Below are 122,003 nucleotides of genomic sequence, written 5' to 3' on the forward strand. Positions count from 1 at the left end.
ACCTCATTGGTTCTTGATGAAGCTCAAACGTGCTGCGTAACACAAGAATAAACCTCATTGGTTCTTGCTGAAGCTCAAACGTGCTGCGTTACACGAGAATAAACCTCATTGGTTCTTGCTGAAGCCCAAACGTGCTGCGTAACACGAGAAGGAACCACATTGGCTCTTACGGAAGCTCAAACGTGCTTCGTTACACGAGAATAAACCTCATTGGTTCTTGATGAAGCTCAAACGTGCTGCGTAACACAAGAATAGACCTCATTGGTTCTTGCTGAAGCCCAAACGTGCTGCGTAACACGAGAAGGAACCACATTGGCTCTTACGGAAGCTCAAACGTGCTGCGTAACACGAGAGAATAAACCTCATTGGTTCTTACAGAAGCTCAAACGTGCTGCGTAACACGAGAGAATAAACCTCATTGGTTCTTACAGAAGCTCAAACGTGCTGCGTTACACGAGAATAAACCTCATTGGTTCCTGCAGAAGCTCAAACGAGCTGCGTAACACGAGAATGAACCTCATTGGTTCCTGCTGAAGCTCAAACGAGCTGCGTAACACGAGAATAAACCTCATTGGTTCTTACAGAAGCTCAAACGAGCTGCGTAACACGAGAATAAACCTCATTGGTTCTTACAGAAGCTCAAACGTGCTGCGTTACACGAGAATAAACCTCATTGGTTCCTGCTGAAGCCCAAACGTGCTGCGTAACACGAGAAGGAACCACATTGGCTCTTACGGAAGCTCAAACGTGCTGCGTAACACGAGAGAATAAACCTCATTGGTTCTTACAGAAGCTCAAACGTGCTGCGTAACACGAGAGAATAAACCTCATTGGTTCTTACAGAAGCTCAAACGTGCTGCGTAACACGAGAGAATAAACCTCATTGGTTCTTACAGAAGCTCAAACGTGCTGCGTAACACGAGAATAAACCTCATTGGTTCTTACAGAAGCCCAAACGAGCTGCGTAACACGAGAATGAACCTCATTGGTTCTTGCTGAAGCTCAAACGTGCTGCGTTACACGAGAATGAACCTCATTGGTTCTTACAGAAGCCCAAACGAGCTGCGTAACACGAGAATGAACCTCATTGGTTCTTGCTGAAGCTCAAACGTGCTGCGTTACACGAGAATAAACCTCATTGGTTCTTTCTGAAGCTCAAACGTGCTGCGTAACACGAGAATGAACCTCATTGGTTCTTGCTGAAGCTCAAACATGCTGCGTAACACGAGAATAAACCTCATTGGTTCTCGCTGAAGCTCAAACGTGGTGCGTAACACGAGAATGAACCTCATTGGTTCTTTCTGAAGCTCAAACGTGGTGCGTAACACGAGAATAAACCTCACTGGTTCTCGCTGAAGCTCAAACGTGCTGCGTTACACGAGAATAAACCTCATTGGTTCTTTCTGAAGCTCAAACGTGCTGCGTAACACGAGAATGAACCTCATTGGTTCTTGCTGAAGCTCAAACATGCTGCGTAACACGAGAATAAACCTCATTGGTTCTCGCTGAAGCTCAAACGTGCTGCGTAACACGAGAATGAACCACATTGGTTCTTGCAGAAGCTCAAACGTGCTGCGTAACACGAGAATGAACCACACTGGTTCTTGCAGAAGCTCAAACGTGCTGCGTAACACGAGAATAAACCTCATTGGTTCTTGCTGAAGCTCAAACATGCTGCGTAACACGAGAATTAACCTCATTGGTTCCTGCAGAAGCTCAAACGTACTGCGTAACACGAGAATGAACCTCATTGGTTCTTGCTGAAGCTCAAACATGCTGCGTAACACGAGAATTAACCTCATTGGTTCCTGCAGAAGCTCAAACGTGCTGCGTAACACGAGAATTAACCTCATTGGTTCCTGCAGAAGCTCAAACGTGCTGCGTAACAAGAGAATAAACCTCATTGGTTCTTATAGAACCCCAAACATGCTGCGTAACACGAGAATGAACCTCATTGGTTCTTGCTGAAGCTCAAACGTGCTGCGTAACACGAGAATAAACCTCATTGGTTCTCGCTGAAGCTCAAACGTGCTGCGTAACACGAGAATGAACCACATTGGTTCTTGCTGAAGCTCAAACGTGCTGCGTAACACGAGAATGAACCTCATTGGTTCTTGCTGAAGCTCAAACGTGCTGCGTAACACGAGAATGAACCTCATTGGTTCTTGCTGAAGCTCAAACGTGCTGCGTAACACGAGAATGAACCTCATTGGTTCTTGCTGAAGCTCAAACGTGCTGCGTAACAGGAGAATTAACCTCATTGGTTCTTGCTTAAGCTCAAACGTGCTGCGTAACACGAGAATGAACCTCATTGGTTCTTGCTGAAGCTCAAACGTGCTGCGTAACACGAGAATGAACCTCATTGGTTCTTGCTGAAGCTCAAACGTGCTGCGTAACACGAGAATAAACCTCATTGGTTCTTGCTGAAGCTCAAACGTGCTGCGTAACACGAGAATGAACCTCATTGGTTCTTGCTGAAGCTCAAACGTGCTGCGTAACACGAGAATTAACCTCATTGGTTCTTGCTGAAGCTCAAACGTGCTGCGTAACACGAGAATAAACCTCATTGGTTCTTGCAGAAGCTCAAACGTGCTGCGTAACACGAGAATAAACCTCATTGGTTCTTGCTGAAGCTCAAACGTGCTGCGTAACACGAGAATGAACCACATTGGTTCTTGCTGAAGCTCAAACGTGCTGCGTAACCCGAGAATGAACCTCATTGGTTCTTGCTGAAGCTCAAACATGCTGCGTAACACGAGAATTAACCTCATTGGTTCCTGCAGAAGCTCAAACGTACTGCGTAACACGAGAATGAACCTCATTGGTTCTTGCTGAAGCTCAAACGTGCTGCATAACACAAGAGAATAAACCTCATTGGTTCTTGCTGAAGCCCAAACATGCTGCGTAACACGAGAATTAACCTCATTGGTTCCGGCAGAAGCTCAAACATGCTGCGTAACACGAGAATTAACCTCATTGGTTCCTGCAGAAGCTCAAAAGTGCTGCGTAACACGAGAATTAACCTCATTGGTTCCTGCAGAAGCTCAAACGTACTGCGTAACACGAGAATGAACCTCATTGGTTCTTGCTGAAGCTCAAACGTGCTGCGTTACACGAGAATAAACCTCATTGGTTCTTGCTGAAGCTCAAACATGCTGCGTAACACGAGAATTAACCTCATTGGTTCCTGCAGAAGCTCAAACGTGCTGCGTAACACGAGAATAAACCTCATTGGTTCTTACAGAAGCCCAAACGTGCTGCGTAACACGAGAATGAACCTCATTGGTTCTTGCTGAAGCTCAAACGTGCTGCGTAACACGAGAATAAACCTCATTGGTTCTCGCTGAAGCTCAAACGTGCTGCGTAACACGAGAATGAACCTCATTGGTCCTTGCTGAAGCTCAAACGTGCTGCGTTACACGAGAATGAACCTCATTGGTTCTTGTTGAAGCTCAAACGTGCTGCGTAACACGAGAATGAACCTCATTGGTTCTCGCTGAAGCTCAAACGTGCTGCGTAACACAAGAATGAACCTCATTGGTTCTCGCTGAAGCTCAAACGTGCTGCGTAACACGAGAATTAACCTCATTGGTTCTTGCTGAAGCTCAAACGTGCTGCGTAACACAAGAATGAACCTCATTGGTTCTCGCTGAAGCTCAAACGTGCTGCGTAACACAAGAATGAACCTCATTGGTTCTCGCTGAAGCTCAAACGTGCTGCGTAACACGAGAATTAACCTCATTGGTTCTTGCTGAAGCTCAAACGTGCTGCGTAACACAAGAATGAACCTCATTGGTTCTCGCTGAAGCTCAAACGTGCTGCGTAACACGAGAATGAACCTCATTGGTTCTCGCTGAAGCTCAAACGTGCTGCGTAACACGAGAATTAACCTCATTGGTTCTTGCTGAAGCTCAAACGTACTGCGTAACACGAGAATGAACCTCATTGGTTCTTGCTGAAGCTCAAACGTGCTGCGTAACACAAGAATGAACCTCATTGGTTCTCGCTGAAGCTCAAACGTGCTGCGTAACACAAGAATGAACCTCATTGGTTCTCGCTGAAGCTCAAACGTGCTGCGTAACACAAGAATGAACCTCATTGGTTCTCGCTGAAGCTCAAACGTGCTGCGTAACACGAGAATTAACCTCATTGGTTCTTGCTGAAGCTCAAACGTACTGCGTAACACGAGAATGAACCTCATTGGTTCTTGCTGAAGCTCAAACGTGCTGCGTAACACAAGAATGAACCTCATTGGTTCTCGCTGAAGCTCAAACGTGCTGCGTAACACGAGAATGAACCTCATTGGTTCTTGCTGAAGCTCAAACATGCTGCGTAACACAAGAATGAACCTCATTGGTTCTCGCTGAAGCTCAAACGTACTGCGTAACACAAGAATGAACCTCATTGGTTCTCGCTGAAGCTCAAACGTGCTGCGTAACACGAGAATTAATCTCATTGGTTCTTGCTGAAGCTCAAACGTACTGCGTAACACGAGAATGAACCTCATTGGTTCTCGCTGAAGCTCAAACGTGCTGCGTAACACAAGAATGAACCTCATTGGTTCTCGCTGAAGCTCAAACGTGCTGCGTAACACAAGAATGAACCTCATTGGTTCTCGCTGAAGCTCAAACGTGCTGCGTAACACGAGAATTAACCTCATTGGTTCTTGCTGAAGCTCAAACGTGCTGCGTTACACGAGAATGAACCTCATTGGTTCTCGCTGAAGCTCAAACGTGCTGCGTAACACGAGAATTAACCTCATTGGTTCTTGCTGAAGCTCAAACGTGCTGCGTAACACGAGAATGAACCTCATTGGTTCTTGCTGAAGCTCAAACGTGCTGCGTAACACGACAACAAACCTCATTGGTTCTTGCTGAAGCTCAAACGTGCTGCGTAACACGAGAATAAACCTCATTGGTTCTTGCTGAAGCTCAAACGTGCTGCGTAACACGAGAATAAACCTCATTGGTTCTTGCTGAAGCTCAAACGTGCTGCGTAACACGAGAATAAACCTCATTGGTTCCTGCAGAAGCTCAAACTAATCTATATGAATTGAGCGATTTAGTCCAAATTTTCTGAAGAGACTCGATTGCTTTACCTAATGAACAGATTGAATTTAGGCTTTTATTCACATATAAACATTGATCAGCAAACATAAACAGAAGCTCAACCCTACTTAATTTATGTGTAAGAACCAACCTCATTGGTTCATGCAAGTGAAGCGAACATGCTTGAGCTTCTGTTTACCACAACTGACGTGTGAGTTGATGAATGTTTATATGTGAATAAAAGCCTAAATAATTCTGTGCAAAGCAATTTTGCTTCTTCAGAAAATTTTAATTAAACCGCTCAATTCATATGGATTGGTTTTATGTTATCTTTCTGAGGCCTTGTCCACACGGACACAGGTATTTTTATAACCGGAGTTTTTCCTACAGCATTTTAAAAAAAAAATCCCGTCCACACATGTTCTGTCTCCGTCTACATGAAAACGCAAAAACACGCTATCAAGCGCGGTCAAGAGCATGCCACGCCAGCAGGCGGCGATATAAACCTTAACCGTAAAGCCAAGTTGGCCAATCAGAAGCGCAAATCTGACGTCAAACACAGTGGATAACGGCGCACACTCTGACGTCGCAAGGCAAAAACCCCGGTTTCACTGTCTACACGACAACACTGTAACCGCCGTTTCTGAAAATCCTCACCCTGGCAGGGGTTTTCAAAAATATTCGGTTTCAGTGCGTTTTCGTGTGGACGAACGGCCGAACCGCGTAAAAAAAGTCACGGTTATAAAAATACCAGTGTCCGTGTGGACAGGGCCTGAAATTTTTGAAAAATCATTGTGGTAGTTGCTTCAACTGTCAATGGAGAGACAGAAATATCTCAGATTTCATTAAAATATCTTCATTTGCATTTCAATGATGAATGAAAGTCTTACTGGATTGGAACGACATGAGGGTGAGTAAATGATGACAGAAAGGGGAACTAACCCTTCAAAGGGGTGGTATAATGCCCCTTTTTACAGTATGTAAAATAAGTCTATGTTGTCCCCAGAATGTGTATGTAAAGTTTTAGCTCAAAATACCCCACAGATAATTTTTTACAGCATGTTAAAATTGTTCTTTTTTGAGGGTCAGTAAAAACGCGTTGTTTTGTGTGTCCCTCTCTAAATGCAAATGAGCTGCTGCTCCCGGCACAGAGGGCGGAGCTTCAAGTGTGTGTGTGTGTGTGTGTGTGTTAGCAGCTCCGATTATCTCACACAGACATGCACTAAAATGTCAAAAACTGTTCTGCTTTTTATGTTTAAACTGGAGTTGGACAATGATGGAGAGACTCAAGAAGAAGTGACAAGATGTAGAATAATGCAACATGATGTTTCTGAATGGTTAGTTGATGAATTTATGTTGCTGATCTTCAAGTCTTTGATTACCATATTCTGTCATGATAATCTATAAAATCGCTGGTGTGGAAACTGTTGTAAGATGCCTTTAGTGACATGCTATTGCATTTGTGTTACTGTATTGCATGTGAAAAGATTCACGCAGTCCATGTTGAGAAGAGGAAGAGACTCACAAATGTGCTCTATACTACTACAACAGCTCTTCCTCTTCTCAACATGGACTGCGTGTTCCTGGGGGCGGGGTTTATGTAAATTTTAGGGTTGGTTCCCACTAACCCGGGAGGAATGTCGTGTAGTTCCTACCAGCCGTTTGTTTTAGTCCTTAAAAAATGATTTCTTCAAAAAGAAAATATCTCCCTTTGCTTTGAACTTTGAGCGTTGTAACTTTGCAGATGTTGTTTATGCTCAAACAGCAACATTACACACTAACTAAAGTTAGAAAAGTGAAATCTAATCAACCACCCCTTTAAGTGTGAACTGAATGTAATGTTTTCAGACTCAAATTGCATGTTGTTTACAACGAGATAAAAAATATAGTGTTTTAAAGTAGAAAAATGTATAGTTTAAATCTATATTAAATGCAAATAGTTGAACTTTTGAGTGCTTTTTTGATACTTAACTAGACCCTATTGCATTTTTGTCATTTCATAATTACTTCTATTGTCTTTGAAATAAGGTTTAAGTGTACTGATGAATGTACTGATTATCATTTATGGAAAAATGTAATTTTAATGTAATATAATATAATGTAATTTCTATTGAAAAAAAAGTGTTTCATTTGTAACGATGAAGATTAAACTGAATGCATTTAAAATATATTAACTTAAAGTGTTATAAAAAGTAACACACTTCAGGCAAAATTATAATCAAGTACTTTACGCGTGCTTTAGTATGTTAGTCAACACATTAAAATACGTGTATTTCATTCAAGCACGAAGAGAAGCAAAAAAAAAAAGATATACACTTACAGTTACATTGTATTATTTGAATTAGCATAGTTTTTCCTTAATGTCCATCACTGTATCAGACCTGTGACCCGCTTTTGCATCGTCACCCACTACCGCAGTGAAGGACAGGATAATATGACTACTGCAAAGGGTGCTCGTAGATGTAGTGAGATAAGAACATCACGAGAAATGTTTTACATGATCAGTACACTTATTTTTGAAGCGAATGATTTCAGAATGAGTCACTAAGTCTGCAGTAAGATCCCGGTTTGCTTCTTAAAGTCTGCAGTGGTAAGCGGTGATGCCGGCTCATGCGAAGAGGGGGCAGATGCTTATTTGATTGTGTTTCTCTGAAAGCTTTGACACGTTGCATCCTCCGAGCCATATTTGCTTATGCCTTCCCCCCACAGCGCCCTCCTGAGCCCCCAAGGGAACGGTGGAGAGGAGCAGCACTGGCCCGCATCTGTCACGGGGCAGCTGTTGGTCACTTAATGGAATTTGTCCTGTTGCTGATGGGCCAGGGGCAGTGGGAGGTTGGGCTAATGACTCCCAAATCTGTTAAAACCTTGCCAATTACTCAAAGATAGTGAAATCTATACTGCCATTTTACCTTCTACTATCACACTCTTCTTAAGAGCTGATTAGTGATAAACCATGACTGATAATGTTTATGGTATGTCCACTGCTGTCACACATTCCTGCATTTAACTTGTACAACATTCAATCATTTTTTGCTGTAAATTCATTTCTGATTCAGATTTCTATGGATCTTTGCCCTTACTGAATTATGTTTCTTCTGAGTTCTCTGAAAAACTCAAGCTCTGCCACTTATTAGTACACATCCAAAGTTTGAATATTGTCTTTTTTTGCAGTGAACCTACAAAATTCAATGTAAGTGCAAGGTCCAGAAATTGGATGAAGCCTATACCCAATAGCTTCAAAGACAAGTTTATATAGATGGACACATTTATTTATTTAGCTATAGTCTATTTACTAAACAATGTTATTGTATATTTCAACACCTTGTCTTTGTATATATCATAGGGCTTTTCACACTTGAAATAGTTAACACTGGGTCATTCTAAACCCTGGGTTAAAGGAGTCCTGGGTTATCTTTATTCACGTTTCAAACAGCTCATACTGTACCCGGGGTTAAAGGGATAGTTCACTTGGAAATTAATTGATGATATGTTTTAGCTTACCTCAAGAGCATCCAAGATGTAGGTGTCTTTGTTTCCGCAGTAGTTTCAATTTTGATATTTTTAGCTCAAACCGTTCTTGTCTGTCAGTCATATAATGCAGGTCTATGGTCACCACCTCAAAGAGCATGCACAGAGAAGTCCAAATTAAACATGATTTAATGACTCGTAAATGTAAGTACACATTGATGGCCTTAGACACGAAACGAGCGGTTTGTGTGAGAAAACGAACAGTATTTATATCGTTTTTACCTCTTGTAGCGCACATACCGAAGCGCCCGCGCCCTCAGATCACTTGGACGTGGCTGTGGTTACAAGAGGTAAAAACGACATAAATACTGTTCGTTTTCTCACACAAACCGCTCGTTTCGTGTCTTAGGCCATCAATGTGTACTCACATTTACGAGTCATTAAATCATGTTTAATTTGGACTTCTCTGTGCATGCTCTTTGAGGTGGTGACCATAGACCTGCATTATATGACTGACAGACAAGAACGGTTTGAGTTAAAAATATCAAAATTGAAACTACTGCGGAAACAAAGACACCTACATCTTGGATGCCCTTGAGGTAAGTGAAAACGTATCAAAAATTTATTTCAAAGTGAACTATCCCTTTAACAATTAATAAGCTTTATAAGCTGACGTTCCACACTGTACATTAACCCCGGGTTAACATCCTTATTTGCGGCATCATTGTCACTGTTTGGATGAATGCGGCACACGATATGTTTACATAAAGGCTTGTGTATTGAGCATCCTCATATTATATATTGCCAACTGTACTATCAAGTTTATCCTGACATTTTTCGGACTATAAAGATGATAATAAAACGGTCCCTTCTGAACTTCAATTGTCATCATTTGACATTTTTCACCTCAAATGCTGAAACTACGAAACATCTATGAACTATTTAGACTATGAAATGTCTAAAATGCTAGTGTGAAAGTGAATTAAATGCTAGTGTGAATTTAACCCCGGGGTTAAATGTGGGGTTTAAGGTGCGTTCACACCATGTCGTAATTAGCACAACGATTCTGAACTATAAAAAGCCTTCACGTGCTTGTAGAACTTGTAATTACAACATAAACTCCTAATTTTCTGAGAGCTATGATGACTTGCAACATGTGGACGCTGTACCATCTGACCACTGCAGAAGGTGTGTTCGACTCGAAGTGGCGGTGTGCAGATCGATCGGTGTATGACGTCAAAGTAGCCTACCGCAGGACCGTTTCGAAAACATAATGGAGCTTTATTTACTGTAATTATGACATGGCGTGAACGCGGCATCAGAACGACGATAACCGCGCAGTGTGAAAATCCCTGATCGTGACACAACACCAGTTGGATTTATATGTATAAAATATACTGAGTGTTTGGTTAGTGAATATGCAGTTTACAATTTAGCAATTTTTTTTAAACATTTATTTTGGTAACATCTAGAACCAGACATATACATATTCATAGACGTAACATTTATAAGTAGTAATTGCTAATTTTTTAAGGTTTAATGTAAAGGATAGTCTATAAATAAATAAATGTGTAGTTTAATTTTAAATTAAATTTGCAGTGGTTTTTTTTTCCAAAACTGTTGTTAAAAATAAAGATTCAGTACACATCAAAACTTAATGAAATTTTACTAAAATAAATTAAAAATAAAGGGAAAAATAACTTTGCCAGAATGGGTACAGATTTGGAAATGTAGTCTGAATTAAGCTAGTTTGGGGGCAAATGATTTGTAATTATTCATAAACTTTAAAGAGAAAGTATTAAAAATAGTTTTTAAAACAATTAATTTAACATCAGTTCAACCAATTATGTAAGGACTATGACATGTATGATTTTTATAAAATAGAGCCTGAAACTCATAAATAAATAAATAAAGACAATGCTTTGTCCATGCATGACAGGCTAGCGCAAGTATTTAAGTAATGGGTTCCTTTGCAATTAAGCCACCATAAGTGCCTTCTCTTGCCTTCATTCCAAGACATTGTGTTCAGAAAGCTCTTGTGTGTAACTGTTTGACTGTAAGACAATAAGCATTACGCCACTAAGCATTACTCTGATTTGCATGACTCTGATTTTTCCCCCCTGACCTGCAGGAAACACCAACCCCCACAGCCCTGCTCGCCATCCACGCGAGTTCAAGCAGCCAAATCAATGAGAAGAAAGAGAAGTGGGCCCTGTTCCTCCCTCTGCATCTGTCAAGAAGCAGTAGAGGGAGGGGTTCACTCGTGGGATGGGGAAGGGAACAATATCAGTCCATCTGTCACATCCAGCCTCATCTCTGCTACCATGAAATGTAGCTCCAAAGTAAATCAAACAACATGTTACTTCAGTACATTTATGCATTATTGATGGCTTAAGCCATAAAACTGATCAAAGTCGCACAGTGTTCAATTTACTGAGCGCCCTGCGCTGACCAATCCATTTAAATCCATTGACTGTCTACCAGGGTCACGCAAAACAGCAACACAAGGCCACATATATATATATATATATATATATATATGCGCTCTGAAATCTGAAGCATGTTAGCGTTTTTCCTCTACTGTTACTTGATAAAAACTCTTCAGTATTCTTCGAATAAAACCTCGGCAGCATGCAACACACCCCAGCCTGATGGTTCGTCTCATAAGTGGGATATTTACTGCCTCCCTTCCCCCTCCGAGGCCTCATCCTGCGCTCTCAGTGGCAGGTAGAGCTGCAATCTCAGTCATTCATATTTAATTCCAGCAGAGTTTCCGGCCAGACTAATGTGCTATTGATTGCAAGTCTCCCATTACAGTAGGGTAAAGAGGAAAGCGGGAAGGGAAAGAGAAAGGAAAAGAATACTGAAGACCGAACACGAGCAGGCAGGAAAGAGAAAGATGAGGTGGTTTGAGACTGACCATAAATCAGACACGAGCGGGGTATAATAGCGAGCGATCTGACATTTAAGAAATATGACCGTTCTTTTAATAAATAGAAAATGGGTGGAGTAAGTGCAGTGTTGTGGAGTTTTTCCTCTCTCAAATCCTCAAATACAATTATTTTAGGCCCAAAACATTTTCAAGGAACCCGAATTCCATTAAGTCTGGAGTCCGTCAGCGGCGTGTAATTAAAGGTGAGTACACTGACATGTTAGAAAGGGTCTTTGCTTTGCTTTCTTTAGTGCAAGCTGCATCTAAAATGTGCTCATTTATGTGTTATGAGAGAGAGCCTGAATGCCCGTGCAAGTGGAAGAGATGGAAAAGCGAGAGAAAGAAAGAGAAAGAGGGCATTCTGGTGCTTTGTGTATTTAAGGTTTTCTCCCTGGATACCAACGCAGACGAGTCGAGATGAAAGATTAATAACAGAATCTCTATATTTAACAAGATCGGGTGTAAAACATGCTCCCTAGAAGACACGAGGCCTTCACTCCCACCCACAGCCACTGTCATATGAGCAAATGTATAGGCGAGGAACTGGGAAATATCTTCCATGTTTATGCATGTGTTTGTTGCGCCTCACGCGATAACGTGTGCGTGCCGGCGCATGGCAAGCTGAGGAGAATCAATAAGTAAAAAGATGACAAGCAATGTCTATGTCAGATTCTTCCTCCCACAAGCCTGTCTGCTCTAATAATAGCCCGGAGAAAACACAGAAAGGCAGAAGAGGAAAAACAAAGTGAGGGGGAGAAAATGCCAAATAATGTATGCAGGGCCAAATTAGGCCAATATCCATTACTCAAAAATGGCCCAGAACTATGTGGAGAGGCTGTAGGAACCGCCATACCGACCCAAATGCGACCCCCACCCTTCTGCTCCCACAAGCCCTTACCACTCGAGGGGCTGGGAGTGTTACCCTGGGGCTCGGAGCCCACTAAACGGTGGAAGCACAGGCCCAGAGCGCCCATCTCTCACTGCTCTAATCCAATCAGACTCAGCAGCTCTGACTCTCTCCTAAAAGCCTCTGAAAACGCAAAAACGCTGCACTACATGAAAGCCGCTGTGTTGTTTGTAATGCATGGACGTTAGTAGGTTATATGTGGTACATGAAAATGAAGTTGTAGACAAAATGAAAGAAGATTGTGGACATGTGAAGTATTCTTTATTAATTATGGGTGTTTATTATGACTGCCTAATCTTGCAAGCATTCATATCACACCTTATCATGAATGTGCTGAAGTGCTAAAGAGAAAGCCAACAAACATGTCCAAATCCCTCCTTCATTTTGCGAGTTGTTACTTGGGAAACTGAATAAGCAACTACATTTAATCTAATCAAGCTTTGGTTATTATTTAAAATTTCACAGAAAAGTATTACAGAACACAGTCGGTGTGCCTCAAAGTGTTGGATGAACTATGACAGTTTATAATGGGTTCCAAAAGTCTGAGATAATGCTCGTGAAAAATTATTTTTACTTTATAATTTCATTCCAAAGTATTTTTTTTATATATAAAAATGATATTCACAGCATTCAGCGTATTTCACAATTTGGGTGACTTGTACACTTAAAATGAAAAGTTCCAAAAGGGAGTTTTCACAGTGATGCCCTTGAAGAACCATTTTTGGTTTCTCAAAGAACTTTTCAGAAGAATATTTTAAAGAGCGAAAAGAAACTTTTTGCACTATTAAGAACCTTTTGTGTAATGGAAAGGTTAAAGGTCCTTCATGTAACCTTTATTTTTAAGAGTGTTCATGAATTTTAGAATGTCTTAGTATGTAGTACACAATAAAACACAAAACTGATGGTTCCGTACGTACCTTGATTATAAAGTTCGGTATGGTTCGGTACAGAAAACTAAACATAAAATTGCTTTTTTTTTATTAAACTGGTTTAATGAACATATTTTCTGTCTTTAAATTAATACAATTATAATTAAAGATAAAAAAATATATCTGCTAATGCTGTAAACTATATAGGGAGCCCTTACCTGCACATTACTAACAGAGCCCAAACTATTCAGTTACTATTTATTTTTAGATATAATTATCAACACTCAAATATCAAATTGAATGCAAACTGCGCATATAGGCAGTTTAACTTCTAAATCTAATTATACAATTCAGTTTTTACTCCAATTTGTTGTTAAAATATAGCTAATCATTTACACAGTGGCTGTCAGTTTCATGACAGATATAAGACATCTTTAACAGGTTAAGTTAAATACAATCCGATCTCACGGCAATTCGTACAAATTTTACGAGGTGGCTAATTCGTACAAATTCATACGACCTCACTCGTATGAATTAGAACGTTTTTTGCTAAATCGTACATATTTTACTAGTTGCCCAATTCGTATGAATTCATACGAATGACCTACACCTGACCCCGCCCCTAAACCTAACCATCACGTGGGATTGGACAAATCGTACGAATTTGAACGAATAGCCACCTTTTAATCACTCATAAGAATTCGTACGAATTGATCAAATATCATAAATGTATAGGCTAATATAGTGCACATATTTAGATAAACATTTCTCTGGTAAACTAACAAGCTGTGGACACCGATTGACTTGCCTGAGGTAAATGTAATGCTACATGGCATTGTTTACAAGAGTTTACTGATGTCTTTCCACCATTGAAATACTGATTGAGCGTTTACACGAGATATAATACGCTTCAGTAAGTTGAACTGTGTCTATCAGCATACCTTCAGATGTTCATTCATGTTTATTCTGTAACTAGTATGAGGAACTTGCGTTCACTCGCACTCTGCATTTGAGGCGCCTTAACAGTGATCTGTCACGCCACATCAAAGAGCGTTAAAACTATTTTTCGTGATAAATTGGACAGAAATTGAAAAAATGACCCTTTGTTTCTCATCAAAAAAACCAAACGTGTAGCTCATTGCGATTATTGGTGGTTAATGGTGGTAGCCTACAAGACACGTACCTAAACTTCGCATGCACGAATTCGTGTACCGTTACTCCCCATACTATTTGATCAAATGTCAAGCAAGAACAACAAGTTTTATGACATAAGGTAAAGTGAGGTCAACCTCAACAATGGGCCAGGGCACCGTGGGTGTATCGCGGTTTTTCGATTCAGTTTGAATATCGTTACACCCTAATGCATAACATTTATGTAAGTGAGAAATCTTTTATTAGGAAGTCTTCTGTTTTTGCCTTAATGGCATTGGCACTAAAGCTGCATGAACTGCACAGTATGTCAACCATCTGTACAAAGAGTCATGATGAATGTCACAGATTTATTTCAGAATCTGAATTTATTGTCCATTTGACATCATAACATTTTTTTGGTTTAAATCCATTAGAAGTTTAATTGAAAATCATCTCAGATTTCCAAGTGGTCTCATACTTTTGGACCCCACTGTATGTATATTTAAGGTGCACTTTGACTAGTGCGATTTACAGCTTGCGCATATTTCTGTAGGTGTCACCAAGTTACATATAAACTCAACAGAACAGCATCCTATGAGTCAGGACCCTTTATGATATACTGTCATAACAAATGCCAAACAGTGAATTGACTATGATTATATGAGCCGTCACGCTCAGCATAGCTGGGTAATGAGATTCCTCTTCATTATATGTTCTTACATCCTGTGCTACCGCTTTCAGCATGTGAGCAGAAGTCCAAATTATGCTGAAATGTAGTACTCAAGAGTGTTAATTCATAAGATGTCTGTTAGGGGTGTAACGATACGCGTATTCGTATCGAACCGTTCGGTACGAGGCTTTCGGTTCGGTTTTTCGGTACGCATTTTCAAACCGAACGGTTCGTTGTAACATTTTTCCTGCCGATCAAAATTTCGTTATTTTAAATGTAGGCGCGCGCCGCGCGTTGCGCATGGCAAGCGCACTCCAGATGCTGGCGCGACCACAACATTGGCCAACATCAAATGGCAAATGTAATGTAAGCGGAACGAAACCACTCGTTATTGTGTGGTTGACGGAGCGTTTATCAGTTTGGACCAAGGCAGCGCGAGCCGATCTCTGTTACTACACAGACAGCGCTGAGACATTCAGTAAAGAAAGCATTTGAATTCGCTATTGAACTTGAAATAATAACATCGCTGCGAGATCTAGTGAGAAACATTCACATTTCTCCGTTATTAACGGATCAAACAGCGCTGACGTGGAAACCAGGAAGAAACATTGTGCCATGAATGAACTATCCAGTGTCCACAGATCAGCAACATTCACCATGGGTTTACTGTAGTAACACTACTAACTGTAACCATGGAAGTGTGGCAGGAATAGTAGGCTATAATGCTTTCAAGTAACATTACGTCGGTTTTATTTTGACAGTATGAATACAATTGCTGCCCTCAAATGTTAATCTGAACTATAAACCTATAACTACTACAATATTACATTTCATTTTGTCCAAGGAGCTGTTTTGTTTTATATGCTCCTAAGAAAAGTCAAGTATAGCTCCATCATTGCTCAAAGTAAAAAAATATATCATACTTTATGATGTTAGTTTTAATAAAAATATAAGTAAAAAAAAATCAAGGAAATTTCTCTGGCATTTCTTTCTTTTTGCTGCATTGAAAACGTACCGAACCGTACCGAACCGAACCGTGGCACAAGTGTATCGTATCGAACCGAACCGTGAATTTTGTGAACCGTTACACCCCTAATGTCTGTAAAAGAGATAGAACTAATATTGAAGCACTGGAAAAAAAGCACCGGAGAGAATATTCAAGAGTATTCTGCAGTGGTCATGATACGGATGATATTGAAATGAAATAATCATTAAACTGATTCATTATTGATCTGAACCATGTTTGGTTTCATTTGCATGTATTTTATGCAAACTCATATGTAACATAAGCACATTTTAAAGTAAGGAATAACATCATCGAATATCTTTATACAAATTAAGCCATTTTAAAAGACTGCCAATTGGCAATACAAATCCATGAGAAATCTTCTTTAGCGCAGACATTTGAGCCATTCTAATCCGTTACCTCAGAACATAATAAGCGGGATAACACTAGCTGTAGCAATGGAACACATCTGTTTCACACAATCATATCTCCTGCGCTGGTGCTAAGCAGATTCAGCGCGATCATAACATGCTTTCTTCCCATGAATGTAAATCCACAATTTGCAAATGCAAAAAACAAGTGTATAGTTCCTTGTTTCCTCCACCAGTGATCTCACCAACAACCACATTTGGATGGCCATAAAAAGTGACGAAAATCAATGATATTTGAAAGAGCAAAAGAGAGCCTTAGAATCTCTTATGCTCTAATGCTACGGGGGACAAAAGCACCAGTCTCTTAATCGGCTCTTCTGGATGGGGCTCCTGAACATTAAAAATCATCAGTGAAATTACTGAAAGAGCTTCAAGCAACTGCCATGCTTGATCCTCTGAATCAGGGTTGTGAATAGGTGCTTCAGATGCCCTCTTACCCACGGGCTGGATTCAGTCGCCCCACTGCCAGCAAAGACCCCTAATGAGCCTCCGCAATTAAGCTGGTTTATACACGTTAAGTGTGAACGGGGTGTGTGTGTGCAGAACCGTGGGCAGCTAACAGACCTGTTCTCTTTGTGCCACAAGTGCTGCCTTTATTCAGCTCACAAAGCAGAAAACAACACCCGCACCTAATGGCGCAATCTTTCCCCCTCACTCGGTCGCCACTCTGAGGAAAGTCGCGACTTGACTGAGGAGAGTGGGCGGGGTTAAGACAGACTGACAGCGGGGCCCATCTCGATCCTCTTATTAACGCTTAACGAGTGCCTTCCTCATGCAATATTCATCGCCACTAATATCATCCAAGCTCTGCGCTGAGCTGGCTACTTATGTAAGGCAATTATGTAAAATATCAGACAGGGCCCACACTCAGAATCTGACTGGGGTAGAGATGCGGGACAAGAACCGAGAGGAAGAAGAACTGAAAGTGAAAGGGAGCATGAGAGAGGAGGACGAAAGGCAGCAGAGCGAGGCATCGCAATCCATGTCAGAGCGCCCCGATTGAGTCAAGATTACTGGAGAATGCTTGGCCTTAACTGTTAACCCCTAACCCAGAAATGCACAACGCTCGGCGCACCCGAGATTACCGAAAGGTTAACGAGTTTGAACGCATCTGCCCACTCAGCCCATCTCAGATGATTTCCTAAGAACTCATCAGCCAAAATATATATAATTGTGTATATTACTCACAGCAGACACAATGAGAAAATGCTGTTTTTCTGATCTGCATTACAGCGCATTTGCCCGCCAACGACAATACCACCCACTCGGTACCTCTCTGACTCCTGATACCTGCGCTGTGACTGTCTACAATCTGCATAAATACAGAGAACTCCAGCCGAAGACGCGCACACACAACCATTTCCACAAGGTCATCCAAGGCCGATGCAGATGTAGGTGAGTTCCAGCGACCCGTGGTCTCCGGCGCGCATATAAACAGACGAAAATAAACACCATCCTCTAGTGGGAATGACAACCCCCTCACACCTCATCAGCGAAGCGTATATTTCCATAAGCCTACTCTGCAACCATCTCCTCCAACTTCACCCATACAGACACAGCGGAGACTCGCACCTATGAAACTGCCAGCATCATCCGCATAGCAAGAGATATACCGAGCTTGCTTCCTCAGGTCAATGCCCTGTGGGGGTCTGTGCAGAAATAGGTCATTTGTCACACATCAAGTCCTGGGGCAGGAGATGCATTATAGATGAGACCAAACAGCCTGTCTCAGTGAGCTCTACCCACTCCCTAGACTGGAAATGGGGGGGGGGGGCTTGAGATAACAACTGCTGCAATCAGTGTGTCGATGTTTAAAATCAGCACCAATGAGGACAATATGGAGACGTGTGCATTCATTCTAAAATCTCTGATTTCATTGTTTTTGCCTGCGATTATACAACAACAACAATTAATAATGTGTGACATCTATATGACACTGACACCCAAGATGATGTCTTAATCCATATTGTATGATAAATAAGACGATTTTTCTCATTGTAGGCATTGGCCTTTGTGTGATTATGTAATCTACGCATTCAACACGCACCTGGCATGCTAATATATAAATGGTTAGGGTATTTAAACAGTGGGCCGTGTTATGTCCAGAAATGACCTTCACACAGTTATGCCTTCGCACGGCCGTTGTGCATTCTCGTTTTTAAACAAATGGCAAGATTTACTCACGCCATTTACTCAGCTTTCCTAGAAAATGCAGCATGCCAGACTACAGGACGGAATCTGAGAAGAAGGGCTGTGCTACAAGGACAAATAATGTGAAATCAAGAAAGGAAAAAAAAACTGAGGCATGAGTAAGGGGATGAGAGAGAGAGAGAGAAAGAGAGAGGGGCAAAGAGAAGGAGAAAGCATGGCTCCTGTCTTTTTCTGCACCCATCTGTTCGGAGTGCAGGTGGAGCTCTATTCACTCAGCTCTGCATGCGTGTTGGGGGGCAGGAAGAAAGGGAGGGCAAGAGGAAAGAGTGGAGAGATGGTGGTGGGGGTGGAGGGACGGGGGGCTCTCGGTGATCTCTCCTGAAGGGGATAATGGGAGAGGAGCGCATTGCAATGGCTGCCATGTAGTACCCTCCCTGCGCAATTAGCCAATCAGCAGCAAGCTCTGCCAGCCAGAAGGACACATAAAAGAAGAACATTGCAGCAGAGGCACAGAAGGAGCCTGCGAGGAGCTGGGAAATACACACACAACAGCAGATCCACAACACCCTCCCCTGGACACACCCTACTGGGGATCACTGCTTCTCTTTTTTTCTGAACCATCGCCCACGCCACACGGAGAGAAATCTCTCTCTCATCATCATCCTGAAGAAAACCCCCTTCTCCTCATTTTCACACTACTGAGGAAACCTACAATCGCACGGGCTGAGATTTCCTGGGCGAAGACTGTCGTTTTTCCTTTTTCTTTTTTTTTTCTTTTCGTTTGGAAAACTGACATCTGCATTTCTCGAGCCACACCACGGCGTAATATCTCTGCGAGTCGGCCTGAAGACCTGCAAATCGAAGGACCTAGATCACTATCATCTTTGTACATCAAGAATGGTTACTGTACGTATACCTTCTCTCTTCCTCTTCATTTTTTTTTTTTTTGGTCTGTCTCATAACAAAACAATAATAGCACCACCAGAAAATCAATTTTAACAGCCTCACAGCATGTAGCTACTACAATCTGTGCAAGACCTTCAAACTGAGAAAGCAAAAATATAGGCTAATTAGACATTAAAATTCATCTTAAAATATAGGCACAAGCGAATCAAATAATAGGCTATACACAGCATTTGGTCAAAAACGCAAACATACTAGCACATCTAATCGCGGATTCCGTAAATAAGATTAACGATTAGCCCAGGATTTAAGTAATGTGATACAGGCATGCGCGAGCATCGCTATAGCCGAGCTCGCTTCGTTTTCTGAAGGGGAATCAAAACATTGCTTTCTCCAGCCGTACGAACCATTCGTCTTGAATCGTAATGCGTAATACGCGAAACCCTTTGCAACATGCATTTATTATCCACATCCGTTAATTAAACGCATTCAAGCGATAATTAGCCATTATTAACATAGAGCGCTGAGGAATTCCTCCGAAATAGCTGAGGTGCGGCGGAGGCAGAAGGGCGTAAGAGGGCAGATGCCTCGTTCAGAAAGGATGCCCGAGACTGAATCTCTGAGACAAAACACGATGCCTCGGAGGCTGAGAGCCCATCGAGAGCAAAGGCAAAGAAAAGGGTCGAGTCACTCAGAGGGGGAGGGGAGATATTATGCATCCACTGGTTTGGATTGAATCAGGCAGGACAAAATTCCTAAGGCTTGCGATGCTACATAAGAGATCGCGAGAGAGGAAACGGCCAAATGTCACGTATGGAAACGGCCAAATGTCATCGATTTCTTGCGATTTCTTCTCGAGTTGCGTTTCCGTCCTTTTCTCTACACCAATATAACGACACTGAGAGTGTAAATAAGCAATATGAGGGGAATACAAAGGCCTGAGGGAAAGCGTTTTGGGCGTGTCTTCTCGAGAAGAAGACAGCGATGGCACGAGCTCAGAGTCACCATCTTCACGTAGATTTTCTGTGAAAACAATAACAACAGCTCATGCAAATACGAACAGGTGTTTGAAACGCATCCATGAATGAGCGATTAAAATGTTAGGATTAATTTATGACGTTTAACTCTTCAGGCCTGCTGTACGTGAAGCGTATTGTCAGGTCAATCGTCTTTGTTTCTTGCCAGAAGACGTGATAGCTAATACTAAACGCTAGATTCGTTACAATGAAGACTCAATTTGTAATTATTAATTTAATACTATAAAAAAAAAAATCACACAAACCACCTGTCATTTTGCGTTTGAGGTTAGAGGCCTCTGTTCCTGGCAAATTGTCTGCTGTGAAGCCTGCCTTGTTTTATAGTGACCTCAAACAAAAGGCGATACGAAACGACGCGCTTCCCTTTCATTTAAATTCTCAATAGATGGTGTGATGAATGAACGAGGGGCCCTTCGGCTTGTTGTTCCGCAGTCCTCCGTGAGCACGAGCCTCTACCGCAGTGCCAAGCACATAAAACCGTTGAGTCAGATAACCTTCTCCAGGCGCGTACACAATTCAAGGACAAGGACATCACAACGATACACAACACAACACAACAGTCTAAACGTACGAGCTCCTCACTAACCGTTAATAAAGAGTGTTGTCAATCAAAGAAAAATACGGCGTTTAAAAAAAAACGTTATGCTGGACAGTATTTAAACTGTCAGGGGCGTTACGCACGTTATAGGATCACAGCCACAGGCCTCGTCTAATTGTGAATCGAGCCGCTCATTATACAGTAGGCCTACATACACTGATTTTATAGGCACAATAATGACATTAACTTCTAAATATTACGACCAGGCCATTTAAGTTAAAATTATTATTATTATAAATGAAAGACTAGCTATAGGCATTTATTGAATGACATTATTGATGTTTAAATGTATATGAGCTATTTTTTATTATGTTTGCTGTATTATTATTATTATTGTTATTATTAAATTGTCTTGTAGAATAAGTTAAAGTGAAGGCAGTTGCAATGTTCATTGTTCCCGGAGAGTCCCGCAGCCTCTGGCCTCGACACAAAGCGCTACTGTTTACATTAATATTCATAGTGCTGCCATGGTCTCTGTAGAGGAGGAACGGGTGGCTCTTTTGTTCGCTTGTGTCAATACGTTTATTCAGCAAAAAGGAGCTCGGATTTGTGAATGCCCACAGAGCACACGCGCACTTGTCCAATCAAAGGACGAGAGGATAACGATTTTAAACGATTCGTAGAGGTGTTTATTTATAAAGACGACATCAAGAGCTTAATGTCCACTTGATAAAATCAAGTCCGCGGCACCAAGGATATTTTGAAGGTTGTTGTCCATGTCGAGCCACTCCCGAATTCAGCACTCTGGATAGCGACCACCAGAGAGTAGCATGAACACTGCTAGCGCCTTTCCCTCTGTTAAACGTTCTCTGGCGTTCTTGCAAAATTACTAATAATTTAAAATAGTAAATAAATTAGGAAAAAAATAACGCTATTAGGGAAAATAAGAAATAATTGTGCATTCACGCGATAAGTCGATGATCTTTCGCGCAGCAAATTTCACGAGCGAAATTAACCCAATTCACAGGTAAAAAAAAAAAAAAAAGATAATGGTTTATCCGTTCAGTTTTGACTTATGTCCTGTTGTTTTACAGCTGCCACTGTGATCCCTTAAGCTGCAGTGAGAGTGTGGCTAATGCCTTTTGTTTAAGATAATCCTGTAATCTGTTACTGAAACAGCCTATTGGCAATCCAGCGTTCACATTTCAGTCAGGAGGCTCGTCCAGACACGTACGCTTATGAAATACAAATGATCAAAATTAAGGTCTGCATTAGGCATCAGAAATGTCACGAATACGGATTCATTATTTTCCACAGCCTAACGTTAACAGAAAATGCTGGGAATCGCTGGCTGACCCTGGCAGTCTGAAAATTAACGTTGACATGATACATACAGCTACAGATTAGATCAGCCTTGTGCTTTATTTGTTTACCTCGCCGGATCTTGTGCAAGACTGTGTTTATTTTAAGAAAATGGCTTCCTCACTCACTGCACAGGGACATTAAGGAAGTGACGTGAGCCGATAGTCTTCACAGTCGGATTGCTCTTTATCTCACGCTGCTTTCAGGCCTGTTTGCAAATAGCGTTCTCTGGCATGATGCGTTTATGACTGTAGATAATGGAAATGTATTTTAACTTTTAATTAAACTAGATTTTTATTCCATCTAACAAATATGGCAGCAGTTCAACCAAGTGGCTTCTTACATTTGGTGTATTGTGACATTTTTCAGGGAAAAATCAAATGAAATTTCCCCTTCTGTCTGACTGTCAAGGCTTGACGGTCATTTCAGCAGACTCTAATTACAGACTCACTAAGAGGAATCTTTGCAGTCATTTATCCTGATCAGTGCGCTGGTGGGAAGGTAATAGGTTTTGCGTAGACGAGATGCAGGGCTCTTGTTTGCGTGTGAGTCTGGGTCCTTGTGTAGGCGATGCTGATGCAGTGCATTAAATATTGAGGGAGAACTCTACCAGAAATAGAAAAGTACAGGCTGGGACAGGAACGTCAGAGCCTGCTTCCGTAGCCACGTTTTGTTTCGTAAGCCCTATTTTTAATAACGTAAAATTCAGGGACAGTTGATAAGGTGTGTGATGCTAAAGGAGCACAGTGGAAGGAGTCTCTCGCCTGTCTCTGCGAGTCATGTATTTTGGGATCCACCTCTACCTCTGCTGTGCTGGCGACAGTATCTGGGCTGTAAGACAGTGTACGTGTCAGTCTGTGTGGCCGAAGAGCCTGTGCGTTGTGTAACTCACTACATTCGTCGCTGAGGATGGGTGGCTTGCCATAGGGAGGTTTGCTTCAGTTCACGAATCACATTTGCCCTGATCCTGTCACATTGTGTCAAGACTCGCTCTGTTTGTGTCAATGCTTAGACAGCGCCTGTTTGGGTAGGTTTACATTCTGAACCCGAGATAGTTCCTGAACTATACAGGCTATGGGCTATTGCCACAAAAGATGCCATTTTCATCGCTATTTGATTGATCAAACGAACAACCATTTCTTGGAAATTCCTGCTCGGGTGGCAGTAAAATTGTCAGTTTTGCCTAGATCCATGTTTGCAGCGCTTTAATAACTCTCCTCCCTGAGCTTTCTCCTTGTCAGTGTCAATTTGCCTGACTGAGATATAAATTCTGGCGGCCCCGAAAGCTTATTTTATTAATGCGAGACAAAAAGTGATTTTTAACCGAGCACTAGTTCTCGAACACACAACTCCAAGTGCACATATGACATGCACACACATATGTGTGAGGTTTGCTAAAAGTCAAGAAGCCAGCCATTAGCAACAGTCGTCAAGCTGCTGTTACCTGGGCAACCTGGTTAGAGGTAAGGCTCAAGGCAAGAATAAATCATTCCACTGAAGAGACAGAGAGCGTTACAGAGAGGCAATACTGAAGGGAGAACAAAAGAACAGACTTCCCACACTATTAGGAATTCACCTGTTTGCGCATCTGATCGTTTATGCTTAATTGGATATCATTATCATTTCATTTATTTCCAATTGCATTCCTGTAATTAATTATTTGCATCATACACTCTCAGAAAAAAAGGTACAAAAAGCTGTCACTGGGCTGGTACCTTCATAAGGAACATATAAAGGGTGCATATTGGTACCTAAATGGTACATAGGTCCTTTTGAAAAGGTAACAGCCCAGTGACAGCTTTTGTACCTTTTTTTTCCCCTGAGAGTGTTAAAACATAGAGGGACACTTGTGGCATATTATTGTGCCTGTTGATTGTGGGGATCCAAAAAAAAAAAAAAAAAAAAAATTCACGGATGCATTGTTAATTAAGACACCCTGTTCCACCCCAGGGGCCGTTCCGAGGGAAGAGTGCTTTCAGTCAACTTACGATGACTAATATATGAACATATATTACACATGCCAATTTGTAAATTCTAGAGAGTACCAGCCTTGGGGAAAATGTTTTAAAAAAATCAACATAAAAAGTCACCAAAGAAAAAGAAGGACGGATCGCTTGCGGTACGATGAGGAGAAATCCAGTCGTGAGTTGTGACAGAAAGGGACCGTTAAAGACAGAAGTAGCGTCTACAACCTGCATACATCTGTTCGTTGAAAATCCCCTATAGGCCAAATTAAACATCATGTGCTCCACAGCAACACGGATGAACCGAAGACCCAGACGCGCACACACACTCTCACGCTTTTCACATAAACAAGGTGCAAACGCCATCTTCTCATCTTTATTCGTCTAGACTACCATTTTTTTTTTAAAGAAATAAGAAAAATTCTGTTAGCAAAGTTGAAATGACAACTATCCTCATGCCCACGCCGTCGTCCTCTCAGAGGCTAGTGATGTAACGCTGTTTGACCCTGGATAGCATAAAGGGGGGCTGGGAAAGAGCGAAAGGACTGTGACATCTGCAGGGCCAGGGGCTGATGGAGAGAGTTGAAGTGAGGGAGGAGGTCATAGGAGGAGGGGAGGTGGGATATTGTTCTCCTCCAGCCCTCTACCCCTCAGACGCATTGATTTTGAACCTCTCAACGAGGACGCCCCTCAAATTATGCGTTTTCACCCAAACTTAGTCTTAATTTGTCATTTTTCCACCTGCAGATAATTAGCACCATGGAAACTCAGGTGTCCAATGGTCCGAGCGGAAACAGCCTGCCAAACGGCCCCGTCATTAGCACTAACGGTGCTGCGGACGACAGCAAAACCAACCTGATTGTCAACTACCTGCCTCAGAACATGACCCAGGAGGAGTTCAAGAGCCTGTTCGGCAGTATCGGAGAAATCGAGTCCTGCAAACTAGTCCGAGACAAGATCACAGGTAACAATGCGGCATATCTTGATTCGGTAGGACATGTTTTGCATTAAAGGGTGGTTTTCAAGTGCATTCTTGTTTGTCTTATTGCAGGCCAGAGTTTGGGTTACGGCTTCGTAAACTACGTGGATCCCAATGATGCCGACAAGGCCATCAACACGCTCAATGGTCTCAAACTGCAGACCAAAACAATCAAAGTAAGAGAACCCCGTCCTCACCGAGCCCAAGCTCCTCAAATCGCTCGATGGGGATGAAGTAGGGAATGAAGCAGAGCCCAAGACAGACGTGACAGCAGGAGGGGAGGTGAAAGGGAGGGGCGGTGGGACGAATCGTGGCGGGGACAAAAGGAGCAGAAGAAAAGAGAAAGTGGAGGTCAGAAAGCAAAGGGTTGTGTGCAGAGGTGATTGTGATGGAAATGTAATTAGGGAGACGCAATCTGAGGCTTGGAGGTCAGCGAGGAGAGCCCCATCTGCCTCCAATCTTGGCTAATTAGGGTCTTCTTTGTCCCCAATTCAGCTGGGTTTTGGGGTGGGGAAAGGTCTGCTAGGGCTTCTGAAAGTGAGAGATTAAACAGTCGGCCCGCTTCTCCACCTGATCACCGCACATCAAAGATCGCAACAAAATCCGCAGCTTCTGCGGACTTAGCGTGTGCTTGCATGCATTCATATTGGAGATATACTGTAGATGTAAATTGTATGATATAGGCATGCATACAGAGCAGTTTCATTCCTTATAATCTTTAGCAAAACATAGTCTAACTACGCACTGTTATTCCAGTGAATAATGACTGCAGGCCATGGGCGAACATTATTGGCGTAGTTATTTAAACCGATTGCTATGGTCCTAATCGTCTTGTTTGTTCAGTGCATTCATCCAGCATCGTTCTCTGACATTCAACGTTCGTGCGCCCACTGCCCTCAAATCCTTAAGCTGGGCAAATGTCATATTTTCCATGTCAATACGGCATTGTTAGAAAGGTAGAGACGATAGCGGGGATGGGAGGGAGCGAGGGAAGGAGGGAGGAAGGGAGGGTGACGGGGCGCAGTAGCAAAGGCTAGGAGGGAGCCGAATGCCAATGACAGGATTAGGAGCCATATGGGCTGCAGGCACCATCTGTACTGTGGGAGAGAGAGGGAGAGGGTTAATTATGGGGCAGCATCCCATCCCTCCAATAGAGCTCCCCCCTCCAGTCTCTGCTGTATACTCACCCACTCACTGCACAATTACACCCCTACCTCAACAATACCGCTGCTTAGTCATACTGGCCTGCAAGACTCAAACACGCATATGGTGGAAAAACACATCATTCTGCCAAGGTCTGATGGCGAAGAAGCATGCTATAACTTGACTGGGCGTTGTAAAATGTCTTGAACACGTTTAAAATAGACTCCTATTTATTATAAAAACAAGTTTACTCGCTTTACTTTTTTTTTTTTTTTTTTTGCTGTAAATCGCACACATAAAAGGTCAACATGTTAAAATCTGTGAAATTAAATGCTTTGTTCTAGAGTGGTTAAAAGACAGAAATAAATTAAATCAGTAAAAAGAGCATTGGAAACAGGATAGGGTTAGGGTTATAAAGGGTTAAGCTTTATAAAGCTTTAAGGCAATATAAATGTTAGGAAAAAATAATAAACTTTTTAAAATTGAATTTAGATCGATTAAATTATATACAATATAAAGGCAAATGAGTTAAATAAAAAATATATTAGTAAATAAGTGGGGGGTAAAATGAGTGTAAGGCTTTAAGGCAATATAGATGTTTAGAAAAATAATAAAAAACGCAAATATATTCTATTAAATTACATTATGTTATGGTAAATTAATTTACATCAAAAAGACCATTGGAACAAAGACTATGACATATATATTTTTTGGAAAGATAATAAAAAGTATAAGTAAAAAGAGATAATAGAAAAATGAATAAAATACAAAAGTAGGAAAAAATATAATTTCTTTTTAAAAATATAAGATTTTTTTTAAATAGAGTAAAGGTAGTACAGTTTTTGTATAATAATATAACATGTCCACATATAAATGAGAAGTATTTGTATGTGTAATACTGTTGAATGAAAACATCGAGAGTTTTTGGAAAGTGAGGATGATGCTGTTCCATTAGCATGAATTGGTATTGAGCTTTTTATTTGATTTGCTTTTTTTTTTTTATTGGGTATTTAGTGAGGGCGTGTTAGAGAGTTGTCAGGGACGCTGGACATCTTGTAATCTGTTTACTTGGTTTGCCGGTTGCCAGAGGAGCAGTTTCCCCTTGAGAGAGAAGACAAAGGAGAGATGGAGAAGAAGGAGGGGGCCAATCTCTTTATCTCAAAAAAACACATGCGCACACACTGACACCATCAATCAAAGTCAGCCCCTTTCCACCAGAAACTCATAAATATACATATTTTATGAGAAAAATCTGTTCGCATCTCAAATACGACTAAGACGGCTCGGTGGGGGATTTTTAGGAAATATAGAGGGGAATATAAAAATGAGATGAATATTTGAACGTCAAAACAAATGCCTAATTGGACTTTATATTACATGACACATCCCAAAGTGGAACAGGTTCTAAATGCTGCTGTCTAGTGGAAAATCACCGGCTAGAGAAACAGCCCATGATATCAAATTTTCCTCGCGACTCCCTGAGGGAGCTGGTCTCAAATCAGCTCAGAGGGTGTCGAAGTGTCTTGGGGGGTGGGGGAGTGTGAATGTCAGAGTGGGTTCGTGTTTCTGCTGTCAGGAGCACTGCGAAGCTGAAGTAGTGTTTAATAAGGGAACCGGGTTTGGTTCGAGTGAAGTGCGCATAAGAGACGTGGATTTCAAGGAAGGAGGGATAAGAGAGAGTGGGCGGATGTCTCGCCTTTGAGCGTGGCACTGCAGTGACATATCCGCCTCGACTACACTTGAAAGTTTTGCACTGCTGGGAGTTTTAGGACTGTCACAGCTGTCTTGATGCATGCTTCTTAATAATGTTACAAATCCTAAACTGCAGCTCCAATTTTCTTTTGTGTAGGTGTCCTACGCCAGACCCAGCTCAGCTTCCATACGCGATGCCAACCTGTATGTGAGCGGGCTGCCCAAAACCATGAGTCAGAAAGACATGGAGCAGTTGTTTTCCCAGTATGGAAGGATCATCACCTCACGCATCCTGGTAGACCAGGTCACAGGTAAACGTTACCTCACTTCCACAAACAGCGTACGCACCCTGGGGGAGGATTGCAAATCTAATTAAAGCTCTGGATGTGACGCAAAAAAAAAAAAAAAAAAAATTGGGGTAGGCTATGCTTCACAGTCAACATGAACTCAAAACTGACCCCATTTACATTTTTAATGCACGTTCTTGGCAGTGTTCATTTAGTATCATTGAAATAGTATTGTAGTTTTTAATAATATTTTGAATTATTACTATTATTATTTTTAAAGTTGTAGTCATTTGTCTTTTTTTAATGGCTATATAGTTTGAATAAATGTTAATCAAAAGCCAAATTCCCAATGGAAGTCCCACCCATATTTCATTCTCTTTAAAGGGTCATGCAACCCTAAACTAAATTTTCTGAGATTTTAACAGAGGTATGAAGACAATTTTAGCATGCGTTAGATTTAATTGTAGGGGAAAACTGGTTAAGTTTGATGTTTTTCCCCGCTATTTTCGTCTTCAGGGTTTAAAATCTACATTGTTTTTTTAATGGCTATATAGTTTGAACAAATTTTGTGTTAACCAAAAGCCAAATTCCAAATGGAAGTCCAGCCCATATTTATTTCTCTTTAACTATACTGTAATAAAAAAAAAATTCTGCATGTTTACATTAACATTTTTCTTTGTCTGCTTTATAGAGTAGATCATAAAGCACTATAGTATAAAGTCTGGTTTATCCCTGTGTCCACATGACTCACTTATCTGCCATTTTTTTTAAATTCACGGTGCTTACATTACGTCGCTTTCTGTCCGGAGCAGGTATATCGCGCGGAGTAGGTTTCATTCGGTTCGATAAACGAAATGAGGCAGAGGAGGCCATCAAAGGCCTGAACGGTCAAAAGCCGCTGGGTGCCGCCGAGCCCATCACCGTGAAGTTCGCCAACAACCCCAGTCAGAAGACGGGACAGGCCCTGCTCACCCAGCTTTACCAGACAGCTGCTCGCCGCTACACCGGCCCTCTGCACCACCAGACTCAACGCTTCAGGTACTGCCTCCACCCTCAGCCCACACCCCTACCGCTGCCTACTCTCCCTGTGACGGTTTTCCTTTAAACCGCAGCACGTTCACGCCATCAGGGGGATTGACAAATCACAATGGGTCTAACTGAGGCAGTGTGTACATTTTTAAAAGAACTGTCTTGCTTAAGAGATAAAACACAGGCTGCGTGAATCAGTCACGGCACGGATGCATTCAGAATGCATTCAGTGCCATGGGCGAGCCGCGCCTGCTGATTGGTGGATGCGGTGCCCGGTAAAGAGCTCCCCCTGGTGGCTGAAGTGGCTCCATGAAAACGCTTTGCTCTGGTTGTTGGATCTTGCAACTAATATCTTCACCTCCGTCACTCTCCCTCTTGCATTGCAGACTCGACAATTTACTAAACGCCAGCTACGGAGTCAAGAGGTAATTTTTAAAAAAAGGTGTCCTTTCAAAAGCATCCATGCCTAAACAAGCTCAAACAAAGTGCCCGGAATACCACCTGCTGGCTTAAGGATTCACATTAGAGATTGATTTGAGAAAACACCATTTCAGTAGACTAGATTGACTTAGCTGACATCACAGCAGGACATTCTGGCATGGCTTTGTTGAACCTTTTTGTTCTTTTGGTTGATTCCTTGATCAAACTGTATTTCTGTATTGAACTAACATTATTTTTTTTTTCAGTTTTGGTTGCTTTAATGTTCTTTTTTTCCACCAGCATGGACATACAAGGTTCCGTTTGCGTCTCCTCTGTTCGTTCCAATTTTCTGTTGATTTGTTTCTGATTTGCCTTCATCCCTCTCTAGGTTTCTGTTTTGCTTAGTATCGTGATTTTGTTGAACATTGTGAATTCTGTGTACTATTTCTAACAGATAATATGACTAGATAATATGATAGCTGGCCATTTTCTTACATAGGCTGTGGAGATCGAGCGTCCGCTTCTCAAAGAGACAAAAATGGCAGGAGCATGTGGTAATGAGAAGCACGCTGTGCTGAACTTCAGAATGACACCCATGGTAGCTCTCCTTCTTTCCTCCCCAGATTCTCCCCGATAACCATTGACAGCATGACCAGTCTAGCCGGCGTCAACCTGACCGGGCCCACTGGAGCTGGCTGGTGCATCTTCGTCTACAACCTGTCCCCAGAAGCTGACGAAAGCGTCCTGTGGCAGCTCTTCGGGCCGTTCGGCGCCGTCACAAACGTCAAGGTCATCCGTGACTTCACCACCAACAAATGTAAGGGCTTTGGCTTTGTCACCATGACCAACTACGACGAGGCAGCCATGGCTATCGCCAGCCTGAACGGCTACCGCTTGGGCGACCGTGTCCTGCAGGTCTCCTTCAAGACCAGCAAGCAGCACAAGGCTTGAAGGAAGGCCTAGTCACTACTGCTCTTTAACATGTAGGGGGAGCTACTGAGCTCCCTGTACATTCACTCTACATGGGCCTGGACTGAGTCTCTCTCTAACACACATATACACACACACACACACACACACACAAGCGTTTAGTTGTTTCGAACAAAAATACACAAGTAGAGTTGTTTTTCTTTTCTCTTAACACAACATGCTAGTCCTTCCCAATGTTTGCCTGTATTGAATTAGCAGAAGTGTGAAGCGAGGCTGGGGAAATCCATGAGGAGGGACAGTCTAATGAATGTGACAGAGAATGTCTGCAGAGATTTAATTTAATTCAGGCAAAGTAAGAACTGGTCAAAGAAAAAGAAAAAGCAAATCAAATATGTGCAATTTACCCAAAATATTGCCCCGGTAACTCTCCTGTCTGGCTTCAGAGGATGTAGTCACTTTTTTTACACTTGGGCATTTTGAATCAGTGATTTTTTTTAAAGAGAAAAATGATTAAAAACAGTGTTCTCATATATATTATGATATAACTATATATTCAACATTTAAGGTGGTTATAATAGCCAAAAATGTAAGCATTTTCTAGAACTTTGAATACGGTTTCCTGGCTCTACATTAGGTTGCAACCTTGCCTTATGGCACCAAACACACACCTTACTCGAGGTTCAAAACCCAACAGCAACTGAACAAACTGTGTGGATGGTAGTCACAAATCGAGAGGTCACCCGGGGGTCATCACAATCACCTCAGCACGCCGAAAGACAACTTTCATCACAGAGACACTCGCACACCAACACACACACACACACACACGCACATACGGACCTCCACCGGAGGGAATAGCGAAACTTTACAAAAGATGGCGACCTAGAATCTCCTTGTATCTTTCCACTCTGAGTTTTATAGTTAGAATTTAGAATCTATTCCACCACATGCAGTTGTCTGTGTAACTAGGGGCATTTCGACAGTGTTCCCATGGCGATGGTATATGAAGTCCAGCCGCAAAATCCAGAACTGTATTAGATGATTTTAAACAGCTTTGAATGGCTTGAGAGTATAGGAAAGGCCCCTGCGTCAGCTCTTTGAGACGTACATGTGAGCCGTTATGGAGGTCAGGGGCCACTGGGATTGGTCGCCCTTGCTCTTCATAACCTCTCAGATACATTTAGCTCTATTCACTAAAAGGAATCCCATTATTATTCGCTTTTCCCAAACTGTTTTTTAGCAGCCCCTGCATATCTAAAACAGCTACATATCAAACATAAAATCTAATTTTGTGTCCTCAAGGCCCTTTTAAGCAAGTCGCAGCCACATGAGCTAAAAAAAAAAAAAGAGAGAATCTGTTCTCAAAATACTCATAATTTGAGTATTTTGAGAAATGAAAAATTCCCTAGATACAATAACGACAATGCCCAAGCTGTCCACAGCCCTGTGATAAAACAAACTAAACCGTTCCATGGGGAGAGACATTGCTGTAAAAAATTGCAAAACTTCACATCATATGAAGAAAAGAACTGAAAGATGTAAATGTGTGTTCAAATCAAGTGACATTTTGCTTTTCTAAATAACGCTGTGTTAGCCAAAGAGGACAATGATCTCTTTGAAAGGATTACATTAGAGATTAATATATTTTTATATCTACGGAAAAAAAAACAAGACCTTGTGCGACATTTTTACAGATTCTTAAATCGTGGAAATCTTTGGACACACCGCATGGCTTTTATTTTCAGAGTTTTCAACTTTGGGGAGAGAGGGCCAGTCTGCGGTGTAAAGGGAGGGGATCGGAGGGTTGGGGACTAAGACTTACATGCAGTGAAACCATTTCATTTTCAAAAATACAAAAAATACAAAAAAAAGAAATACGAAACATTCAAAAACAAACAAAAAAGATTCAGCAGACAGGCAAATGTATGCATTACGCAAGAAAAAAAGACGCTATGGTTTCTCTAAAGTGAAAAATGTTGCTTCAATGACGGTGCAGTGAAGCTCTAAATGGCGTCACATCCCAGATAGCACAAGTCTATTTGATGTGATGTTTACATCTGGAAGACGTATTTTTAAGAGTGTTTGCTCATCTGCAATACGTCTATAGGACGTTTCCTGTCAGATGTCAAATAGATGTTTAGAAGATGTCTTTAAGATGTAATGATTTAGAATGCATGTTAAACTGACATCTTCTAAACGTCTATTTGACATCTGACAGGAAACGTCCTATAGACGTATTGCAGATGATCAACACTCTTAAAAATACGTCTTCCAGATGTAAACATCACATCAAATAGACTTGTGCTATCTGGGTATCGAACACCCAGAGCATTTCATCTCGTATCGGCAAAAAGACGAAAAAGAAGAATCACCTTAACGCTTCAGCATTTTCAGTGCGCCAAAAAAAGTTAAGAAATTGACAATACAATGTAGCTGCACTTATCAATGTAATCAAATCTCACACAATAATCCATAGTGAATTATATTCGCCAGTATGTCACCACACAAGGCAAATGTCTATCATTTTACTGTTTACATTTTTTCTTGTTTATTTAATTTCTGCAACACATATCTTCTCTATTCCACCATCATATCATCAACACCTGATTTTGCTCCTATGCACAAGCACTAACCAACCAAGGGATTTTAGCTTTGTCACTGATGAAGGGAAGAAAAAAATAAATAGTCAGTCCGAAACATTTAGCAAGAGTGTGACCGCACACGCACACACACACTTACACGCGCACACACATATATTATAACATATCAAAGTGTCTCTAAACTCTTTCCATTCACATTGTATAAAAACTGTGATATACCTTGAACCCCTCTCAGCTTACAACGCCACATTAACAACAACACAATTTTCTTTCGCTAGCGCAACTCATCCTGGTGGTGTGCCCTAGAGGAGACAATAACAATCCGAAATGTAAAGATTCATCCACCCTCTAAAATGAGCAACGGGATAGATAGTGACCAGGGCAACCCAGTAGTGTGCCTGACGTCCGAAAGGGGGGGTCTTTAGCGTCGTCCCTCTGGCTGAGTGTCCCAACGAACCCTTTAGCTACACCACTTACCCCATTCCCTCTGAGAGCCAAGGACAATGGCAGGAAACAAACATACTGCACCGCTTGAGCAACTTCAATAATAATCATTTTAAAAAAAAGACAAAAAAACTTTCCTATGGAACAGTAAGTGCAATGTGCTTCGTTTTTATATTGACTGAGAACAAAAGATATATATATTTTTTAAAAAAGAAATTAAACGTCACACTGAAATGGTTTGCAGAATAGTGAAAGGATCAAATGTAATGAACAACAACAAAATGAAAAAAAAAAAAAAAAAGTGTTAACTAACAGATTCATTAGAAGAATCAAACAAGCACCAAGAGCTCTGGTCTCTAAACATGTCCATTATCCCTTCCTCCGCCCCCTTATTAGTGCTCTGACCATGCAAGCTAAAACAAACAGCCGTCTATGGTACCGAAAAGAGCAAATCTAAAAGACCGTGAAAGGAATACCGTCTAAAATATCATCGGTTTTAGCCCATGTTGATTTCAGAATATCATTTTTCCTGTAATTTATTGATTTCCTTTACATATCAGAATCACACGTTAACTTAGCGTATTTGTGTTGTTGATGTTGCCATAGAGGACACACACGTGGGTCGAATATTTCGTTTTGTTTCCTTTTATTGGGTACGATTTCTTATATTTGTTTCCATTATTTATAATTAGTTGCCGTTCTTACAGTGTATGCAGGTTTTAGAATTAGTTAGAATTATTTCTTTTCAATCAAAATGTGTTTAATTGTGTTTGTAAAAGTCTGTGGTAGCTTTTGTTGCAACATAAATAATTTAAACTGAAAAAAAAAAAATCAATATAGCGCCAATGAACTTGTATTATTTGGGCGACTTTAAGCTTGTAGTTTTAACTTATTGTTAACTTAAAAACTATTTATTATCATTATTATGATTATTATTATTGCCTCGTATGAAAGTATGTTTTGTGTATATTTATGGTTTATTTCATTATATTTGCAAGTTTAAATACTTTTAATTTTGCCAAAATGTGGTTACACCTTTTTTGTTTTTCTTTAAAGGGAACAAATAGATTAAAAAAACAAAACAAAAAAAAAACAAAAAAAAAACTGCTTTAGAATTACAATTTGGGAAAAGTTCTCCATAGGCAAAGAATGCACTGCTATATTAAACTAATTGAAGTGTATAAACATACATGCTGTGTGCTAGATGTTATGCCTTTAATGCCTGTGTTTTGTTTGTCTTGTTATATGAAAACGTTTTGATTATTTAATCTAATCACAGTCTTGTTTTTCCAGCCACTATCAGAACCCCATAGTGAATCAGGGCCCGGGGCGGGTCTACGCTCTCGTCCCGCAGCCAGGCCTTAGGCTCAGCGTCCCTCGCCAAACACCCCTCACCCCGCTGCCGTACAGAGCCGTGGAAGCGACTAAGAGAGCGGTCTAGGAAATAATAGAGTCGTTTGGGGGGTTGGGGGCGCAGCGGGGGAGATGGGACAGGCGATGGCGCTGAGCTAGATAAAGGGGTCAGTGGTCACTCTGTTTCTCAACCAGTTGTATTTTGTGTCAGTTAATTTAGGAGGGACACAGAGTTACTTAGCAACGTTCTTCTGAAACCATTTTCCAGGAATAACAGAATAAAACAAACGAACAACAACAATAATAAAAAAAAAAACGATCAAAATGATCTCAGTGTCTGTGTGTCACGAATAAAAATCTCATACTTCCAAACATGAACAAACGAACAAACACACAACAAAGGGGAAAATAAATAAATAAACCTTTCAGTTTAGTTTAGGATATTTATTACTGGGATTTCAGCTGAAGACGCTTGAGGACTTTTTCATGGAATTGTTTAATTATTTGTACTTTACATGCCAGAAAAAAAATAAACGATATGAATCTCTGTTTTCTTTGTGCGTGCTTTTTTTTTTCGGAGGGGTTTTGAACAAGCTGCTGCAGTCATTCGGGACAAAATGAAATTCCTTTATCCAGTTTTATCATTGTCTGTAAAGTTAATAAACAGCTTGATGGTCCACAACTTCAATAAGCAACAGATAATGCTAAAGATCATAGTCGAGCGTGTAAAACCTTAACGGTAACACTTTACTTGAAGGGGTGTGCATAAGACTGACATGACACCTTCATAACCATGACATGACATATGTCATGAATATGAAGTAGAGTTTATGCATGTTTATGACAACTGTAATTAAGTGTCTTTCACTCAATAATGACATTTTGAATGCAAATATGACATTGTTTAAGATGTCTTTATGACACCTTGACATAAACCATAACCTGTCAGTGTCTTTGTCATGACAACTTGACATTAAATTACATTAAACTGTCATGTGGTTGGTTTTGACATTGGCTGTCATAAGGCCATTATAACTGTGTCATGAATATTTTTCGTGACCTCAACTACAGTGGTACAAATTGAATTTGTCATTAAACAGTTATAATGGCTTCATGACAGCCAATGTCAAAACCAACCACATGACAGTTTAACTTAATTTAATGTCAAATTGTCATAACAAAGGCACTGACAGGTTATGATGTTATGGTTTATGTCAAGGTGTCATAAAGACATCTTAAACAATGTCATATTTGCATTCAAAATGTCATTATTGAGCGAAAGACACTTAATGACAGTTGTCATAAACATGCATAAACCCTACTTCATATTCATGACATGTGTCATGTCATGGTTATGAAGGTGTCATGTCAGTCTTATGTACACCCCTTCAAGTAAAGTGTTACCATGTTAACCAATAAAGCTAAGTGGTTTCTTAAGTTTGATAATTAATCTGCTAGGTCATGTTTATGACATATTTATGACAGGTTGTGTTGTCTTAGTAATGTCAAGTTGTCATGACAAAGACACTGACAGGTTATGATGTATTGGTTTATGTCAAGGTGTCATAACAAAGACATCTCAAACAATGTCATATTTGCAATAAAAATGTCATAATTGAGCGAATGACACTTAATGACAGTTGTCACAAACATGCATAAAACTTCCTTCATATTCATTACATGTGTCATGTCATGATTATGAAGGTGTCATGTTAGTCTTATGCACACCCCTTCAAGTAAAGTGTTACCACATTAACCCCAGTTAGTCAACTGGTTGTCCATTTCCTACAGTAAAGACAAGTACTTTTGTACTATTCGATACCATTTTGTAGTGTGAGTGGTGTGTTCACACTGACAATTCCAACAAGAAAATGTTTATTTTAAATACCTGGATGATGCACTTAAGGCGGCCCGTTCACACCAAGGACGATAACTATAACGATAAAGATATAGTTCTAAAAAATCGTTCTGAATATAAAAGAAAACCACAACTATAATGATAACGGCACAGAAACGATATTTTTTCCAGCTGTTGTGTACGATAAAAACAATGACAGCCAATCACAAAATCCATCCTTGAGCTTGAGTATTTAAAGCGACAGACGAAAAAATGACAGCTCGCTTATAATAAACAAAACGATATTGTTTGCTGAAGTGAACGGCAATATAATTATCGCTCTTGGTGCGAACGAGCCTTTAATTCACAGACAAATGTGTGTGTGGAATGATGGACACTTCAAAATCTAAAAAAAATCGTACATATTGCATAGAATATAGTGTTTAGTGAGTCATTTGGGACACAACTAAGGTCTTTTTTCAACAAGTCGCAACAATTTTTCAGATATGAAGCTGAATTTATTTCAACATTATCAATGGAATGTGAAGAGATCAGATATTAATCCGTTACAAACAACAACAAAAAAACATTACAGTGTACCAAACTTAATGCTCTCCCAACGTCCAGCCTCTTTTAGCTGATCCAAAAATAATGGAAGAGGTTCTTAAACAGCTTGAACAGGAAATGAAGCTTCATTAGTTCCCAGAACTTCCCACAGAGCAACGACCTACAGAACAGGAAAGAGAGAGAGAGAAAAAAGTTAATATTGATTTGAGACCACACACAAACATTTAAGCTTTTTTAAAAGAACATAAAAAAACAATGCACAGCACTTTGTGCTCATAAATTGATAATAATGCACTGTGTGGATGGAAAAGCTGATTTCAGGACATTTGCAAGCTAGGATAATTGTATTCTGGAGAAGGTCACAGGCTTTTAAGAACAAAACAAGATTATCTTTTTTTGTATTTAATACCCGAGACATCCACACTTGTTCCAGATATTTAGAGATTTTCATATTAAACAATGTTGTTGATCACAGGGTTGGTGCAATCTTTAGTGGAACGAGGCAATATTTCATTTTATACAGACTTGTCAGCAGAATTAAATCAGTTGTTTTAATACATTCACTTCAAGATGTTGCACTCAGCCCAAACAAAGGCTAACTGAATCTTTTAAAGCAGGCAGCAAACTGTCATCACTCAGGCAAAACCAAGACCTCAAAAATACATCAAAACAATTTGGACCCTATGATAACTTAGGTCTCTTGAAAAACCAGGCCTTGTTTTTTTCCAGTAATAGTGTTTTAAACAGCTAAAATAAAAGTATGCATAAGTACGAGGCGCACCATGCTTCAATAAGCAGAGCGTAGAGTCTAGAGCTCCTCGTGGCCATGTGGCGAGAGGTCAATGTTGGTCGGCTCCTGGCACACTGCAGGAGTGGTGAACTCCATCAGATATTCACAGCGACTCGGCTCCGACGTCGAGGTCACCACCGTCTCCTTCCCACAGGTCAGCTTCACCTACCACACAAAGATGCACTTAGCAGAATAACTCCTAGTATGAATGGCACGGTGGAAGCAATAAAAGAAATAGTACTTACTGTAGTTGATCTACTTGGACCTTGCCAGCACCCAGTGCCTTGCTCGTATTTCATCACCAAGTACTTATTATTTTCAGGCCCTGACCAGCTTCCCCATGACCTGCAAACATGAGCTCATTAAAGACGGTCAAAAACGCTCACGTCATGAGACTACAAATAACGTGGCAAAAACTGTTTAACCTGTTATAAGGTGATTTGCTGATCTCAGTGGGTTTAAGCTGGTTTCCAAGCCTTACCAATCAGGTGTTTAGCTGGTTGGTAAAGATGTTACATTTTAAATGAAAGCTTACACCAGTAAAATGGGCAATATTAAAGGGATACTCCACTTTTATTTGGAAATAGGCTTATTTTACAACTCCCCCAGAGTTAAACTGTTGAGTTTTACCGTTTTTGAATCCATTCAGCCGATCTCCGGTTCTGGCGGTACAACTTTTAGCATAGCTTAGCATACATCATTGAAGTGGACAAGACCATTAGCATTTCTCAAAAAAAAAGACCAAAGTGTTTCGATATTTTTCCTATTTAAAACTTGACTCTTCTGTAGTTACATCGTGCACTAAGACCGACGGAAAATGTAAAGTTGCGATTTTCTAGGCTGATATGGCTAGGAACTATACTCTCATTCCTGCGTAATAATCAAGAAACTTCACTGCCGTACCATGAGTGCAGCAGGCGCAGGCACTTAGTCCCGGTCACGTTGGAAGTTAAAGAGCTGGGGACTATTTTCAGGCGCTGCGTCATATCATTACGCCTGCTGCACTCATGGTACGGCAGTAAAGTTTCTTGATTATTACGCAGGAATGAGAGTATAGTTCCTAGCCATATCAGCCTAGAAAATCGCAACTTTACATTTTCCGTCGGTCTTAGTGCACGATGTAACTACAGAAGAGTCAAGTTTTAAATAGGAAAAATATCGAAACACTTTGGTCTTTTTTTTGAGAAATGCTAATGGTCTTGTCCACTTCAATGATGTATGCTAAGCTATGCTAAAAGTGGTACCGCCAGAACCAGAGATCGGCTGAATTGATTCAAAAACAGTAAAACTCAACAGTTTAACTCTGGGGGAGTTGTAAAATAAGCCTATTTCCAAAAAAAGTGGAGTATCCCTTTAAAAGCTCTATATTGTTGTCTAAAAGATTTCTGTCGTCGTCTGGATGTCAGACAAAGGCAGGCGACACAGACAAAGGCGACAGGTAAATGCTATGTAGCATTGCAAGATGTCGTAGGAGATTTAGCCTCTTAGGCCGCGTGGCGTTTCTGTTATCACTTCAGAGTTCCTACCGGTGGTGCGAATGCAATCAGGAAAATGGCCCTAGGGGGAAATTCTGTTCTCGGGGGACCTTCCTGGTGGCTAGTTCCCAGAACTGACTTCCTATAACTACCTGCTGCAAAAGCCCCTACTGATGCATCAAATATACAGTATGAAAAACGGGATTTTCTACAATTAACAGATAACATTTAACAGTGTTATTATTGTGATTTAACATTTAGATTCATTTTAAATGAGTGTTTGAAAATGGCAAAGGTAAAGGAAAAGAGCATGAACATTTAAACATCAAATATCCGTCGATACAAACAAGTAAAATTGCTAATATCAACCAATAAGGCACATTTACTACCATTCAACCGTTTGGGGTGTGTAAGACTTTTTAATGTTCTCGAAAAAAATGTTCTCAAAAGTCTCACTAAGGACGCATTTATTTGACCAAAAATACAGTGAAAAAGAAAAAGGAAAAAAGAAAGAGTAATATTGTGAAATATTATTACAATTTAAAAACACCTGTTTTCTATTATCTTTAAAAATGTAATTTATTCCTGTGATCAAAGCTGAATTTTCAGCATCATTACTCTAGTCTTCACTTAGTCACATGACCCTTCAGAAATAATTTTAATATACCAATTTGCTGCTCAAGAAACATTTTTTATAACTATCAATATTGAACTAACTAAAGTTCAAAAGAACAGCATTTATTTGAAATCTTTTGTAAAATAAAAATCTTTACTGTTACTTTTGATCAATTTAATGCATCTTTGCTAAAAAACTCTTCATTTTTCACTCTTTTATACTAACCAAAACCTTCTAAAACTACCTCGTCTTTTTTTTTTAATGTTTTTTCCCCCTAATGTCGCTTACCCAAGGTTGGTCTCTGAGCCTCCATACTTGGGTTTCTGTGAAACCCGATTAAAAGGACAGAGTCTGTAGATGTACCTGAAGGCAAACCAAACACACAAGTCAACATAAAAATCAATCACAGCTAGGGCTGCACAATAAATAATTTTAGCACCGATCTCACGATGTGTGCATCCACGATAATCGCATGAGGACGTGCTATGTCAAGTGGATCGTAGTTGATCTGTACGCATGTGACTTTGATGAATTGCTAAGTTTAACCATCATAGAGTGAAAGTTTATCATTTGCATTTGTTTTAGGTCCTGTCAGTTTAAACATTCAAGCGATTTTAAGCCATTCGAGTGCAATAAGACGCCAAAGAGAACTGATTACGGAACTCGCACGCTGTCTTCTGTTCTGAACGCTGAATTCTGTTCACTTCCGCCTCTATTTGTGCTTGAACGGACACATACACACAAAACTATATTAAAATACCAATCTTGGAGAGTGTCCTCGTAAACACAGTAAACAATTGACAAAGAAAATGGATGCATATCGTTGAATTGGATCCGTGTTTTAGCTCTTAAAGTGACAGCAGCCTATTATACCTGCTGCTGAGTCAATCAATCAAATGTTAATCAAACAACAAAATATTGTGGCTTTAACAAAGATTAATTATATTGAATTTATACAGTGAAGAAGTCTAAGCAGTGTTGTTTTACATTTGATTTATATTCAATATCTGTACCTGAATAGTTAGATTTAGTTGAAAAACATAGGCTAAAGTACTGTTTATTTCATTTCTATCTTTGCTCTATTGTTTTTTTTATCTAATGCTTGTAATTTGTTTATTTTTTTTCTATGCAGATTCCCTCCCTAAAATCACCTCAATCATTCCTTCCAAATAGAGCTAATCAAATCATCTGGTGAAACGGCTTTCATATAACAATATATACAGAAAAACTAAATATTGCAACATGTCAATATTTCAACACCGTGCAGCCCTAATCAAGGCACAAAAATATCATTGCAAAAGCTAGTTTCACTTACTCGCTAGTGGGAAGTTCGTAGCACTGGCTGTACAAGTAAGTGAACTCCGCATTAGGGCCGAAATCAAAGGACAGCTCTTTTTCAATATTTCTGCAACACAATAAAAGGACAATTCAACACAGTGCTCAGTAGCAGGGCCCACCGCACACCAGCATCAGAGAACGCTGCAAATACATCGAATTCAAAGACACAGAAACGTAGGAGACAAACGCAAGGTTTTGCGAAAGTGATGCAACCACAAGTTGAGAAAACGCATACAATGACCAATGAGAATTCCAGGTGCATACAAAAAAAACAGTTCACTGCTTATTTTAGCCGTTTCCTGGAAGACTGTAGTATTGAACAAACCTGATTTGATCATCCATCTCCCGAAGAGCTTTCTCAGCCTCCTCAAAGTCATCTCTGGTCTTCTGAGCAGCTGTGAACCAGAGAACAGTTGGTCAGCAGAAGGAAACGAAGAACAACTGACTAAAACGGATCAAGCACAGTCGTATTTCTCTGTAATGCATCAACAAACGGCCGTTGAACCAACCATCGATGAGGACCTGGGTGTCCGCATCATAGGGTGGCATGGCTTCCTCGTCGTCTTGACTTTTTTCGGGAGTACTAACGGTGGGCGGCGCCTGCACAACACACAGCCACGCTCAAATGAAGACATGTATTTTTACACCTGCACAGTACGGTGAGCATGAGTTATGACACGCTATGTTGTAAGACCTTTGCCATTGTGCCTTAGGACGCGAGTTAAAGGTTAAGGACGTTAAATGTCAAGCAGCGAAGTGTTAATAGAAGACTCAAAATGTCACTGCGGATGTAAACATCACTGAGGTTAATGCTTGCACAGGTTTTCTGTGTGATATACCCTCTCACCTTATCATCCTCTTCATGATAATCATCTTCTTCATCGTCATCCTCGTCCTCTTCCTCAGAGACGTCTTCTTCCGGGTACGGCTCGTTGTCTACAACTGGCTCCTTCACTTCATCTGGAGGCGTTTCTACTGGAGCAGGTTCTTCAGACAGGGACTGAGAGACAATGGAGGAACAGACATTAAAATGCACGTTAATGGGTCATTTTATGGTCAAGATCAGTGTTTTTTTTTTTTACTCAAATTTGGGTGATTTTATCATTATAAAGCAATTAATTAAACATAAAAAAGAAATACAATTTAACTAAATTAAAAGACAAAAGTACAAAATAACTAATCTAAGTAACTACACCACTGTTCAAACATTTGGGAATATTGTTTGGAAAGAAATCAATACTTTTATTCAGCAAGGACACATTCAATTGATCAAAAGTGACAGTAAAGACTTCAACATTGTTGCAAAGGATTTCTATTTCAAATAAATGCTGTTCTTTTGAATTTACTTTTCTTCAAATAAACATGCATCAAGATCTCCACACAAATATTAAGCAGCACAACTGTTTTCAACATTGATGATAATAAATCTTTTGAATCTTATGATAACAAACTTTTGAATGGTAGTGTAAATAACTAGCTTACTTTTGATTTTCAATGTTAATTACATGTTATAGTTTATCTAACAGAAGACACTTAACATGACATGCCTGCTTCTTCTCTACTGACCTCTGAGTGGTACTTTTCTTTAATATTGGTCCAAACACTCTCAAATGTTGATGTGTCCACCTGCTCAGTTCCTCCCAGCAGTCCCTGAATAAATCACAAAGCATAAATCAGAACTAGTGGCAAATGAGTCAAACCACGGACGACGTGCTAAGTGAGCTGAACTGTATGAAGTTCAGTGAACTTCTGAACTGTATGAATGGCGTTCGTGGTTTGATTAGTCGAGACTGTTTTCCAAAGATGGCTCCTGTCTGTATACACGAAGTGGACTGTCTTCATTAAATATCTTCTTATTAAACGGTCTGTACACTTACAAAGTTCTCAATGCTTCGTTTTGCGTGTAGGGACCCTCATTATATTACTGTGTTCGTGTGGGGCTATTTTGAGCCTTGTTAGTGGTATAAACTAGCGATTTCTTTTTACTTATTAAATGCCCCCATTACTAGCGTTATACGCTAAACAGTTTTTAGAGATAAAACTCTTAACATTCGATTATCATGAAAACAAATCTCAGAGAACGGCTGACTAGGTACCAATGTTTTATTAGACCAAAGGTTCATTTTGCGCCGGAGTTCTCCTTTAAATTAAAAGCGACTTACATAAGAACAAAGCATTCATCATATTTAACATAAATGGTTCATACAGCGTTATTTTTGGTACATAGTAATCTGTAAATATTCTTATTTTCTCATTGGTTTTCTCAAAGTGATAACATGCGCTTATATGATGAGAAGAAACCTAAAATGCACTATAAACTGCGTATATTTACATCTGGCACATCAGTTTGATACTGTAAATGTGGTTGGATGTTGCATGGTCAGAAAACATCAAAGTACAGTCTAATTTAAATATTTTTTTTTTTACTTTATCTGTTGCTGATTGGAACACGCACTATACTTAGTTTTGCGCAATGAAAATGTGCGCCTTGAATTAATTAGTGTTCGACAATCACTAAACTTTTGCCATGAAAGCACTCTGCTTGTATGATACATTTTTTTTTTTTAGAAATTCTTAATGTTATATTTCAGAAAAATGAATAGGGCAATAGTTTGGAAACACAAATGTTATTTCCATACTTCTCCAGACCTGGACATTTCCAAACTGCGTAGGAACCGTGATGTAATGGCTGGTGCATTTTGACTGAGAAATGCAAAAATACCTGGGCCTCAGTTTCAGTAAGTGTGCCATCAGCATCTGGGTCCAATTCAGCATGGGACTGAAGCTCAGAGACAGACACACTGACACGCAGAGACAACGTGTTATTTTATATCCATTCTCTATACACACAATCAGAGAGAAGAACCATACTCATTGGCACTTACAAGCCATCTGCATTGTCATCCAGCTCCAAAAATGCTTCTGCCATTTTGGCTTTGTCCTTTTCCAAGCGAATAGCTGCCTTTTGCTCTGGAATAAAGTTAAAACACATATTAGACTTACATTAATGAGGAATCTCAGATGAAATGAGCTTGCAAACAAAACACCATAAAGTCATTACTTAGGGTGTATATGAATATAAATATCGTGAAAACTATGAGAATGGTTTTAAGAGATATGCATTTGATTTGACTATTAAACATCTGCACTTACCTTCCCAGGCCTTAAGGTGGCGCTCTTTAGCTTCCTTCTCAGGCTGCTCTGCAGTCTCTTTCACTGTCCTCAGCGCTTCAACTTTCTCCTCAAGCTGTTTCTTATTTTCCTGCATATCAGTCACTTTAACCTACAGAAGAGACACAGCATTTTACACTGACCAAAATTCACTGACACAATATGGCTTTTTAAAAAACTGCAGTATATACAAGAAATAATTCAGTGCTGGAACTGGATGATTCCTGTTGGATGTGAGAGCCATAAAAGCAAATATGTGGGCAAAGCATTTTGAAATCCTGGACTTTTATTTTTGTTCATACAAAGCAAATGTTACCTGCTTTTCTTGTTGCCCCTTCTTGGCTTCCTCAATGAGCTGCTGTTTCAGGAGAAAGCCCTCTTTAGTGACCTCAGCCATCTTCTGCAGAACCTCCCTCTCTTTACGTCCCAGTTCCCTGAAAACCAATCAAAATATTTAAATTTGTTTGTTTATATAGTCACTGTATTGAATCATAAGTGAAAAGGGAAAGTAAAGCAATGTAATGTGCGGCTATGTAACCCATGTTCTCATAAAAACTAATCGTGCTATGTATTTATTTATACAAAACATTTCTATTGTCAAAAACATTGTTTGCAAAACCTCTTCTTAAAGGGTTAGTTGACCCAAAAATTTAAATGATCTCATAATTTACTCGCCCTGAAGCCATCCTAGTTGTATATGACTTTCTTCTTTCTTCTGCCAAACACAATGGGAGTTATATTAAACAAATATCCTGGCTCTTCCAAGCTTTTAATGGGAGTGAATGGTGGCTTAGATTTTAAAGCCCAAAAAAGCACATCCGTTCATCATAAAACTAATCCATACGACTTCAGAGGGTTAATAAAGGCCTTCTGAAGCAAAGCGATGCGTTTTTCTAAGAAAAAATATCCATATTTATAGCTTCATAGACTAATAATAACTGGCTTCCAGTAATGGCCAATGAGAGTCGAGTTCCGGTCGAAGAGTGACCTCTGACCCGACGCATTGACGAATGCGGAAGAGAGGGTAGAGCAAAACAAAACGCCGGTCACAAATTAGAAGTCTAAAATTTCAATATAAGAGAAGAGGAGCTTGAGTTTGTTGCCCAGTCCTATTTGTTGAACTGCAAGAGGCGTCTACTCTCACCTAAGCTTATGTTACTCCTACATCATACGTCATGTGTCAGGTCAGAGGTCACTCAACTCAACTCGCATGCTGCCGTTACCGGAAACCAGTGATTATAGTTTATAAAGTTATAAATATGGATATTTTTCTTACAAAAACGCCTTTAGAAGGCCTCTATTAACCCCCTGGAGTCGTATTTATGATGGACGGAAGTGCTTTTTTGGGCTTCAAAATCTAAGCTACCATTCACTGCCATTAAAAAAGCTTGGAAGAGCCAGGATATTTTTTAATATAACTCTGTGTTTGGCTGAAAGAAGAAACTCATATAAACCTAGGATGGCTTGAGGGTGAGTAAATTATGAAATACATTTCATTTTTGGGTGAACTAACCATTTAGAGGAAACTATCAGGGCCTTAACAGCTAGAAGGCGTGTTATTTACCATCTAAAGCTAATATATACACTTAAAGGAGAACTCCGGCGCAAAATGAACCTTTGGTCTAATTACACATTGTTACCTAGTCAACCGTTATCTGAGATTTGTTTTCATGATTATCGAATGTAAATAGTTTTATCTCTAAAAACAGTTTAGCCTATAAAGCTAGTATAACGCTAGTATATTGGGCATAGTGTAATGACAAATAAAAATCGCTTGTTAATACCACTAACAAGGCTCAAAATAGCCCCACACTAACACGGTAGCATAATGAGGGTCCCTACCTTCAAACCGAAGCATTGAGAACTTTGTCAGTGTCCAGACAGTTTAATAAGAAGATATTTTAAACATACAGTCAACTTCGCGTATACAGGCAGAAGCCATCTTTGAAATACAGTCTTTACCAGTCGATCTACGAATGCCGATCCAAGTGCGCTGGTGAGAATGTGAACGAGCTATAAGTTGTGATAAGGTGAGCGCGAACAGCAGGCTTGGATCGGCGTTCGTAGATCGACTGGTAGAGACTGTATTTCAAAGATGGCTTCTGCCTGTATACGCGAAGTTGACTGTATGTTTAAAATATCTTGACAAAGTTCTCAATGCTTCGGTTTGAAGGTAGGGACCCTCATTATGCTACCGTGTTAGTGTGGGGCTATTTTGAGCCTTGTTAGTGGTATTAACAAGCGATTTTTATTTGTCATACACTATGCCCAATATACTAGCGTTATACTAGCTTTATAGGCTAAACTGTTTGTAGAGATAAAACTATTTACATTCGATAATCATGAAAACAAATCTCAGATAACGGTTGACTAGGTAACAATGTGTAATTAGACCAAAGGTTCATTTTGCGCCGGAGTTCTCCTTTAAGATGATTAAAACTGAAAATGAGCTGCTGCTGCTATGCAAAGTTGGACTATTTTAACAAGGCATCTTAACATGTTGGAACAAGGGCTGCTGAAACGACATTGAGACGCGGCACAATGGCCAAGGACTTTCGTCTGGTGCATGAGTATGCATTGAAGTGCAAGGACGTGTCCTGTGTGAACGACTCCTAATGTGATTCTCCCTGGAAAGCAATTACATTTGGATCAAAACTCACTTGCAGGTATTTTCACATTTGGCTCCGCTGTTGTACTCATCAGTAGTATCGCAGCAATCTGCGGGGAGCAAAAATGTTAAATGCAATGCCATTTAATTCCATTCGGCGAAAGACTGCTGAGGAGACACATCCAGATGCAGAGTCATCTTACCACAGATGCCATCATTAATACGGGAGGATGGGATAAAGGTGGGCCTGTAACCAGCATTGGTGCAATGGAAGCTGCCATTCGGACAAGCAGCAGTGCCTGATGACAGACATGAACAACTGTCATGCACATCATCTCCATGACACCATCAAACTATAATTTATCATCACTTTCTACCCGGCATTGACTTAGCACAGAGGATAGACAATTCTGACATCTGATGTCCTGTGATGTACTTGCCCTCATGCCCCATAGGCTTTTTTTCTTGCACAGAAAGAAGATACTTAGCAGGATGTCCAAACAGTTTTTTCCCCTCACACGATGAAAGTGAATGGGGACCAGAAGCAACCATGGTCTACATTTACTTTTATTGTATGAAAAAGAACAGCTTGTGTATCCTGTTTGATACAGTTTGTGTTCTATGCAAGAAAGAGAGGGTCTGAATTGTCATTATTTGGTGCACCCTACGGCTTATCACTTTGCACACTTTATCCAAATACACTAACGTTGTAAATGTATTTATTAATCTAGAAATGTACATACTTTGTTCTGCTTTTTAGCAAAACATTTTAACCAATGAGTTTTGTTTTTGAGTGTCACGCAAAGCATGTTTGAGTTCAATGTGTCTTAAATTATGAACTACATTTTAAAAATGAGCTCTGTCAATACCTGGCTCATCTGAACCATCTTTGCAGTCACAGTAGTCATCATTCACTCGGTCAAAAGGAATGGTGCGTGATCCATCGAGACAGGTGAAAGGCTTGTTCTCCTCATAAAACTGTTTCTCTTTATGCATTTAAACAAAAGAAAGTAAGAGTTAAACAAGTTAAGCCAGTGAAGCCAAAACCAGTGCACGTTTAATAGAGAATCTGCAATATATGATATGACTTTACTTGTCAGTGGTACTCCTCGTGGCCGTTGAATCTCTACAGGTGTCCCCAAGCTGACAGCAAAGACCAAAGTCAACAGCAGGTGTATGCAGGTCATGATGCCTTGAGAAATGAGGGATAAATGCAAACTCCCACTAGAGGCGCGTGACCTTGGAGCAAAGAATGCACAATGTATTGTTCAACTGAACACAGAGAATCTAATCCCATCATAAATATAATTCTCATACAAATGGTTTTTAAAAAAACGACTAAAAACATTAACATTTATATGAGATAAGTCCGTCTTTAAAATGTCTTATTCGCAGCATCCTAGTTAATTCAATTTGAAATGGCTTCCGCACACACGGCCAACTGATCATTACTGAAATTCTCCCTTATCTGAAATGATAAACAATACAGTATCACGATAGCAAGTAAGACGTTTTAATAAACATCGCGTACATCAAATATGTGATTGAAGAATTAGTCAAAGAAATCTAAAAAAAAATCATTGTACAACAGTAACTCATTACTTACTTCCGAGAGCGCTCCTGCACCCAGTGTGTTACGTCACCAAGATGAGCGGTGTTCTCATATGATTGGTGGACTGGATTCATGTGGTGGAGTACAGCATTGTGGGTAATGCAGTCATTGAAAAACACACCACCGATTTCCAAGATTTATCTAGTGTGTGTGTGTGTGTGTGTGTGTGTGTGTGTGTGTGTGTGTGTGTGTGTGTGTGTGTGTGTGTGTGTGTGTGTGTGTAAAACATCGATAATATGGTTCATAATATATCAATATACGCGTCCCACGGTATTTAAATACAGACAGATTATGCTTCCAACACTGACAGGAATAAATGCCATTACACAATTTTAAACATTATCATGTTAAAATATACAGGAATGCTATAATTCCTTAAAAAAAAAAAGTCTAAAAGGACTGAGTGTTTGAAAACAAGCGTGTTCACGTGACGTGCGTAAGGCGCGAGGTTTTCTCAATTCTCAGTGAGACCGAGTGAGACAGACTGAGAAGGTTAACGTTGTATTTTGCTCTTTTAAACTTGTTCTGTCTAAAAAGTTGTGATTTTTTTCTACAAAAAAATAACGTTTGTAAGGATATATAAGTTTGTAATATTTTGGGAGATTCATATCGTGGACGTTTCTCCCACAGTTTCAGGACCTTAGCTGTCGTTACATTTACCAGTTGGCTGTGGCCTGATTACAGTAATCAAGGTCAAAGGTGGATAAGAGAAGGCCATGAGGATGGAACAGGAACAGTAACATGCAGGTGAGTGACATTTATGGTAAGAGTAAATATTGGATTTTATGTACAGTAGCCTATCCATCTACCCCTTGCATACAACGGTTAGGGTTTAGTCCCAGTTGTAACATGTAATAAGAGCAGCACATTGTAATAAAGTTCAATTATAATACACACACACACACACACACACACACACACACACACACACACAATAAACAGTGAGATTACATGTCTTAAATATGACATTACTCTTACATTTATATTAATATCATATACTTATTATATTCATATTATATACTATAGTAAATATATATGGTAATTGTTTTATTTGAAATGAAAAAAGTCACAGGACATATACAGGTTCAGAGTGTATAAAATAATAAGCTAATAAAATGTTGAACTAAAAATAATGAAACCACTATGTCTATTTTTAACAATAATATACAGTAATTTAACAACTGCATATTAAGAATGTTAGTCTCTAAATATTGTCAGTCTGTAGGGGTCAGTAAAGTGTCACTGTTGAGCAAAGCAGCCTGTACTGCATATCATAACTGCCATTTTTGCTGAGTACCATTTCATTCTATAAGCAGATGGTTGCTAAATATTTTAAATAGTGTTCACTGTCACGAGTTGTATAATGATGATACACACAAATCAGCCTCATTGCATGCTGCTATTACTGTAATATGAGGCTGGACATGGAAAAAAAAGAAAACAGAAAAGTACAGATATTGCATTTATTAGAAAAATCGTCCTTTATTTGTATTTTCAACACACTTTACAGTACTGAACAGTGAAAGAAAAAAATATACTGGTATATATTTATATATTTGTGTTTTTATATATAGCCGTTTGCTTATTAAATGCATTTTATTCACAAAATGACAACTCAGTTCTCTCAGAGGAAAACCTTTCATAAAAATAATATAATATAAAATAACTTGGACACATTATACACATTACAGCAATATAATGTACAAATCTTACAATCATTTTCCTGTGTTTTCTTTTTCATTTATATTATTACCATAACCTGTGAACAAGTAACGTATTATTTAAAGCCCAGAGAATAATTTCATTGGAGAGTCTCATGAGGCATGACTTTAAAGTACAAAGAAAAACTATTCTCTGATTAAGCCACGTCATCTTTCTGACTGTCTCTTGGTCATTAACCTCACAGAAGTATTTAAAACCCCTATTAAAAGCCTTTACAGTGCAGATTATTGACACAGAGGAGCTGATGTTGCTCAGAGCTTTAGCAGGAAATGGCATTGAGGACCAAAAAGACGACGTTTGGGCCAAGCCATTTAAAGTGCTCACCCTGTGCCATGCCATACCATTCCCCTCGATATCAGCCATCTCACAACACCTTTCTACAGACAAAATAAAGTGCTGGTTAAGACAAGTTTTAGAAATAACTGATGATTAGTCTGTTTTCCAATACAATTCAAATATTCACATTTAAAGGTGATGGGAGGTTGACTAAAATCCCCCAAATGAATGGCAGGGGAAATGACAGGAGAAAGAAAGGGGAAGGCGGGGGTTGCCCATGAAATTCCACAATTCAACTACAGTTCATTACAACTAAAAGTGACTCATTGTGACAGTGATTGATTCTGAGAGATCTCAAATTTACAATTCAACATTACAGTATATACAAAACAAGCAGTGATTTCGTCTACTATTTATATTAGTAGTTTTGATTTTTAAACCATCAAACCAGAATGATACAAAAATAAAAACTGTACACAAACTGTTCAAAGAAAACACTTGTTTTTTTCCTTTTGATATCCAAAAAGAATGGCAGCAAGGAATTAATTTGAATAATTTCTTAATAAGAAACAATTGCTACAGTGTCGTGTTAAAATGGCAAATATTATTTGTTAGCGTAGTGCTCACAACATTAACGCAAAGCCACACAACAAAGCATTTTAAGGTAAGACAGGCAAATGGAATGGGAATGACGTTAGTTTGCGCAAACCAATCGTGTAACCTCTGGCTTTCCTCCTGTGGTCCGCCAAATGAAAATTGATTCCATGACATCCTCTAATCCCGTCACAGACAAGTACAGTTTTCATATATGTACTAGTATGACCTCAAGTCACTGCTCTGACAGACACAGGCTTGAGGAAAGCTAAGCTACTGACCAGCAGAAACTAGCTTGTTATCATATTTCGAGAGGAATGCTTACAAACGCTGCCCCTCAATATAGCAACAATTGGTTTATTAAACTGAACTAAAACCAAACTAAAAAAAGTTCTGAGATGAGAGAGAGGCAATATTGCAAATCAAACATCAACCTGAGAACTCTCTCATTCTCTTACTTTCTGTCTCTCTCTTTCTGCCTTTAAAAGTTGGTGAAAAGTCAAATAGACATCACGAAAAGATGCCGGACATGAAATACATTAGAGCAACGGTTTATTTTAGTGGTATGATGACCTGCTTCCTCTGTCTGAACGAACCGTCTGCTATTGTATATTTGCCATGCAGAAAAAAACTACCCTACACCTCCAGATGGAGCTATTGTGTACTCACAGACATTTAGCAAGGCATATAGACATGAAACAAGTAGTCTGGGATATAATGCCAACATCTTATTATTCCACAATGTGACAGACAGGTAGAAACCCTGCAGTTGACATTAAGGCAAAAAGCATCAAACTCAATATGGCTGCATGTGACTCCGTTTATCGCTTTCCAGCGTCTAACCACCGACGTCTTTCTCTCATCCTTCTCTCGCCATCCTCGATCAATGCTTCTCCAACTTATCAGCTAAGCACTCGTTCCTTTGGCAAAACATAATGTAGTGTGTTGTGGTGTAGACAGAGAATGTATTACCAGCGTGAGTGGGTGAAGGTGAGAGAGTCTGTGCGAATTTGTGCTGCAATTGAGGAGACTGTTACTTTTACAAATTTGGCAGGAATGGATATAACAAAACAAAACAAAAAGAAGGCAAAACATATGTTTCAAAGCGTCACATGGCTTATTCTCGGAAAGTGACTATCATTTATTATTCGCATGGAAAGTGAGGGCAGTCCATGAGCAGTGACGGTGATAAATCCGAATGCTCGGTTGGCTTGAAAGCGACCGAGGAAGACTGACGGATGAAAGCAGGAATTATCACAAAGACAACGCGAACGCTCCATGCCGGCACAAACCATAATCGATGGAGATAGATTGCTTAAAAAGAGAAAGAGACAATCAAAGATGAAGACAAAAGCAGACACTCCTGTCCCATGATGCATTGCTTCACAACAGCTCCAGAGTTGAAGCTGGTGGTTCAGAAAGGCACACAGCCATCTTGCACTGGTAGCACTCCTGGGTAAAGGGTAAGAGGGGGTGGGACCAGCTAATCATTCCGACATCCTCATCCCTCCACAGTTTTTTGGACTGCAGACATTATCTCATTTCTCCCAGCAGATGCAACTGTGTTCTCGCTATGACAGAAATTGACAAAAAGTCTCTCAGATTTCTCTCAACACGTGAATCTGAGGATTTAAGTCCCTGTTGGAATGCTTTAAAAGCTGATTATTGACACTGATGCTCCTTCTTGAGATGGCTTTTTCCCCAGAGAGATTCCTTTCAGATCCAGGCCCCCTGAACACATACACAGACACACAGCCTGCGTGTTTGCATGTATTGTTATTTTCGATCGAAATTCACGTACGTCGTCTGTGAATGTGTGTATGCGTATGTGTGGAAATTCCAGAGTGCTACACTGACGTAATGGCCCTTTACAAACCCCACCATAATTCTGTTTCTCCATCCAAATTCACCCTCACTGCTGGATGGACTCCAGCTCACACTCGTAATCTACAGTTGCTGTGTTAAATACTTCTCTGATATCAATATTATTTTGTTCCCTTTTTGAAAAATAAAATTAAATGTCTTATTGGATTGGTACACAAGACTTAATCTGTTTATGGTCTAGCTATCAGAAACAGAAGAGTCCTATGTGAACGGTAGAGCGTAGGGACAGAGTTTCTAAAGGATGGCCCCTACTTAGCCCTCTGGGCCGGACAGCTGTTCCTTGAGTCGCACGTATTACGTGTCATCGGTAGGAGAGGACGACTTCTCCTCTTCCGTCTCCTCTACAGGGCTCTCATCAGACTGTCTCTCGTCCTCCTCCTCGACTACTGACTGAACCTGCAGTCTCCTCCGCCCCGACCTCTCGACCACTGCCTCTGTCACCTCCTCCCCATCCTCCATTTTTTCTTCTGCCTCGTCCTCCTCAGCCTCCACCGCCTCCTCGTCTTCTTTGTTTGCCTCCTGACCATGGTTGCCTATGTGGTTATGACTGGGAGAACCGACCTGTCCTGTTTCTCCCTCCAGGGTGAGCTGAAACTGGAATTTGCTCGTGCAGGATTCAAGCTCGTTATCTGGGCCGTCAGGCGGTGGTGACGGGCTCTGGGGAATGGTGCTTTGGTACCAGTCCCGGTTGTCCTCAAGGGTGTCCAAAATTTCCTGAGCATCAGGGTGGACCAGGTCCCCCCAGGTCTCCCACAGGGGATGCACAATATAATCGATAAAGCCCACCTAAATCAGGAAACCCAACATTTAGACTCTTTAGGAGCAGCTAATGTCAGAGAAGGTTGAGAATTTATGTTTGTGTGGGTGTTTATATGTGTACCTGACTCTTTTCCACAGACGCAGTGTGTTTGTCACACATGGGGCTGATTTCCATCCCACGCTCTCGCTCTTTATCACCCTGCCGGAAGAACTCCTCCATAATGCGCTCAGTCCACTGCCTGTACACTGCCAGGGGCTTCGTTGGGTTACTAAGGTCAGCACAGTGCACCATGTTCCTCAGGACCTACACACACACACACACACACACACACACACACACACACACACACACACACACACACACACACACTTGTGACTAAGACGTTTCTCTTTTCTCTTTTCTGGTCTGCACTTACAGACACGTGTCATTTTTGACATTATAGTTTTAAACTGTTTTGTTGCATTTTAAAGAAACACGTTTGTTGGTAATCACCTGTATTCGGTCATTATAATGATCCAGCATCAGCACTCCTGAACTGGTCACTTTCTTGGTCTCCACCATTGTCTTAAGATCTGCCAGCAAGCTCATATGCTTTGACATGTCTGTTGCCAGAACCTAAGAAGACGAGCAGCAGCATTTACACAGGAAATAAGACAGTAGACCCTCAGAAATTCAAAAATAATCTAACGTTTAGTGCAGTGCAATGAGCATCTAACCATGTCAATGACCAGCTTGCGCAGACTCTGCCGTTGCCGTTTGGTGAGGTTCTGAAAGATGTCACAGTTCTCCTCATGCAGAAGCTTGAAGCCTACAGCCAGGTGGTGGTTCTCCAGTACAGATTCATCGTTGTACATTAATGCCAATTCTGAGTCTGTGAAACAGAGTAGACCAGGCTATCAGTGGATTTCATGGCTCAACAGCAAGGATTGCCCACTGGGCCCATGGCCAGTGTGAAAGAGTTTTTGGCCAATACTGAATACTGAAAAGCATACATTTGTTGATTTTCTACATACATGTTTATGCCCTGGAAATGTATTCGGCAGTTGTAGCTAGTTGGACACAAGGTGTTGTCTTATTGCTCAATTATTTTAATCTAAACTTTGATTTAATTTTTTAAAAAATGTTAACAAAAAATTCATAAGGGAATTGATTTACACGCTTTATTAATTAGTTCAGACTAAAATAAAGGACACATGAAAAGTGGGGTGGCAGAGTAGACCCTGTATAAAAAGGTTGAGGAACTGCACATATGTCCTCTATTGGGCACAGTACTTCAAAAAAACAAGCATTTTAGAAAACATATAGTATTGTTGCTGATTTTCCTCATTTTGTTCTCAGATACAGGATATTTTTCTCTGGCATCTTCCCGCATTCCATGGCTAGCCAAGTTATCAATATAATTATCTATAACCCCATTTCCAAAAGATTTGATTTGATTAGTTAATTCTCTTGAACCTTTATTTAACTGATACAAGTAGGGTTAGGGTTAGTCTTCACTGACTAACTTTATTGTATTTTTGTAAATATAAACAATTTTTGATTTTGTTGGCTGGAACACACTCCAAAAAAGTTGGGAAAGAGGCAAAATAAAAGTGAAAAGACTAGAATATCCAAGATAAACTGTTTTGACAGTCCACAATAAGCATGTGAATTTGTAATGGGTGAGGGTATTGTGATTGGGTATAAAAGGAGCATCCACCAAAGGCTCATTTGCAAGCAAAGATGGGTCATGAGAGAATTGTCACACAATTCGAAAATCACATTTCTCAATGCAAGATTGCAACGAACTTGGGTCTTTCACCATACCACCCTTACGAAAAAGAAGTTTATTCAAGTATGCTATTAGTATACTTATTTAAAACAAAAAAATAAATAAAAATAAGTACACTTTCAGTCTACTTTTTATGTCCTTCTCAGAAATATAGTTTGTGTACTTCTCAGAAATACTTAAAATTGCACTTAAGTATACTTTACTTATACTAACAAGTCTTAGTATATTTGGTGTATACTTTTACTCAATCTTTTGATCGAGATATACTTAAAAGTATATAATTAAGTAGTTGTAGTTGTGTTTAATCTTTTGATTGAGTAGCCTATTAAATACTTTTTCACATAGTTTTACATACTGTCTTAAAAACTTTCATTGTTTGAAAATATTGATTTATAAAGAAAACAGATATGTTCCTAATTTTGAGTATCTGCATTTTTGTGTAGGCTAGTAGTCCACTGGTAGTGTACATATGGGTAGCAATATTCAATTTGAAATGTAAAATGCAAAATGACAGTGCAATATGTACAATGACAATGCAATATGTAAAATGGCAATGCATTTCTACATTTAAATTTACATTTTCCATTACATTTGTGCAATGTTTGGTGCAGAAATTATTAGATATGTTTAATATGTTCAATCAAAAACTGTAGCAAAATGATAATTTAAATGTTATTTTTCTAAATTGCATTTTCATTAATTGTCCCGCAATGAATGTAGCAAAATTCAATGTGCAAATTGAGAATGCATTCCGAGCCGATGGGCCCCGCCCCCACCCACCCTGTCAATCACTGCATGAAGTTGGCCCCTCCCCCACCCACCCTGTCAATCACTGCATGAAGTTGGCCCTGCCCCCTCCCACCCTGTCAATCACTGCATGAAGTTGGCCCCGCCCCCACCCACCCACCCACCCACCCTGTCAATCACTGCGTGAAGTTGGCCCCGCCCCCACCCAATGCAAAACGTTGGCAAAATAGGCTCAATTATTTCTACTTCGTTTGTGGTGGTTTGTGCTGTTGTACATTTTTTTGTTTGTTTTGTTTGTTATAGGTCATTCTGAGGTCACCCAGCCCCCCACATGCTCCAAATAAAATAGTCTTGTTCGTTTGTGCCGGTTAAAGTTTTGTTTGTGCTGCTTCGTTTTTTTTAAGATATTAGACCTATAGACATTAAATTACAGGGGATGACATCACCTGCCCCCGACCTGCTCCACATTCACCCAAAATACTTCTATGAATTTGACCCGTCAGATTCCGTGACCCTATTGTAGGCTACCTATAGATTTATCAATATCTGATCAATATGCTTAATAAAATAGAAATGGGAGATGGTCACATCACATGAGTCACTTTATTGAACATTACAGTCAGTTATGAAGAAATAAAGAGTGGTCACAATTTTCGGTATGAATTTGACCCATCATATTCTGTAATCTCAGTGTAATAGGCCTATGCATTTGTAAGGAAAAACTGTTATGATCTCCAACATTATTGGGTAATTATAGTTAATAGTAATAAGAATAAAGATAAGCATATCAGACAATGAGAATATTTTATACAAAACCACATAATGTTCACACCAAACGGGTGTCGATGCCTGATAAGGCAGAAAATGATCCCAGACATTCCAACAATGCACTTGTTCTATCACCTGCAGACGCGTAATAATCTTCGGAAACACTACCATTTCTCTGTTCACTCTCCACTTCTTCTGCCAGTGAATTTAACGCTCGTATCAGCAGCTCTGCCGTGTTTCATTCCAACACCTCAAAACACGTCACACCTAGCCTATGATTACCTGTTGGCGAGGAGGGGGCGGGGCCAACTTCACGCAGTGATTGACAGGGCGGGAGGGGGCGGGGACGTGATCGGCATTTTGCATTTTCAATTTGCACACTGAATTTTGCTACATTCATTGCGGGACATTTAATGAAAATGCAATCGCAAGTGTCTTAAATGTGAGTGTAAATGCAATTAAGAAAAATAACATTTAAATGATCATTTTGCTACAGTTTTTGCTTGAACATATTAGACATATCTAATCATTTCTGTAATACATTTTCATTTTCATTTTGCAACTTATAAAGCGTTAAAATATGTATTCAATTTACATATTAAAACTAGTGTATGAAATGGCAAATGTAAATTATATAATTGTATCATCATTTTAATTTTGCACCAACGTTGCACAAATGTAATGGGAAATGTAAATTTAAATACAGAAATGCATTGCCATTTTACATATTGCATTGTCATTTTGCATATTACATTTCAAATTGAATATTGCTACCCATATGCTTCCATAATACATAGGAATTTACTTCTACATTTTCCCCGACATTGACTGAATTTTCCAGCAATCTATGTTTTCACTGTATTACGGTAGCGGGCGCTATTACGCATCTTCTGAAATAGTACCAAATCTCCAGTTCAAAACACAGGTGAAGAAGCAGAAACAAGCGATAGAAGATTGCTTACGCTAATGTAAGATAACGTGATCATCAAACATTAAACAGCATATAAATCAAACCTACCTAACGTTACTGAATGAAATGTCGAACCTATGAAGAGGAAACGACTGTGAAGCTTTGGGGGTGTTGATGGACTCGATCTACTCCATCTGTGTTTTAATCATCGTTCTGAATCCGATCCGGACGTAGTCTTTGACAAAAATGCGATTTTCTCAGCTTTTTGATTAAAACGTTGCTTTTTAAATGAAACTTACCCAGATTCAAGTGAAGCTAGAATAAAATATAAATGGAAAGAGTTAAAGTATAGTTATTTTTCAAGTATAAAAAAATTAATACCCAAATAGGAACATAGTATACTTAAAGTGCAATAATAATAAAAAAAAATAGTAAACTATAAGTATGGTTATGTACACTTATAAAACTACTAAACTAGTAGTTTACTAAGAGTACACTTTAAAGTGTACATTCATAAACTAAAAATGTGCTACAAATATTTGACTAGTAATCTATCAGTATACCTATAAGTTCACTTGTAATATAGTTGCAGTGCAAACGAAAAACTTAGTTGTAAACTAGTTGTGTACTTAAAGTTTACTAGTACTGTTACACTTATAGTACACTTACAAGTATACTTTTATATACTAAAAAGTGGGCTAATTTAGTCCCAAGTAGTATTGAAACAGTACACTTACAAGTATACTTCGATGACGAAAAAATGAAGTTTTAACATCTACTCTCGTGTAATGGAAATCAAATCTATTACATTGATATTAGTATACTTACTACATAAAGTATACTTAAAATAAACTTGAACTTCACTAAAGTATACTTAATAAAAAAATATTTCCATTACACGAGAGTAGATGTTAAAACTTCATGCTGATTTGTACTCGGCTTTCGCCAAGATAAGCAAAACTAAGACGTAGTTTTACAGTAAACTATGCTTCTCCATCCATTTACGCTTCTTTCCATAAGGTAGTGTGACTCCCCTTCTGTCCGGCGTTAACGGCAGCAGTGTACTTGTGTACTATGTACTTGTGTACTCAGTGTACTACAGGACCAGCACGACAACCGTCTGGATTGAGCCGAGTAGGGGACATCTCTAGGGTCTTCAAGTGGGCACCTTCCGTCCTCAGTGTTTCGTCGACTAGCCCACGACACCTCAAGAGGGCTCGACAGTGACTCTGGCGTCCCAGAGTCACCCCCCTCCGTCCCCCACTCAACTCAGTCCAGCTTACTGACCTCTACATCCCTCCTGCTGCTGAGACCTAACCACAATCTCACAATCTCTCCGCAACCCAACCATACGCACCAACCCGTTTGACTAAGGCTGTCGAGCCCCACTGGTGCGTTAAAGCAGTTTCAGTGGCAACGGTTCCGTATGGCGTACCACCTACCGCAAAACACAATATCTGCCCAACCACCCGTCATACACGCAATATCCACAGGAACGTATACAAATAAACCAACAGCCTCTTCAAGAATTCTACGAAACCGTAGCGTGGCGGCCTGTACACAGCCAGCTAGAATCTTTCCGTCTCAACCACAGCCAGTTGCTGCTCCTTTCTGCTGCTTCAGATAAGTTCTTTACTGTGCGACGCAACTCTTGGCCGCTGAATCCGACGTCTCTGAGGAACCGGGTTGTAGAGTGTGCCACAAAACCTCGGCAACCCACTTCCACTGGATAAACCTGGACTCTCCATCCTCGCTGTTCTGCTTCAGTGGCCAGATGAGCATACCGCAGTTTCTTCCTCTCATATGCCTCATCTACAGCATCCTCCCATGGCACTGTTAACTCTATCAGTTGAACAATGCGTGCTGATCCAGACCACAAAACAATATCTGGTCGGAGGTTAGTGGTGGCAATCTCAGGTGGAAAAATAAGCCGTTGATCAAGATCAGCCAGCATCTTCCAGTCCCCAGCAGCTTCCAGTTCTCCTGGGCGAGAATTGGTGTTAACAGCTTTTCTTGGTGGTTGCTCGCCTGGGCGGAGGAATATTGTCTTCTGCGTGTAATGTTTTGCTAGAACAGGCGGCAACTTATTGGTCATACTACGCTTGCCTTCCAATGCTAAAGCTTAACTTGAAGTACACTTAATTTTCGTAAGGGCATACATAATATTGTGAAAAGATTCAGGGAATCCAGAGAAATCCCAGTCCATGTGGGGCAAGGCCGGAAACCTCTGTTAAATGTGTGTGACCTTTGCATGAGAAACTTTTACTGTGTTAAATATAATCACATTGGCTCGGGAAAACTGTTGTCACTTGTGTGCTGTGGTCACATGAGTCCACGTTTCAGCTTGTTTTTGCCAAAAAAACGAACTTTGAGTTCTCAGTCCCGGGACAAAGTCGAAAGGGACAAACTAGACTTTGATCGGCGACAGGTGCAAAAGCAAACATCTGCCATGGAATGGGGGTGCATCAGTGCAAACAGTACGAGTGACTTTCATGTGTGTGAAGGTACCACTGACGTGGAGACGTATTTTGGGATTGTACAGACAGAGATATTTAATGGCATCAAGATGACATCTTTCTTGGGAAGCCTCATTCTGCATGTGTTAGAACAGAGTGGTTTCGTAGACACTCTACACCTGCAGTCCAGATCTGTCTCCTATTGAAATGTGTGACCCATCATGAAAAGGAGAATCATACAACGATGGCCACGGACTGTTGAACAGATGTCTTGTATAAAAATGAAACAATTAGTATCCTCAATTCCCATTAAAAACTGTTTCCTGATTAAAAGGAAAGGAGATGTGACACTGTCCCAACTTTTTTGGAGTGTGTTGCATCCATCAAAATCAAAAATGTGTTTATTTACAAAATACAATTAAGTTGGTCAGTGACACCATTGGAAATCTTTTCTTTGTACTTTTGTCAGTTAAATAAAGCTTCACAGATTCTTGATTTTATTGCATTTTACAAAATGTCCCAACTTTTATGGAAATGGGGTTGTAGCTGACTAACACAGATTAGATTTTGGCAAAATTGCAAAAAAAATTACTTGTGATGGTCTTGGAAGCATTTTATTACATTTTATTTAATATAATTAATTATGATGTGGCCCATTGAAAAAGCAAAATACATTCGTATCATTGAGATTGAGCCCTGTAAATCTGTGCTGCCCTAAACCAGTTCTTAGATGTCCAACTCACCAAAATTAACATCATATTCATTTGACATGCATGTTTTTTGTCATATAATACTTGTCAAATGATCAGGGCTGCGTTTCTTAAAACCATCTTGAGCTAAGTTGATCATAGAGACCATTATTGTCAATAGTTCTACAATCTGCCTAGGCTTAAGATGCTTTTGGGAAACGCAGCCTAGGATGATTCATCAACATCATAATTTTTTACAATGTAGACTTACTGGTGTTGATGAGGAACTGGTTGGAAACTCCAGGGTGGTCTACATCATGAATGGCAGCAGCGAACAATGCAGCCAGGATTTCAAGATCAGTGAAAACAGCCTGGTGGGAAGATACAGGAGTACAATGGTCACTATAGTGTCGGTGCTGACTTTGAAATCTTGATTTCATATTATGAAACTTTTTGCTTCTGAATGAGCACTGGCTCTCCCATGTTAGCATATACTCACGTCCAGTGCCGGTGTGGAGAGCAGCACATGTGTTGACTGTGTGACATCAGCGGCATGCAGGCTGTTGTGATAGGCCACGTTGGCATGGTAGTGGTCTTCCAGTGTCATTACATAGGTGATAAACGTATCCACTGGGATCCCAAATGTCTTCAATAGATCCCTTTCCTTTAGTGCATTTCAGAACGTAGACAGAACATAGTGAATGGTCAATGTAAAGGATGAAGAGGTTTGCTATTGTAACTAGTAGGGCTGGGTAATTCAGTTGGGTATATTTCAGTTGTAATGTCTATTTTGCTTACATATAGTATGAAGAAATTATTTCTCTGCTAATGCTTATACAGTGCAGTCAGTGTTTTCCACATTACACATTTTTTTATTGCATCACATTCAAAACAGACTGCAAACTCACATTCACAACTCAGCAGGAAAACTGATAGAGGGAATCTTCTAACTTTACGAAAATGAACAACTATGTAGTTGAGTGAGTTAGTTCAGCAGAATGCTGTGGCATGTGCAAGACGGGAAGTAAAAACATATTTCCACATAGCCACTGAAAAAAGGCATTGAGTAAAAGATTGATTTAGGGATTTTAAGGAATCAATACATCGATTGTTCAAATGGAGCTAATTGGAAAATCAATATTTTTACCCATCCCTAATAATGAGCATGCAAAACCACACCGACATCTTTGCATCTGACATTTTTCATAAGCACAGCACGGAAGCATTCATAGCAAAAACCAGGGACCACACACCTGGAAGATAGCAAACATCATGCAACTTAGAGGTCTGTTATTAGAGTACTCTGCCACATGGAAGATATTAAGGCCCCACTTGTTTAAATCATTCAGCTCCTGTAAAGATAAATTCAATTATAACAAATCCATTCGACAAACAGACTTTTTAATACTGACAATGGTAACATAGAGTACTGTATGTATGCATTGTGTCTGTACCCTAGCCAGTGCGTCCTCCTGCTCGGTTTTGACCCCGAAGCGGGGCAGGGCTGCACTAGTGAGGCTCGAGCTATGTGTAAGCTTCTTGACTCCGCTGATGTGAGACATTGGTTTATCTCGCTCCCGAAGCGTAGGAGAGGGAATCTCCACCTCATTCTGCTTGTCTGGGACACAACAAATGCATGGACTTTTAACAGATGACAGCTCATTTCAAATCATTAAGCATTGAGTGTTTCAGAGCAGAGCGTGTGTACTCTACTATAACCTACTGCAATGTTGAAACTTAGGTTCTGCACTTTTGAAAATAGAAGCAAAGGGCTGAGATGTACAAAGCGGAGCGTGAGCGGACTCGCTTACCTAGGAACGTAGTGGAGATGTATTCAGACACCTGATTCCCAGAGCGGCTCATCTCAGACAGATGAGACAGTTCCCTGTTTAACATCCTCTTGAACTAGAGATAGGAAAAGGGAAAGATGGAGATAGATAGACAGGGAAGAGAGGGGAGTTATAAGTATGCAGAAGATGGTAATAATGCAGAAAACGGAAAGTTTTAGTCCATTTGAACATAAATGGACATCATATAGATTATCACATAGTAAGATGTCAAATACGTGTCAAAAGGCATAGTTCATCCCAAAGTGGAATTAAAAAATCATCAAGAATGTTGGGGGTTTCAAACAACATTTTAAACCTACTGACTTTTATTGTATGGACAAAAACATGGAAGAAATAGTCATACAGGTTTAGAACGACAGGTGGTTGAGTAAATGATGACAGAATTTAAATTATTTGGGTGAACTATCCCATTACTGCTTATATTCTTCTCTATTAATCAGATTGTTACTTTTGCTTTACTGCAAAGCATATGGGCATAAGACATATGTTGAAAACATCTGAATTATGTTACCTAAACATGCCGTGTATGTGGTAATGCCCGGTTATATAGAGCTTGTGCTTATAAAGCGTGCAGATATTTACATGCAAATAAACCTACGGCATTTCTAATGTTGTGTGGTTAGAGGAAGGGCCTGTCTTTAATTAAAATCTAATTAAGTAATTGCCATGGGGGGAGAACATTGTTGAATGATCTCACATCTCCACAAACCATTGCTTAACACAAAAAAAGATAACAGTTTTGTAGCAAAATTAGTTGTTTATAAGAAACAAAATACGTATGTGCCTCAAATGACTGAAATTGTGCAACTTCAGCAGATAACACAAGACAACTACACAGTCGCACAGCACGACTCCGATGAGACCCCTGGTCTGTCCCACTGACTGGTCCTTCACACATTACAATCTCCATGGAAACCAGCAGGTTTCCTTAGCAACTGTCTCCTCACAGTCCCTCCTGCAGCATGATGGGAGTGAGGCGATGGGTTGGGTGACAATCTGAGAGAGTAGGCAGGTGTCTGTCTCTGACCTCCTCCAAGGTCAACACTCTCTGTATCACTCTCCATCTATTCTGTTCTTCTCCATTCTGTCTTTAAGCCCTCCTTTTTGTTTCCTGTCTCTTTTCATCTCTGTCCTCCACATTCTATCCTTTTTTCTCTGCAGTCATATTTTTCCATTGATTGTGTTTCTATTCATTCTCTTTCATGGTGTGCATCTAATTCCCTTCCTAGATGATATGGACGTGTGTGTACTGTGTATTAGACATATGCAAATGTATAATTTATATTACATGCATCATTATCGTTGTTGTTAAATCTTCTATAGCTAGCGAAATATAACGTGTTTTGATGACATTGTCCCTGACATCAGGTTTGAAGACAATGTGAGAATGCCATAAAATAATTCACAATATCTAATCAGCAACACAATAGGGGAAATAACAATCAATGTTAAATCTAATTTTTAATCGAGTCCAAGTCATTTTCCTTTCACAGCCACAGTATAAACTCCCTCACTTTAAACCTGAATCTTCCTGAATCGTCTCTTAGGGATCAGTACACAATGTCTATCTCACACAGAGTTTATATAAAGCTTCATTTACAAAACTCTCTTCCCTGTACAAGTGCATATTACATACTGTACCAAGGATCTGTTTGTACTGTGCTGAGTCATTATTTAAACATTCACAGAGTGCCAACTGTTTTTAGCATGCATGCATCCTCTAGAGGACCAAGATGATACCAGATCATGTGGAAAGGAAATCAGACCAAATTAATACAAATATGTGTTACTGGGGGAGTCTGATACTATCTGTTGCCTTTATTATTTATTAAGACTAAGCTTGATGGTTGAGTTTGATGAAAGGGTGAGCACAAAAACATGGCAGCAACATATTCATTTCAATCTTTAAAGGTAAATTACATTGTGATTGTATTATAGTCGTACCAATTTATATATAGGAATTGTATAATAATTATATTATATATTGTTAATTATTAATAAATATACCATTTTAAAATAGCATTAATAACAAAGAATACTGTGTGGTAGGTCTTGGATTATGCTAATCTAAAATGCTGTGCTTCTGCATTTCAATGAGCTAATGTCTACAGGTCTATTCAGAAACAGAGATAAAACACATCTGTCATTCAAGTTCAACAATTAAGAACAAAGAAATAGAAAACAGTTCCCTGAAACCACAGAGAGCAACCCTTTCCTTGTTGAAATGTGGCTCAGAGTCACAGATTGTGTCCCAATGTTTCTAATTATATCCGGCAAGAACAAACCTTAAGTTTTACCTGTGATAGATTTAAGGTGTGTTGTTGCTGGATAGAATTAAAACACAAACACTGACTCTGCCACATTTCAAAATCATCATTATCTGTGTCAAACATCTCAACAGTAAACAAGTCTTGGGTGAAAGAACTATGCAGAAGAAAGCTACCAAATATTGAGCAGATAAAGCCTGTTCCCAAACCAGAGAGGTAATGATAGAGGAAGTGGGAAGAGTGCAGTTGAGGTATCCTGAGAACCGTACAGGTTCTGTCCAACTCTAGGCACTTAAACAACGTAAGCCAAGTGCTTTGGCGGCAGCCATTTGTTCCCTAGCTCTCAAAGTGTCACTGAATAAGTGCCTAAGTTAGAGCTCAGGTTTGAAATCACACTTGTGGTCTGGAGACTGGTACACATTTGGAGACACAAGCATACAACAAACATTGGTCTTATCACATGTCGTCTGTTCCAGAAGCATTACAGTTCGATCACCTAAGCAACTTTTCTTTCCCCCCACATTTCTGTTTATCATCCTGCTGAGAAAACATCCTTTCTCCTTTTCAGGACCTGAAGTTTGTTAACAGATATTTAGCAACTTTTATTCCATACTTTTATTCTATTCATGCTGGCCCTACCTGGTCCCACCAACCAATCAGCCAGGGTTTGGAGCAGGTATCACAGAACAGATCCATGAAGGGGGTCCTACGCTCGGTGGCCTGACCACCCCCATCCAGCACCCCATCTCCAGCTGCCTCAAGCTCCAGCTCTGACCCTCTTCTCCCCTGCAGGGGGCTGTAGCTGGAGGAGTGGGCCAGCCGGTAGCCTCCGGGCACAGGTGAGGGGCAGGAAGAGGGCGTTGGGTCAATGGCCTCCACCACGCCCATGCTGAGGGTGACGGACGGCGTGGACCGTTGGCAAAGGCAAGAGGCGCGGAAGTGCACGGGGGCCGAAGCGCGGCGGGTGCTCCAGCGGCATGTGGGTGCGGTCAGGGTGTGGGCAGAGAGGCCGCAGCCTAGCCGGCCAGGGTGCTCCAGAGTGACGGCTGCCCCCAAGAGGCGGGGAGCAAAGGGGTAAAAGTCCAGCGGCAAGCGCTCGCTAAGGCTGTCTCTCTACATGCAGCAAGCAGTGTGAGAACCAGGCCCTCCTGAAAACCACTGAGTGGGCCCCACTGCAATCTGCAGGCGAGTGACCCCTGCAAATCCACAGGCCGAAGGAACTACATCTCATCCCAGCAGCTGAGTAGAGCTGACCCCGATCAAACAGGAGGGGGAGAAAGTGACGAGGGGTGGAACGGACAAAGATGGAGAGTCAAAGAGACGGAACCGTCTGAAGGACACAGAGAGGATGCGGAGGGAAGGAGAACAGAGGAATTATAGGAGCTAAGGAAAAAGATGGAGATGGAGCAAATAGCTAACGGAGACTGACTGAGGGATGACAGGACGAGGAAGGAAAACAACAACAACACACAGGTGACAGCCGGAGAAAGCGGTTAAGAGGAGACAGAGGACAACGGAAACAAGCAGACAGAAACACAAGAAAAGACGGGGCCTTTAGTCAAAAGCCAAACTACACAAGAGAGCGGTGGTCTGGAAAAACATCCTTTTTCTCTCTCCCTGCGTCGACGCCCCTCCCCCACCGCAGAGCTCCAGGACCCGGGCCCAGCGTTCCCAGCGAGTTGTGTTCAGAGCGCACAGTCCATGAAGCACAATACCAGTCCTGTCACAACGCAACTCTCTTCAGCAGCCCCACTGTTTAATCCACACGCGGTGTCAGCCTCGCCGATGCAGCTCAGCCGATGCTCTGCCTCTCGCTCTGTTTCCCTGGATGCTGTTGACAGATCTCGCAAGCTAATCAGCCGCTGTGGCAGGAGGCGCGTGCTTGGGTGTGTGTGTGTGTGCGTGTACACGCACCCTAAGAGCGCATGTGCGGCAGACGGCATGTAAGAGTGTAGAAAATGGACAAACGTTTGTATGTGTGTGAGATGTATAGTCTGACAAAGAGAAGGGGAAAGAATCTAGGCTTTAGTGTTTCCTCTTATCTCTGCATGAATGATTCTGCCATGCATATGGGAGTGAATGTGTGTGTGTGTGTGTGTGTGTGTGTGTGTGTGTGTGTGATTATGTGAGAGAGATATGAGAGATCTTCAATTCACACATGTTGTAATATACACAAACAAACACTGCTTACTTCTCTTACTGATGTCCATCTTATGAGGTATATAGCTAAACACATGAAGCACCAGTAATATGGTATATGGAAACAACCATACAAAAAGCTGCACATCCAAAGTCATGGTACTGTCTCTTTAAACAGGCAAGGTATGGAAGAGAGCAACCGATTTTTCATTGGCCAGCATCTAAATCACATGCCTCATTGCCACAGCGAAGAGCCAATGGATAAACTGGCAGGGTAGACCTTGCTGCAGCTCGATAGCAACGAAGGTTACAGCAGAAACACTGGCATCAGGACCAGACTGCAGCCCCCTCCTCCCTCCCTCCCTCCCTCATGTCCTCCCCATCCACAAACCCTCTTTTTTCTCCCTCTCTCTCCTTCTCTTCTACAACTCTCAAACCAGAGCAGCGTGTATGACAAGGCTGGCAGAGCTGCACACAAAAGCTATTTGCTTCCGTGTTTACGGATGATGATTAAAAATACATTAAAGAAAGGAACATCACTCAGAAGGGACCATATCAGATCCGGCACACACAACCTGCTCAAGAATCGTTCTCCGCATACGCATAGATGTAGTCCTTCATGTGTGATGATTCACAGAATGGCAGATCTTGAAACCTCTCCTTGAGGAAATCATGTAACATGTTTCATAAAATGTACAGGATGGAAATTATCAACCATGAATGGATACTTGAAATGGAAAAAAAACACCTAGTCTGAAAGGCCACAAACTTATGGTAGACTGTATGTAGACAAAATTGGTCTTTGAGAAGGTAACCAAACTAGGCAGCACAGATGTAACAGTAAGTGATTGAAGAAACACCTTGTTGGAAGCCATCTCGCTAACAGAGCGGTGGGTCTGAATGGTCTCCAGCTGGTCCAAACACCAGTCAAGTTCATCCAGAGTCTCCCGAGCCAGCTGCTGGTATGTCTCATCTGCACAGGACATAAGACAGCCATCAGCATCACATCACAACAGCACTGACGCATACATTTAACACTCACTGTGAGAACTTCGTTTGTGAACAGTGGGGATGTTGTTTCCTGACAGGAGGACATGAAGAATTGTCAGAGTGATGTCTTCAAAAAAAAAAAAGCTTCCAAGCATGAATATTTCAAGAGCTTCATATGGAGAGATCAAATGCCTCATAAATAATGAATCTTTTTACTGGTAAGAATTAATAATCATATGTTTTTTTTCAAACCAGAGGAATGAGAGAATAAAAAGGAAGAAGTCTACAGCGGCTAAATTTCTAAAATCATGTAACATAAACCAAGTTATAAACGTATAAAAATATATCAAAGAAAGCTCAACAAAAAGGAACATCAGTTATATAGAGAAGAACCATGTTGTTAAACACTACAAATACAACAAATGTATTCAGTGTGTAGAAAAATAAGCATAGTCATTGCTCATAGACAAATAATAAAGCAGATGTCACACTTAACTGATGGGTCTAATTCAAATAGCTAAAATATAAGGCAAGAAGTATGTGGACACCCCTTTATAATTATACTTTTTTTTTTTTTTATGAAGTCTGGCATGGAGGAACTGGACTGGCCTGCACAAAGCCAAGGCAGGCGACATCACCCAACTTCAGTGTCTGACCTCATTAATGCTTTAGTTGAACATTAATTTCAAAAGCAGTAACCTCTCCTTTTGCTGCTATATCAGCTTACACTCTTCAAAGAAGTTGTTCGCCTATAGATGTGTGAATCTGCATCACCAAGGGGTAATCAAAAGGTAGATTCAGAAAAATCTACCTTTTTAGTCTTGAAGAAAACAATTAAATGACTGCTGGTCCTAACTTTGTGAAGTCAGTTGCATAAAAAGGTGCATTGGTCTAATTGGAATCGGAAAAGCAAGACTGATTTCTTATCTAAATGCTAGTTGGTCAAACTAGGTCTTAAGACACATTCTTAGCATATAGGCTTTGTTTATGCGACTGGATTGCCATTACAATTCCACTTGATCCCCAAATTGTTAAAAAAGCATTCAGATCTGGGACTTTAACTACTACTTTAACTTCTACACAGACTTATTAAACCATTTCTGTTGACTGCTTCTGCAAAAAAAGAGTTGAAAGCGAGCAATTTAGAAGAGTGTCCACATACTTTTAGCCATATAATGTACATTAAAATATCTGATAAAAGTTATATTCTATAGAATTCAAATTTATTTTATTGTATTTTCTCAACATGTGCAGCACGTTCACTGCTTATATGCCTCGGAGTTTCTTTTTTAAACTAGCGGCTGAGGGCTGTTATTTGGCTAGTTAAAGCATCTGGTTAGATTCCAGCCCCTGTTTCCCATATGGCTCCACTATTTCTGATGCTGTAATGTATTTTACTGGCAACAGTGTCTACAAGAGGAAGTGTATGCGTAATGTGAGAGACACTGTGTGGGAGAGTGCTGGTGTGGGAGATAGAAAGCTCACCAGTGACTAAGTTACAGTCCAGTAAACATACCTGAGAGCGTTGCTGGGGGAACCGTTGGTTGGCTGGTCACTGGTGACCTCCTATGGACAAAAAGATAATTACATCAGTGATAGTGGTAGAGGTCGCCCTCTACTGGTATAAATTCAATTAGAATTGCTCACTGGGAGAAAAGTTGCACTTGTTATGGACCGAGCAAATAAAGTAAAATATTACACACACACAAAAAAAATCTAAATATATAATATATATTTAGGCCTATATATAATTACATATTATATAATACATATTTATATAAATGTCACATTTTAAAATATTTATTTTCACATAAAATAAGATTTAAAAAAAATGTATGTTAAAATTAAGAGTTAAGCTGTGTGAGCATGCATTATTTTTGTACATTGTTTTTATTTATTCATCATAAAAAATAAAAATAAATTCTGTATTGGAAAGGAAACACTGATGGCCATAAGGGGGCAGAGCAGAAATATAGAAATTGTTGCATCAAAGCTAAAAACTGACTTGTTAGTGGGAGTCGTGACGTTGGCGAGAATGGTGAAGTTGCTTCTGACAGTTCGCAGACTAGCCAACACCTGCGTTAAAGAGACAGAGAGGAGAAAAAGTGAGAGAGCAAGTGAACAGCAGGATATCACTCAACTCCAACTCAGCAAGTCATGACAAGCAATTAGCACTCATTATATACTGTTTGCCAGACACAACAGGGGCTTACCTGAGCAAAAGGGGTGACTATGAGATCTTCAGCATGACTGCAGAAAGAGGAAAGAGCAGTCCCAGTAAATGGGGAGAAAAAAAATAGGTAGATGTTTACAAATGGTCTTTTATAGTATTGAGATGAGGCAAGGAATCATCCCCAGTTGTGAGGAAATTGATTTAGCCAACATCAAAAAATGCCATCCAGAGGTGGCAGTCACGGTGGCCACTGAGAGCGTGAGCATTTCTGAGGGTGTAACAGCATTATAGTGAGACGGGTAAAGAGGGATTTAGTTGATGTGCTTAATGCTGCATGGTGATTCTGGGATAAAAGAACTTCCTCTGAGGCCTTTTAGAAATTAAACGTGAAGACAGTAAACAGTGAAAGTGTGCTGTTTGTTGAGGGAGACGGCTTACCCCTCGCTGTTGATTGAGGAGTTTCGTGACATGGTCTTGGGGGACATGTCGTAGTCAGAGTCAGAGCGGTAGAGAAAAGATTCCCTTCTCTGGCTCTGAGGGAAGGGGGGATGGAGCACCAGCCCAGGACTCGCCTGCGAATCCATAGGGCTGCGGCCAGGAGAGGGCCCATTCTCCCCATCATAGCTGTGGAGAAAGAGAAACCAAAAAGACATGGAGGAAAAAGTTCAAACAAATGTCTTGTCATTTAGCTCGAACGATGATTTGCAAGTGGCTGCATTAGATTTCCAGTCTCTGGCCAACACAGCACAGATAGAGATGTGGAACACAAACAATCATGATTGCCTCTTACTTCAGAGAAAGCAAACGCTCTCTGAATGTATAAAGAGCTGATGAAGACTGTGTCACCCTGAAGAACCATTAAAGGAAATCACCAGCCTAATCAGAGGAGAATCTTAAGCCGCCACTTTACAATTTATATTCTATAGGCACTTTGTGGTTTAAAGGAACAGTTCACGCAAAAATTAAAAAATCTGTTATTACCTGCTCACCCTACTCACATCTTTTTCCACACAAGGAAAAAAGTTAAGCTGTCAAGCTCCAAAAAGGACAAAAACACCATAAAAATAGCCCAAAGGACTCGGGTGTTTATTCCAAATCTTGGAAACAAAAAAAATAATCTTATAATAATAATAACCTTTATTTTCTATAGCGCCTATAAATGTACATCTCAAAGCGCTGTACAAAACCAATTAAAACAGCAAAAATACAACACACAAAGAGACATAATACACAGTAAAATAAACTAACCTAAAAAAATGCTAACCTAAAAAAAATTTGTTTTAAGCTGAGATTTAAAAATACCAAAAGATTTGGCTTGCCTGATCTCAGTTCCAAAGTTTCCAAAGTTTTGGAGCTAATGAAGAAAAAGCCCTATCTCCCATTAATCTCAAACGAGTTGAGGGAACAGTTAAAAAACCAGTTTCCCAAGAACGAAGATCACGTTTCGGAGTATATGGAGTTAAAAGCTCGGTCAAATATTGGAGGTGCTAAACCATGCAGTGCCTTGTAAGTAAGCATCAAAATCTTGAAGTCCACCCTAAACCTAATGGGAAGCCAGTGCAAAGACTCCAAAACGGGAGTAATATGGTCTCGTATATTAGTTCTAGTAAGGATTCTGGCAGCCGAATTTTGCAAAACCTGCATTCTGTTTAAGGTAACTTTTGACACGCCAGCTAACAAGGCATTACAGTAATCAATACGCAAAAAAACACAAAAGTGTTTATCAATCTCTCAGCAACAGTAAACAACAGCATTGGACGCAATCTGGCAATATTTCTAAGATGTAAAAATGAAATTTTAATTGGCATACGTTAGATTGGCATAAAAAATTACTCCTAAATTCCTCAATTTTTTTTGAAACTCCATAGTAGAGCCATCAGGAGTTAGAGTGACCGGCTCTGCTTTGCCTAGTTGGTGGGGTGAACCAACAAGCATAATCTCAATCTTTTCACTGTTAAGACAAAGAAATTCATCTGTCATATATTCCTTCATCTTAGAAATACACTGAGAAAGAAAATTAACAGGCACAATTTCATTAGGTCTAAAATGAATGTAGATCTGGGTATCATCTGCATAGAAGTGAAATTTTAGACCAAGTGATCTCAAAAGCTGGCCAAGAGGATAAACATAAATATTAAAAAGAAGAGGGCCCAAAATTGACCCCTGAGGGACGCCAGACTGCACAACATTAACCTCAAGTTTATTCCAAATCTTGGGAACAAAATATACAAAATTCTAATCTTCCCCTTCACAGAAGGTTTAATGTCATAAAACTGCATTCCTGTAGCTCAAACAGTAAGGCAACGCCAAGCTCATTGGTTTTATTCCCAGGGAGTGACTGAACTGATAAAAAATATATAAGTGGTATTGGATAATGCATAAGTTGGTTCTGGTAACTGAATGTGATATGTCAGTTCAAATATGCAAAATTGAGAAATTCAGTACTTAATTCACATGAAAATGGTGGACTTCTTTTATTGCTTTTTTTGTCCTTTATGTTTCACAAAAAAACAACAACAACATGAGGGTGAGTAAATAAATCTATAATTTTAATTTTGGGCAAACCACTCCTTTAAGCTTATCACTAAACGTCGACATCTGTGGACGGACTAATCCGCACAGTTTTGGCATTAAACGTGACTAGTGGAAAAGTACCGGATACGGTGTCTGACCCCATCTGGGGTTATAATATGTACTGTATTTGTTCAGTTATCATGGCTCAGTGATAACGAATGAAAACTAGTCATCTGGAGAGCCTAATGACTGCAGAGCTGAAAGTGAACATGGGACCTATTGCAGGTCATTCGCCAGTTGTAAACAAGACATATAATGCCACCAAAGTAGGAAGTAGGAACTTGCAATATAATGGACAGGGAGAAGGCCAAGAACAGCTCATCCTTGAGCTGAAGGCCAGGAGCCATTTGACTGGGATCACCTGTGCTCCTGCACTCTGTGATGGAGCCTCAAACGTCTAAAAAAGCAACAGGGGTCATGGGCGTGGTGCGATAGGAGCCAAGCAGAAGAAAGATAAGGCTTTTGCATGGTTTCTAATTCCTCTGGTTCCAGCCTCCTCTGAGTCATGCCGGGAATTATGGGTACACCACACCAGAGAAACCTCAAACCAAAGCCTACACTTCAGAAGTGAAGCGTCAGAACTCGGTGCCTGCCAAGACTTCAGTCTCTCTCTCGCACTGTCAGTCACTCTTCCTCCCCCTCACTCCCTCGCTTCTCACAGACAAAATACTAAAACCCCTCTTCCCACACACAGCGCATAAGGCATCCAAGCTCGTCTCCTGCCCCTAACTGCAGAACTGAAGGTAGTTTTAGCCTGTGGCTATACGAAGGGCTCCTGTCTCGGTGCTGCTGTTGGTGAGCTGGATCTGGACTACGGCTAGGTCCTTTGTTCCGGTTGTTTACTTTTCTTTATCACACAGACGTCAAGTGCAACAGCACTCGAAACGTGCCTGAGCTGCTTCTTTTCTAGCAGCTGCGGTCCCCTCTCTCTAGAGATCCTGAGTGATGTGAATCCACAGTAAACAGGCCCTACCTGTCCTCTCTACATGTCCCTCGAGACAAACACCGCCTCGGGCTCTTGACCTACACCTCATCTTTCTTTCCTCTACATCTCTCTCTCTCTTTCTCCCATCAGTCTGCTTTCCATCTAAATCCTTCCTTTTTACAGTTGCTTCCTGTTCTCACACTCCTTATCTCGCAGCTCACAGAATTCCTCTCGCAGCGATGGGAAAACCAAGCGACGTGAGCGACAGGAGAAAATGGAGTGCACGAGTACTTGAAAAAGGGAGCGAGGAGAGCAAAAACATAAAGGAGAAGAGGAAGAGCAAGAGGGAGGGAGGTGACTCATGGCCTATCTAAATATTTACTTGCCCTAGGTGCATGTACAGCTTCTTCCAAAACGATTTTATTTTTCCAGCAACAACTGCAACACCATTTACACACGTTTGACCTTAAAGAGTTCTGTCACTATCTGCATAACGACATCAGTCTGGCTTTACTGCGCAGTAGAAATAGCAGCTCTCTGTAAACCCATTTCCTATTTTTATGGAGAACAAGCTCTTTTTTTTCCTGCATTAACACGGTGCCTTTCGCTCAGAGTGTGTTGTTTTTCTTCCACTGTATTCATGCCTGTAGAAGGTAGTGTGTGTGTGTGCGAGAGAGACTGAGTGAATGTGTGGGCGCACACGAATGCTCCTGCTTTTCTGTCTGTGCTTCACTTTAATGCCTCCTGTAGTCATGTGACATTTGTGCTACTCAGAGACTATCCACAAAGGAGTGAACAATAAGAAATGAGAAGCCTTGTCAACCAGTTTCCCCTTCTCCTCCCCTTTCTTGTGTTGTGATTCGAGCCCTTCTATTTCTCCTTCACCCTCATTCTATCTCCTTCTCTGCTTCTCTGGCTTTTTACCAGTCTGTCTTCTGTCTCTCAAAGATCTCTGCCTTTCACTGCCTCCTTCTCTGTAATTTGTGTCTATGGCTGTGACTCAGCCCAGAATAAAAAAGCAAGCAGAATGCATGCTGGGATATTGGAGTTCTCATTTGTTTATAAGGCGCAAGAGACACACTCACTATACCCTCATAGACACACAATCAAAGGCCGTTTTTGTGTGTGTGTGTGGAACTGTCGTGTCAAACACCTCATCGCTAAACCTCGTCAAAACTGAGCTCCAAGAATTGAAGGAATCAGATTTTTTTAATAATTATTATAAATAGCACTTACATTGAGCTGCACAATTATGTGTGAAAATGTGCAAATGCAGTGTATTAATGTGCATAAATTAATTGTGGATGAAGCAGCCGCAATTATCTTGTTTCAGTAATCAATAAGGGTAGAAATGTATTAAACTTTCATCATAGATAATGCACTCGCAAAATACACACACAACACTTTTTTTTTTCTTTGCGCACAGTGATTGCAGGATATGCCATTGGCAGCTCTCACTTTCATTTGGTGATAACAGAACCCCTGAAGAGTAGCACTCTGGACAACAACATGATCATCATAGGGGGCACAGAGGAAAGGATTTGTGCCAGCTGGGTGAGTCTTTCCTATAAAGATAACACATTAATGTCAGCACATCCCCGTGCTTCTGAAAACCAACCCTAGCGCATTGGTTGGGCTGTTTATGTATCTGTTAAATGACATTGGAGTAACTGTAACAAGCTGCAACCTGACAATAATTCCAGGAGACAATTACTGCTTTCAGATACAAAGATGCTTAAACTGATGTGGACCTAAAGTCTAAAAATAAAGGAAATGGTTATATTGTATAAGTCCAGAGGGAAGAATTCAAATTCATAATAGCTCACACGTGTGCCCCCCGAAGGCTTCACACAATGAGGATTTCTTACTAACGTCCAAGAGGCTGTCTGAACGTGACAGCACAATTAAAGTAATTTGATAAATGTTGTACCGTCCTCTATGCGGTCCAGGGTAGTATGAGTGGAGGCATGATTCTTCCTATTCACAGCTTTTCGGGGTGGCAGATTTGAAATTAATTGAATATAAATCTGGGCCTATGAGTAATGGAGTGTGTAATGCTCTAAAAGAAGAAGCTTTGAGTCACAAGGACTAAAAGACGACTTACAAAATAAACGCATACACTAAAACTACCCCCATTTTCCCTCCTAAGATCACAATCGTAAGCATAATCGTAACTTAATCACAAATTCATATGTGAACCATCAACCCTTCATTTGACGAGCTCGCCTCGAGTACAAACTGTGGCACTTACTCCCCATTTGCTGATACAAAGTGTTCCGGTAGCTGTTCCGAACATTCTCACTCACGTCGCAATAATAAAGGAATTTGATTATGTTCCATTAATACTCTGGGTTTTAAAAGGCTTTGAAGTTTGAGTTAAGGAGCTGATTGAATTAATTAAAACTTGCTGTAAAATATGTAAGTGATAGCATGGAGGATTTACAGGCTCACTCCATCCAATGGCCCTCTCATTGATTCCTTACTACCAGTAAGCACAAAACCTGGGGCCCTGAAAACTCTGATCTACAAGCTCCCAGCACACACCGCTACAGTCCATCAGTGGAGCAGAGTGAATTCTTTAAGTGGGAAGAGCCATTTAAAAAAAAAAAAAACTCTCACCATAAAAACCTTAATTCTCTCCCTTTCAGTTAATGATTAACGCCTCCCCCGACCCCCAACCACCACCACTCGCCCGTTCCCAGCCTGAATGGAGAGTGACAGTTATTTCCTGCCTCCACTTTCTCTGCTGCCAAGCACAGATGCTTGTTGCCTGTGCACCATGTGCACACCAACACCCCGACGACTGCCTCCCCCTCTCCTTGCCTGGGCATTTAGCACCTGGTTGATTGCTGCATGCAGGAAGGGGGTCAGAGGAGGGGCGAGATGTTGGGGAGTGGGGGGCAATCATAAAATCAGTGGTGACTGTATATGATGCTGTCACTTCGCTGGCTCTTTAATCAGCAGCTGATGCCTTGTGATAGAGCTTTTATTGTGGCGCTCTGTCCCTTTGGCAGTGCATTACAGCAAACTGTGTCTCATCAGTCCCCACTCTGACTCACAGAGGTATTTAAGGGAGCGTGTGGAACAATCTCTTCCAGCTGCTAGAGTCTTGGTGAAACCTGGTGAAAGGCTCCTGATGTTCCCCCGCGCAACGTTCCACCTCTTCCCTCGAGACAGGCGAGTGACCGTCTCCCTGAGGGCAGGTAAACATGGAAGCTGAAAGCCGGCTGTGATCTGCACCGGAGGATGTGACCTGTGTCACAGTCCCGCGCAAACACGCAGGCAGGGCTGAAAGAGGCAGGCTGGCCACGCTGTGCTTCCTGGCGTGAAGTCATCTTGCAGGACACCGTGCTCCAGTCAGATAAGAGAGCTGGGGATTACAGCAGATTATCTGACAGACAGGATCAGAAGCACCCTATTGAAAGTGTCCCAACAGTGAGAGCTCAACCATTACAGACAAGCCAGGCATCTGCCCTCAGGAAGAGGCTTTAAAGCCTTGATACCATTGATTCAACTGTACAGTAATTTCTGTGAGAGCCATAGAGAAGATTGCTTTTACTATCTATATTATGCCTGGATGCCTTTCCAAATTCCATATAAACCTCAGCTTTGCACATGGAGGGACTCTTCTGTGGTGTGCTAAGTCAGAGTCCTGTACAGACATGATAGGCTGCCACAAACTTGTTTTACTACCACCCTATCAGTGTCTATTTCTGATTTCCCCGAGCAACACTGCATCAGTTATTCATTCTCTTATTTGTTTTTTGCTTGATTTCTCTATTTTCATGCAAATCCTCATGGGATACCTATCAGTTCATATTAGCCAAATGATATCAGCACACTCCTAGCTTCAAGAACAGTACCCCGTCTTTGCTATAAATACACCCCAGAAAAATCTGTCAACATTTACACACCCTCATGTCATTCCAAGTGTCACTTTCTTTCTTCCACAGAAAACAAAAAGAGGAGACAGTGCTTAAAGACTGAAGCTTTGAAGCTTTAAAAAGGACACAAAACTATTAAAGTATCATAACAGTTGTACACTGTAGTCCAAGGCATTTGAGGTACAGTAATACCAAATATAGCTTTGTGTGATAAACAAAAGTCTTAATTTGCTTAATTGGGTCCACTGAAAATCCTGACATCCCCCCAACTCTCCTTGGTGCGTTCATGAGAAAAGAAGTGGCACCCTTGCCTCATTTAGTATATGCGGTTTCTATGAATATGCAAATTAGCCCCGCCTCCACTCACTCACACCAGCTCAGAGATCCACTCGTTGACGATCACACGTTGACCTGATTGGTTACAATGTAGTTTGTGACATCAGAAACACTAGCAATTTCAAACCACGTTTTTGAGTTCACTTAAGGAGAAAATACTGCAATGGCTGTATATACTCAGTGTTGACTTATGAATTTGCACATGGTTTGTCATAAAGCATACTAAAAACACCACATAGACATACACTCACCTAAAGGATTATTAGGAACACCATACTAATACTGTGTTTGACCCCCTTTCGCCTTCAGAACTGCCTTAATTCTACGTGGCATTGATTCAACAAGGTGCTGATAGCATTCTTTAGAAATGTTGGCCCATATTGATAGGATAGCATCTTGCAGTTGATGGAGATTTGTGGGATGCACATCCAGGGCACGAAGCTCCTGTTCCACCACATCCCAAAGATGCTCTATTGGGTTGAGATCTGGTGACTAGAAACCAATTTGAAATGATTCGAGCTTTGTGACATGGTGCATTATCCTGCTGGAAGTAGCCATCAGAGGATGGGTACATGGTGGCCATAAAGGGATGGACGTGGTCAGAAACAATGCTCAGGTAGGCCGTGGGATTTAAACGATGCCCAATTGGCACTAAGGGGCCTAAAGTGTGCCAAGAAAACATCCCCCACACCATTACACCACCACCACCAGCCTGCACAGTGGTAACAAGGCATGATGGATCCATGTTCTCATTCTGTTTACGCCAAATTCTGACTCTACCATCTGAATGTCTCAACAGAAATCGAGACTCATCAGACCAGGCAACATTTTTCCAGTCTTCAACTGTCCAATTTTGGTGAGCTCTTGCAAATTGTAGCCTCTTTTTCCTATTTGTAGTGGAGATGAGTGGTACCCGGTGGGGTCTTCTGCTGTTGTAGCCCATCCGCCTCAAGGTTGTGCGTGTTGTGGCTTCACAAATGCTTTGCTGCATACCTCGGTTGTAACGAGTGGTTATTTCAGTCAAAGTTGCTCTTCTATCAGCTTGAATCAGTCGGCCCATTCTCCTCTGACCTCTAGCATCAACAAGTCATTTTCGCCCACAGGACTGCCGCATACTGGATGTTTTTCCCTTTTCACACCATTCTTTGTAAACCCTAGAAATGGTTGTGCGTGAAAATCCCAGTAACTGAGCAGATTGTGAAATACTCAGACCGGCCCGTCTGGCACCAACAACCATGTCACTCTCAAAATTGCTTAAATCACCTTTCTTTCCCATTCTGACATTCAGTTTGGAGTTCAGGAGATTGTCTTGACCAGGACCACACCCCTAAATGCATTGAAGCAACTGCCATGTGATTGGTTGATTAAATAATTGCATTAATGAGAAATTGAACAGGTGTTCCTAATAATCCTTTAGGTGAGTGTATAAACAACAGTAAAAGCTTAATTTTCAACACAGGGGGACTTTAAATGAATCGGTTGATCTGGTTAAAAGAAACAGTCAGCATAATTTATTTACTTTACTGAAGATTATTAGTGAATAAACATGTAAATTTCAAACTGTATCTCACACAACTTCTCATTTTACGGTGATTTTGCATATCTTTTTGAAGTCCCGCAATTTCATATGTGTGCTCTAGGAACAAAGAAAGTCATATAAGTTTCCTTTAAATATTTCAATCTCTCAAAAATTATGCCTAAAATATAATCCTTGTTGTGAACAGCGTTCATGTCATGTGGGTAATAAATTATTCTGTTCGGCACCCTGCAGCACTCTCCTCTCAATCCCATCCTGCAGTGTCACCCAGCTGTGACCTCATAACAGCTAAATTCACCCAGTGAACCCCACTGCCATGCCACAGTAACCAGCATTGAACAACATTACTCAGTGGTGTTGGCACTGGCCAAACCTGCCAGCTCCCTGCTCAAATACTCAAATCTGACTAATACTGAGTACAGCCATCAGCACCCCAAAGGCGCTCTCTCCCCCCGCTACGTTCACTCATTCCCTAGAGCAGCTCAACTCGATAACCTTTTATATGGAAATCGTCCCTGTGAATCTAGGGGCCATGTGGAGTAATGGGAAACTGTTAAAAATCATGCACATCTTTTAACAAGCTTTAGTGAGCTGAAATGTCAGGGGGAAGCCCCGAACAAGTGTTTGGTTTAATGAGGATTGCTTCCGATCAGCATCCGTCTGCTTTCAACACTTGAGCACTTCCAACCTCACTGGTTTCAGGTGGAGGATGCCTTGCTTCATAGCACATCATAGGCTAAATATATGAATGGACTGGGGAGGAAGATACACGAAGGACAATCGACAATGTACAATCGAAACGGTTTCATTCTCAGACACAACAGCTGATCAGAAAAATATGTTGTTCTGAGCTTTGTTTACATCTTATGCCAGCAAAAATAGACCCTGCAATGCTCCATTTCACTGCATGACGACATATTGATTTGTTAATAGCACCAATCGAACATAATTTCCTGGTGTAATGATCAAAACAAAGAAGTTACTGAGGGAAGAAATTCCATAATCGAGAGAGCAGTTGTCAGTTGGCTGTCTAACAAAGGCCCTTCAGACACACCATCAGAGACATCGCAACTGAACTGGAAATACAATTAACACCCTAATCCTTGTAATGAGCCAATCAGGGATATTGAGACTGACTCGGATCCAGTAAGAGCATCTATCCTGTGCGTTTAAACGGCACATAGACGCTCATTCTGCATACACCAAATCTGTAATGTACAAACCGGCTTCCAGAGCTGCACCCCCGCCCTGATCTCCTAGTGCAGCCCACACACAGAGGGGTATTTTTAGCGTATCACCCTGTCTCTGAGATGGAAAGCATAACTCCCCCTCTGCAGGCTGGGGCTGCTGGGGTTCTGTTATTTTAATCCAGACTAGAGAGAGAGAAAGAGAGATACAGAAAAAGAAGGAGGGAGTGAGTCATCAAGAGCTACCTTTGTGTCACTGTAGAGTTGTCTTCTCCGCCACCCTCATCTCTCCATCTGCACCAATCTATCTGTTACATTTCAGATTCATATCATTGCTATCTATCTGTCTATCTATCTATCTATCTATCGCGCATCATATTGTACTAAATTAAAGTGGATAATATAATTTGCATTGTTGGCGATCCACTTTAATCTAAATGATTCTGTGAACAGGATTTCATGAACAGATGGCCCGGAGAACCCCATTGAAGCCGTGCTTCGTTGGGAGTCTATGGCAGATACCTGTTATATTGATTTTAATGGAGCAAAGATCGCTGTTCATTGGACAAGAGACTCTAAACACGTCATTTTGGGTCCTCCCAGGACATTGTGCGTCTGTAGGTGTCTACGAGAGCATCACGAGCCCTGTTTTGCATTGAGGGGAAAAAACGATTTTTCATTGGACACTGGGCTTTTAATCACTGTATTTTTATCTTGCCTAAAAGCTCTGCTACTCACATGCAACACATGGGCACTAATTGAAATGGTGAGGAATGACTGCACAATTTGGATGCCTCCTTAATCAGTCAGACCAAATTCAACTCATTTGTAACCACTGCTGAGTACTAATGGATGGACACATGTGGCATTTACTTTAGTTCATAATCTTATTTTTGCATATTTCCATTTATACATTTAAAAATACAGCTTTGAGTATGGTAATTTTCATTTCATTTCATATCTATCTATCATCTATCTATCTATCTATCTATCTATCTATCTATCTATCTATCTATCTATCTATCTATCTATCTATCTATCTATCTATCTATCTATCTGATTTCAATTTGTGTTCTTTCCCAGGTGTAAATCTCAAGTTTATCCCTCTTTGTGCCAGGCAATTTATTAATGAGATTTGATCTTATATGGCAACCTTCACAATCGATTTGTCACACAAAATTTATAAAGGCACACTGATATGATATGTATGAAAAACATATCATGAATGCTGACTGGTATAATGAGGGAAAATGAAGTGACAAGTTTAATTGGACGAAACAGGATAAGAATGCAAGCATTGTTTTCATTTGGTAATTGTGTTTGATTATTCACTGATGCATTTTTAAAATCAATCTTCAGGTTACAGTGGTTGACCTTGCAGAACAGCCCTGATAGACAGATGAGTGGCTTTGAATTACCAACAGTGGAAAGCAATAAAAGATTCAAACAAAAGCTTACGAGGGAACATTCACTCCAACAAAGGTATTACACCTATATTTCTTTGGATTAATTAAGTTATCCTGAGAGGATAATAATTATGCTCATTGATAGAAAAGGCAAAAACAGTCATTAGTGGGAGAGAGGAGAAACCTATTCCATGGAGCATTTTGTTTAAACCGCATGAACCGCATTCACCCTGAGGCTGCACGCTACTCGCATTGTGTCGTTTTTGGAGACTGTCTGTCAAAGCTAAAAAGTTTAAAAGATTTGAGACAGAAAAATAATATATTAGGTTAGACTGGAGGAAGTGTCAGGCTCTTTTTCACAATGCCGAGATGGCGTCTGACGTCTGTCTATCTGTGAATATGCCGTCACGTCACTCCAGCTGTGAAGCGCCTCTAAAATCAATTTTCTCTGAAAGTTTGCAGCCTTGACCTATATCAGCAAAGGGGCATCAACCGTGGTTGACACTGACTTGCTTTTACTAGAAAGAACAGCTCAGACTCCGGCTCAGAGACGTTATGTTTTTTTTTTATCGAATCCCACTGGCTTTTATTTATAGTGTTTTCATTCACTTTTATAGTTCATGTGATTTGATTGTGCTTGACGTCGGGCTACTTTAAGGCAATGGCCTGCATCACAGTGAGAAAGAGCTTTATGTGAGAGTTTGTCATTTTATCTTCAATAAGAAAAGTGCCTGGATTATTTTAGACACTTGGGTCCAAGGCTGGTAATGCTGAAAGATCCATTTAGGTTGTGCATCTAGACTTTTGCACTCAAAAAAATGGGCTATTCATAGACAGCTTCTTTGTTTCTGCAGCTGCATTTGTCTTATCTGGTCCTCTCTCTCTCTCGCTCTCTCTCGCTCACTCATGAGCAAAATCATTCTCTTTCAGCTTCTCTTGCCTCTTCTCATGTGTATCTCTTAGCACTCCATCTTTCACAATCTATTCTGTCACTCCTCGGTACACAGAAAGTAAATCTCTCTCTCTCTCTCTGTCCACATCTGATCACCCTCTGATGAATGGACTTCAATCAGTGCTCACTCAAGCGATACATTAATGCACGTAGACATCATGTTTCAACTGATATTTATGACGGTAATTGGAGGAGAGACATATAGGAAGTATTGTGGTTACTGACTGTGCACTGGGAGTCGTTATTGGCGGTGGATTGAGTGGACAGGGCAGAGGAAGCTGTAATTGGTAGACGGAGATAAAAAAAAGGGCAGAAAATAGGCCAGTTGAAAAGCTTTACATGCAACGAAAGAAACACTTTACACTATTTAAATCTGAAAGCAACAGGGAAAAAATGGAATAAATGCAAGAAAAAAGAAATAAAACAAGCAGAATAATTCTCAAACTAATCAAAATCAGAAACATGTTATTAAGAAGTGTGCCTAATTGCTTTTGGCTGCAGAGCAGCATTAGCCTGGATGCCAGCCCGAACCCCGCCCACAACATTTTTTGGTCGGGAAGTTCGGTCTGGACTCGATCCATTGAGGAGTAATTATGATCAGTCAAAAAATGTTCGGGCCAATCAAATTGCCAGGGCGGGCTTTATACGATGATGGACAGATGATCTGCAGGGACGTAATCATCACGTTATCAAAGAGCGCAACTGGTTTCCCTCAGAGATCACTGCCGCTGGAGAACTGAGATGTGTAGATTCCGCTATCGTGTCTGTTGTAAAAGAAATCGACAGCGCATTCATTTTAATAGACGAACAGAAAACTGCAATAAAGGCATTTGTTGATCGGAAGGTTATTTTGCCGTCCTTCCTACGAAATTTCGGCAAACGTTTAATTTATCAGCTGGCTCCGATGTTCGCTAAGAAGATGGGACGCAATGAAAACCCTGTGGTCGTTGTGGTTTCTCCTTTGGTAGCACTCATAGAGGACCAAGTAAAAGAAGCAACACTCGTTATTTTACTTCTTCCAGCGTGCGTGCAGTTGAGTTCTGTAGTTGACAACTGTGCTATGCAAAGTAGTTGACTTACTGGGTTGCTCTCATTGGTTGTAGGTTGTAGTGCAGAGGTTTTTTTTTTCCTGGTTCGGTTTAGACACGCCTCATAATCAAAGCCCTATGGAGCAGTATCAGACTCACATTCTGACTAGAATATGAGTATGACAAAGTCAGGCAAGAGCAGCATAATAACTTGATGCATTCATATAAAATTCAGCTGATGTGCAGTGGCTTTGAAAGTCAAAAGTGGCTTTTGTACTTTTCCTTTATTTTTGTTTTTAACTCATGTTACATAAAGCTGTTTGGCACTGATGCCAGATTTATAATTCATTTGTTACGAAAAATCATCTTTTGTATATTCCATTCTAAAAGATGATTATTCGTAACAAATGAATTATACAATCAAGTTCCAAATAAAAAGAAAAAAAATAACGAAATGAGATGAGATGAAGTATCTTTTGTTGAATACATTATTTAATTCACTAGACAGTCAAGAAACAAATTCAAAGTTATTGAAATTTAAGCCATTTTATATTTTAAGCCATTTTATATATATATATATATATGTATTAGGCCATGAGACGGGACCCCAAATTTGGGCTACTGGTACCATTTTGAGGGATTAAATTTCTTTTTGATTTTCATGAAGGTACACATCTCTAGTGTTGGAAAATGTGTGATAGCATCCGATCCATGGTAGCTTTCATTAGAAATCAACACTTATATCATCCTACCTCAAGGTAAGGTGTTCAGTGACTACAGGAGAGAAAAATTGATCCTTTTATAATTAAAAAAATGTATTAAAAAATTATATTTTTTTATTATAAAAATTTATAAAAATTTAATAAAATTTTTATAAAATTTTTATAAAAATTTAATAAAATTTTTATAAAATTTTAAATTTATTTAAAGATAAATTAATTTATCCTTTTTCTTGACATATGTTTGAAAATCGTCCTCCGTAACCAAAAACTACCTTGAATCTAATGCTATCACACATTTTTCAAATACAGGGTCATACACAAAAATCACCATGTGGTTAATCAACATCCCTCAAAATGGTACCAATCAACCCTCTGTCTCACGGCCTATATATATATATATATATATATATATATATATACTGTGTGTGTGTGTGTTAGCGATTATATGTCAAGCGATTAAGTTTTTTTATCTAATCTTAATCGCACATCAAATTTGGCTGAGAAATTACCCCCAAAAGATAATATAAAGTCATTATTGTGTTGACTGAGAAAAGCATCAAATAGACATTACAAAAGTAGTTTTAGAAATAAATATTTTATTTGATTCAACATAGAATTTATTACACACAAACTTTTAAGCTACACCGACCATAATTTTTTTTCAGAAGCTGAATTGGTATTTAGATATATTTACAGACAAAAGTTTGGCTACCAACATATCTTCTTTTTTGTTCTGAAAAAGAAAGAAATCCATCCAGGTTTGAAACGACACGAGGGTGAGTAAATGTAAATAAACAGAATTTTCATTTTTGGGCAAACTATTCCCAAAATATGAAATAATTTTTTTAATGAAATGATACTTGAAATAATAAACTGAAACTGCCAGGTGACGGTAAACGTGTAAATGAGTAAGTCATTGAGTCATTTATTCATTCGACTCATTCAAATTGATTCATTCAGGAATAAAGTAAATGGGTGCAGGGCGTCATGCACTAGTATTTTTGAGGGAGCACCAGTTGGGTGGGTCAAAAAAAAAAAACCCAAGTAAAGTAACTAACTATAATTATTTAGGTCCCATTTTATATTAAGTGGTTTTAAAGCTCCAGTCCATAACTTTTTTGGGTTAAAAATGATCCAAAATAAATTTTTGAGCAAGTACATAACCAGCCAGTGTTCAAAACTATCTGCTTGCCTTAGCTCGATTCAAAGCGGTAAGCTTGTAATAATGTTTTTAATTCCAGTGGTACTGGTGGATTTCCACGGGAGATTCGAGCATGTCTTTGCGTCATTACGTCACATCTGTACACATAAAGAAGAGTCTCGGCTAGTATAAGCTATATCGCGTGTGAGGATGCTGGAGGTGGAGATTTATAGCCTTTTCTCACAGCACTTGATATAATTAAACGTATCAATTTGATGGCGGATCCAGAAAGGTTCAAACGACAATCACCAGTGACAACAGATTCACCCGCTGTAAAATCCAAAAGCCTTTGGACCAAGAGTTTGGAAAAAGAGACTGCAACCGGCCCATGCAAAAACAAGGATAAATATCTGAAGGGCTTTAAATGTAGTCACGCAATGCTGATGTTGTTAACATTAACAATTTGACAACAAAGAATAATTTGCACGGTTTGACGTGATATGATTAGCGATCGTTAGATTTGATCAGCGCAATTTACTGCAATGCTTTTTTACCCTTAGTTGGTCCGAACAAACGTGGATGTTACTTACTTGTTCAGATGACAATTTAGGGTGAAAATTATTATGTTGGTCATACTTCCAAAAAGTAGAATCTGTGATTCTGAATGCCAGTATCGACACCAGCGCGGTGACTGACAGCCTCACACTCTCCTCAAACATTGGATTGTTTGGAAACATTGGAAGTTGATAATTCCGCAAATGACTGCAATTGCAGATTTCGAACAGAGATGAAGAGGAAAAACTGCGGACTGCAGCTGTACTTACATTGAAATTAATAATTTGATACAATGGACTTATTGTGTACATACATGTTTTTAAATTGTACTTATACTTTAAAAATACCAGCATGTAATTACAGCTGTAATTAATCTATGTTATTACATTTGTAATTACACAGTTGACCCTTACCTTACACCTTAACCCACCTTTATACCTACCCATACCACACCTGTCCCTAACCTTACCTGTATCACATCTCAATAGCAGCAAAAGTGTTTTACAATACAACATGAACAAAATAAGTACATTGTACTTATTTTTCGATGTAAGTACATAGTACTTAAAGCCACTTAAAGGGGGGGTGAAACACTCAGTTTCACTCAATCTCATGTTAATCTTGAGTACCTATAGAGTAGTATTGCATCCTTCATATCTCCAAAAAGTCTTTAGTTTTATTATATTTATAAAAGAAAGATAGGCTGTACCGAGTCTTTCCGGAAAAACCCGAGCGGGTGGAGGCGTGCCGTGTGGGCGGAGCTAAATAATCACGACACGAGCGCGCGAAGCTTTTGCGTTGAGAGCGTCTGGAAGCTGTGAGTGACATCCGAAAATAAACCATGGCTTATAATCAGATAGTAATCCCATGCAGAACAAGGATCTAAACAATACTAAGGGCTCGTTCATACAGAACGCGTTTTTGTGAGATGGGCAGTGAAATGGGTGAAAAACATAAGGTCTCGAGCGTTTTTTTAAAAATAGAAATGATTTGAACTTGAGCGCAGTGTTTTTAGAACACCATGTCATGCGCGAGTTTTACAACATTTGTGTGTTGTAAACAGACAGACTCGTGGTTTATGAGGACATGATTTATTTTTACAATAAACAAACTGACACCTACAGTGGCCAGCTAAACAAATGTATTTAAACACACACACACACACACCATACATCGCATGCTCCATAGATACATTAACTGTATGTGATCATGTTGTTTACTTGCTGTGCTTACACGCCGATAGTTAACAACTCACAGACATTTGAAGCAGTTTTACTCACCGCCTGCGGTTCCAACGCACGACCGTGAACCTTTATCGTTGGGACTGCTCCATCTAAAGATGAGATTTGAGACTTCTCCACTCAAGAAGTATTAGGCGATCTGCAAATCCGGCGTTGAACTGGGCCTTGTTTATAAAACTATTACCGTCGAAATGAAGGGAACAAACAAAAACACTTGCACAACTCCGTTGCTGCTCTGGAAAAACAAAATCCATCCACAGGTCCCTTAACGCTGGGTTCTTTGGAAATTTGTGCAGTGTTGTCTTGTCCTGGCAACCAAAAACACACTTTTTTGGTGCCATTTTTAAATTGCAGCGCAGCCGAGCCCAGCGCTCTGATGGGCATAGGCGTACTCTCGCACGCACTAGGCTACAGATGCGCGCGCGCCCTTCCGGGAGAAGTCCCCTTAAGACCCGTATAAGGAAATTCCGGCCACTCTGACGTCACACACGCCCGTATTCGAAAAAAACTTTCCGAAACTTGTGACAAACCGGAAGGAGTATGTTTGGAACAGAATTACTCCATCAAACTTACAACTTCATTTTTGAAACTTTGTCCATGTTTAGCATGGGAATCCAACTCTTTAACAGTGTAAAAAACTCACTATGCATGAAACAGGATTTCACCCCCCCCCTTTAACATAAAGTGGGACCATTATTTATAATAAAACTTTACTTAAGCTTTCACTGTAATAATTACCGCAATGTCATCATATCCCACATCTGATTGAATTATCAAAGTGAGAACATATGATATTTAGGCCTATAAGTCCTGCATTGATTTAGTCTATCACATATTTTGTAGCTTATAGAAACAGACGAATTTAAAGCATAAGCACTGACACCACAAGGCAAACTGCACCTTATATCGGCGTTGTACAATGCATTTTGTGAATAAGAGGCTGTTCTTTGAAATCCTTCATTACCTTTCGGTCGATCAGTAAAAATCATTTTAACAGGTTAAAAATGTATATTCTGTAAAATTTTGGACGGATTCCCCCAACAACCCACACGTGATAACTAGATGGTTTTGCACGAATCGACTAGGTTGTGTGACATATTTTAGCTCCAAACCAAAGAAATTCACCAAAAGACGATAAATTTAGGGCACTATTAATTTTGTACCTGCAAGAATAGAGTAAACTTTTTAGTTACCTATAATGTGTAGACTATCGGATATCAATAAAACACTCCGTCAAATTATATTTGAAAGGATTATTATTGCAGCTTCTGTAGACATCAGTGTATATTTTACAAACTATAAATGCTTTTTGCATAAAATATAATTTTTGTCTTTTGGTAGCTGCATTAAATTAATTTAGCTCAAAAATCTGAGGGGGCACGTACCGCGAGAGCGTTTCGAAAGCATAAGGTCTGCAGTCTAATCGATCATGCTGTACTTTAATCGGTTTTGCGCAGCGAAGCTTCAAGTCGAACACACCTAATGGCTCTCCTTATGAATGGACCATTGAACCATTGGTTCGCGGGATTGATTCTGTCAAAACGCTTATTCATTCAGAAACTAAACACTGATGTGTGTTGCTCAGAGAGGAACAACAGTTGTGCTCTGCCTTTATAGGTAATATTTTTGTTGGAAAAACTTAGCAAAAACAGGCAATATTGTGTGCAAAATATATCACAATATTAACTTCTTATTTATTGAACTGTTGTATAAAATCAATAGCACATGTGCACTCGTGCTATTCAGGATAAAGACAGCACTCGTGTGATGTTGCTTAACTATATCATATCATATAGGCCTATACATGAGACAAAAACTCATACAGTGATATATGTATATACATGTAGTGATATATATATATATATATATATAGTCCTTTTCTATTAATCATGTTATAAGATTTTGTTCATATCGCCTAGCCCTCAGCAGTAAAAGGGTTAAAAGCCTGTAGAGCACCAACAGCGAGCACCCCTAGTGAGCTGCAGCCGTGCTTTAAGAGCGTCTGCTCTTGGAGGCTCTTACAGCGTATGGCAGAGAGCATGTATGGGCTGCCGACCAGCAGTATGGCCAAACAGACTGGTCGTCTCCCACTCTGTCCCCAGACACATGCAAATAGTCAATGACACTCGTGCATACAGGCACATACTCACAAACACATACGCTAACACATGCTTGCAGCACCAGAATTCGTCTTGCTCATGTCATGAGACCTGGGTTATTTTGGTTGGACCTTTTAACATGAAGAGAGCCATCTAAGTACACAAAAAAATTACGTCTGGCATAAAACATAGCCTGACAAGCTGATTGGAGCCATTAGAGTTAAACACAGGTTGCTGAAGAATTTTTATAGTACTGTGGTGTAAAGCACATTGCCCAGATAACGGACAGATCACAAGGAAAAAACGGCACACCCTGAGCGGAGGTGTGGTGAGATTGCAGGAAAAGTAAAACACCTTATCAAATCCATAAACATCTATACTACAAAAACAATATGGTGGGCATGCGTAATGTGGAGTGCACGTGGCTTGAAAATATTACTGAAAAAATAATGAAAAAAATATACTTTATTTAGTTACTATTCTGAAATTCCAGCAACTTCCAGTAACTTTAAAGTTACGATGTAATGAAAGTAGTGACAGATCTTTCTATGTATTTTGACGTTAATCCAAGTGGAACAGATTTTCGAGAGAGAAAAAAAAGGGCAGGGATTTTGTTGATATATGGAGGCAGATTTGAATACGAGCTTGCAAGGATGGAGTTTATGAAGATGAAATGATTGGAGAAGTCATTCAAAACAGCAGTCTGTCATTTCATCAAAAGATTGAGTTGACATTTTGATTAAAAATTACGAGCTCAATAAGATATGCAATTAAATGAAATTTCGTGCCTTTAAGTAAAAACAAACAATGTACCAGAGAGTTGTATTAATGCATTTATGATTAGTTTAATAGATAATATGAAATCATTTAAAACCATATGAATAATTGGAATAATTTACAGAAAACTTCTTAGAAATCGTGTTAAAATTAACTTGATCTAAATAGGTAATTGCTACAATGGTTGCAACTTTTAAGTAACGGCAATTTGCCATTTTAAGTTCACTCAAATCACCTAAAATCTAACCTTTAAAAAACCAGATGAACTGAACGCAAAAACATGCAAACTCGTTTTCATTTTTTAAACTGCACTTACCATGCAAGCTACTCTTTTTTCCAAAGCAAGATACAGAAATTATGCTCAATTCACACTCAATGTTGAGGCTGGTTTGATTTAATCTCATTAAAGTGGGAGCCTGAGGCCTCCTATCCTATTTATAGCACTCACAAAGAGGCGGGCTGGACCCACGGGGTCATGCTGCTGTGGCCTCATGAGTGATACATCATGGGCCAATCACAGCTGGAGCCAGCCTAGAATTTGATTTGGCTAAATTGAAGATTGCCGTGAATTCTTTATGACAGCGGCCATCACTGGCACCACTGCTTCCTCTCATCTATCCTTCCCCTTCACTCTCTGTCCCCCGTCTCTCTCTTCTATTCTCACCCCATCTTTCTCTCCCTCTGTGCACTTTCCCTGTTTCTTTCATGTACTCGGTACACCTGTCTCTCTCCACAGAATGCCCAGACTTCAGCGTCGACTCCCATCACGACGACTGGATTTAAACATAGACGACGAGTGCCCTAATCTGTCACGGGCGATAAGCATCTCAAGAGCAGAAGGAGAGGGGGCGGGGTGAGCCAGCGATGTGTGTGTCAACATCACATTCCACTGCTTTCCGTTCATTTACGGTGTTTACCATTTGCATGGCGTTCCGTGTTTTGTGAGAGAACAACATGGAATACAGCTGAAAAAAATTGTCCGATAGCCTTTGCAGACCGTATAAGGGCTGACTTAGCAATCGGATCACGCACACACAGAGGCAGACACGTAAACAAGTGTAGAGGGGACAGGAGAAGCTGGAAAAGTAGGGCAAGTGAAAGAGCCAACTGCGATAATCTGAATTTAAGAGGGAGAAACAAGGTCTTTCTGTGCTCAGTGTTGATGGTAATGAATTACCCTCGTTGGAGTTATCACTGGCTCTCGGCCCGCTCCCTGCATCACAGGAAATTTCAGTTCCTGCTCCTTTACAGATGTCCAGACCCCTGCTGCCAATCACAGAGTAGCAGAGCGTGGCGCTGCCGGGGAAATCTCTAACCCTAGAGCCCATTCAGAATCGACACACTGAGGTCTCGGGTCTGAGGATAATAGATTCAGGCGCAGCATGGAAGGGAGTCCCGGGGCACATGGGGAATCTCAGGCCTTTAAATGCCACGAGAGGCAGGAGTTTTATCCCATGACTGTTCCGCTTATAGACAGGGCTTCCTGATCAGACGAGCTGCTTTCCTGAATCAGTCTCACAGAGGTCAAAAGATGGTCCCAAAGGACCAAAGCAGTGTCCATTACAGTAACTCAGCATGCTGTGATAACCATATCGGACATTTGTCAATAGCTGCAGTGGACTGGCATCAATAATGCAAGAGCCCGTTCCAAGTTTGCCGTGAATTACCTGCTGCGGTTTCCGTAAGAAACAATTACAGTGTGTTAAATACAGCTGAGTGCTGATGCTCCACAGCACAAAAGTGTTTTGACTGAAGCTGAGAGACATTTTTAAACAACCACTGCCAGTACCACTTTTAGGATCCCTGGTACCACCCTGAATCTATATTTTTTTGAACAAAAAATTTGGTTCTCTACAGGTTACATAATGCGAGTGACTCAGAAACAGCAGTTTCCAGTCGAGTTCACACATGACCAGACCACAGCCGACTCCAACCGAGCAGGCCGATGCATCCTCCTGCTCTTTCTTTCTCTCAATACAAAGGATATTCATGTTTTAAGCAAAACAGTGTGGATCCTCACAATCACGACATACCAAACCAGCAAATATGAAAACACTGCATAATAAATTCACAGAGGAGGAAGCATTAATTATGTTTATCTGTGAGTTGATTCGTTGGACCAGGCAATAATGTTGTCTAAATGACTAATGTTTAGCATGTATTTGCAAGCTAATTCATTATAGGTTAGTACAAGCGAACGCAATATTGTCTTGGATCATGGTTCAGTGTGACAGTCAGAGCCATATTCTGCTGATACCGCAGCCATCTGTCCTTCCCCAGTGAGTAGGATAGCCACTTTCTCATAATTATCCAGTGGGTTGAAGCCAGACTAGCTATGGGTTACAAATCCCTGGTGACATCGTACATCAGGTAGGACAACAGGAAACCCTGCCTCAAACATAACAGGTGGATCACATACATATTAACTGAGGGACGCTCTTCATATCTCTCAAACACCAGGTGTGGTAATGCACTCGGCTCGGCTTTGATTTGTTTGCCGTCCTCGATTTGAACTAGTCTCTCCCCGGTGTGCTTTCTGTTGCCCAACCTACATTATCTCACCCGTCTATTGCTCTGACAACTGTCTTTTGATGTCTAGTTGTGTGTGTGCATGCGAACGAGAGAGTGTGTAAATGCACATGCGAGGATCTGTGCGGCTGACACCTCAGTGACACAAGTATCTCTCTCAGTTGAGACGAGAGTCCACGGTGCTCACGCACACACATTCAGACATGCTCAAATACTCAGAGAGGGTCCAAGATCCCTTGACGGATGTCACTACAGAGCTTATCATCAAAATGTGAGAATGGGAATGAAGGCTGCCGCTGTGGAGCAGGTTGGTTCAGGTTGTCTGTCTGATAACAGGCGAAATTCAGGACTCCTCACACCTCCACACATATCCGATACGCTCCTCGCGGAATACTGACGCGCTAATGCTAAACAGCAGACGCAAAGAGGGATGTGAGAACTGACCCTTTCGCAGACAACCATGGGAACCAAAAATGGCTCTTTAAATTACTCTGTCAGAGAAACATTGTGGCATCATGTTTTTTGTTCATATTAGCATGTGAAAGTGAGGATGGGGGAGGGGGCGTTTTTGAGCCAATTATACTATGGTTAGACTTGACTATTTTACTTGGCGTTGAAGCTGCTTGACAGAGGCAAATATAGGATATAAAAATGTACACACATGCAAATGTATTTGCACAACTATCACAGTCGAAGAATAGAGATCCATTCTTTTTTTTTTTTTTATTTACATGACAATAAACTTTTACTGACCAGCGCTAACTCATTGTAAAACTTCTGAAGCCCTCCGGATTTGTTTTCTAAGCAATCTAGAAAGAAGAACCGAAAATATTTCAGCACAGACTAGGATAAATAAAGAGAAGTATTTAACAGAGCAAAAATGCCCAAAATAACGTTACTGGGCCCTATCATACACCCGGCGCAATGTGGTGCCATGCGCGACGCAAGTGTTTTTTGCTAGTTTCAACAAAAAATCTTCGTTATCTTTTACACGTCCTGCGCCACGTTGTTTAAATAGGAAATGCATTTGCGCCCATTTGTGCGCCCATGGGCATGCTGGTCTGAAAACGAGGTGTGTTCAGGCGCATTGTTGGTGCGTTTCTATTTTGAGGCAACTGAAATAGACTGCGCCATTGACCAACTGAAACCTGGTCTCGCAATATATTTTTTTGTTATTTAAAGGATGCCTTAGTAATATGCGCCTATAGGCGGGTGCACAACGCATACACTCTGCTTATCACACACACAGGGACGCGCAGCAGCAGACAAACTAGTCAAATATAAAAAATAAAAGGATTACAATGTACAAGATTAATATCGTGTACATACAGATATGGTGGAATCCGGATCCAGATCCATTTCTTCTCTGAAGAAGCGTTCAGTTTTTCCGCTTGCAAATTCCGCCATGGCACGAGCGCAACTGGTTTTTAATGGGAATGGAAAATGACACTGATTGGTTTATTGCACTTTACGCCCAAAACACACCCATTACTCATTAAGAGAATAGGGACAACCCTTTTAGACCATGCGCTGGGCGCGCAGACCATTTTTCCCGTCGTTAAACTAGCAAAAGTGAATTCGGACACGCCCTAAGTGCACTTACGCCGTGCGCTTTAGACCATGCACTTGGATCATTAAAATAGGGCCCACTGTCTCCATCAGAGATAGCAGTTAATCTTTTGGCAAGGTTTGTGATACGATTTCCGTTTTTTACCCAGTAATTCAGTAATTTAAAGCAGCTTTTTTTGCACTGATTCTTGATTAAGCATAAATGATGTATGTATGTATAAATATATATAAGTATAAGTAGTAAACTTATAAGTGTAAGTATACTTATGTATGTAAATAAAGTCAATCTGCCTCAATGCAAAAGCAGGTGTTCAGCAGCTGTGTGAATTTACCCCATCAGCATCTAGCACATTTACTTCAGACCTACATAATGTTGAATTCAATCCTCTAATCATATATGTTACAGTTGCTGCTGTGTACTGTGGAAAAGCTCCTGGTTTCACTCCTCCAGGCTTTAGGAGGAGAGGTATGGGCAGGTCAAAAAAGGGTGAGCATGGTGCAGCTTGGCCTGTTGGTGCACGAAGAAAAACAGATGTCGCTAACCATGAGATCACGTGCCCAAACCTGAGGGCCAACGTTATCCGTGAAGCTGGATGCTTAATGCTTGCTCATTAAAGCACTCGACTGAGCTATAGTAATGTGAAGGTTAGACGAGCTGGGAGCATGTCATGTCTCTCATATGGGAAACAAAAGCCTTAAAGGAACACTCCTTGCTGAATGCAATATAAAGAGAGTTCACCCAAAAATGAAAATCCTGCCACTCACCCTCTTGTCGTTCCCAACCATTTCTGCTGATTATAATTCAAATTAACTTGGACTAGAGATTTTAAAATTCTATGTTCCATGGAAAGAATTCATACGGATTTGGATCCACACGAGGGTGAGTAAATGAAATTGAATTTTTGCTCAACTATTAGCATAAACCTACTACAGCATATGTGGCATCAAATTGGTTCCCACAGCAAATAATATTGAATTGTCCCTGACAAAATGCAAATGGTGAAATTCTACAGTGCCAGAATAAGCGTGAAAATTATATAATAGTCACACCCTTTCAAAAGTTTACACATTAGCTTGACACTTCAGTATGCAGGCATAACCATAATCATAATCATGTAAAGCCAGAGATAACTTATATCCAGACAAGGATACCAGAAAGGGATGTGACAATCTATAAAGCACTGTTTACATGCAGCAAACTTCTCGTAAACAAAAAAAAACACTAACTTCATACCCTCAAGTGTGATTTCCACATAGATTTCCAAACATGCATTTTTTCTCTCAGACCGAGGGATTTAAAAGTAGCAACATATTCAAACAAATTTTCCAAAATTGCAAGCAATATTCTATAATAGACTTTTTACCAGTGTCAGATGTGAGATAAATAGCAATGCAAATGGATAGTTTCCTCCAGGTATTATAGGCCTATTAGCTTCTTGGTTTTGCCCCATTTCTCCACATCTGGAGTGGAGCTGGGGCATTTGAAGAGGGTCTCATGCTGCAGGCATGTAATAATGCCATAATGCATTTGCAGGGGCTTTAACTTGTTAATGATCGTGTAGATTTCAGGTTTCAGATTTCAGCCACACTAATTGCACAGAGCAGAGATGGAGCAGAGGGAAACCGCTGGTATCTTGAGAGCAGGCGGACATGTCTGGGTGTGAAATAAAAGGCTGGTGCTCTACTGTAAAAGTGTTGTAGGGAAGTGATGGATGGCAACGAGAATGCAAGGGGTTTGTGAAAGGCAGCAGTATCATTTACAGGGCTGTACCCGCAGGGAATGGGAGAAGTAATAAGTGACGGCAGAAAGTCTAATGGCGGGCATTTCTTTCAGACACTGAGGAAATGGGAGAGAGAGGGAGAATTAGATGAGTTGATGATCTTTGCGGACATGCACGGGAGTGGGAAGAAATGATAGATTTAAAGATAGGCCAGCGGTATGATTAACTCAGCGGTGAGCATGAGCAAAGTGCGTGAGAGACAATGTAAGTGGCACGAGGCCCTGAGAAGAGAGAAGCACAATAGGGAGCACAAAAGGCGACTGGAGAAAAGAGAAAGCAAGGGATACGGAGCGAAAACCAGACAAATAAGATGATAAGGAGGAGAGAGAGAGAGAGAGAGAAAAGCAGTGAGCGAGCGAACGGCTGAGTTCGAAGTCAGTAATTACCACGCACAAAGAATCATACGGACTGCGTGATGTGGAAGGAGGACATTGAAAAATGAGGAAACACAGGCTGGTGATCACACACATATGCTCAGAGCCAGAGATATGAGTGAGAGACACTCATCTGTCGAAAGAGGAAGGAGGGGCCAGAGACACCAGACGATATCAGAGACGGTGTCGGTGGATTTCAATAAATCAGCGAGAGATCGTCGGGGCAACAAAGATGACATTTGAAAGAAACAGAAAAACACTCAAACAGGATGCGGAGCATGTTGAGTGCTTTGAAGTATGGAAATTCAGAGAATCAAGGGGAGCAAAGACAAATAGATGTGGAGCCTAGGTAAGGAATAGATAAGAGGGAAGAATTTGCAGTTCATTGTTGAATAAATAATAACGGCACTTAGTATGTACCTGTGGACTGGTACAAATTTACACAATGTGTAACATCTGAAACACCAATGCAATTGTTGAGGTAATTAATTGCAGGTGTATCTAATTAAGCACTTAACAAGCTTGGCAGCTCTCAAACAACAGACTGTCAAATAAACAGTAGCCTTAGTTTCCATCACCCTGTTTTTATGCGCATTTTGAAGTATCGCTGTCACGACACACACACAGGAAAAGGTAAAATTTCCCAGTTTTATTGGGAAATCCGTACTCACAATCCAGCCAGGCAAACGGTCAAAATCCAGTAAATCAATCCAAAAACACAAAACACATAAACAAGAAACAGGCAGCAACAGGAACGGAAGTGTGGGGACGTAGACAAGGACTCGTAACAAACACTAACACAGACAGGGCATTTATATACACAGAACTAACAAGGTGACGGGAAACAGCTGAGTGCAATAATCAGATAAGTGACAGAACAGAATGCTGGGAATTGTAGTCTAATGTGAATGACACCGTGAGAACGAGGACCTCTAGTGATAACCCAGGGAAACACAACCAGACACTGTGCCAGAACCTCCCCTCTACGGAGCGGCTACCAGACGCTCCATGACAGAAAACAAGACAACACAAGAGTCCAAGAGTAAGGTGGAACGTGGAAGATCCGAGGGAGGGAGGGATGGGAGGGCCAGGACGACTTAACAGTCGACCAGGGCGAAGCCCATCGGGCAGCCAGGGCGGAGACGACAGTCCAACTGGCGGCCACGGCGGAAGAAACCCTTCGGGCGGCCACGGCGGAGAAGACCCTTCGGGCGGCCACGGCGGAGAAGACCTCTCGGGCGGCCACGGCAGTGAAGACCTCTCAGACGGCCACGGCGGAGGCTCAAGAACCAACACCGGCATAGGAACAGCCACCGGCGCAGGACCAGGCACCGGCACAAGAACAGACACTGGCTCCGGCTTGGGAACAGACACTGGCTCCGGCTCGGGAACAGGAACAGACCCAGTCTCTGGATTGGCCGAAGTTCCGTGAACAGTCTCTGGACCGGCAGACCTCCTAAACCTCCTCCAAGCATGTAACACCGTCAATGAGTAGAAAAGGAAGACTACCTTCTTGACCATGGCAGGACAGATGACTGGTAGTTCTGGGATGGTCTCTGGAATAACAGCGGACTGCACTAGGACGGCTTATGAAACAACCGCATGCTGTACAAGGACGGCCTCCGAAATGACCGCATGCTGCACAGGGACGGCCTCCAAAACGACCTCGCACTGCACAGGGACGACCTCCGAAACGACCGCATGCTGTACAGAGACGGCCTCTGAAATGACCGCATGCTACACAGGGACAGTCTCCAAAACGACCGCACGCTGCACAGGGACGGCCTCTGAAATGACCGCATGCTGCACAGAGACGACCACCGGGGTGTTGGGGAGATAAGAGGCCCTTCTCCTCCTCCGTCCTTGATGGCGAGGTGCAGCCTCAGTACTAGACGGGACCAGCGGCGAGGACTTTGGACTGGACAGGACCAGTGGTGAGGACCCTGGGCTGGACAAAACCAGCGGTGAGGGCTTTATGATGGACGGGACCAGCGGCGAAGATCTTGTGCTGGGCGGAACCAGTGGTGAGCATCTTGTACTGGACCAGTCCGGCGGCTCCGGATCAGAAGAATGGCAAAGCGGAGGACGGTGTCGTGGAATTTGTCGACCACCTCTACCCCTGCAACCTCCCCGAGTTCCGGAGAACTTCGCCAGACGAGTCCCCAGAAACGACTCACCATAGCCGCTGCTTCCTCAGTTTGCTGGGCCCATAAGGCAAAACATTGAAAAATGTTTAGTCGAGGCGCTTGCTCTCCGACCTGCGAACCTCCTCTCTATGGTCCCCTTCCTTCCCCATACACCGGAGAAGGGTTACGGAATCCCGAACTGCTGGATCTATTCATCGTGACGGAGTCCTTCTGTCACGACACACACACAGGAAAAGGTAAAATCCAAGAGCAGTATTATTGGGAAATCCGTACTCACAATCCAGCCAGGCAAACGGTCAAAATCCAGTAAATCAATCCGAAAACACAAGACATCAACAGGAACGGAAGTGTGGGGACATGGACAAGGACTCGTAACAAACACTAACACAGACAGGGCATTTATATACACAGAACTAACAAGGTGAAACAGCTGATTACAATAATAAGATAAGTGACAGAACAGAATAGGGGTGGGAATCTCTAGGCACCTCACGATTCGATTCGATTACGATTCAGAGGGCTGCGATTCGATGCTAAATCGATTATCAGAATCTTTTTTTTGTGTGTGTGTGACTATAAATACTTTGCTTTAAAAGTACAAAGTAATGACCCATAAAGAATTAACGTACAATATATTTTATTAACATTGCAAAGAACCAACAGGAAAATACATGTGTGTCTGAACTAGCAGCAGCATATTTGTAGTAAATTAATAATATAACAACGACCGGTAACGTTACAGCCGAGTGTTTTTCCTCCTCTGGCTGGAAACGTGTCATTTGGCTTCATGTGTCTTGTTTCCGAAATATTTTAGTTTTACTCTACAAAGCTTACAACTAGTGTGGCTCTTGTCCAGCTCCTTTCCCCCTTCAACTTCAGAAGCCAAAATATTTCCACACGTCAGCTTTTAACGAGGAGGGTGTTTGGATTTGGCGCTCAGCCATCGCGTCCGCGTCTGTTATGTGCACGCCACAGACGGTCCGGCCACTGCACTTCCGCGCTTCAGAGTTCCGTCTTTCGCGTTCCGTCAATATTACGTTATTATAAATATATATCTAAAAAAAAAATTTTTTTTTTGAAAATCGATTTTTGACAATTGTGAATCGATTCAGAATCGTCCACGTCCGCATCGCGATGCATCTAAGAATCGATTTTTTCCCCCACCCCTAGAACAGAATGCTGGGAATTGTAGTCTAATGTGAATGACACCGTGAGAACGAGGACCTCTAGTGATAACCCAGGGAAACACAACCAGACACTGTGACAATCGCATCATAAACGAGTGATGGAAACGGCAAATTTCGAAAAGAAAGTATCCCTTAATTCGCAAAAACCAAAAAGACGCTCGCTTGAGGTGGTTTTTGATGAAAAAGAGTTCTTGCGAATAATGGGAGATGGAAATAAATAAATAAATCAAGGCAAAGCAAGGGCGGTTCATCATGCTCAAAAACATCTGGGCCTCCAAAGAGATAGGAGAAGAAGCAACCAAAATTAGGATTTTCAACTCCAACGTGGAAGACGAAAGAGGGGACGGCCCAAGAACAACTGGAGGCAAGACACTGAGACAGAGCTGAAGAAGAGTGGTATCACCTGGACACAAAGGTTGCGTTTACACTTGGCATTAACATGCGACCTGTATCCAGATGTTGTCCACATACACATTGAAAAGACAAGTGTAAACGCGCTTCTGATCGGAATGTTATAATATAATATATGCCAGTGTAAAATAATATATCTCAGTGTAATATAAACGCAATCCAGCCATCGTGTCTGCATTCACAGGTGGATGTCACACAAAACTCCGCCCACTGTCATTATTCCCCCTCCTCTCTCCAGAAATTGCTACACGTAGCTGTGTGGTTTTGCGATATATTCGAGTGCGAAGTACCTCGCAAATATACTGAAATGTTTGCTTTCGCACTCTAAAGTTGCAGAACCATTCATTTTCTGTAAAGAACGTGCATTTTTCCCACCACAGCTGGCAACGTTCTCGGATACGTTTCTCTGTACCGTTTCCATTACAGCATCTATCCACATTATTAGTACTTGCAGCCTCTTCATCCTCCTCATTTTGCGAGATTTGTACCCCGACTGAAAACTGTTTTTAAAAGAAAACCCACTAGTTCAGGTCGACTTTGCATCGGAGCCATCCTTTTTTTTTTTTTTGAGGGAAGCGAGATCCGATCTGTTATCCAGATACAGAAGCCACTTGATGTGGACAGGTGTAAACGCACCGCGTCCTGATTGGCTTATGATCCGATCTGCTTGATCAGATCATGGTGCTCGCATGTTAATGCCAAGTGTAAACACAGCCAAATAGAAAAGACACCCCAAGACTGTTCCCGCTGGAGAATTTTTGCCGATGGCCTAAGGGATGGGCCTAAGTAAGTAAGTAGCAGCATATTTGCCTTAGAATATTAAAATGACATACTGTGCATCTGGGAATGAAACTTCCTTTTGCCTTTTTGGGCAAAATGTATCTATTTTACACAAGCACAAAACGTAACCATGGCAACAGAACTGCAGGATAAGCTGATATTCTGTTCAGTGTCTTCCCAGAGTGCAGTGGGGTAGGGGGCACGTTCAATAATGCCACTTTCCTCCCAAAGTAAGGCTGCAGTAAGTTTCACAAATTCATTTTATGCGAAAGAAATAAAAGCTGCCAAACTGCCTTAGTCATCTGAGAAACGGTACTCCACGGCGTCCTATCAAGTTTTAATGACTGAAGCAGAGGTGGTGAATTTGGGAATACGAGTGACAGTTGAATATTTCAGTGGGAGTTATGGTTAAAAGGCTAATAAAAAAAAAAAAGTACAACAAGCTACAGTTTGGAGGGAGTAAATAGAAGGATGTGATTACACTGGATAGTAAATCAAAAATACTGCCACCGACAAAAAAAAAAAACCGTGAGTAAAGCTGAATGATCAATCATCAGCACCAAATGTGTTTGAAACTCTATTTGTAGTTCTGGAGTTTCTAATAAATCAGCCACCATGCTTCCTCTAAAAGCTGGTGTATAAAAAAGTGTATATAGGTCTAAAAAATACCAGCATCAGAGAACAATTGGCTTCTTTTGGCCCAACAGGTCTGAGAGGTTGAAGATCCTGATTACTTCTCTAGTTAGTGTGCTCAGTCACATCGCCTCTGATGATTGAACAGAGATTGAACGTTGTATTTATTAGCAGCGTGTTCTAGACGACACTTGTCAGGATTTGACTTCGGTTTTGGGAAGGGAAAAAAACAGGCACCCCCCTCCAACCTCTCTGGGAAACACGTATGTGTTACAAATGCCCCAGGCACAACGTTTAACCATATTTTTCATAAAATTACGAAGGTAATAGCCTGCCGAGACCAAAAATATTAGACGCCTGTGTTAAAGGCAATGGAGCGCTTTGAAAAAGTGTCGGACCTCTGTGGGAGCTCGTTCTTGGCTGCGCGGTGATTGGTCAATCTACATTCTAGGGTGTGGCTTAGCCAAAGGCGAATTAGTCCTATGAAATACACTTTTTAGCCCTCTGATTTGAACGCTCTGTTTTAAGGGGTGTGTATACTGTGAGACTTCAGTGTAAACGCTCACTGCTGTGATTGGCTGACAGCTTTGCATATGAAATAGATAAGTATTACATGTGGAATTCTCTCGAAAACTTTTACCATGTTTTTACTATTACAGCTCTCAAGGTTTACTAATCGTGAAATGTGTTGATTATAGCATTATATTTAGATGGTGGCTTGAAAGGTTGCAGTGATGCACATGTAGCCGACATGTTGAGCGCATGACTGCAGCGATCACGTCATTGTAACTCGATTTCTGCACACTAAATAATGCTTTCATCATAACTAACAGTGCAAAGATGATGTAAAAAAGGGATTTGTTGATTATAACGGGAGTTTTGGTGAGAGTCCAGAACACTCGCGCTGTTGGATAGACAGATCCAGCGATTGTAAAGGGAGCGTTCTTTGATCGCTTTCTATATATAATTTAATCACAGTTTAAACAACAGATTATTTTTATCCTACTAAGAGAAACAATGTGAAGTTGACAGTTTAGTCTGATTTACTGACAGTAAATGATTTTGAAACAAAAACATCTGACTTTAGGCCTACATGAATCATTACATATCAGAAATCACTGGTTATTTTGGTTAGACATGAACACATTAGCCGTATCAAACGATCTGTAACAAAGCAATAGTGACACAGTAAAAACTTTTTTACTCACGCAAGTGTGTTGCGCCATTCCTGTCGGATCCAATACAGAAGGCACAGCACAGCATAGTTTTTTAATTTCAGGCTCTCTGCAAATTCAATGCAGCTACTGTGTTTTTCCACAACCTGGCAATGCACAACATTTTGCACTCTTCAAAGGCATGTTTATCGATTAGTTGCTCGATCCACCCTGTTAGCGTCACATCTGTTATTTACGCACTACTACTTGTTGTACTCGAGTCAGTGGGCGGGGCTACTGAACTTTAGGGTTCGTGATGTCACCAACCCAGGAAGAACCTTGTTGTAGTCCCTACCATCCGTTTGTTGTAGTCCTTAAAAATCAATTTCTGTAAAAGAAAATATCTCCCTTTGCATTGAACTTTGAGCGCCGTAACTTTGCAGATGTTGTTTATGCTCAAACAGCAACATTACACATTAACTAAAGTTAAAAAAGTGAACTCATAGTGAATCATAATCAAGGACCCCTTTGATAAATGTACTGCTTGCAATTATATCCTCTACTCTCCCTGTGTGAGCCAAGCCGTGACAACTGTACAATAGTAATATATTTCTGTCACAAATTCGTCAAGTTAAACCAAACTTTTATTTTGACTTCACAAGTTCAAATAATCAGATTTTGGTGTATTTGGCGTGCTGTCCAACACATTTAAGAATGTAAAAATATGTACCTTGACTTTGAAATGTAAGTCGCTTTGGATAAAAGCGTCTGCCAAATGCATAAAAATTAAAATGTCCAAGGGTCCCCGGGCTCAGAATTTGGCCTGGACCCAGAGTACTCCCCCATTATCTCTGGTTAGGATAGTAACCAGGCGAGTGTGAGTAGACGGGGTGGTGTAGGGATGCAGAAAACTGTCGAGGAACATAGGTGAGTCAGCTGTGTATATATACAGGTCCTTCTCAAAAAATTAGCATATTGTGATAAAGTTCATTATTTTCCACAATGTAATGATAAAAATTAAAATTTCATATATTTTAGATTCATTGCACACCAACTGAAATATTTCAGGTCTTTTATTGTTTTAATACTGATGATTTTGGCATACAGCTCATGAAAACCCCAAATTCCTGTCTAAAAAAATTAGCATATTTCATCCGACCAATAAAAGAAGTGTTTTTAATACAAAAAAAAAAGTCAAACCTTCAAATAATTATGTTCAGTTATGCACTCAATAGTCAATACTTGGTCGGGAATCCTTTTGCAGAAATGACTGCTTCAATGCGGCGTGGCATGGAGGCAATTAGCCTGTGGCACTGCTGAGGTGTTATGAAGGCCCAGGATGCTTCGATAGCGGCCTTAAGCTCATCCAGAGTGTAGGGTCTTGCGTCTCTCAACTTTCTCTTCCCAATATCCCACAGATTCTCTATGGGGTTCAGGTCAGGAGAGCTGGCAGGCCAATTGAGCACAGTAATACCATGGTCAGTAAACCATTTACCAGTGGTTTTGGCACTGTGAGCAGGTGCCAGGTCGTGCTGAAAAATGAAATCTTCATCTCCATAAAGCTTTTCAGCAGATGGAAGCATGAAGTGCTCCAAAATCTCCTGATAGCTAGCTACATTGACCCTGCCCTTGATAAAACACAGTGCACCAACAGCAGCAGCTGACATGGCACCCCAGACCATCACTGACTGTGGGTACTTGACACTGGACTTCTGGCATTTTGGCATTTCCTTCTCCCCAGTCTTCCTTCAGACTCTGGCACCTTGATTTCCGAATGACATGCAAAACTGAGCAACAGTCCAGTGCTGCTTCTCTGTAGCCCAGGTCAGGCGCTTCTGCCGCTGTTTCTGGTTCAAAAGTGGCTTGACCTGGGGAATGCGGCACCTGTAGCCCATTTCCTGCACACGCCTGTCCACGGTGGCTCTGGATGTTTCTACTCCAGACTCAGTCCACTGCTTCCGCAGGTCCCCCAAGGTCTGGAATCGGTCCTTCTCCACAATCTTCCTCAGGGTCCGGTCACCTCTTCTCGTTGTGCAGCGTTTTTTGCCACACTTTTTCCTTCCCACAGACTTCCCACTGAGGTGCCTTGATACAGCACTCTGGGAACAGCCTATTTGTTCAGAAATTTCTTTCTGTCTTACCCTCTTGCTTGAGGGTGTCAATGATGGCCTTCTGGACAGCAGTCAGGTCGGCAGTTTTGAGTAATGAAACAGGCTGGGAGTTTTTAAAAGCCTCAGGAATCGTTTGCAGGTGTTTAGAGTTAATTAGTTGATTCAGATGATTAGGTTAATAGCTCGTTTAGAGACTCTTTTCATGATATGCAAATTTTTTGAGATAGGAATTTTGGGTTTTCATGAGCTGTATGCCAAAATCATCCGTATTAAAACAATAAAAGACCTGAAATATTTCAGTTGGTGTGCAATGAATCTAAAATATATGAACGTTTAATTTTTATCATTACATTATGGAAAATAATGAACTTTATCACAATATGCTAATTTTTGCTCTTGTAATGATTGGATAGGCAATTTGTTCCAATTGAGTTCCTCCCAAACTTTGTTAACAAAACATCATATGTTGTCGTGAAGACCTTTGAGTTGCTATGTGTATATGCAGGGCTTGACATTAACTTTTTTGCTCAACAGCCACTGTGGCTAGTGATTTTCCAAAGAAACTAGCCACTCAGAATTTTCCCTGGACACAATTTTGACATCGATACCATGGGGAAAAACTGCCATATACTGTAGATATTTTTAATATTATCTCATAATTTGTCAGCCGGTATATTAGGCTGCTGTCACTTTAAGACCAGACACACGGACCCATTATACTATTTTATATGGCCAATATATATGTGTTTATATTTGCACGCACTTTGGGTGTGAGCACAAAATCTGCGGGAATGAGTAAAATTTTGCTCAATGCGTGCAATCCCTAGCCGAAAATCAAGCCCTGTAACACCAACAATATTCATCCGGAGCAAATGAAACAGGCGAGTAAAAGGGACGTGGGTTTGTGTGTCAACTCGCTGTCGGAGAGATTAGAGAGCGAGAACGCGCAGCTGGTATTGTGTATCCTGCGGAAGAGTTTCAGATATTTCAGTATCGATATATATGAAAAATCAATATTTTTGACAACACTAAATTGCTCTTAGTTTATTATTTCAGATGCCTTTTTAAAAGACTACAATTGAAAAATGTATATTATATGCGCTATACTAATATAGCGGGTGTTAATGTCCAGCCCTGTGTATATGATATGACAATAGTTTTTTGTCGTTTTTTATGAAATAGTGAAATGCTGGTTAAGATACTCTCAGAGCAGCTCTGGTGGTGAAGTGCATGTGTTCAGATGGCAGAAGCTGAAAACATCATGCATTCTTGTCTATGCGTAGCAGACGGAACTGCACCGCTCATTGACACAGAGACACGCAGACATCATATTTAAAGTAGTCTTTTGCAGCCAATCTGTAAGTGAACTTCATCTTTCTCAAGAGCATCACACGGCAAAACATAAGGCATCAGTGTACCATTGGGCATGCAGCTGTGTATGAGGTTGATCTGAGTTTAGCCGCAGGCTCAGAGGAACAGATGACATGAAGGGGGTCCTCTAGGGCTAGGCAGTATATTACTTAAAAGGTTAGTTCACCCAAACATGAAAATTATGTCATTAATGACTCACCCTCATGTCGTTCCAAGCCCGTAAGAACTAACCCTTTAAGCTCAATAAATGTGCATTGGAGGCAAGACGGCTTAGAGCTCCCATTAAAGGACTGCCAGGGACATAAAAAGAATGAAAATAAAAATTTGTCCCTGTGATGAAGACTCCCACCACCACCACCACCACCTCTGTGATGTGACCGTACATGCAAATTGCTAATTATCATCCATGTCTCTCTCTAAAGCCTGCGGCAACACATGCCCCAACACACCCGCACACAAGCACATACGTTATCGTATCCATCCATAACTGAAAAGGTAAAATGGACTTATTATAAAAACCATACAACATAAGAAAACATGTTTACGTGACATTTTGGAAACCACAGGTTTTTCATCGGTTTTTGACATGTCAATACGTAAACGCGGGCAAGAATAAACCAACAAAATGTCAGTGAATGTATTTACATACAATTTTTTTTTGCTGTTTTGCTTACACTGACTATGACCTTTACCCAATAAAATAACACTGTATAGGTTGTTCACATGACCGTTCTTTGTCAAGTTATTAACCATAATCAATTTAAACACTCGTTTGCACATCACATACTGAAAGGCCTATTAAGACCTATGCTTTTGCATGGCAGATCATGTTACAAACTGTGATGAGTGAGAAGAGAAAGTGACCAGATAGGCATGGACATCTCACTCTGCTTCTTGTGACATCACCAGAGCCACACGTACACACAGGCAGCTTTCTCTGTCTCTCGCTCTCTATTTCTCGCACTGTGCCGCCCACCCACGGTAGAAACAGGACAGTCCGAGCCAGTGCTGCTGCACTAATTCTTGGACTGGCTGTGAGCGTGTCCTGGGGAAGGGAATACAAATCAGGCTTTACTATACAGTCAGTCCGAGCTGGCCTGTCTCCCAGGAGCCTACCGTGAAGACCGTCTGTGGCCTAGGCAAAAAAGTTGACAGGAAGGAAACCAGGCCTTCGGTTCTCGGCCTCCCCTGGGGCTCACAGCCCTCACAGAAGCAGATTATTACTGTAATAATCACCCAATTTGGTAAGGCGCCAGTCAAAGGGACGCCACATTTCACCTCTTCCAGCACTAACATCAGTCTGTATGCGCATCCACGTACAAGCACAGCAAGCAACACCCACATTCATCCTTGAGGGTAAAAGCAGTGTATTTAACGTTACACCGAATCGTGCAAACTCACAAAATCGACATGTCAGGCTGACAAATGTGTTTCTCTGTATAAAACTAATTCAAGTTGATTATTTACAACAGCGCTGCACAGTCAGTGCTGTGGCAGTGCAAGTCAAATTCCTAAAGTGCTTCTGTTCTTTCTGCACTCTAAAAACTGCTGGGTTGTTTCAACCCAACTTTGGGGCAAATATGGGCAAACCCAGCCGCTGGATTACATTTTTAAAAAACATTTTTAACCCAACGTTTGGGTTTGTCCATATTTGACCCAAAATTGGGTTAAAACAACCCAGCATTTTTTAGAGTGTGTGCATGCGTTGGCTTTTTTGGCAAACACTATATTCAACTCCGAGATCTAGACTTAAGACGAAGGGTGACCATGCTTTTTCTATTGTTGGTCCAAAATTGTGGAATAGTCTTCCTCTATCCCTAAACTAGTATCCACAGAGTCTGTTTTTAAATCTAAGTTAAAAACCTATCTCTTTTTACAGGCTTACAACTGTCCTTGATTTTTAGTGTTGGATTTTTCTGATTGGTGTTTATTTATCCTGTTGTACAGCACAATGGCCAACTACTGTTGCTTTTATTGTGCTATATAAATAAAAGTTGAACTCTATTTACTCTTAAAAATAAAGGCTCCATTCAGTGAACAGTTCTGAAAACCCTTTTTTTTTTCTTAGTGTGAAGAACATTTTAATAATCTCCGAGCAAACATTGGTCTGACTGTAATAACGTAACGTCTCTGGCTAAAAATAGTCACGTTTGGACGGCATAAATCGAATAACGACAAATAGATGGCCAGTTCAACTTTCATTTTGGAATTATTTTTAAACCATCACGGGACGTGTCGGAGGGACGTCTTTTCAATGGTCATTAAACGTCCAAATGTTTGCTGGGCTAAAGCACCTTTTTCCACTATAACTGTTTCCACTTCTATGCTGACAAAGAAGAACCACTTTTGTTTCCTCAAGGGACCTTGAACAGTTCTTAAAAGAACCATTTTTCCTTAATGTGACGAACATTTTAATCATTTATCCTCTATAAAGAACCTTGGAAAGGAAACGGTCTGATGGATGTTACATTTTCTTCTTAGAAACAATGGATGCCAATAATAATTTGTATTGTATTGTATTATGTAATAAAAAAATATAGGTTTATTATTAAAATATATATTATCATAAAAGCCAGAAGAGACTGCATCACAAACCTGTACACAAATGAACATGTTATGCAATTGTCAATTATGTCACTAACGTGATACTGAAGAGCTTGATAAGATCATGCTAATTTTTTGGCGTGCGCATATGGTGTCTGCACGTGCCAAGAGCGAAAGAGCATATGCCATGATCCTAAATGATTGTAATACTTTCAGATCAGTCCCTCTAGACTTTGTGGCATCCACATCATGGAGGGCTATAGGGCTCTCCAAAACACCATTGTATGCACGTCTTCCACAGTTAATTTTTTTTACCCAGCTCATTAGCATTATTAGTAAGTATGCCATCAGCTGCTCATAACTGGTTTGAGGTTACTTCTGGGGGGTCACGTTCGAGCCATTTCAAACTCACGCTCTCTGAGAGCTGCTGGAGCCGTTACGCACAACGCATCATCAAGGATGCCCACGCGTCCCGCCTCTCCAGTCTCCACACAAAGCACTATTAACCCTTCCAGCATCATTATTATCAGTTTTGGGCGTCCATCACACAGAAATAGCTAGTTTGTTCACACGTAATTAGTCACTCGGCTTTCTTACCGCTTACTCCCAGCGCAGTTGCTTATGGACGCGCTGGTGGTTCCGTGGAACGACGATGGCCAGGACATGCGGGACTTCTTGAGCCCCGGCCGGTCACTCGTGTCCATGGCATTCGAGCGCTCTATCTGTCGGTGGTGATGTCGGTCGGTGTCAGAGTAACCGCGATGTTTGATTTTGATGGGGGTCCGTGGCTGTCTCCACAAATGCTGGGGAGGCTTGAGGGTCGCCTGTCCCTCCCGGGGAACCGGCAGCGAAAGAGACAGGCTCTTTTTAGAGCAAGGTGGCGGTTCCATCATAGTGCAAAATTAATAGATGTACCGAACGCAATGTGTTAAGAGGAATAAAAACGATATGGCTATGTATTCTTGCACATTAAGAAATCAACCCGTCTACTGTCCGTAACTGACTAGTCTCCATGTCCAACGCCGGAATGTATTGAAAGCAGGTCCAAAGGCAATAAAGATTCAGTGCTTTTGTGAGAACTAATCACAGTGTTCAGATAACAGGTGATGGCGCAATGTCGTCCTGTTTTATTGTCATCTCCGCGACTGTGTCGATGTTAAATCCAAAAAAGTTCCTGTTTATCAGAAAGGCTCCACTTTAGAACATTACGAGGCGTCGTATTATCCACGCGGTCGCCGGTGAAGCGCTTTCCCTGAAGTTTCTCATAGCGCGACGGGTCACTTATGTTCAGTGTGGATTTATTGCTTTTATCAACCCTCCAGACTGGTTCCCTGCCCGCGATTATTGCTGCTAAAGACCGCACATGTCTCTCCAAGCTCTGGTGTCTCCAACTGGAGCCATGCGAACTCTGCGATGAGGAGCAATGTTGTACATCTGTAACTAACGGCGACTAAAACTCAAGCTCGCTGTCAGGAGATTCACCTTCCACCTCCATTAAAACCTCGCCGCGAACAGTTTCATTACGCGAATCATGTTGGATTTTGCCTGGAGAACAGCGCGCGTGGGATGATGGATGTAGCTATGTGAGATCCATGCACGCGGCTTTTTCGCGTCCCCGCTTTCTTCTTTCTTGAAGCATTCGTTCAATTCTGCGAAATCATGATTGTAAATCAAAGTTCACCGATATTCGTGATGTACTTTAGTTAGTTTTGCCGTCTTATCTCGCTCGTGTCATTCAGTTGTCGACAGATGTTAAATGGCATTTGAGAAACACTACCGCTATACACTCTCTCTCTCTCTCTCTCTCTCTCTCTCTCTCTCTCTCTCTCTCTCTCTCTCTCTCTCTCCCATTTAAGAGCCCGCGCCGCGATGCAGTTTTCTCGTTCAATTAAGCGAAATGGACCCATACAGCTCCAGTCGTCACTAGTTTTCCCCTATGAATAGATTTCGCGTGTAATTCCATTAAGTAAACATATCGATTTTACCAGCAATATGCAGTGCATTTGGAAAGGACAAATCACCATAATTATGCTCATCCATTTTACTTGAAATAAATATATAATTCTGTGGTTGGCTAATGATTAGAACAGAGTATTGGTACAATAGGCCTAACTGAAGTCTTATACAAAGTGATAACCATTTATATTTGCATTTTTATCTGTTAGGCCTACTTGTGGCAATATTTCTCTTGATGTTTTCATCAACATGGGTCAAAACCTGCAGAGCACATTGTTCTCAAAGGATGTCTGCTAAAACCCCTAAGAGGACTACATTACATAGGCCTACCTGTAGAAATCTATCAGCATTCACATTCCCATTCTCATCTCAATGACAGTTGCTCGACTGGTGCAGAATATGAAATATTTTAAATACACCATTTTCTTCTCATGGGCGCTCAATTCTGCTGCCAGGTTACTTTGAGCCAACCATCCGATCCTAAATGCCATGATGTGACTAATTACAGCTGCAGACAAGGAAAAAACGTTGAGTAAGGGTCCTCCAAAAATTACTAGCGAAACATACATGTGTATAATAAAATGACATTTTGAAATATCTTGAAAATATAAAAATTATTTTATCAGAATGCATGGCTACTTTTAAGTGGAAATGCTAATCAGCTAAACCTTGAGCACTTAAAAACCTCAAATGGTCAGCTTCCTCATTAGCACAATTAAATGACTGAATTCATATTTTCAGTTTGTTAATCAGGCTAATGGCATAGCAATATTTAGGAGGAAGGAGTTGTTGTTTTTTTAAATTGCAAATTATAATACCAGGATTGTTGCAACATGTTGCTTCCTCTTTAATCCTCTTCTTGCAGGGCAATTTTTCGTGATTAGATATTTAACCTTCGCTTTCATGCCCACCCTTTGGGTTTCAAATCAAAGTCACATTTTCTGGCCTAAAGACAGAATCTCTAGTTAATATTTTAATAATCCAGTGAGTCCTGGAGGCCACCCTACAAAACACATTCAGTCACAAGTGAGTATAAATTAATTAGTTGAATCAGGTTTAGGGAAACATCTAATGCCTGGTACACTTTGTATGATTTTGGGCTGTCCCAGACGAAAAAATTATCATTGTGGCTCCTAAACGATGGTCGTACGTCTTACAGTGAGAGCGGTTCAAAGGCGGCCGTTTTTACGGTCTTGCGACCAAAGATAGCCAGCGATAATTTTCAGTGTCAGAAATTTAGCATGATCATCTCAGTGTTTTTGCTGCAAGGTCTACTGACTACCCAAAAAAATTGCAGCATGAAATGGCGTATTAATCAACGCGACATGACGCTAAAACTTAAAACTACTTAGGCCTATCTCAAGCTCCATTTGCAAAATTGGCATGCCAAGTTGGCCTCTTTTCCCTAGCAATGACCACATCCATAATCTCCTCATTCGCTTCCTCCTCTTTTTTTCAGCACACATAAAAACCATTATTGGCAAAATGCTCTTGTTTACCACTAGCGTATATGCTGATGAAGTTTTATTATTCTATACTGACTTGCGCCGGAGCCTACGATTCAATAGGTTTCATCAACCTACAGTCTACATACATGTCGTACCCAAGTTTATTAGATAGTGTGATTTATAATGATCTTATAGGATTTCTGAAACCGCACAGTCTGTAGCAGGCATAAAACGTACAGAAACAGGGTTGGGTTGAGTTAATCTCAAGTTATCTCTAGTTACTGAACAACCTTTGACTGTGTATGCACACAATAATCAAATGCCCTTAAATATATGTTGCTCTTCTAGATATCTTATGCGCCTGTCTCATCTGTCTCTCATTTCTGCCGTATACTTGACAGCGGCGATATTGATACTTCACTCATAATTAGATTGCACTCACTCATGTATCGCTGTGACGAAAGCCTTTTGCTTTTGTCTGCATTGATCCCGTTTACATTAACTCACTGCTGTGATAATGGAGGTTTCTTTCAGTTGGGCTTCTTTAAAGGTCACGCATCTCCGCACCGATGGGTAAACGAAGCACAGCATTAGTTGTATGTATATGTTATAGCGTATCCAGACGGGGAAATATTCAAGTGAGTGTGTGAGAGTGTTGGACTTTTATATGGACAGAATATTGGTTTTCATCACACTGACTTCACCGCTGATGATAAATACTGAATGACTCCGGACAGCTTAAACAAAAGGCTCCAGGTTACATTCCCAATGTGCACCTTAATGGAAATGTCAAGCACTCAATTTATACTGCATATTCTGGCTCAGAATAGACAAATTCGCAGCTCACTTACTCAACTTATCCCTTTCACCCCATAAGTTAGACTGAAATATCACGGCTTAGACTCTGAGACAGGGGCAGAAATATCTTAGTTCAAATAATAGGGCCAGTGTGCAGAGTGCATCAAGTACGGAGCATTTCAGCGAGCAGTTTGTCTGCTCCTATTTTCACTTCATGAGCGCATGCTACTTCTCAGCCCCCTCAGAAGAACACATGTATAGACGAGCGCTGAAACATGAAAGGCGATTTCTCAATGTAATGCCAAGAGAAGCTTTTCGTCTGGCCGATGTCCCAAACATAGTCTTAGCATGAGGGTATATAGGAACCTCGTTCCTTTTGGGAGAAGGCCATTAAATATTAATTTGATCCTCTGAGGAATGGACTAATGAATGCAATGTAAGTGCAGTTCTGTAAGTGCGGTCATGCATCCAGCACCTGTATCACAGAACAGAAAATATGAAAAGCACTCGGGCTTAAATGATGTGTATCCGCCTCCTACACTAGGATATGTGGTGTGTTTTGTCGCTTGGCTACGGAAGAATCCGAATATTAGTCTAGAACGAGGCATGTCTATTTTCAGCTCTTCTGCAGCTCTGCCCAATTGGAAGGAGCAATTTGTTCATCTTGTTTATAGTCTATTACCTGGTACTGTCCACTTCCTTAAACACTAATAGATCGACTGCGTGTGCATGGTGTGAGGGCCAGAGAACAGTGTTAATCTCGTCAACAAAATTAGTGATGAACACGGTCATTCACAAAGTGTCCACGTTTTGACAACAATAAATGATGTGTATCTTGATGATAATTCAAGTTGTCGAAATTATCACAAGAAACAAATTACCACAAGATATTAACAATTTTTGAGAAGATGCACTACCATTCAGAAGTTTGGGGTTGGTAAGATTTATGTAATGTTTTTAAAAGTCTCTTATGTCGCATTTATTTGATAAAAAATACAGTAAAAATAGTAACATTGTGAAATATTTTTACAATTTATAATAACTGTTTTCTGTATTTTAAAATGCATCATTACTCCAGTCTTCAGTGTCACATGATCCTTCAGAAATCATGCTAATTTATTACTCAAGAAACATTTCTTATTATTATCAATGTTGAACATTTTCTGGTAAAACTTTATTTTGATGATCCCTTTTGAACATTCTGTTGACTATAAGTAACTTTGCAACTATACATGTCAACTAACTCTTAGACTGTTTGCTTAATATCAGCTAACACTTTATTGTGATGGTCCTCCAACAGACTTTCTACTGACTATAAGTAACTTTGCAATTACATGTCAACTTATTCTAAACCTAACCCTACACTGTTAACCCTTGCTGTAAAAAAAGGCAAAATTTTGACAATATCATACCATTTTCCATTAAAACAGTAATATACCGTAGAAAACAAAAATAGCCTACAGGAATATTCTGTAAATTAACAGCGCTCAAATTCGACACTCAGAGGCTGTTTTCCCAATCACACCCTATACCCTCATTCACTATTCCCTACACTAGTTCACTAATATAGTCCACTTGACAGAGTGAATGCAAAGAAGTGAGTGAATTCAGACACTGATGAACACCTGATAAGCAGAATCACGGAAGGACAGAGAAACAAGAACAGAAAAAAGAGAAACACAAGAACTACAACTGACTTCCAGCCACACTGAGTGTGAAAACAGTTTACAAACCAGTTTAGCATTATTTTATTTCATACATGTACAACAGTTCTTGTTGAGAATCAACAGATATTTAGCTGTTGATGTTTTATTGAAAATAGTAAAGTTTGTAGTCACCATGATGAAGATCAGTATTTGCTTTAGTTGGGCTCTTGACTTTATAACTTTCGGTTTTCTCTGGCTGCCGTAACTGTGAGTTTATAAACCACATTTTTTTGTGGCAAGAAAAAGCCAAGAGGAAGATGATCAGGTGTTTTTGGCTGTTAAGATGATGGCATAATCGTCCTGGACATGTCTGATTCTCTGATCTCATTCTGTGTATAAGCTTTGAATATATGGGTATTTAATAATTATCATATATCTGTTAATCTACTACATAAAATCCAGCAATATTTCTGTAACCAGTTTTAAAACATTGCATTAAAACATTTCAACTCCTGCTTGACTAAGACACACACAGACATCAACAATCATCATATTAATCTCAACAAGTTAGTGGTATAAACTAGCGATTTCTTTTTACTTATTATATGCCCCCATTACTAGCGTTATACGCTAAACAGTTTTTAGAGATACAACTCTTTACATTCGATTATCATGAAAACAAATCTCAGAGAACGGTTGACTAAGGTACCAATGTTTTATTAGACCAAAGGTTCATTTTGTGCCGGAGTTCTCCTTTAATGATTTTTAGGCAACAGGTATCCTAATTTTTTTTTTTAAGTTAAGTCAACTGATCACTTTTTACCAACTGTGTAAAAGTAACACTGACATAAAGAAATGATTGAGAAGTCTAAGCACTCAGCAGCAGATAATTCAAAGACATGAATGATGAGTTTCTGGAAAAGGCAAACACATGAGAACAATGTGGTTTTCAGGAAGAATCAACTAAGTACTCTCCAACCGCATAATTGCACTTTAAGTGAGTTGCAGAACTTGTGAAAGCAGAGGATGGGGAGTGTCAAGATGGGCCCGGAGACATGGGTTGAGTGTCATTTAGAGCACACGGCCGGCCAGGGTGACCTCACGCTTGTAGTTCACCAAGCACCATTAACCCTAACCCACCATCCACTCTCATTTCCTAGTGCCCATTATCTCAGATGCCAGCAATATCGGCAGCATTTCCGTTACCCGCAAGATATGATTTCCATTCCAGCTGTTGGAGGAAGACGATGACATGTCAAGCCCCACTAGACGATGATTCATACATGAACCAGACACTGCTTACCCCCCCCCCCCCTCGAGAACCGAGATGTTCCAGAATATTCTGGCGCAGTGAGAGTTAATGCTAAATCACCTCCTGCATGTTTTATTATCCTCGCCTTTCTTCTGTTCAGCATTTTGGGAAATCACAGGTTTCTACAGCAGAGTCAACACCAACAGTGCAGGGGGACTGTGTGGGTGGAAAAATGAAAGGCAGAATTCTAAATGCGTCTGACATATCGTCCACTCCGCCGCTATGCTTCCCTTTAGAGCGCTCGAAGGTAACTAGCAGAGCTTGTCCGTCCAGAAAGAATTACAGACCTTTATAGAAAATGGAAATCAGAGCACGAGTGCATGTACGTCAGAACATAATAACAGGGATCGGTTGTAGTGCCGTTCTCTATTAACATCTGCGGCGGCATTCAAAGACACCCAGTTAGACCGAGCTTATTAGAACGCTCAGTGGTCCATTTTTCCGTGTTCCATAACAGCATGTCATCGTTTGCTTTAGATCCACCATTATAGATAGACTGTAAAACACAGCAGTGGAATTAACTAAATGAAATGAGTTCCTTTGAAAGTTCATTGCACTAACTAGGAGAAAATGTGAACTCAATAACTTATATTAAGCCGGACTTAAATTGAATGAGTTGGAGCAGATTTACATTACACAGCAGCATGCTTTGTGTCTGTCTGACTGTATGGATGAATGTTCAAATTAAGTGTTACATTTACATTTATTCATTTAGCAGACGCTTTTATCCAAAGCGACTTACAAATGAGAACAATAGAAGCAGTTAAACTAACAGAAGGACAACAATACGTAAGTGCTATAACCCCTCTCAGTTTAATTTTAGTGCAGTTTTTTTTTTTTTTTTTTTTTTTTTTTAGAATAGAAGAGAAAGTTTTAATTCTACTGAATCAAGTGCTGCCGAAAAAGATATGTCTTCAGCAGTTTCTTGAAAGTGGCTACTGACTCAGAAGCTCTGGTTGAGTTAGGCAGATCATTCCACCAACAGGGAACAGCCATGGTAAAGGTCCGAGAAAGAGATTTTGTTAATCTCTTTCTCGGACCTTTACCATGTTACTTTCTGTTTCTGCACAGAGATGTGTTAGCGTTAAATGTTCTGTTAATGTTATGTTGGGATTTATAGGGGTTCCCATTGTGATAGAGTAGCGCCTGCATGTGTTTACTGTATGTTGTATATCTGTGTCCATATACAAGTATATAGTAACAGTCTCTTTGCTAGTTACATTAACATGGAAGTTTACTATTGCTAGCTGGCAGTTCAATGCAAAAGATTTGAGCTAACATTTGAAATATAATTACATTTTATGATGTAACTTAAAATATTTAAATTTAATTAACTAACACGTTAGTGTAGTTCAGTGTTGGGTAAGTTACTCTAATAAGTCATTAATTACTAGCTACTAATTACATCTTCAACAGTGTAATTAGATTACTGTACCAATTACTCTCTCTCTAAAAAGAATTGCATTACATATTACTTTCTAAATCCCATATCAACCTCATCCAGTTGAACGATACAAGGATAGACATGAAACTGCTCTTTTAATTCTTTCAAATAAACAGTATAAAATTGCATAAATAATTCTTGAACTGACCGAAGTATTTAAAGGGAGAAGGTTGCATTAAAACATGCATTTTAACATTAAACGTTTCATGTTAAATCCGCTGTTTTATATTGAATTGTTCTATAGTCTATAATGCAATTACATCAGAAGTAACCGTAATTAAATTACAGAAACATAAAGCGTAATCCCTTACTTTACTTTTTCAAGGGAAAAGTAATTAAGTTACAGTAATTAAATACTTAGTAATGCATCACACCCAACACCGGTAAGCTGGTAAACTTATAAGCTGATTACCTTAAGTTTTGAGTTCTGCTTTCTTATTAGGGTTTGCAGAGTATATTTTGGATGCCCTTTGGTTTCTTGAGTGTATTTAGTAAGGTTTGGCATCTCCCAATCTTCAGCTTAGTGCCAAGTGGGCAGGGACAGATAGGCTTAGCACTGGTCAGCCAATCACAGCAGCCTTTTAACCTAATTACTGGGACAGGCTGAGTCTCCGGGAGAGGCTCTTGTCCTTCTGCAGTGATCTTAGGGGTTGAAGGGCACAGAAACAAAGAATGCTGAACATACAAATAGAGACAGGTTAACGTGACTCAAAGCAGAAGGAAATATCTTCCCATCACCTCCTCAACGCAAAAGTCATTGTGCCAAACATTCCAACCCTAAACAGAATTTGAGATGGGCACCTTGACATTAACCCCCGACAAAAGGGAGCGGAAAATATTGACATTTTCATTTTCTTATTTCTAAATGATAATGCCAAGCCACCCTATGAGTATCTCCCTCTCCGAAAAAGTCAATTTAATGTCTCCCGGTACAGCAGTGTGAGGCCGTTATTGACATTTCTGTACTCTACGGAGATATAAATCACAGATTGTTTGTGTTTATTGATGAGTAATCCTAATCTTCAAATCTTAACCTTTGGCGCTGACAGAGTGGGTGCAGAGTGACTTTTTCAGGCAGCCAGGTCCAACAGGGACGGCCTTTTTCGGCAGCCAAATCTGACTGTATAACTCCATGGGGCTTTCACTCACGTCAGTGGAGGAATTCTGCGAAGCACACAACATAACACGCCATATCAACTTGCGTAGCATTCAATTATTAACTCTACATTCATTCCCCTCATGCATTAGTGAAAAACAACACTATAATTCAGACACACTTGCCCTGCGCGTGCAATAATAATGACGTATGATCAAATATACATTTCCGTTTTCTTTCTGGATGTATTTTTCTACTAGATTTGGTAGAGGACAGAAATATTTCAGGACAAAAAGTGTATTTAGTTTTCATTTCTGAATCCTTAGACACGGTAAATCAGCACAGAAAACACTTTCTGTAATCCACTAAGTTCTGCCTTTTGTCAATTGTCTATCAGGGACACTAGAATTTAAACGAGGCACCACAAGAATACGCACAGTCGCAAGCCCGTGACTGGTGTGACTTGAATTGAATTCGAGCAGATATTACAGTGGCAGTGTAGAGATCTGAGCAGAGGTATAACAAGAGAAGGTTAAAAAAACAAGTTGTGCAGCAGCAAGGATGTGCTCAAGGGCAAATGCTATAGAGCACAGGACTGTTGGTTGAGGAAGGGCTTTATTTTTATTATGTTGTGTAGAGTATAAGCAAGAGGACGGCATTATTGTCATATTGAGGTCCACAAAACAAATGGATGACACCTGAATTTGCATTTTATATTATCCTGAGATTCTGATCAGTTTTGCTACTTAATATTTACTCGTGGATGGGATGAATGTGTGCTATTTGAGTTTGCGACTTAATTATAATATTCGTTTGTATTTTATGAATGAGAACATGGTTAAACCTGTGTAAAATGAGGACATTTTTATGTAGTTTTGCAGTGTGAAAACAGGTAAAATGTGTTAAACGTTTTGAGAAATGTGTCTTTGTTTTGAGAACTGAACGAATGGTTTAGAAAACTGTGCCAACTGAATTAATCATAGTGTTTTAGAAACAGAAAAACTGTCAATCTAAAATACTAAATCAAATATTCCAAGTAAATTTATGCATTTGGACAATTTAGTTAATTAATGAGAGACAAATACAATAACAGAACTCTAGCCAAAGAGATCCACCTGAATGGTAAACTTATTCTATAAATGATATATACAGTAGTCCTACATTTTTTATTTGAAGCAGTGCCATAATAGTAATATACTGTAACTGATTCAGATTGATTTCACTCGACAGGCCTATGCATTTAAGAGTTGTACATCTGTTTATGATTATGAGCGTATGATTAAGAGCATTACTATTCAATAAATGTGTTGAGATCGATGGTCAAGAGAAAAAATTAAAAGTGTGTGTGTTACCCTATACATTAACATTAAGAAAAATATTTAAAATGAGGTTTAAAACAAATTCTTCAAATCTTTGCGATGATAGCGCTATTGGCATTGCCAATTCCCTGCAATGTTTTACTGAAAACGACACAAAATGTGTTATACATAAAATTATATCTTAGGAACATACATTTTGGCAGTGTGACTGTAATAAATTATTGAAAATGCATTCTAACTTTGGGAAAAGTAACATGCGTTCACTCTACTAACTCTGCAAACAACATGTCCGTGAGTCAATCTGAGCCTGAGACTACTTGACACGAGTGCTTTGACAAAGCTGGAGGCCACAGTGGTTTGACCTTCAACACAGATATTTGGTAAAAGAGGTCTTGGCCGGGAGAAAGTGGAGTTCAGTCCAATCACGATTAAGCTTGAGGGTACAGTAAGCATCTAGTTTGAAATGTCAGAGAGGTGCAGTGAACAAATAAATGTCCAAATGAGTGTGAGATGTGATTGGACCCTTCTAGATGTTGAACTCGGACTCTAAGCAATCCCTGTGAAGCCCAGTGGTGAGGATACGCCTGTTGGGTCAGATGACGACACTCACACAGAAAAATGCACAAGTTGGATTCAGCAGTTGAGTCCTCTTGAATGCAAAGGAGGTGGTGGCTGGGAGGAATAACATAAAATCGCCAGACATTTGGAAGTGGGGCAGGTGTAGT

The 122,003-nt window shown here is 40.5% G+C and overlaps 3 protein-coding genes and 1 long non-coding RNA gene across 11 annotated transcripts; 1 reads left to right on the forward strand and 3 right to left on the reverse strand.

Moving 5' to 3' along the window:
- Positions 1-19,081: 19,081 nt before the first annotated feature.
- elavl3 (ELAV like neuron-specific RNA binding protein 3) lies at positions 19,082-32,856 on the forward strand. Of its 7 annotated transcripts, none has more exons than XM_056252972.1 (7): positions 19,082-19,519; positions 25,165-25,381; positions 25,469-25,572; positions 28,389-28,542; positions 29,328-29,556; positions 29,934-29,972; positions 30,570-32,856. In XM_056252972.1, the coding sequence occupies exons 1-7, from the start codon at positions 19,511-19,513 to the stop codon at positions 30,916-30,918; spliced, it is 1,101 nt and encodes a 366-aa protein (XP_056108947.1). In that variant the 5' UTR covers positions 19,082-19,510; the 3' UTR covers positions 30,919-32,856. The 7 variants fall into 7 exon arrangements, with proteins under 7 accessions (XP_056108947.1, XP_056108980.1, XP_056108964.1 ...); XM_056252989.1 differs by having other exon boundaries at positions 19,084-19,519; positions 30,591-32,856; XM_056252981.1 differs by having other exon boundaries at positions 19,084-19,519; positions 29,331-29,556.
- A 2,867-nt stretch (positions 32,857-35,723) lies between these two features.
- On the reverse strand, positions 35,724-37,144 carry LOC130087022 (uncharacterized). The gene is made up of 2 exons (XR_008807313.1): positions 37,046-37,144; positions 35,724-36,026 (listed from the first exon to the last, which is right to left on the reverse strand). It is a non-coding gene; the product is annotated as an uncharacterized LOC130087022 (long non-coding RNA).
- A 483-nt stretch (positions 37,145-37,627) lies between these two features.
- Positions 37,628-48,956, reverse strand: prkcsh (protein kinase C substrate 80K-H). The gene is made up of 17 exons (XM_056252906.1): positions 48,790-48,956; positions 48,566-48,682; positions 47,900-47,995; positions 47,749-47,806; positions 45,405-45,522; positions 45,071-45,200; positions 44,803-44,887; positions 44,640-44,718; positions 43,484-43,567; positions 42,765-42,917; positions 42,427-42,517; positions 42,243-42,312; positions 41,895-41,984; positions 40,868-40,942; positions 38,734-38,833; positions 38,480-38,653; positions 37,628-37,858 (listed from the first exon to the last, which is right to left on the reverse strand). Exons 1-16 carry the CDS (start codon positions 48,881-48,883, stop codon positions 38,507-38,509), a joined length of 1,587 nt encoding a protein of 528 aa, XP_056108881.1. The 5' UTR covers positions 48,884-48,956; the 3' UTR covers positions 37,628-37,858; positions 38,480-38,506.
- A 5,091-nt stretch (positions 48,957-54,047) lies between these two features.
- On the reverse strand, positions 54,048-112,030 carry pde4a (phosphodiesterase 4A, cAMP-specific). 2 transcript variants are annotated; one of them, XM_056252800.1, is made up of 15 exons: positions 110,857-112,030; positions 71,743-71,928; positions 71,345-71,381; positions 71,137-71,207; positions 70,648-70,697; positions 69,002-69,114; positions 63,697-63,790; positions 63,340-63,503; positions 63,139-63,237; positions 62,385-62,549; positions 62,157-62,256; positions 55,261-55,415; positions 55,037-55,159; positions 54,665-54,847; positions 54,048-54,570 (listed from the first exon to the last, which is right to left on the reverse strand). In XM_056252800.1, the coding sequence occupies exons 1-15, from the start codon at positions 111,150-111,152 to the stop codon at positions 54,079-54,081; spliced, it is 2,328 nt and encodes a 775-aa protein (XP_056108775.1). In that variant the 5' UTR covers positions 111,153-112,030; the 3' UTR covers positions 54,048-54,078. The 2 variants fall into 2 exon arrangements, with proteins under 2 accessions (XP_056108775.1, XP_056108782.1); XM_056252807.1 differs by lacking the exons at positions 69,002-69,114; positions 70,648-70,697; positions 71,137-71,207; ... (1 more) ...; positions 71,743-71,928; positions 110,857-112,030 and adding an exon at positions 66,642-67,199.
- Positions 112,031-122,003: the final 9,973 nt, after the last annotated feature.

The sequence above is a fragment of the Rhinichthys klamathensis genome, unplaced genomic scaffold, assembly GCF_029890125.1.
Source record: "Rhinichthys klamathensis goyatoka isolate OS25496 unplaced genomic scaffold, OSU_Roscu_1.1 h1tg000004l_1, whole genome shotgun sequence".
Taxonomy (NCBI): Eukaryota; Metazoa; Chordata; class Actinopteri; order Cypriniformes; family Leuciscidae; genus Rhinichthys; species Rhinichthys klamathensis.

Excerpts from the sequence above, each read along its gene's own strand:
- elavl3 (XM_056252972.1), top strand. Across the intron at positions 28,543-29,327 it reads CCTGGTAGACCAGGTCACAG|CAGGTATATCGCGCGGAGTA; the intron begins GTAAACGTTACC and ends TTCTGTCCGGAG. Across the intron at positions 29,557-29,933 it reads CACCAGACTCAACGCTTCAG|ACTCGACAATTTACTAAACG; the intron begins GTACTGCCTCCA and ends CTTGCATTGCAG.
- pde4a (XM_056252800.1), bottom strand. The coding sequence starts at position 111,152 with ATGATGGAACCGCCACCTTGCTCTAAAAAGAGCCTGTCTCTTTCGCTG. Across the intron at positions 71,382-71,742 it reads TCCTCAATCAACAGCGAGGG|TCATGCTGAAGATCTCATAG; the intron begins GTAAGCCGTCTC and ends CTCTTTCTGCAG. Across the intron at positions 63,504-63,696 it reads CATCTCCACTACGTTCCTAG|ACAAGCAGAATGAGGTGGAG; the intron begins GTAAGCGAGTCC and ends GTTGTGTCCCAG.
- prkcsh (XM_056252906.1), bottom strand. The coding sequence starts at position 48,883 with ATGACCTGCATACACCTGCTGTTGACTTTGGTCTTTGCTGTCAGCTTG. Across the intron at positions 44,888-45,070 it reads CCACCTTAAGGCCTGGGAAG|AGCAAAAGGCAGCTATTCGC; the intron begins GTAAGTGCAGAT and ends ACTTTATTCCAG. Across the intron at positions 43,568-44,639 it reads TTACTGAAACTGAGGCCCAG|GGACTGCTGGGAGGAACTGA; the intron begins GTATTTTTGCAT and ends TGATTTATTCAG.